Source organism: Leptodactylus fuscus, chromosome 6 (assembly GCF_031893055.1).
Source record: "Leptodactylus fuscus isolate aLepFus1 chromosome 6, aLepFus1.hap2, whole genome shotgun sequence".
NCBI lineage: Eukaryota > Metazoa > Chordata > Amphibia > Anura > Leptodactylidae > Leptodactylus > Leptodactylus fuscus.
This window is the reverse complement of record NC_134270.1, coordinates 14,650,535-14,794,713: the sequence shown is the minus strand read 5'-3', so window position 1 is coordinate 14,794,713 and position 144,179 is coordinate 14,650,535. Positions and strand designations below refer to the sequence as shown.

Below are 144,179 nucleotides of genomic sequence, written 5' to 3'. Positions count from 1 at the left end.
GTGTTAAAGAAACGCCAAAATCGCAGAAATGCGCCATCCCATTTTGTGCATGCAAATTAAATAGGACTTTACATAATAATATTATTTTCCATCCCCCTATAAAAATTTTAGCAACCTATACGTTCATCTCTAGTGATAATCGTTATTACTATTATTTTAGCATGTAACGGACATCACTAGAGACGTATTTTACTGTAGAAAGCTGAGGTATAGACAGGACAGGGATTGGGTGAAATGTAAACTTTATTCATGACTTTGTATGCGTTGTGTAAGTTTGGTGCGACTTTTTTTTTGGCGCTGTGACCTGGACAATGGTAAATGTCTGGGTCACAGCACCAATAACCTTCCTGGTTGTGTTCAGGAGGTATAACATAAGAATACCCCACTAGTAAAGCTCAGGGGGAATTATATTATACCTGCATGTGACAATCAGACAGCAAAAGTTCTCTGATTGACAGGAGGGGGGAAATAGGGACTGAATCCCTTCTTTCCCCTCCTGGGGTCACATACAGGTTGTGCACAGGGACAGAGAAAATGCTTCTCTGTCTCTGTGCACGCTGCAGCTGCTCCTCCTACCCCCTTCCTGTTTCACTAAAGCTTCCCGAGACAGGGGGGGGCACTTTAAAGTCCTGTATCTCAGGACTCCTTTGGCCTATGAAGATAATTTTAGATTCATTGTAAAGATGAGAATCTCATCTTTAAAATGACACCAAGATCTTCATCATAGCCCTTACATATTTTTAGTGAATTGCTGTTAAATACGCTGTCGGGAATTGAGATCTTCAATGAGATCTAAATCCCCAATAGCGTTTTCAACAGTGAATCGCTTTGGCACAGTAAGGGTTAACGTAAAGAACTTGGTATCATTTTAAAAATGAGATTATCATCTTTAAAATGAATCTAAAATTATCTTCATAGGCCAAAGGAGTCCTGAGATATGGGCATTAGAAGTAAAGATGTACCAGCTATGTCCTCGGCTAGGCAAGTGACACCCTGGGAGGACGTAGAGCTACGTGATTGGCAGTGAAAGGGTTAATGGTGGTTAGATCCGCCAATAAAGTGACTGTTGCGTATATGACACCTCAGTCTGCATATCGGCTTTAAGCATATGGGTATGTTTACACATATTTGGAAAAATTTCAATCCATACCATTTTTCACCCCCTAGGGAGGCTGAAAGCGAAATTGTCGCCAGGAAATGACGTATTGTATAAATCATGTTTTTCTATTAAGCATTTTTTTTAAAGAATTTTTGGTGAAACTTTATTTTTCTATGTTACTATCTATATATAAAAAAAATCCTAAAAATCTTGCAAATTCCAACTCTTACCACCAAGCCTAAAATAGTTTGTGACTTCCTTTCTTCTGGAATACGGGCCATAGACACAATGGCGTGGAGCACATCCTGTTGACTTCAATGGGAGAGTTTTTTGGGCATGCTCTGTGACCTGGGCAGAAGTCATTGTATAGAGGTCAGATTGTGACTGGTGGATTCTGTGATGTCAGATGGGTTACGCTGCCACCGTTTTACGTCATGATGCAGACGTGATCCATAGCATAGAGAATGATATAGTATATGGAGAACACCATCAAGAACAATGCCAAGAAGTAACAGTCAAGGGTTCTGCTGGGTTCTTAATGGTTTCCGCAACACATACCTATTTTATTCCAATTTAATTGAGTAATATACAACAATATTTCACATTTTTCCTTTGTATATGTCTCTGAACTCCCTGAATATTCTTATTTTATTGCATTATATTTGGTGGACCCTTCTCCATACTTAATTGGGTTGTCTGGGGGTTCCGAGCTGGTTCCAACCCAAGGTCAAACAAACTCCAAAGGTCAAACTCCAACTCTCAGGATCACTCCAGGTACCAGACCCCTCCCCCTCTCCTAATTTATCAGGTGGGCTGGCTGAGGGGGTGGACCAACCCGAATGTTAGGGGCTGGTTCTGATCACATGACCTGGGAAAGGAACCACTTATGAAAAATCTGCTTCAAATTCCTGAAGTTGGATTTTCAGCTAGGAAAGTTTCCACCACATGACATCCCATCATGTCTGCAAAGACTTGATATTTCCAGTGTTAACCCTTATTTTTCCAGATTTCTGCAGTTCACCCTTGCATACTGGATATCAGCTTCCCAGCCAAATCCTGACTACTGACAACATATTCTGGTTCAACCAGTGCTTGGATTTTATCATAGATTTTGGTTTTTTGCATGTCTACGCGCTGCCGGAGTATTGACCTCAGGTTGAAATCTGGGAAGTTTCTTGGCCATGGACTCAAAATTTTATTGTTTTGTTCACTTTTTCTTTCTGACGTGGTGTCCATCATGCTGGATAAAGTATTGTTCATCACCAAACATCTCCAAGATGGTTGAGAGAAGTTGCTCCTGGTGGAAGTGTATAGGTCCCATTCTTTATTCTTGGTGGTGTTCTGCAAGTGAGACAACCACGCATGAGATTTCACTGTTGGCATGACACAGGACTCATGGTAGTGCTCGTCTATTCTTCTCTGGACAATCATTCTTCAAGATACCCCAAACAAATGGGGCTTCATCTGAGGAAGTAACTTTGGCCTTGGCCGTCCCATCCGTGGACTTCCCACAGAATGTCGCCATCTTTAAGCCTTGGCCTCACTCTACGTGCGGATTGACATGCCTGCTGCCATTCCTGAGAAAGCTCCACATAGATTTCCATCTGATCTCATAGATTGAACCTCCTTACAAGACGGTCTCGACACATGCTGGACCTTCTTGGGTGCCCTGATAAAGTCTTCTTCACAGCAGTTGAACCCCTTTCCTCAGAGTTCTTGGTGATCCATTACATGGTTGACTACGGGCAATCTTACACATAGGAATATCTTTGCCTATAAAACCCTTTTGATGCAAAGAAATCAAGACTGCACATGTTTCCTTGGAGGTAACCATGGTTAACAGAAGAAGACAGTGATGTGAAGCGTCATCTTGAATTCCATCAGCTGCTTTGTCCTTGTTATTACTTATTCAATAGATATTACACCTACCCCTCCTATACCTGTGCACGCTTGGCTCAGTCAATTGTGCATGTGTTTTCAGTGGGGGAAAAGGAGTGACTCACTGCCAGACACAGGCTCAGATTGGCCCACAAGAGTAACGGAGAATCCTCCAGTGGGCTCTGTGCCTTTAAGGGTCCCTAATGGACCCCTACAACTTTTTTAATAGACAATGAAGGTGCGATAACAGTCCCTATTCATTTACCTCTGCTCACAACCTCTCTTCTTCCTTCTTCAGCCTCCAGGGGACCCCATGCTCTGCACATTATGTCATTACGACCCAATGTGTGGCGCATGGCCCATTGAAGGCTAAAGAAGGAACAGGAGAGGCCGTGAGCAGGAGCAGGAAGTAAGTGACTGCAGCCAGGTTCTCCCTTGTTCTGACAATCTGGTTCTGCCGAACCAGGGAGAAGTGGAACCTCTGAACTTGTTTTGGTACTGGTAGAGCAGGAAACCACAGGCTTCCTACTCTACCACTCCCAGACACCATTACTTAATTGTCTGCTCTCTGGTGCCTCCCTCTTCTTTCTCTGCTTCAGGCGCACATGACGTCACAACAGTGCACCCATAGCACGAAGGAGTGGGACTGGGGAGCAGACAGGTAAGTAATGACACAATACTGCTATAAGAGGGACCAGTATGGCCCATAAACTGGCCCTTCACTATGCCCCCCATACAGTGGTCACTTCTCTGCTTCCCTCCCAGTTAGTGGCCCCTTTATTGGTCCCCTATGCTGTATGGGGAACAGTGATGGGGCCATTATTTTGTGGGGGTCAGTAATGGGAACTATTATCCTGTGGGAGAAAACATTAAGGGGGTTGTCCGTGCTAAAAAAAAAAAAAATCTTAATTAAAATACATTTTTAAAAACTTACTTACCTGTCCCTGTGTCACGGTGGCACCTCATTTTTGGAAATCCTGTACCTAATTGGTCTTAGCGGTTACATGAGGTGCAGGACTCCTGTCCACCACATGAGTTGTTCCAATTCCTTGAAACCTCTTTAAAGGGTTTATCCATTCTTTTAATATTGATATCCTGTCCTTAGGATCTGCAGGGGTAGAAATTCCAGGGGCCACTTGCTATACAGGGTGTAATGGTGGGTTTAGGTAGTGCAATGGTGCACTTTGTATGGCAGGTGAGTAGCATGGCTCCCAACATACTATTACCTGTCTCGGTACAGCTGATCTGCAGGGGTCCTGGCAGTAGACCCCCAGAAACAATTCCACTGGTGGGGGGCCCTAGACATCCCAGTCTGACACTGGGCAGACATCTCTGGCGACAGCTTATCTCCTGTGAGAACTAAGGTATGTTTTCTCCCCCTTCCCCAGTTGTTGGACTGTCCGACTGGACTCGGCTGACATTGGTCTAATGGGTAAAGCCATCCTAAGCTCATTGTCTACTCCTGTGTTATGTATTTTTTCTAGTTATGGTATTTGCTGAAAAAATATCAACTGTTATACATAGTAATTCATTGTAGATGAGAGAATTCACTTTTTCCTTGAACTGTACGGAGGTTTGGCTTCTGAATGTGTTACAGACAAGGTATAAGGGGATATTGTCACTCCTTAGGGAGAGACCACCATATAGGTGTGTGGAGACTTATTAAGCCTTTAGCACTCCACTTTGCAAGGGACCATGGGAAGAATATGCAAATCTCTCTTCCATGATGTAATTAGGAAGTCATCTGCTGCCTCAGTGTTGCAAACCAATAGAGGGCGCTCATTGGAATCTGCAAGCCTGTCTTCCCTGATGTAGTTAGAAGCAGCCTTTATTGGGTTATTTCACTGAAATTCTGTCTTCCTAACTACATCAGGGAAGACAGGCTTGCACATTCCAGTGAGCGCCCTCTATTGGTTTGCAACACTGAGGCAGCAGCTGACTTCCTAATTACATCATGGAAGACCGATTTGCATATTCTTCCCATACACAAGGTATAGTATCTTGTGGTGGGTTGGTCTTGTTTGAGAAGGTACAGAGGCAAATATCGCTATTGGGCCCTGGAGTATCAGGGGGCCCAAAGGCATCTCAACAACATAAGAAAACACCAGTATTATAGATAGCACATGATAAGAGGGATCCCCATCACATATGTTGCATTGGAGTCCAGGAGCTTCAAGTTACACCTCTACCCTGGGATTAGATACAGGGGTGATTAGATACACCATAGTGCACAATTTTCATGTCTCCAACACCTAACCCTGGACACTGATTTCAAGCATGAAGTGGCCACCATGTTCTTGTCTCTGTGATTCCCTTCAACTCGTATCTTCCAAATTTACATTTTAGAACCGCGACAAGAAACTTTGACCGAGTCCAGATGGAGACAGGTGATATGGCAATGAACCACCTGTTTGATTTTGAGTATATTAGAGAATCTTATGAAATATAAGGACATGGCTGTAATGGACATTTCTCTAGAGATGGGCTTTATCTGTTTTATGGTCAAAGCAAGTAAGCTCGTCTCCTTTGGAAGCCTATCCATTGTAGGATGGTGGACCTCTTTGGTTATTGGGAGGTTACCATCCTTGGATCCCTAAAAGACTACAACCAAACAAAAGTGCAGTGTAGGTACCTTCAGCCATAAAAAGCGGAAAGTAGAGATATGGACTGCAGCATCCCAGTGACTCAGCCATTGTGACGTCTTCAGAGAAGATGAGGCCTTTACTTCGGAAGGTCATTGTGCTCCCAGCTAATCACTTATTACAATGAAGCGGTTTCACCGTGTTTTATGGCAATAGAAGAGTGATAACTTAGAACAGTATTGTAGGTTGGCCATTGTGGTCTAGTGTGGGTGGGCAACTTAAGTGCTGGTATCCTTCTAAAGGCTTCCACCGACTGGCCCATTGAATCTCTGTTTAAAGGGATCCTATCATTCAGATGACATTTTTTCTAAGTACCACGTCGGAATAGCCTTAAGAAAGGCTTTTCTTCTCCTACCTTTCGTTGTCTTCTCCGTGCTGCCGTTTGCCTACAATCCCGGTTCTTGTCGGTATGTAAATTAGCTCTCTCACAGCACTTGGGGCGTGCCCCAGTGTTCAGATAGCACTGGGGGCGTCACCAATGCTGCGAGAGAACTCTCTCCAGCGCCACCTCCTCTTCTTCAGCAGCGTCATCTTCAGCCTCTTCTTCCAGCGGTGGCTTGTAACTTCTAAGGCCTCCGGCCTTGGGCAGAGCAGACTGCGCATGCCCATACGCCACGAGAAAATGGCCGCTTGCATAGTATTGTAAGCGTCCATTTTCTCGGGGCCTGTGGGCATGCGCAGTCTGCTCTGCCCGAGGCCTAGAAGTAAGAAGACACCGCCGGAAGAAGAGAATGAAGAGGCCGTTCCTGACGAAGATGGAGGCGGCGCTGGAGAGAGTTCTCTCGCAGCATTGGGGCCGCCCCCGGTGCTGTCTGAGCACTGGGGCCTGCCCCCAGTGCTGCGAGAGAGCTAATTTACATACTGACAAGAACCGGGATTGTAGTCGAACGGCGGTGTGGAGAAGACAACGAAAGGTAGGAGAAGAATAGCCTTTCTTAAGGCTATTCCGACTTGGTACTTAGAAAAAATGTCGTCTGAATGATAGGATCCCTTTAAGAGTCTGTACAACAGCATCTTTAATGGTGTATGTGTATCTCGGGATGGTCAAGTGAAACTCCATCTTGGATTAAAATGCCATGAGTGTCTGAAGGGAAGATGGTTAGGATAAGCGAAAGCCATGAACTGGAAACTGGATGAGTTGCGGTTTATAGTGCGGTTAACTTGTCCGTGAGGATCTGACTTCTGTATCAAGTGGTGGACAATCTGGTGCCATGTCTAAATTATCAAAAACTCTACCATGTGCCATTGTCTTTTAGTATTGGCTCCATTAGGCTGCATGAACACAGCAAAGTCTGTCCGTCCTGAGCCTGTACAGAGTCATCCAGTCCATCCAGTCATCCAGAGCCACCATGACATCATCTTGTTTGGCACCGAATGCTCACAAAAATGTGCTCCTTGTGCTAATCCGTGTCCTACAATGGTCATTTTACTTCCATCAGCAACTGCTTTGATCTTAACCTCTGTTCCTGAGCTTATAATCCATCAGGACCTGGGACATTGGGTACCAGCAATTCTTCTTATCGTGCTCGAATGTGCGTCCTCCTCTACATAAAGAAGATGAGTAGATAGAAATGACTCCAATGAATTCCTGCTCCGCTCTCTTTCTTTCAAGCATAAAATCTTGGCACGGACTTCAATCGTCCATAGTATGGTGTTTTCCCAGCTATGTATTAAGTTAATCTCTCCGCTCTAGGAACTGTCTGTGAACGTCACTACATGACCAAATCCAGAACGCTGAGTTATTTCTCCTCGCATAGTTGCATTTATACACCAGAATGTGCAAAGAACTCACTAGATAGGGGTCCAGAAGATGAGACATGAGGAGCTCTTTGATGGGGTCCATACACTATGGAGATGTTTTTGTTGTTTTTATACTTGCCTACGATTGCTGACCATCCGGCGTTTCCTATACAGGGGTGTGAACTCTGCCAAACATCAACAAATGGAGTTTTGATGGAGTTTAATCTGATTTATAACCTTCAAGACCATGAGGGACAGGATATAATTTCTTGTTGGATTCTAGGGGTGTGCAGGACATCTAAAGGTAGTTTGATATTTCTCATGTTAAGTTGTCACTAGCGTTCAGCTCTCCGTCACATTGGACCCAAAAAATGGAGAGCCCAACTTCTAAAAAAGTGGTTACCAGTAGACAACCACAGATCCCATAGACTATAATGGGGTCTACTGGTTGTCCAATGGGTTTCTGCCAGTTTTATATTGAAACCGATGGAGGGAAAAGTCTTCCGCGCAGGACGATTTTTGGTGGAGACTACAATGGAGATGTGAACCTAGCCAGAAACCCCAAAAATTGTGCAAACAGCACAGAATGTAGTGGTCACCTGGTACTGGAATCAGTAGCAGATGCCATGTTCTTGTCATTGTACGTCATGTACAATTGTCCACCATCTGGCTTAGACCGTCTTCATCTGAAGTAGGTGATTTACTGGTGTCCCCTCTCATGAAGTGATGGCACTGGAGTATCTCCACATAGTGTTGGACGGTGTAGCGGTGTAGTCTTTACCAGACCCAACTTTACTGTTTTTTATTGTAGAAATATAGAGCAGGGTAACATATACACAACTAGACCACCAAGCTCCCATAAAGGAGCGAAGACCTCCTTTTATATAGAGTCCTTATCCTACCATAACACCAAATGTCACATGGCAGCTAGTGCAGAGCTCTACTACATGACATGCCAAAAAACTCCACAACCCTCCGAGGCAACTCCAAGGCAGAATTTAAGTTTTGCCTCTCCATCCTGTCTTGGATGGGGACGCAGTATATGGCCATCAATGGTCACCCATCTCAAATAGCTACTTGGAGAGGTTTGTCCACCCGTCTATGGCATTGGCAGATGATAGAATTGGTAATTGGTCTGGGTCCATAAGAGTGAAAAACCCTTCTTGTAGGCATTTGGACACCCAATAAAGTTCGGCGGAGGTAGAGTTATGGTCTGGGGGTGTTTCTCGTGGTATGGACCCTTGGTCCCAGTACATGGTAAACTCAACACTGACGCCTATTGCACTATTTTAGATAACAGTGCGCTTCCTACATTATGGCGGTTTTATGGGTTGGACCAATGTTACTTCCAGGATGACAACGCCAGCTGTCATGTAGTGAGATCTACTATGGCTTGGTACAGTGACAACCAGGTTAACTGACTGGTCTGGACTGGCCCAGAGCCCAGACTTGAACCCTACTGAGCACCTCCGGGATGAGTTAGATCGCCAAACTAAGGGGTGCAGCAGCCGACCAAAATCGGTGAAAGAACTTACCTGTCTTCTCCAAGCCGAATGGAATAAAACACCACTAGCCGTCATACAAGGACTTGTGGAAAGCCCCGGAGGGTTGAAGCTGTAATTGCCACTCATGTCGCTCGGACCACAGGTGTCCAAATACTTATTGGTAGACAGTGTAAGCCCTAAAGGGAATATGGACAGTGATTGTCCTGTTGGCGCTGCCACTTTTAATGGTGGACCAGATTGCCGGTGTCATGCCAGTCTGTACGCAAAATGTTGAGAATGTACCTGCTAATGGAGAACCAGAACACATGACCAACCACAAATCGATTGGTCCGCATCCAGTGCCCTTATAGATTGTATTGCATATCCATAAATGAGGGTTATCTCTGCATTGCCTCATCTTGTGGCCCCATAGTGATAGCTGTGTTCTTAAACCTCACTAATATTGGTTTGGGCGACATTTTGGATTTAATGATACCTTTTGATTTACTATTGCTTTTCTGTGGTAGTGGTATTTAGAGATGAGCGAACAGTAAAATGTTCGAGATTCGATATTTGTTTCGAGTAGCTGCACAATATTCGACTACTCGAATCGAATATTGAATCCTATTATAGTCTATGGGGGGAAAATGCTCGTTTCAGGGGTAGGCAACGTTCGATCAAATTATACTTACCAAGTCCACGAGTGAGGGTCGGGCTGGATCCTCCGAGAAGTCTTCTCCGTGCAGCGTCCCCGCGGCATCTTCCGGCTCTGAATTCACTCTGCCAGGCAACGGGCCTGGGCAGAGCCGACTGCGCATGTCCGCACTACAAGAAAATGGCCGATTACAGTCAAAGCGTCCCCACGGCATCTTCCGGCTCTGAATTCACTCTGCCAGGCAACGGGCCTGGGCAGAGCCGACTGCGCATGTCCGCACTACAAGAAAATGGCCGATTACAGTCAAAGCGGCCATTTTCTTGTAGTGCGGGCATGCGCAGTCGGCTCTGCCCAGGCCCAATGCCTGGCAGAGTGAATTCAGAGCCGGAAGACGCCGCGGGGACGCAGCAAGGAGAAGACTTCTAAAGGTAGGAGAAGAATCAGCGTTGATTGTCTGACTGTATAGCATTCGGCCAATCAATGCTGGTTCTGCATCGAACTTTTCCATTCGAATAGCAAGTGGTACTCGATCGAGTACGAGTATTTCGAATACCATAGTATTCGATCAAATACCTACTCGATCGAATACTACTCGCTCATCTCTAGTGGTATTGTATAGGTATGAGGGCACCATGCAAGGTGCATAAGGGGTAAAGGGCAATGACCGTCCAGTGTTCCTCCCCATACTGCCCAGTAGTGGGAGCCTAATACTTCTAAGGCCCGGTTCACATCTGCACACAGGTTTTTGTTCCGGGAGTCCACTTGGGGACCCCCTGAATGGAAACCTAATCCGCATAAAAAAGCGGTTACCTCGTGAAATCCACGGACCCCATAGATTATAATGAAAAGTGTTGCTTGCAGAACTTTTCTCTCCGAATTTTTCATGCAGATAGGGGAACGGAATGACCCAAATGCAGATGTGAACCAGGCCTTGCTAATAGAATAACCTCCTGGTGTCATGGCGGTGCTTGCTGACGGGTCAATGTCTCATTATGTATATAGTGAATTACCAAACTCCATCTCTATGATCAAAAATTGCCTAGAAATGGAAGTTCTCTTAAAGCGCTGAGATACCTGTTCAACGTCCTGACTCGCTGCTTGGACGGCGATTGCGACACCAGCTTAAGAATAAACTTCTGTAAAATATATCTTTATAGAATCGGGCAGCTCTGAACTCATCACTTCACTATTTCTTAAGTAACTTGAGTATTATAATGAATAACGCAGCTGCCTTCTGAGAATCATCATGAATTGTAAGACGTCACTAAATTCCTTGACTTGGAGAGCGATTGCTCTGTCCCCCACAACTAACAGCCTGGAGTAAGTCTCTGTTCACATCTGCCTTGTTCGTTTCTTCTCTGCCCCGGATAGCAAAAGTGTCCATGAGATATTTTGTCTGGAATTTTGAAATCTCCTATTCCAGGGTACAGGGGTATCGTGTCTGTATAGGGGAGAACCATCCAAATTGGGGGCCAACCACTGGAATTCCCACTCGCTATGAGAATAGGGGTCCCACGTAGCCCAGTTTTAGCCGGTCACATGTGGACAACCTCTCCATACACTTCTATGTCCTGGCAGAAATTATCACACTCGACTATCTCCATCAATCCCAAAGATAATAAATAGAGATGAGCGAGTAGTACTCGATCGAGTAGGTGTTCGATCGAATACTACGGTATTCGAAATACTCGTACTCGATCGAGTACCACTCGCTGTTCGAAGTTAAGATTCGATGCAGAACCAGCATTGATTGGCCGAATGCTATACAGTCGGCCAATCAACGCTGGTTCTTCTCTTACCTTTAGAAGTCTTCTCCCTGTGCAGCGTCCCCGCGTCCTCTTCCGGCTCTGCATTCACTCCGCTTAGGCATCGGGCCTGGGCAGAGCCGACTGCGCATGTCTGCGTGGGATCCGATCTTTTCCGATCCCGATCGCTCAACTCTAGTCATGAGATAAAAAATGACCAGCGTGTGTTATGATCACATCGCTTCCCCATAAATAGCAATAAAAAGGGATCAAAAAGTTGAAGATCCAATAAAAACTACAATTTGCCCCGCAAAAAAAAACAAACCCTTATTTAGTTCCTTTAATGAAAACTTTTAAGGAGCTTTCTGCCAAGGCTACATTCAGATATCCGAGATGCAAAATGGCCGTCTTACACCCGAGGGTCACCCCATATTCACAGATCCCCCATATATTTCAGTGTATGGAGGAATCCTTGAAAAGAGCCAAACATAGGACATGACCTATACTTTGACGGTTCCTGACAATGTCATGTAAATAGTCCCCATTCAATGACATTGAACGTAATGCGGCCCTGTGACATTTGTTTAAAAAAAATGGACGTCATGGGCCATTATTGACTGGCTTAATTCTATTCATAGGCCATAACGATTTTGGTTGCCAGTCAAGTTCTTTTAGACCTGGCTATAAGCCGGGTAACCCATCGCCCAGGGGAGAGCCGGGGTGTGTTTCGTCTACAAACCTGTGACTGACATACAACATGGCACTCAGTCACATATCACCTTGTTAGATGCAGAAGGTGACGCATACCCCCCAACCGTCCCGATTTCTGCGGGACATTCACGATTTCGGTGACATGTCCCACGGTCCCGGTTGGAGGGAGGTATGTCCCGATTTCAACTCAGATCTGCGTCTGGAGGACGGAGATCTGAGTTGAATACATACGTGACTAAAGCAAGGAGCTGTCACTGCTCAGCAAGGAAAAGGTGAGTTTAAGTGGTTTTTCTTTGTAGACATTGAGGTGGAACATGAAACTGGGGGCAGATGAAGGAGGGGACGGCATGACACTGGGGGCAGAGATGGGGGACATGATTCTGGGGGCAGAGATGTGGGGGCAGAGATGAGGGGGCATTAATCTGGGGGAAGAGATGGGGGGACATGAATCTGGGGGCAGAGATGGGGGACATGAATCTGGGGGCAGAGATGGGGGGACATGAATCTGGGGGCAGAGATGGGGGGACATGAATCTGGGGGCAGAGATGGGGGGGCATTAATCTGGGGGCAGAGATGGGGACATGAATCTGGGGCAAAGATGGGGGACATGAATCTGGGGGCAGAGATGGGGGGACATGAAACTGGGGGCAGAGATGGGGGGGCATTAATCTGGGGCAGAGATGGAGGGGACATGAATCTGGGGGCAGAGATTGGGAGACATGAAACTGGGGGCAGAGATGGAGGGGGGACATGAAACTGGGGGCAGATGAAGGGTGTATATGAACCTGGGGGAGAGATAGAGGGGGGACATATAATTTACGGGTGACTGTAGGAGGATTATACTGTGTGGGGGCACGTGAAAAATGAATGAGAATGGGCGGAGTCAACATAAAAGTGGGTGGAGCTAAATTTGCCACATCGTGCTACGCACACCGCACATTTTGTGCTTCTTTCAGTTCTTCAAAAGTTGGGAGGTATGAGTGACGTATTCCCATGGTTTTCGAGATTGGAGGTCAGGAGCACCAATCCATGCCATGGCTCCACAATCCACAATATGGCCGTGCTCTTATGTGACTAGGTACATGTGGATACTTGGCCTGACCAGATAAGTCAAATGTCGCCTCGCCTTCCCCCGACACACTCAAGACATAGCTAGAAACCCCTGTACACATCACATGGCCGGCCAGTCCTGCCCTACACACCCTTATGTAAGAAGCGCCGTCAGTCTGGCACAAAGTCCGGTCAGTGATGACGTTTCCAAGAAGACGGGCAGCCAAAACCTCGACGGAAACCTTTAGCTTTCTTTTGATATTTCTCATTACTGGGCCACGGAAAAGTCAAGTTTACTCCTGGAGTCGGCTTGTTGGCTGCTAGCATACACCGTCCAGTCCGGCGTCTCAGATCAAGGCTGGAATCACACACGCAGTTTTTGTTGCAGTTTTTTTTTTTTTTTTTTTTTTTTTTAGGCAAACACCGGAATGGATCCAAAACTGAAGAAACATTTACTGATTTCTATGGAAAATCAGTTCTATTTCTGTTTTTTTCTCCACTTGAAGTGATGGTTAATGTCTAGTCCTGAAGGTCAGCTCCAGCCAAATGGATAGACCCAAAGGTGCAGTACCAGGAACAGATTACGGACAGGGGTGGCACTGTTTCTCCAGAAGCTGAAGCCTCACGTTGCAAAAACGTAGTGTATTACCGTAGCCGCAAAGTGGATGGGATTCTAGCTAATCCCATCCACACATTGCAGAAAAAAATCTGGGATCTCCAAGACCGTTGCACTTTTGTAAATCGTCAATTATACCTATGGAAATGGTGGCGTTTTCCCTTTAGGTATAATAGGGGCAGAAAATCCAGAACGGCCCCTAGAAAATAGACCATAGTGACCTCCAAAGTTGTTTGTGTTGCTGAGCCATTATTGTGTTAGGTTCGATTCACATCTGCATTCGAGTTTCCATTCGGGGAGTCCGATTGCAGGACTCTTGTCTCCAACATGCGGAAACCGAGCGGAAACCACACAGACCCCATGATAGTCTGTGGGGTTGGCGAGTAAACGCGAACACAGATGAGAATGGGGCCATACATTCTGGGCCTACTGAAGCATCCTATGATGGGCTAGTCTCACGTGAGCACTCTGCAGGGTCATAGACTACATACACGGCTCCTCCAACGAGGGTCAATTGGAGCCAAAGGGACACACCCCTCAGCCAAGAGCTTCTGCCCCCCACTAATCCCCCCAAGTCCTGAATTCTGTCATATTATTCGACAAATATCTTTCACAACCTAATTCTCATTTCCTTTCTCTCTCCGCAGGGTGGCACTTAGTGCCTGGCATGGCCGGAGGCATTTGTGTGACTTTTTTGCTCCTCCTCAGCGTCATTCCCGCAGGGAGCAGGAAGAGCTGGAGAAGACGTGGCCAACAACTTGTACCCAACAGCCGCGAGCGAACCGAAGGGGGTGGGGAGAGCTTCCCATTGGACTTTACCGCTGTAGAGGGAAACATGGACAATTTTATGACTCAGATTAAGAACCTGGCGCAGTCTTTGTACCCGTGCTCAGCACAGCGTTTGGATGATGAGATGAAGCTATACCTTCTGAGCAACCACTCCATCACCTGCAATGATGGGAGTCCGGCTGGGTAAGTGTCTGTAGTGAATGTATGGACAACGTACATGACGTTGGTTTACACTACTGTAATGGTTAAAGATGGCCAAGAGAATGCTTTCTTCCATAAATGCTGCCACACTTGTCCACTGGTTGTGTGTGGTATTGCAGTGTGACCCAATTTACTTCCATGGGGTTGAGCTGCAACTATAGACAGCTGTGGCATTGTTTTTGGAAAGGAGCAGCCATGTCTTTATAATCTTGGACCATCCCTTTAATTTTGGCTCCATAACTGAGGGTATGTGCATAGAAATACCCTGCTGTATTTTGGGATTTTTTATTATTTCAGTTTGCAAAGAGGGTCTCTTTTGAATTACTTCCTTAGATGCTATACCTAGGGGTTCCTTCCAGGTTGAGTCTAAGTCCCATCTTCAGGACCAGAACCCGCCTCTACCTCCTCTTCTATCTTTAGCCAGCCCCTATAGCACAGTTAATAATGGTGAACATGGGAGAGGAAGAAGAAGGCAGAGGGACCCGGGGGTCGGGTGTTGGTTTGGCTCAGATGATCCCAGTTAGGAAAGCAATCAACTCCTAGATATAGCATCAAGAAACCTCAGGAGGACGTAAGTCAAAAAAAGACTCCATGTATTATATTCTTTGTATAGTTGGTGAATAATGGGCACCAGAATGTGGTCACGTGTTGTGTGTTACCCCAAGATCCTATAGTTGAGACTTTGTCAAAGAAAAGGGTGTCTGTATAAGTTCAAACCCAAATTCTGGAGGTGCACCGTGTCTGCACAGTGATAAGATAGTATTGATGGGGTCTGAGACCCAAGTCTAGTGGTTTTAGGTGACATTTGGCTGTGTCTATGAGGACTATATTCCAGAAAACTACAGTTAGTCTGCCATGATGCGGTCTGTAACCATTTGGTCTCTGATGGTTCCAATGTTGTGGACAATGGAAGTCATTGGTAGCACGCTTTAATTGAGCAGGGTCTCTACATCAATGGTTTCTGGAGGTCCTCCATGCCATCATTGGTTTGATTGATTTGATAAAAGGGGTTAATAATGGCCCCCTTACCTTAAAGAAGGAAGAAGGGGGAGCAGGGATACAACTACGTGTGGAGACCAGAAGGAAGAAAACTGTTCCTCAAGAGGAACTCTGAGACATCTACTGTGCAAATCAATGTCCGGCTATGGTTGTCACAATTCCAGAATTTGGTCTTTGATACAGATACCAAGTACCAAAACCATACTTAGATAGAGACAGTAATTTCAGTTTACTGAAGGAGACCTACTTTGCATTCCCTTCCCCAAGGAATATTCCCCATGCCTTATTGGTGGTCTCCATGAGGGGAAACAGAAGCTTGACAACAGGCCAGCCCCTGCCCTCAACATAAGAGGGGTAAGAGCTACAGATAATTGTTTCTTCCTTTCGGAGGAGGCTCTGGTGTTTGGGAGGTGGCTAAAATCCCTAGTCAAGGGTTTATTTATGGGTTAAACATGTCTAGTAGGGTTGAGCCAATCTTGAGATTTCAGGATCAATTTTAAAATCCGATTTACGATCATTTTCCAGCCGATCCCGATCATGAAATTTGCTTGATCGCTGACCGGCATCCGATCTTTTCCAATCCCGATCGCTCAACCCTAGTGTCCACCTATAGGTGACCTTGGACAATGGTACAAATTCAAGATGGTCCTGGAAGCCTTTATTGATAGTAAGAACATCACAGGTGATGGGAACTAGAATTTTTTGGGATAGGATGTTGATCCAGGGATTCAGTTCAATTGCTATATCTGGAATTTTTTTCTCTGATGGGGCAATTGGCGTCAGTCTTGTGGGTTTTTTTGTCTTCCTCTGGATCAACTTGGTGGACTTGTGTCTTCATCCAACCGTATCTATCATGCCACTATGTAGGATAGACGCGTTTTATGGATCTATGTACATGAAGATGTGATGAATAAACCCCAAACTGAGCCACCTCTCTCTTGTTGGTTCTTAAGAAACTGGAGCCCACGTAATGTTCTGTTATTTCTGTGATATTTATGTATTCCTGGAGAAGTCTTTTCATGTGGTCTCTAGACATCTTGAAGGCTCCAGTTGTCCTTACAGTTTACATTAGGACTTTGTTTCATATGTTCGTCTAAATTCCTCCGACTCACTTCACAGTTTAAAACAAAATTGTGCGATATGTGTATATTGTATATCCTGCACACATCCTTTATTTGGCCGGAAAAAAGCGCAAACTATATAAATATAAGCTGTGTGTGGGGCACCTAGGACTTCTCGGGGTCGGCCTACTATCTGTATACAGAAATGCTTCAAAGTAAAGTGTATATTCCACCCGTGCCGCCTCGTTCCTTTGATAAGCGTCCATCACCTCCTTGATGCTCTCACTACCACCGACTAAGACTCCATCTTATGTTTACCTTCTAGTTACTACCTAAAAGAGTCCAAAGGCAGCCGGCGGTGGCTCGTCTTCTTGGAAGGTAAGACTTCACTTTTATCTTTTCCTCTTTGCTGAAGATTTTGGGCCTTCTGCCCAAGCCGAGCAAGAGAAAATAAACAGAGTTTGCGGTGGGGAGTTGTAAGAACATAATTTGCTTCCAAAACACGTTTTTTTTTAACGAATGAGTGACATGCGAGGATGACCTAGAGTCAAAGGTCATGACCCGACTTGGAAAGGACTCATTATGTTGAGTGTAATTGTTGTTTTGACAATTAACCTGTATTTACGTGGGAGTTACTAGCGACAGATCCTTAAAGGAACACTAAACCTAAAGATAAATGCTACAAGTACTGTAGGTAATCTTACATTTTCGGAAACCAATATTCCTGAAGACAAGCATATTGTGAGGTTTTTTTAATTTCTGCAGTCTGAAATGTAGCTTTATCTATATCAAGAAAATCACTTTAAAGGGGTATTCCCACGTCGCATACTCACCAGTCTTCACTGCTGTAAAATCTTCTTTCTTCCTGGTTTCTTGCATCATTTGGTGGACGGGGTTTCACATGCAACCTGCCGTTTAGCTCCGCCCCCAAATTAGTGTGTAGCTCCTCCCACCACATAGCTTGATCCTATGGGGCGGCTGAAGGACCTGTGATGTCATCAAAGGTCCTCAAACAACACTATATGCACAATATTGGACTATGAAGTACAGGCAGGAGCAACTCCATTCTGTGTTACATACAGAGACTGCCTGTCTCTGCCATAATGAACACAATTGAATTAGCTAGCCTGATTATTGGGAGAACAGAAGACGAGTTCAGAAATGAAAGCAGCTCCTCTCCTCTATCTGCTAACAGGAAGCTAGGTCACGTGGTGCAGACACAGGAATAGCTAGATACACAGGCTGGCTCCCGTGCACTTATCCCCTCCTCCCTCCCCCATGAGAGCAGCAGATACATCACTTGACTTTTGAGCAGATACGTCAAGGGCTGTGTTAACAATGAATTGAATAAAGTAAGATAGTGGACAAACAAAGCAGTTTTACTGAAGCAGTGTATTTAGGAAAAGTCTTACATCCACATTAACAAGCAGTATAGATAGGATCCTTGTGATGGGACAACCCCTTTAAATCCCCCATAAATTGTACAATAACAAAAATTTGTTTGCTAAGGCTAGGTTGACACCTGCGCCCAGTCTCCATTTGGAGGTTACGTCCCTGAATCCACTTGAAAAAAAATTTCTGTACACATTTTTTAGGTAGAAACCCGGCGGACCCCACTATAGTCTATGGGATCCTTGGGTTTCCATGAGTAACCGCTTTTTAAGCAGATTGGTTTTCTGTTTTTGGGTACCCGAAGAACTGAACCCCAACACAGATGAGAACCTAGCGTAAGAGGGCTTGTCTAACCACCTAATAATGTTCCCGATCCCCTACCGCTCCCATGCCAATGCTTCCTGGGTGTTTCATCCCAGTATGAGGAAGCCAGTACTATAAACTATACATTATAGTTGGGGGGCTGGTAGAGATGTTGCACTAGGGCCCAGGTCATGGTATCGTGGTCTCCAATAAAGGCTCCAAGTCGAGAGATGGCTTGTCAAGGCCAGGACTGAAAAGCCTTGTTGAGTAAAATAAAAGAATCCCAGTCTTTCTAGGGTTAAAATTTTACCTTTTGGGCCCGTTATCTATCAATAGGAAGCTAAGAACAAATATGGCCTTGGGAGGTCCCTTGGGAGTTGTCCTCCACCAAATGTACAGTAGAGCTCTACATGGTACATCTAGTCTAGTAAAACACAAATGTGCCAAGTCAGTCGTCCAACTTATAGTCTTCTTTTACCTCCTTGCCCGCTGATGTTTTTAGTTTTCTGTTCCTTCTAAGGTGGCTGGTACTGTATTAGCCGTGAGAACTGTGACCTCCGCTATGACACCATGAGGAGGCTCATGAGCTCCAAAGGATGGCCGGCAACCAAAAAAGGTGAGTGACCCCAGACTGGAAACCAGTCATCCCAGGAGGCAAAAACATCTTCTGTCCTATCCATGTAACTCCTCTCATTCTGTAATGTACACCTACTAGTCACCTCTGCACGTCATACTAAAGACATGCATGTACTTTGTGTGCCAGTCATGTGTTTGTGTCAAGCTTCATTTCATGTTTCAGCTTCAGGGATTTTGTCAACTCAGCCCGAGGAGAATCCACATTGGTGGAATGCTAACATGGTGTAAGTATGACCTGCGTCTTTGTCCACCTTATACATTCATTATGGTTTATTATCCACTAGACCTGTCTATTATGGGAAACTTTATACGCTGATCCTTCTCTCTTCCCTCTTCCTGCAGATTCATTCCATACTGTTCCAGTGATGTCTGGAGTGGAGCGTCCCCCAAAACTGAAAAAAGTATGTACTGCGTCATAAGAGTACAGGGAGTGTGAACATGTTTTTGCCCATATTTTAACTCAAAGCCATGCCGGCATTGTCCTTTGATGCCTCTCCTTATATTAATATTCCTACCAATGTCCTGATGCCCCTCCTTATATTAATATTCCAACCAATGTCCCCTGATGCCCCTCCTTGTATTAATATTCCTACCAATGTCCCCTGATGCCCCTCCTTGTATTAATATTCCTACCAATGTCCCCTGATGCCCCTCCTTGTATTAATATTCCTACCAATGTCCCCTGATGCCCCTCCTTATATTAATATTCCTACCAATGTCCCCTGATGCCCCTCCTTATATTAATATTCCTACCAATGTCTCCTGATGCCCCTCCTTATATTAATATTCCTACCAATGTCCTCTGATGCCCCTCCTTAAATAAATATTCCTACCAATGTCCCTGATGCCCCTCCTTATATGAATATTCCCACCAATGTCCCCTGATCCTCCTCCTTATATTAATATTCCTACCAATGTCCTCTGATGCCCCTCCATATATTAATATTCCTACCAATGTCCTCTGATGCCCCTCCTTATATTAAAATTCCTACCAATGTCCTCTGATGCCCCCCTTATATTAATATTCCCACCAATGTCCCTGATGCCCCTCCTTATATTAATATTCCTACCAATGTCCTCTGATGCCCCTCCTTATATTAAAATTCCTACCAATGTCCTCTGATGCCCCCCTTATATTAATATTCCCACCAATGTCTCCTGATGCCCCCCCTTATATTAATATTCCTACCAATGTCTCCTGTTGCCCCTTCTTATATTAATATTCCTACCAATGTCCTCTGATGCCCCTCCTTATATTCATATTCCTACCAATGTCCCCTGATGCCCCTCCTTATATTAATATTCCTACCAATGTCCCCTGATGCCCCTCCTTATATTAATATTCCTACCAATGTCCCCTGATCCCCCTCCTTATATTAATATCCCTACCAATGTCCCCTGATGCCCCTCCTTATATTAATATTCCTACCAATGTCCCCTGATGCCCCTCCTTATATTAATATTCCTACCAATGTCCCCTGATGCCCCTCCTTATATTAATATTCCTACCAATGTCCCCTGATGCCCCTCCTTATATTAATATTCCTACCAATGTCCCCTGATCCCCCTCCTTATATTAATATTCCTACCAATGTCCCCTGATTCTCCCTTATATTAATATTTTACCCTGTTCCCCCATTATATCAATGCTTTCCTACCTCTGATCCCCTTGCACAAAGAGCTTGAACCATTGTTAGGACATTGCGGTCCTGATGAAGGCAATGTGATGCATTTATGTCATCGCGCTGCCTGCTTTGGGTGTCAGGCATCTGCTGCGTTCCTGGCGATAGACCATAGATGGCTTGCGACCTACAAAGTGGAAAGTGGTAACTCTCTACTGGGGTTCAGGACCTGGTATGGACATCTATTCTTCTTAGTTATGCAAACTTGTAGTATATTGAACAACCCAGCTGGAAGATTCCCACCCTTGGAGCACCATTTTAATTTTTCTTACCACTCTTGGGAATGGTACAATCCAACTTTGTGGTCCTCGGACCCTAGAAAGATGTTCAGTCCTGCTCTAAAAGAATACTAGAGGTTTGCTGAAAAGTGAGAAAGCCCTTTTTGAATCTACTAAGAAACAAATATACAATGTTCTTCCATTTTAGGTGACTATGCTTTCATGGGTTCGCTTATTATACAAGAGGTTGTGAAGGAACTTTTGGGAAAGGGACTGGACACGGCTAAAGTCCTTCTCTTAGCTGGAAGCAGGTGAGGGTGTTGGATTTTGATGTGTAGGATTGTGTGTTGGTAAAGACACGACAGATACGTGACCAGATGATTCTAAACTATTGTAATATTTCTTATTCCTTACTGCACTAGTGCTGGAGGAACGGGGGTTCTGCTAAATGTGGACCTGGTGGCTGAGCAGCTAGAGGAACTGGGCTATACTGGGATCCAAGTACGTGGTCTGTCGGATTCTGGGTGGTTTCTCGATAATCAGCAATATAGGCGGACGGACTGCACTGATATTATCACATGTGCCCCTACAGAGGCCATTCAGAGAGGAATCAGGTAAGCAGAAAGCCCTACATGTACGTAGTGGCATCACTAAAGTAATGCGGGCCCTGGTGCAATCTCTAGTCCGGGGCCCCTACCTCATCCCTACAGTGAATTCTTGACAGTAATGGTTCCAGTTGATAAGGAGTTTAATCAGTCTTAGTGTGGTTCGGGTAATCTGTGGGTCTCTTTGGTTTATGGGCCAGATGGAAGCTCCATTCTCGATACTGATGCCAGTGCTTATGGGCCCCCTAAGGATCCTGGGCCCCGGTGCAACTTTAGGACACCATTTTGTCAGGCCATAATATATTTAGGTACAACCCCCTTTTCTGATAACCCACACCCACATGTCTAGCAAGTTTTAGCCCAAACTATGCGCTGAGATGTGTCACAATAACAGGTGTGGGCCACTGCGCATGCGCCAGGTCTGTTTTGATCCTTGCAACACTAGACTTTGTAGTTGGCCCTGGATTGAGTAGAAGGATAATAGTGGGGACCAAGATTGTACAATATAATATTCTCCGGGAATTGGTCTCTGACTAAACCTCTCTCCATCAGGTACTGGAATGGGGTTGTTCCTGAGAGGTGTAAGCAACAGTTCAAAGAAGGGGAAGAATGGAACTGCTTCTTCGGCTACAAGATCTACCCAACACTGAGAAGTAAGTAGTACAAAAGCAAGACCAATATTGTGGGGACATCTACTCAAACCAGGGGTCCCATATGGAGGCTGAATCTGCTTTAAAATCAGCTCCATATTCTACCCTAACATCATTGATGAGTCAGTATGAAAATGAGTTACTGAGTGTAAGGAAACTGGCTTCATGTTGGATGGGTGACTGGTTTGGGTAATATGAGATGGTTTAGTCGCCTTTGGAGCAGAGCTAATTTGCATATGTCTATGTTATAAATGCCTTGCTGTGATGTAGGTGTATACCGTATGTGATATATAGGCTTTATATCGTTAGCCTTCTTTAAAGAGGACCTTTCACCACGTTCAATAGTCATCGTTTAATAGTCGCGGCTTCACTGATTCCGGCACGGCTGGAATTTCTCCTCTAGCCCCCACCATTCCTGAGCAATCAATGTTGTTAGTTTTTTGTCTGACGTGCTATTTCAGCTCTGTATTGTCAGGCAGGGACATGATTCAGAGTTTCAATCAGAGGCAGCTCATAATCACACCCCATGTCTGCTTCTGTCCAGACACCGCCCTCCTGACAGTATAGAGACTAAAGAGCACATCCAGCACCAAAACTGACTGCACCCGTTGCTCAGGAATGGCTTTAACCTCCCAGATGTCTCTTATGCACAATATCAAAATCAGCAGGGATAATTCGCATCTCCTGACTGCAGACCCAGGGGCTCTGGCTCAATTGTTAGAAAACATTTCCCATGACGACTCTCTTTGATGGCTATTCTTTGTCTTACAGGTCCTGTATTTGTGGTACAATGGTTATTCGATGAGGCACAACTGACGGTAGACAATGTCCACCTGAGCGGGCAGCCAGTGCAGGAGAACCAGTGGAACTACATCCAGAACCTGGGTCGGGAGCTGCGCAGCACCCTGAAGGATGTCGGGTACCTATCTAATGATGACTTGGTATCTGCGGTGACCGCTGTGCTGGGCTTCTATGACATTCACCATCTTGTTTCTCCTTGTAGGGCCAGTTTTGCACCTGCTTGTCTGTCTCATGAAGTCATCACAAGGAGGTAAGTCCCATTGCCTCCGCCATGTTGGTCATAAATGGAGGTGCCCATAAGTTACATCTTATATCCTCAGCATCAGTTCCATTGACTATGATTATTGTAGCAGCACATGTGTGTTCACTGTTCTATTCAAAGGGGGTCTGGACTAGTTGCAGGCCTGCTTTACATTTTTGTGCATATAGCCGTATGTGAACAGTGCCCAGGCTTACCATGAGAAGAATATGAGCGCCATCTAGTGGAGGTGTTTGTAAATGCTTCAAAGTATTAGAAAAAAAAAAAAAAGTCTACAAACTCACAAACCCATACCTCCCAACTTTTGAAGAACAGAAAGAGGGACCAAATGTGCCGCGAATTTAGCTCCACCCACTCCTATGTTGACTCCGCCCATTCTCATTCATTTTTCATGTGCCCTCACACAGTATAATCCTCCTACAGTCATCCATAAATTATATGTCCCCCCTCTATCTCTCCCCCAGTTTGATATAACCCCTTCATCTGCCGCCAGTTTCATGTCCCCCATCTCTCCCCCAGTTTGATGTCACCTCATCTCTGCCCCCAGATTTATGTCCCCCATCTGCCCCCAGTTTCATATCCCCATCTCTGCCCCCAGTTTCATGTGCCCATCTCTTCCTCCAGTTTCATGTCCCCCCATCTCTGCCCTCAGTTTCATGTCCCCCCATCTCTGCCCTCAGTTTCATGTCCCCCCATCTCTGCCCCCAGTTTCATGCCGTTCTCCCCCCCCCTTCATCTGCCCTCAGTTTCATGCCCCCCCCCATCTCTGCCCCCAGTTTCATATTCCCCATCTCTGCCCCCAGATACATGTCCCCCCATCTCTGCCCCCAGTTTCATGCCCCCCCATCTCTGCCCCCAGTTTCATGCCGTTCCCCCCCCCCCCTTCTTCTGCCCTCAGTTTCATGGGCCCCCTACATTATGTTTCCTACAATGTTTAACACAAAAAAACCCACTTATACTCACCTTCCAATGCTCCCCCGCCGCTCTCTCCGCAGTCTCACTCACTCACATAGTTGTAGGCGCGATGTGACATCATCACATCGTGCCTACACATGCCGGAGTGCAGCGTTAAAGCAGGAGCTGAGCTGTGACAGCTCCTGCTTTAATCGCCTATTAATTCAACTCGTCCCTCGGATGCTGATGAGTTGAAGCCGGGAGATACCTCCTGCCGAATCTGTGACTGTCCTGTGAAATCCGGGACGGTTGGGAGGTATGCAAACCCATTGTTAAATTGTCGAATTCTGTACAACTTGTCAGGTGTGGTCTGATTGGACACTGGGTCTTTCCACAACAGATATAATGACGTTTGCAGAAGCTACTTTTGGGTAGTGTACCTCTTGGGTAGACATCGGTGACTGAAAGTTGGTCCCGGGGTAACAAAAGCCTGGGCCAGGGGCATGTTTACCACTATGTATTGTAGCGCCCTTCTTTAAAGGGATTCTACCATTAAACTACCTTTTTTTCTAATGAACACGTCGGAATAGCCTTAAGAAAGGCTATTCGTCTCCTACCTTTAGACGTGGTCTCTGCCGCGCCGTTCCCTAGAAATAACGATTTTAAACGGTATGCAAATGAGCAATGAGGGCGGGCCCCAGCGCTGAAACACCGATGAGTGCGTCTCCATTGCTGCCCAGAGCTCTTTCCTGCGCCGCCTCCTTCTTCTGCAGAAACTCCGCCTCTTCTGGCTTCTCTTGCTCTTGTAGTTCGATACAGGAGCATAGAGAGGCCACCCCAAAATGGCCGCCAGCAAGCTCCTGTATTGAACTACAAGAGCAGCTACACCAAAATGGCCTCCGGCCAGCTCCTGTATTGAACTGCAAGAGCGGCTACCCCAAAATGGCCACCGGCCGGCTCCTGTATTGAACTGCAAGAGCGGCTACCCCAAAATGGCCGCCGGCCGGCTCCTGTATTGAACTGCAAGAGCGGCTACCCAAAAATGGCCGCCGGCCAGCTCCTGTATTGAACTGCAAGAGCCGGCCGGCGGCTATTTTGGGGTAGCCGCTCTTGCAGTTCAATACAGGAGCTGGCGGCGGCCATTTTGGGGTGGCCTCTCTATGCTCCTGTATCGAACTACAAAAGCAAGAGAAGCCAGAAGAGGCGGAGTTGCTTCAGAAGAATGAGGCGGCGCAGGAAAGAGCTCTCGGGCAGCAATGGGGATGCGCTCATCGGCCTTTCAGCTCTGGGGCCCGCCCTCATTGCTGCGGAGAGCTCATTTGCATACCGGTTAAAACCGGTATTTCTACGGAACGGCGCGGCGGAGACCACGCCTAAAGGTAGGAGACGAATAGCCTTTCTTAAGGCTATTCTGACGTGGTAATTAGAAAAAAAAGTAGTTTAATGGTAGAATCCCTTTAAGGGCAGGCGATCAGTGTGACCCCTATAGATGCAGGTATTTATATGATTACAGTGCACCCTGGTGGCCAAATAAGATTTGGTTTTTCTCATTAAATTGGAAAATGGATTAAAAAAATAAAATCAAAAATAATTCAAATAATAAGTAATCTGTTGCTAATCATCACCCGCATTAGTAATATTGTACCGATTCATTATATAATATTCTATCATGTTTGTTCTTCCGCAGTCACTGGACAGAAGTGCAAGTCCGTGGGACGTCCCTACCCCGAGCTCTCCATTGTTGGGACCGCAGTCTCCAGGAAACAAACAAGAACAGCAAAACCCCCTTAAAGGGATGTCCCTTCCACCTAATGGACAGCTGCCCATGGCCACAGTGTAACCCCACTTGCCCCTCCATCCGAGACCACTTCACCGGGCAGGAGATGAGCGTGGTCCAGTTTCTCATGCATCTCGGCTTTGATGTTCAAAAAATGGCGAGCCAACAGGGCATGGAGCCAAGTAAACTGCTGGGCGTGCTCAGTAGCTAGTTAGGGGCCCGCTCTGTGTAAAATGGTGGGGGCCTGATATTTATGGGAAGGGTCATTTAGAGGTACGGCACCTGACGATGATGAAGCGAGTAACATATTTATGAGGGCACGAAAGGGTAAGAAGAAGTGAAGGGGTCGGTGATGGTCAGATGGTCACGGCTTCGGAGGCTTTGGTAAGTTTAGAGCAGAGCCACTCGCCAGCTATACGTGGGTGGTCTTAGGAGACCTCCATAGTCTCCACTGCAGTGTGGGAACATCCGCCCAATGTGCCCTCCTCTATAGTGACTTCTTAGTCTGAGATCTATAGAAGATGATTTTTTTAGATAATTTTTGTAAGATATATTTTTTTTATAAAACTAAGCAACAAACCTCATTCCCGGGGGAGCCATGTTATTTATTGGAGTCTGTAAATCCTATTTATGAATGAGGGCAGGAGAGCTGCCCCGTGTACAGATGTAAATAGTACCTGCATGTCCTGTATCATGGAGACTATTCCCTCAATAATAATAATAAAAAAAAAACTAAAGTGCTTGTGTTTATATTTTTATATTTGACAAGGATTGGGATAAGCATTTACTACAAATCGGGAGCCCATGGGTATGGTACAATGGAATTCAATGGGATGCCCTTGGGTATGAATATAATGGAATTCAATGGGATGCCCTTGGGTATGATACAATGGAATTCAATGGGACGCCCTTGGGTATGAATATAATGGGATTCAATGGGATACCGTTGGGTATGAATATAATGGGATTCAAAGGGGGGCCCTTGGGTATGATACAATGGAATTCAATGGGTGGCCCATGGGTATGAATATAATGGAATTCAATGGGATACCCTTGGGTATGATACAATGGAATTCAATGGGACGCCCTTGGGTATGAATACAATGGGATTCAATGGGACGCCCTTGGGTATGATACAATGGAATTCAATGGGATGCCCTTGGGTATGATACAATGGAATTCAATGGGGGGCCCTTGGGTATGAATACAATGGAATTCAATGGGACGCCCTTGGGTATGATACAATGGAATTCAATGGGATGCCCTTGGGTATGATACAATGGAATTCAATGGGGGGCCCTTGGGTATGAATACAATGGAATTCAATGGGACACCCTTGGGTATGATACAATGGAATTCAATGGGATGCCCTTGGGTATGATACAATGGAATTCAATGGGGGGCCCTTGGGTATGAATATAATGGAATTCAATGGGATACCCTTGGGTATGATACAATGGAATTCAATGGGGGGCCCTTGGGTATGAATACAATGGAATTCAATGGGACGCCCTTGGGTATGATACAATGGAATTCAATGGGATGCCCTTGGGTATGATACAATGGAATTCAATGGGGGGCCCTTGGGTATGAATATAATGGAATTCAATGGGATACCCTTGGGTATGAATATAATGGAATTCAATGGGATGCCCTTGGGTATGAATACAATGGAATTCAATGGGGGGCCTTTGGGTATGATACAATGGAATTCAATGGGACGCCCTTGGGTATGATACTATGGAATTCAATGGTGGGCCCTTGGGTATGATACAATGGAATTCAATGGGACGCCCTTGGGTATAATACAATCTAATTCAAAGGGGCACCCATGGGTATGATACAATGGAATTCAATGGGATGCCCATGGGTATGAATACAATGGAATTCAATGGGGGGCCTTTGGGTATGATACAATGGAATTCAATGGGGCGCCCTTGGGTATGATACAATGGAATTCAATGGGGAGCCCTTGGATATGATACAATGGAATTCAATGGGACGCCCTTGGGTATGAATACAATGGAATTCAATGGGATGCCCTTGGGTATTATACAATGGAATTCAATGGGATGCCCATGGGTATGAATATAATGGAATTCAATGGGATGCCCATGGGTATGATACAATGGAATTCAATGGGACGCCCTTGGGTATGATACAATCGAATTCAATGGGACGCCCTTGGGTATGATACAATCGAATTCAATGGGACGCCCTTGGGTATAATACAATCGAATTCAAAGGGGCGCCCATGGGTATGATACAATGGAATTCAATGGGGCGCCCTTGGGTAGGAATACAACCAAATTCATATCTGCTGGTCTTGATGTGTGTGGACTTCCACTTAATGGAGTCATCTCATGTAAAATGGACATTTATCTGGACTCTTCCCTATGAGCCAGAACTGAGAGGCAATCCATAGGAGCATCATCATGGTGGACTAGGCTTATTAAATGGATGTCCGTCATCTAACACTGTATGTAATAATAAAGAGGAGAGTGTATATAATACTACAGAGAATAATGTATACAAGGACACTACAGCGTAATAGAAAGCCTTATATAATAATATATTTACACACGTGGACAAAATTGTTGGTTTCCTCGTTTAATGAAAGAAAAACCCACAACAGTATCAGGACCAGTCGCAGCAGAGAAAACTCTAGTCTGTTTATAGGAGGAAAACTAATTCTATGGGAAAAACCTGCTATAAAAAATGTAAGATCTTTGAGAACTAAGGGTCCGGTGGGTACTGTCAGGATTCTCAATTCAGCTGCTATATCTTTAAGGTTATCATGTTAACCTGGGAACCTTCTGCAGTATCAGTATTTCCCTGGGTTTGTCCAATTATCAGCGGAGGAGGGATATATAAGTCCCCTCCCTCCTGACCCAGCTGCCTGCTAATTCAGTTTTCTAGCTTGGCTCTAAACCTTATTGTGCGTGTATTGGATTGCTTTTCTGACCCTCAGCTTGTTTTCTGGTTATTCATTTGCCTGCTGATTCTGTCATTGATGTTCCCACTTGGATTTGACCCTTGGTTTTCTATTGGAAATCGGTTGTGTCTCCTGATTCTGCCTCTGACACCTTCTCCCGGTATGACCCATTCCTGGACGATTATTCTCCTGTTTCTGATCTGCCCTGTAAGTTACTTGTGGGTTCCAGTTTGGGTTCAGATAAGGGAGCGTTTATTTCCGGTACAGTTTCTGGTGGTGATATTTTCAGATGTCTAAATTCAGCAAAGCCCATCTGGCCTTGCGGCTGGCGCTGGTGAAGGCGTTTGCAGATCTGTCTCTGTAGTGCTGTGCTGGTTTTATATAGCTTCTTCTTTTGCTTACTGTTATGGAGCGAGATGCTGTCATGTACATGGATGAACGTTCCGACTGCGTTGCCTGGTTCTGTGGGCATCGGTCCGCTGATGTTTCCATTTTCTTCCATTAATTGTGTAACTGAAAAGTTCTAGAACTTTTTTGTAACATTTCCTGATGGTGGTTTTCTTTATGGTCATGTGATGGACACTTGCGCAGGCCTCAGTGTAGTCACAGCACAGGTATGAGAGCGCTGCCTTGTAACAAACTGTGCACCTGGGTGTCCATCACATGACCATGGACGGATTCCTAACCACTGGAAGTAAACAATGGCTGACAGCAAGCAGAGATCTAAAAAGCCGTGAGGAATTACTACAGAAAGTATCTAGGACAATTGTACGACTTTTCATTATCGAAACCTTCATTGTTTTATTACTGCACATACTGTGAACCTTTGGACTGTTCATACCGTCTTTATAGTGTCTGTATCAGTCAAAACATTTTAGATACAACTGAAAAACTTGTTATATGTAATGGTTTTCATAATGACAACAACCTTTGTATCCTAGTGTGAACAGAAGCTTGTAGTTGTCACATTGTGTTCTACTGTCTGCCAAAACCATAGTCTTAAGACTAGGCAGACAAAATAAGAAAAGAAAGAGAATCACCTTCTCATGAGTATAGTTACAGATATACCTCCCTGTAATCACGCGTGCAGATGTACCCAGCGCCGCACCTCCCATGAGGCGGCCTGAATCGTCTGCTTCAGGTGGCGCTATGCCAGGGCCCTGGGGAAGGCGGCATTTTTGCTTACTTAAGCCAGTCCAGGACAAACTGTCCTGAACTGGCTTAGTGTCACCGAGCGGTGGATTGGGGAGGCTGCTGGAGCTCAGGCAGAGAGCAGGTCCTCTCCATGCCTGCTCTCTGCCTGCTATCGCCGCTCGGCCACGCCCCCTCCGCTCTGCCCCCCTCCATACAGATATACCTCCCCGTGATCACGTGTACAGATGTACCGGCCCATGATCATCCGTACAGATATACCTCCCCGTCATCACACATACAGATGTACCTCCCCGTGATCATGCGTACATATGTACCTGGCCGTGATCACGCGTACAGATATACCTCCCCGTGATCACCCGTACAGATATACCTCCCCGTGATCACCCGTACAGACGTACCCTCCCCGTGATCACGCGTACAGACGTACCTCCCCACGATCACACGTACAGATGTACCTCCCCGCGTTCACGCGTACAGATGTACCATCCCATGATCACCCGTACAGATGTACCTCCCCATGATCACCCGTACATATGTACCTGGCCGTGATCACGCGTACAGATATACCTCCCCGTGATCACCCGTACAGATATACCTCCCCGTGATCACCCGTACAGACGTACCCTCCCCGTGATCACGCGTACAGACGTACCTCCCCACGATCACCCGTACAGATGTACCATCCCACGATCACCCGTACAGATGTACCTCCCCATGATCACCCGTACAGATGTACCTCCCCATGATCACCCGTACAGATGTACCATCCCATGATCACCCGTACAGATGTACCTCCCCGTGATCACCCGTACAGATATACCTCCCCGTGATCACCCGTACAGACGTACCCTCCCCGTGATCACGCGTACAGATGTACCTCCCCATGATCACCCGTACAGATGTACCTCCCCATGATCACCCGTACAGATGTACCATCCCATGATCACCCGTACAGATGTACCTCCCCATGATCACCCGTACAGATGTACCTCCCCATGATCACCCGTACAGATGTACCATCCCATGATCACCCGTACAGATGTACCTCCCCGTGATCACCCGTACAGATATACCTCCCCGTGATCACCCGTACAGACGTACCCTCCCCGTGATCACGCGTACAGATGTACCATCCCATGATCACCCGTACAGATGTACCATCCCATGATCACGCGTACAGATGTACCATCCCATGATCACCCGTACAGATGTACCTCCCCATGATCACCCGTACAGATGTACCTCCCCATGATCACCCGTACAGATGTACCTCCCCATGATCTCACACACACACACACACACACACACACACACACACACACACACACACTTTCACCTATCCAAGTGATTCTGAGATTCTTTTTTCATGACACATTGTACTTTACATTATGCTAAATTTTACATTTATTTATTTTAAAAAAATTAAACATTTACCAAAAAAAAGCAATTTTCGAAATTATTTTTTTCCCCTGCTATTAAGACCGATCAAACAACACAAAATAAATTCAGAAATATCTTTTGCCATAGGTCAGGTCTGAGAGGCCTGTATTACAGAAACTCCATTTTAGAAACTGCACCCCTCTATACCTGCCATTTTCCCGTGTATTCACCATTATATACACCTAATAGGTTTCCATACATGGCCTGCACAGATGCTGATGTTGCGATCACTATTAGCAGCATTATCTTAGGGGCTGAACAGCCAGGATCGGTGTTATGACTGGGATACTGTTACCCCATGGGCACTCCTCCTGTGCCCACGGAATCTATCAGACATACCCGTACACTTTGCGTTTTGGACACACATGCCCTTCTGTGCTATGGGGAACACTGGATTAAAGCTGATTTCAGTGGAAGTGATGAAGCGCCTGATGTCAGGGGAGAGAAAGGTTGGGCAGACTGGATTTCACCATTGTCTGCCAGAGGCCGAGGCCCCACTTTGAGGAAACGCAGCGTTTTTTTGTTGCAGATTTTGTTGTGGTTTTTGAGCCAAAGCCTTGGGTGGATTGAGTAGAAGGGAGATGTATAAAAACTTCCTATAGATTTCCTTCACAGAACCCTTAATATACTGAAGTGTATGAGGAATCCATGAACACAGGCGTCTATGGGGTGCAAAACGGCCATGACAGTCATGTGAATCTATGGTTACTTGGTATTAGCTAGCTAAGGCCTCGCTCACATCTGCATTTGGATTCCGTCCGGGGGAGGATCACCCAGAACGGAATACCGAATGCAACTGCGTTATGCCAGTGAAAGCACACGCACCCCTTAGACTATAATGGGGTCTGTGTGCTTGCCGCCAGATCTCCGCAGGGAACATGCGGAGAGGAAATAGTTCACAACCTACTTTCCTGCCCGTATGACTCGTGCGGGCAGCATGCGGCCAGCACACGGACCCCATTATAGTCTATGGGGTCCGAGTGCTTTCACTGCACACCGCTTGCAATTGTGTTCGGTATTCGGTCCCCATGCGGACTCCACGAATGGAATACCAAATGCAGATGTGAACGAAGGGTAATGTGGCTGACCAGCGCTTAAAGAATGTTAAAGATGTTGTCCAGGGCCCTGTATTGTGGCAGCGTTACATGGCATCTGATGGAAATGATGAAATCATCAATTATAGATTATCTGAAAGGTGATAAAAATGATACAACTAACAAATAAATCCTAGATAAAATCCAAAACAACACAAAATATATATCTAAAGCATATAAGAAGGCAGCAAAACACTACCGTATTTTCCGGACTATAAGGCGCACATAAAAACCTACAATTTCCTCAGAAATCATAAGTGCGCCTTATAGTCCGGTGCGCCTTATATATGGATGGAAGCGGCGGCAAAGTCTGCGTGCCGCTTCCATACATACATAAAAGGCACCGTAAGGGTGCATTCACACAACGGAACGCCAGCGTGTATCACAGCCGTACACGCCGGCATTACAGCAGGGCTGCCGGACACTTCCCATTCATTTCTATGGGAGCCGGCATGCGAGCGCTCCCCATAGAAATGAATGGAAAAAAGCAGTCCATTCATTTCTATGGGGAGCGCTCACATGCCGGCTCCCATAGAAATGAATGGGAAGTGTCCGGCAGCCCTGCTGTAACACCGGCGTGAAAAGAACCCTGAAACAGAACGTGAAACTTACCGACCGCTGCAGGGTGGGTGGGCGGGCATTCAGGCCTCCTCTTCCTCCGATGTCCTGACCACTTCCTCCGGCGCTCGATAACTGATAATGGCCTGGGCGCATGCGCAATATTATAATGCTTCTACTACGGCTACTGCGCATGCGCCCAGGCCATTATCAGTTCGCGAGCGCCGGAGGAGGAGGACGGAACATCGGAGGAAGAGGAGGCCTGAATGCCCGCCCACCCTGCACCGTTCGGTAAGTTTCACATTCTGTTTCAGGGTTTTATGTTAAAACGGGGGGGTAGTTTAATATAAATTTTACGGTTGGGCTCTATCAGCATGATTTTGCTGATAGAGCCCCTTAACTCCTCGCCTGCCGAGCGCTTCCAATAGAAGCGGCTGGCACGCGGGGGGTTAAGCGGCCGCTGGCAAAGTCTGCCTGCCGCCGCTTTCAATAACATATAATGCGCACCGGACTGCGCCTTATAGTCCGGTGCGCCTTATATATGAACCGAGACGGATGGGCGCATTGCCCATGAGCGCCTTATAGTCCAGTGCGCCTTATAGTCCGTAAAATACGGTACATAGGGTTCTAAGAAACATGCAAAGCAGACTTATACTGTATGAAGTTTAAACTGCACAATGCTAGGTTCACACCTGCGTTCAGGTTTCCAATGATTGGGTCCGTTTGGGGACCCGAAAAATGGAAACCCAATCCACTTAAAAAGCGGGTCCGCTAGGTTTCCACCTGAAAAATTCGGAGAGAAAAGTTCTGCTTGCAGAATGGGGGACGGAATCCCGGAATAGGCAATGAGCACTGGTGTGAACCTCTCCTTCCCGGTATAGTTATAATCTACGTGTAGAAATGTGAGGTTCTTGGCACGCCATTCAATCAAGTAGTGAGAGCCATGAATTACAAGTTAGGGCGGGTTCACACCTGCGCCCGGTCTCCACTTTGCAGGTTTCCATTTCCTGCCCAAGAAACTGGACAAGAGACAGAAACCAGCAGGCAGTTTTCAAACCCATTCATTTGAATGGGTTTGCAAATTGTCCGCCCGTGAGCGTCTTCTGGTCTCTGGCGGAGACCAGAAAACGCTCACGGGTGGACACTGAATGCCGGGTTTCCATTTCCTGTCGGAAGAAGACAGAAACCCACAAAGCGGAGACCGAGCGCAGGTGTGGACCCGCCCTACCGAATCTTTCCCCATAATCTTATTTTTCGGTCTGCTCCGTTCCTGCACTGTAGCGTGCGTCCTGCAGATACCGCACCATTTACAGGATTTCCTGAAGCATGAAATAATGTATACCCAAGAGACACAGAGACACAAAAATAAGCCAAACATCTAGAACTAATATAGCAGAAGGTTTCTATAGCATAGCATGGCTTATAGCACAGCCTTTTCTATCTTGTAAGCCGGTTGCCAATTTAATGGCACGGACGGCACATGGGAGACACATGGATGCCACCCGTGCATCGGCCGAGTTTCCGGGACCGCTTTCATTAAATGAATAGGAGCCGCAGAAGCAAATGCAGGAATAGAAACTGTTCTATATTTTGCGGCCTGGACTGTCGGCCGGCACATGGACCGTGTAACGTGTACAGGCCCATAGAAATGAATGCGTCAGTGTTTTATCTGGGGAAAACTCCGATATCACACCGAGCATTCATACGGTCGTCTGCAAGGGGACTTACTTTGCAATTTTAATCCAGGCGTTCTCATTTAAGTAAAAACCTGCAAAAAGAGGTTCCGTGAAAGTAGCAGAAAATGTATAAATGTGTTGGATTGAGTCGGACACTTCATAAAAGGACACAACCCCGCGGTCGTAATCCAGGTATATCCCGATATCTGGACGGGCTGTAGTGAAGCGTACATATGAGGAATCATCATCATGTACTGCTCTAAGTTCTTCATGAGAACAGTCCAAGCACCAGGATTTCGGGTTTTTTCCAATATAAGAAGCATCGCCCTTCCTCCTCACACTGTTATAGGTGACTCCGGCAGACCATTCTCCATGATCACTGGTCTCAATTTCCCAGTAATGTTTTCCAGACGTGAACCTCTTGGTGGATAAAACTTGCTGCGTGACGAATCTTTCTGGGTGGTGGGGTCGGGATTTTTCCTTATCGGTGTCGGTGGCTTTTTTCAGATCATACGATAGAGCGATATAGTTATTTGCGGTATTGGCATTGAGGATCATGTCGGTAGAGTCTCCTAGATTGAAATCATATCTAGTCTTCACTTGAGGAATAAGGTCAGACAGCTTGTATAAAGCCCGCGCCAAGGTCACACTTATTAATTCTTCATTCAGGAAATTGGTAATAAATGGAGGCACTTGCTCGAGATCCGCGCTTATAGCGCCTTGCCTCAGGAACGTCAGGGGATCTGGGATCTTACAGACGTCTTCCATGTGACTTTTTCTCTTGTATATTTCATGGATGTGTTTCTCGAGTTTCTGAATGTGTTCGGAGTAGGTGGCTGAAATACAAGTTTCCTGCTTCGTGATTTCGTCAAGGACTTTATTTTCTAGATCATTCAGTTCATTTCTAATGGCTCCAAAAAGACTGCTGGCTCTTTCTTTAAGACAGGCAGACTTTTTCTGGAGGTTGCTCTTGTCCTTTTCCAGATGGTGAAATGTTTTTTCGCTGTTGTTTGCTTTTGAGGACAACATTTTAATCATTTCCTTCAGTCGTACTTTCCCCTTCTCACTCGCCTCGTGCAGCAGCTCGGTTTTATGGTCTTTGTGCTTCCAGCTTATAGTACAACTGGTGCAAAGCAAGGAAGAGTCCTGGACACAAATATATTTTATGACTTCATGGTGGACAGGACATCTTCTGTCCTCTGGAGAACTAATGGCGTCAATCATGGTGTGGTTTGTAGACTTACTGTGGTTCTTCAGGTGAAGGTCACAAAAAGAGGCTTCACAACGTAGACATGTTTTAACGGCAGGTTCTTGCGAGGACACACAATATGTACAGAAGATCTTGGGCTCTCCTGGGTTCTCGTAAGTGGAGCGATAATGTTCAACAATATTGCACAGCTTCAGGTTCTTCTGTAACACAGGACGAGGCGCAAACTCTGCTCTGCATTCAGGACACGAGTAAGATCTCCTCGGACCCATCCATGTTTTTGTAATGCAGTCCTCACAGAAGTTATGGCCGCAGGTTAGCATTACAGGGTTGGTGTATATGCTGAGGCAGATGGAGCAGCTCAGCTCTTCACTTAGGTCAGACGAAGCCATTATTACCCGCACCAAGAGGAAACGAAACTTACAATAACCTCACAGCTTGGGGAGGAGCAAAACTCAACGTCAGTAAAAGAGTTAACTCCTAAATACCCATGAACTTGGATTAGCAAGAACACAGTTTGACATTTGAGATTTTTTTTCCTAGAATGAAATCTATAGAAAAACACCTGAAAAAAATGCCATACTTAGAGCATCTGGGCCTTCCCTCTAGCCTGGGTATTCGGGAGTAGCCAAGTGGCCACGATGCAGCGTAAAGCCACAAATAGCACTCCATCTACCACCATGGATGTTCGTTGGGTAAGGCCCTGTTCACATCTGCATTTGAGTTTCCATATGGGAAATTCGCTTGAAAATCCCCCGAACAGAAACCTAGAGGTTGAATTTGGGGTACTGGATAATCCAGTTTGGCATACTTGGATGTGGGGATATCGGATGCATAGATAGCTCAATGTAGGAGGCCAAAATGTGTTGCCCTCTAAGATTCGCAAGGCACTGCCCCCTCACCCCTTGTCCATCCCTCTAGCAATCGGTTGGTGAGGTCCTCACTTGGGAGAACTCCGAGGCAAGGGGTTTTTTTTGTTGTTTTTTTCTTGGTGAACATAAAAAACTTCTTGAATATTACATAGTTTTAGATTTGCGCAGGATGCAACACTGTATATTTGAGCAGAAACAAAATATGATGAGCAAAGAAATAAAAAAAAATTTTCTGGCTTAGCCCAGCTTGCAGGACTGGGGAACGGGTGGGCCGGTCCATAGCTTCAATGCCTTCATCTCCAGCCACACGAGGTCTGGCATTGTCCTTCAGCATGACCGGTTTGGCAGTGGGTCAGTAATGGTGTGGGGTGGCATTTCTTTGGAGGGCCGCACACCCCTCCTTGTGCTCGCCAGAGGTAGCCTGACTGCCATTAGGTACTGAGATGAGATCCTCAGACCCCTTGTGTGACCATATGCTGGTGCGGTTGGCCCTGGGTTCCTCCTAATGCAGGACAATGCCAGACCTCATGTGGTTGGAGTATGGCAGCAGTTCCTGCAAGATGAAGGCATTGAAGCTATGGACCGGTCCACCCGTTCCCCAGACCTGAATCCAATTGAGCACATCTCGGACATCATGTCTCGTTCCATCCACCAACGTCACGTTGCACCACGGACTGTCCAGGAGTTGGCAGATGCTTTAGTCTAGGTCTGAGAGGAGATTCCTCAGGAGACCATCCGCAACCTCATCAGGAGCATGCCCAGGCATTGTAGGGAGGTCATACAGGCACGTGGAGGCCACACACACTACTGAGCCTCATTGTGACAGGTTTTAAGGACATTACCTCAAAGTCGGATCAGCCTGTAGTGTGTTTTTCCACTTTAATTTTGGGGGTGACTCCAAATCCAGGCCTAACCACTGCTAGGAATTCTAAGTTTTTCAGATCTGTGTTCTGTATAATGCAGTGAAATGAAACACATAGACCCTTCCCTATCTCCACCATTACCTCAAGTGACTGAATTTCCTGCTCAGCGCGGCCCATTTTTGTTCATCTGAGACAAATCAGCATTTGTTCAGCTTCATTAAAAAAATCAAACAATTTGGAATATTTGGGTCGAGACTGGTTTATGTCAAATGGGTTCTCCCATCTCTACTTATATACTACTAGCATCTGCCCGCGACTTCGTCTGCGGGTTGCTGTTGGCGCTGAGCCACTTATATTTAGCCAATTGCTGTTGTGGATGATCCGCCTGCTCCCGCGTCTCGGCGCTGCTACATCACTGCATATGCGCAGCATACTCAGTTGTATGTACATCTCTGCATATGGAAAGCGTACTCAGCTGTGCTACAGTGCTGCCTAAGCTCTGCTACATCTGGCCATTTGGATTATAGGGGTGTTCTTAAGTCAGTGTCTGAGCAGCTTCTGTGTTACAAAGGGCTGAACGGATGTTGCTGAAATGTGCCAAAGTTCTCCCCCCTCCCCCATCAGAGGCAGTACAACACATTCCCTGTAGTACTCACTGAAACTCTACACCCGATATAGTCCTCTTGCCCACACAAAGCCGGCATGTTCTGTAGTCTCCTGATCTTCTATGAGACTCCATTTTCTTCAGCTTTCACACTGTCCAGCTTCATCCTATATAGCTCCGCCCACAAAATAGCATGTAGCTCCACCCACTGCCTAGCATGATCCTATTTGAGAATGCCTCTAGGACCTGTGATGACGTCATCACAGGTCCTTTAGTGTTGTGTTAACCTAAATTCCTTCACTGTGGTCGTGTAGTGACATCATTTATCGGGATAAAAAGTAGCCTATGTTTTAATCAGAGTTCCTATCAATGTATGTGGCAAATTTCATGCAAATCCATTCAGCCATTTTTGCGTGATTGAGGAACAAACACATTTATATTATATAGTAAGTATAGTATAAGTATATATTATATTAGTATAGTATAGTATTCGTATTAGTATAGTAGAAGGATTAGTAGGAGGACTAGCCTCTACCCGCAACTTCGTCTGCCTGTTGTTGGCATCGATTATCTGCCTATATTCAGCAAATTGCTGCCAACAATGGTCTGACTGCTCCAGTGTTTCGGCAGCTGTTAAGCTGGCCTGCCAATGAACTCATTCCTCACACCGTGCCTGCGATTGTTCCAGCATCTCAGCAGCTCGCTGGGACGCCAAAAAAATGAGCGTGTTGTTGCCATCAATGATCTCCCTCAGCCCTGCTTGAGGAGAACTCTGACTTCTGGTTTCCTTCACAGCTTTGGTTGTTTTAGAATTTTGCAACAAATTAGATTTTCTTTTTCCCGGCATGTTTAAAATTAGCAAACTGCCCATTTGGATTGAAGGTGTTTTCCCATCCAGTGTGTCAGCACTGTCTGGAGTAGATCAGATAATATGCAAATGCCTGTACACAATCCACTGAGGATTAGCTAAGTGTTTACATAGAGAGATAACAGACCTGGCGTTATCAGGAGCTGAGATAAGAGCAGTGAAATATAGTATGTGAACATAAATTCATAACAGTTATGAAGCCATGTCATTTACCGGGATAAAAAGTAGCCTATGTGTTAATCGAGGTTACAATCTATCTATGTCCCAAATTTCATACAAATCCATTCCACAAAGAACAAACATCCAAACTTTCACATTTATAATATCAGTAGGATAGGAAAATAGGAAGGATTTGCAATGTTTTGATACCTTTTTTTTAAAAAAATGGAAATCTTAGCAAAATTTCTTTGTGTCGCCATATTGTGAGACCTGTAACTTTTTTATATTTAAGTGTACGGAGCTGAGTAAGGCGTCTTTTTAGGCAGGACAAGAAGGTGTTTTTATTGATACCATTTTGGGAATATCTGATGGTTTGATCTTTTAACTAATGAGCCTTCTCCATACACCCCATCACACAGAATCACATTTATTCATGTGATTTTGCGTGAAAGGGTTAAGAGATGTTAGGTGTGTATAACATTTGAGCAATAGGTCACTGCATGTTGTGTTCATGAGCTAGCAGGAAGCTCGCCAGCTGCTAGCTAGGATTATTATATACATATATACACACACAGTGATTGCTGGACAGGCCAGGATTTTTTTTGTTATTGCTGTTTTTTTTTATTTTCTGTAAACCTATCAATAAATTCTGGCCCAATGTCAGCTTACACCTACACCTCATATCTGCTGCTGTTTGGCCTGGTTTTGACGAGTCAGACACATGTCCTTTGACCGCAAAGGCGATCCTGAGTATTTAGTTACTTATTTATATAGCGCCATCATATTCCACAATTCTTTACAGATATTGTCTATCTACTCACAGTTAAAAACACTTGCACACATTTTACAGTCACACCCGTTTATGCACTCATGCACACACTTATAGACGGTTGCACTTATTTATAAACTCTTGCACACATTTTTGCATACACATGTACACACTTATAAACTAAAACATACACTCACCGGCCACTTTATTAGGTACACCTGTCCAACTGCTCGTTAACACTTAATTTCTAATCAGCCAATCACATGGCGGCAACTCAGTGCATTTAGGCATGTAGACATGGTCAAGACAATCTCCTGCAGTTCAAACCGAGCATCAGTATGGGGAAGAAAGGTGATTTGAGTGCCTTTGAACGTGGCATGGTTGTTGGTGCCAGAAGGGCTGGTCTGAGTATTTCAGAAACTGCTGATCTACTGGGATTTTCACGCACAACCATCTCTAGGGTTTACAGAGAATGGTCCGAAAAAGAAAAAACATCCAGTGAGCGGCAGTTCTGTGGGCGGAAATGCGTTGTTGATGCCAGAGGAGAATGGCCAGACTGGTTCGAGCTGATAGAAAGGCAACAGTGACTCAAATAGCCACCCGTTACAACCAAGGTAGCCAGAAGAGCATCTCTGAACGCCGCACAGTACGTCCAACTTTGAGGCAGATGGGCTACAGCAGCAGAAGACCACACCGGGTGCCACTCCTTTCAGCTAAGAACAGGAAACTGAGGCTACAATTTGCACAAGCTCATCGAAATTGGACAATTGAAGATTGGAAAAACGTTGCCTGGTCTGATGAGTCTCGATTTCTGCTGCGACATTCGAATGGTAGGGTCAGAATTTGGCGTCAACAACATGAAAGCATGGATCCATCCTGCCTTGTATCAACGGTTCAGGCTGGTGGGGGTGGTGTCATGGTGTGGGGAATATTTTCTTGGCACTCTTTGGGACCCTTGGTACCAATTGAGCATCGTTGCAACGCCAAAGCCTACCTGAGTATTGTTGCTGACCATGTCCATCCCTTTATGACCACAATGTACCCAACATCTGATGGCTACTTTCAGCAGGATAATGCGCCATGTCATAAAGCTGGAATCATCTCAGACTGGTTTCTTGAACATGACAATGAGTTCACTGTACTCCAATGGCCTCCACAGTCACCAGATCTCAATCCAATAGAGCATCTTTGGGATGTGGTGGAACGGGAGATTCGCATCATGGATGTGCAGCCGACAAATCTGCGGCAACTGTGTGATGCCATCATGTCAATATGGACCAAAATCTCTGAAGAATGCTTCCAGCACCTTGTTGAATCTATGCCACGAAGAATTGAGGCAGTTCTGAAGGCAAAAGGGGGTCCAACCCGTTACTAGCATGGTGTACCTAATAAAGTGGCCGGTGAGTGTATATAGACTCTAACATGTCATGTGCATGTTTGTAAACTCATACATACTAATACGTACACATATGTACAGTTATGTACAGACTCATATGTACATATAGAAAATCAAACGATATACACACATAATGGCAGGATTAGATACAACGGCTCAGCTCTATGTATGGTAGTATACCTCTATAATGGCAGGATTACGTCTATGGTACAGTCACTATATAATGGTCAGATACTAGTTCTATACAATAAGATGTGATTCCAGGACACTTACCATATATACTCGAGTATAAGCCCACCCGAATATAAGTCGAGGCCCCTAATTTTACCACAAAAATCTGGGAAAACTTATTGACTCGAGTATAAGCCTGGGCTGGGCTGGGGGGGGGAAATCCACCATTGCAGATAAAAAGTCTGGTCATGTGCATTGCAGCTTAGTAACTCCATGGGGATCATAGTAATATCAGTTAACCCCACCATGTCCCTCACATTAACCCCCGGTGTGCCTCACATAAGAGTTACTGATATGTGGGACTTATGGAGGTAATAATTAGGTATCTTCATAATTAAGATCCTTTATTAGTACCCCCATGTGTCTCACATATTAGTAACCCTTATATGGGGTACACAGGGGTTAATATGAGGGACATGATGGGGTTAACTGTTATTAATGCCTGACATTACTAGGCAGAGTAACTAAAGTAAGGTCCCTGTGTGTGTCACGTTACTGTAGCGTCCTCTCCTCCATACAACACAATGAATAAGACACAATGAATCCTGGCCACTCATCTGCAGGGTAGATGTTAAATCCTAGTGACATCATGACCATGTGATCGGACTCTGGTGTGGGCGGAGCTACTACGATTTAGACTCAACCTTATCTGCAGATGTTCCATACCAGTGGCTACAGGACCTTTGATGACATCACAGTCACATGACCTCATGACAAGCCAATCACAGAGCAGTAGCACTAAAGGACCTCCCCCTTCCAGTTTTCTGTGCTCCGTGGACCCTGACTCGTGTATAAGCCGAGGAGAGCTGTTTCAGCATGAAAAATGTGCTGAAAAAGTCGGCTTATACTCGAGTATATTCGGTAACGTCTGCTCTGATGCTGGCGATAATGAAGTAAAATCTCCTGTACAGCTCGGCAATCTCTTGGAACTAGATGTATCGGAAAATGCTCTCCCAAAAACACGTATATTTTCCACTACTTTTCCATCAGGTGTCACAGTTTTGCCTTATAAAAGTCTAAGAACAGCATTTCTACAGTAAAATAATATAATAATATAGTGTTTTTTATTAAAAATAAAATGAATGTTTTTTCCAGAGCTTACTCTTAACACAATATGAAGAAGAGATTAAAGGGATCCTATCACTCAGACATGATTTTTTTCTAAGTACCACGCCGGAATAGCCTTAAGAAAGGCTATTCTTCTCCTACTTTTCGTCGTCTTCTCCGCTAATGAGCTCTCTCGCAGCACTGAGGGCGGTCCTCAGTGTTCAGACAGCACTGGGGGGAGTCCCCAATACTGTGAGAGAACTCTCTCCAGCGCCGCCTCCTCTTCTTCAGCAGCGTCATCTTCATCCTCTTCTTTCTGCGGTGGCTTGTAACTTCTAAGGCCTCGGGCCGAGCAGACTACGTATGCCTACAGGCCACGAGAAAATGGTCGCTTGCACTGTATTGGAAGCAACCATATTCTCGTGGCCTGTGGGCATGAGCAGTCTGCTCTGCCCAAGGCCTTAGAAGTTACAAGCCACCGCCAGAAGAAGAGGTCTCTCCTAATGAAGATGGAGGCGGCGCTGGAGAGAGTTCTCTCGAGAGCTGTGTCTTAGCACTGGGGCCCGCCCCCACTGCTGCGAGAGAGCTCATTAGCATACCGACAAGAACCGGGATTGTAGGCGAACGGCAGCGCAGAGAAGACAACAAAAGGTAGGAGACGAATAGCCTTTCCTAAGGCTATTCCGACGTGTACTTAGAAAAAATTATGTCTGAGTGATAGGATACCTTTAAATAAAATCTCACACCCTTTGTTGGGACTGTAAGATGCAGCACTGAATTTCCCCAACAATCAAAAATCCTGCGTTTCCACAATGTGTGGCCCCAGTAACCCAGACCCCGAACAGATCAGCTGGTAAGTAGCAAAGAATCCTCATCCGACTAATCTGATATTAATGGCCTCTCCAAAGGAAAAGTCATCACTATTTTAGTTCTGGAAAACCCTTTCACTACGATCTACTATTGCAATAAGACTTACCCCAAGAACACGATGGCACTTCGGTTCCACAATAATTGCAGTGACTTTATTTGTAAAAAAAAAAAAAAAAAAAAAAAATTAAATAAAATAATATTAATAATGTATCTGTGCCGCGCAGGGTTATCCAATAGGATTATATTCCTATATCCTGTAGACTATAAGAAGATGGGGCCTGGTGGTATCTCAGTGGCCTGGTGGAGGACGTCCTCTAGTCTCATGTGGCTGATGACACCAATATTCAGGCTAGAAGTCCAGCAGCTAGAAGGAGGAGAAGGGACAATAAGGAACTATATACCAAGCCCACCATGTGTGATAAGAGGGGTCCAGGACTTACCAGCTGAGGCAGGATCTTCTCTACATGTTCTATGTCCACCACAGGGAGGTCTTCAGACATGGCCTGACGGGCCGCACGGCTAGCTGCCTCTGTAAGACCAATGTAGACAGAACTCACTGCAGATTGCTTTCCTTATGTATATGTGCAGGACCTATAGGGGATCTTAAAGGGCTTCCATTTACAATACGTCTAAATTATTATGCCTGTATATGCATTAAAGAGGTTGTGTCACGAACAGGTCAGTACAGATTTCTGATACCCAGGACGGTAGCAAGGGGGCCGTGGCCCAGCCATAGGAGGTGCAGAGGTAACATTTGCCTGGGACTTAGAGGGTGAGGGGCCCAAAGACCTGTTTGCGGCAGAGTGCAACACCAGCAATACCCATAGCACATGACAAGTGGGGACTCTGTTACAAATATTCCATTGGAGCTCAGTAACATCTAGTTACACCCCAGCAGGGGGCATCATCTACATCTGGAGGCCGGAAGGTTTCTACACTAACATAGAAGGGGATCTTTACTGTAAGAGCAGAGAGACTATGGAATACTCATCATAGGAAATTCACATAAAGAGGGGCCCTGATGGCTTTCTGGAGTGTAAGAATATTCCAGGTTACAGTTATTAGATTTCTGGAGAAGGGTCACTGACCCAGAGGTGATTGCATGAAGAGCAGGCCATGTCTCAGGACACCCTCCGGACCTATAGTTGTACTTACCATGTACAAATACCCTCAGCAGCTCTGCTAGTAGTAACAAGGCGTCACCTCCGACTGAAATACAGGAAGACAATCTGTTACATATGGCATATTAACCTCAACCTGATAGGTTAGGTATAGGTAGTACAGGAGGTGCAGTATAGGTGTAATACAGGAGGTGCAGTATAGGTGTAGTACAGGAGGTGTAGTATAGGTGTAGTACAGGAGGTGCAGTATAGGTGTAGTACAGGAGGTGCAGTATAGGTGTAATATAGGTGTAATACAGGAGGTGTAGTATAGGTGTAGTACAGGAGGTGTAGTATAGGTGTAGTACAGGTGTAGCATAGGTGTAGTACAGGAGGTGCAGTATAGGTGTAATACAGGAGGTGCAGTATAGGTGTAATACAGGAGGTGCAGTATAGGTGTAATACAGGAGGTGCAGTATAGGTGTAGTACAGGAGGTGCAGTATAGGTGTAATACAGGTGGTGCAGTATAGGTGTAATACAGGTGCAGTATAGGTGTAGTACAGGAGGTGCAGTATAGGTGTAATACAGGAGGTGCAGTATAGGTGTAGTACAGGAGGTGCAGTATAGGTGTAATACAGGAGGTGCAGTATAGGTGTAGTACAGGAGGTGTAGTATAGGTGTAGTACAGGAGGTGTAGTATAGGTGTAGTACAGGAGGTGTAGTATAGGTGTAGTATAGGTGTAGTACAGGTGCAGTATAGGTGTAATACAGGAGGTGCAGTATAGGTGTAGTACAGGAGGTGCAGTATAGGTGTAATACAGGTGCAGTATAGGGTGTAGTACAGGAGGTGCAGTATAGGTGTAGTACAGGAGGTGTAGTATAGGTGTAGTACAGGAGGTGTAGTATAGGTGTAGTACAGGAGGTGTAGTATAGGTGTAGTACAGGAGGTGTAGTACAGGTGTAGTACAGGAGGTGCAGTATAGGTGTAGTACAGGAGGTGTAGTATAGGTGTAGTACAGGAGGTGTAGTATAGGTGTAATACAGGAGGTGTAGTATAGGTGTAGTACAGGAGGTGCAGTATAGGTGTAGTACAGGAGGTGTAGTATAGGTGTAGTACAGGAGGTGCAGTATAGGTGTAGTACAGGAGGTGCAGTATAGATGTAGTACAGGAGGTGCAGTATAGGTGTAGTACAGGAGGTGCAGTATAGGTGTAGTACAGGAGGTGCAGTATAGGTGTAGTACAGGAGGTGCAGTATAGGTGTAGTACAGGAGGTGCAGTATAGGTGTAGTACAGGAGGTGTAGTATAGGTGTAATACAGGAGGTGCAGTATAGGTGTAGTACAGGAGGTGTAGTATAGGTGTAGTACAGGAGGTGCAGTATAGGTGTAGTACAGGAGGTGCAGTATAGGTGTAGTACAGGAGGTGCAGTATAGGTGTAGTACAGGAGGTGCAGTATAGGTGTAATACAGGTGCAGTATAGGTGTAATACAGGTGCAGTATAGGTGTAATACAGGTGCAGTACATGTGTATTACAAGAGGAGCAGCTGGTTCTTACCTTTCGTCTTGTCTTCTTCCAGGTGCAGATGCAGAACTTTAGAGACCAGATCCTGCAAGACAAGGAAATGATTCTGTATTACAGTAATAGTAGATACAAGGGTATATTTTATCTGTAGGTGGTCCCCAGGTGCTGTGATATCCTCCATTACCACTATGGGTAGGTATCACCACCAGTGAAAGAGGAGAGACTGACGGAGCTCAGGACTAGACATTCAGCCATAAGGACGCGTCACCTCTCCGGACATGTCAGTTTCGCAGTACACAGTAACAGTCAGACTATGTAGACACTTCCCTATTGACAAGGCAAAGGCAACACCCTGATTATTTGCAGGAGGAATAACAGAGGAACATACTTCTAAGAACAGATTAGCCCTGAATGTTATTTAATGGGCAATACAAGTACTTTCTGCAGCAGACACGTCAGGAGAGGAGACGGGTGCTTTCTATGGGGGGCTCTGGGTCCCCAGCACTAGTGTCCGGCCTCACTGATGTGCGGTACAGGAGGGCTATTAGTAATGGCAGGTGGACTGATGGGTAATGGAAGCCAAAGGCAGGAACCAGCCAAACTACTACAAGGAGCAGCCCAGGAAATAATAATAAGCCATGACAGGGGGATTCTGGGATATTTAGGGCTCAGACGTCCAATAGATGCAGAACCCTGTCTGTGGTGAGAGCAGTCTGGCCTAAGAGTTTAAGACAGTGCGCCCCTCAACAGGTGGAGAGGGGGTAATAATGTGCCCCTCAATAGTCAGATAGGAAGTAATGACGTGATCCTCAACAGTCAAGAGGGGGTAACGATGTGCCCCTCAACAGACAGAGAATGGGTAATAACACCCCCCTCAACAGTCATGGAAGGGGGGAAATGATACACACCTCAACAGTCAGATAGGAAGTAATGACACGCCCCTCAACAGTCGAGAGGGGGGAACAATATGCCACCGGACAATCGGAGAGGGTGTTGGGGGTCTTGAGCCCCCAACAGGTAACAGCACGCCCCCAAACAGTCGGCGAAGGGAGGAATGACGCTTCCCTCAACAGCTGAAGAGGGGCTAATAACGCGCCCCCCGAACAGTCATAGCTGGGGTACACTGTGTGCTCCTCTTTACTCTATGATACTATTGTAAGTGACATGTACAGAGGGCTCAGACATGGCCTCCCCTCACAGCCTCAATACACCACACCTCAGTCAGGCCCTGCCCCTCTCCATAGACTCCGTCTCCAGGCAGCGGCTCCCTCAGGACCAGAGCACTTACCTTACGGAACTCCACAGACTCCTCTTCCCGCTCCATCCTTCCTATCTGCCGCTCTGCTGGCCCCTCCCCCTGCTCCTCCTTTACTCCTCCCCCTCTCCTCTTCGGCTCCTCCTCTGTTCCCGCCCCTTTATCTGTTCTCGGCCCTGAGAGATACGCGATTGGTGGACGGGGCTGTCAATCATAGAACTCTCCGCCCCTCTGCAGTGATTTGTAAACACAAGAGGGCGAGCTGTAGCCCGCCAGTTTGTCTTTAATTACTATAGTGACATCACTGCGGGCGGCCATGTTTCTGACGATAAAAAACCTTTCCAGTTCTATCAGGCGACGTTGCCAAAATGGCGTCTATAATGAGATCCTAATTTTCCTGGGGCACTCCTTGGGGTAATGACAGGTTAAGTCCAGTGTCTTCCTGGTTACATGTTGTGTGTACATGGAGAAGCCAAAAGCTGGTGCAGGTAAGTGTCTGAGGAGAGTGCTCACTGTATAATACTGTGCACTATATCTGTTATATACTGTTGCTCAGGGCATGGTGACCATTGTTTTTGTACATTGTAGCTATGTGGAAGATGAAACGGCGTCCAATAGAAGTGAATGAGGACCAGGGCTTAGTCATGTGACCGTCGCTTCTTTTGCAGCGTAAGGCTGTATTCACATGGTGCAGATAAAACTGCGTTGGAAAAAACTGTGTGCGATTTTAGTGCAATTTCCTAATTTTACTTGTCAAGAACATTTATTTAACATGTTTCAAGTGCAGCGTGTGAATGCGGCCTTATTACATCATGTGATTAAGCCCCGTGACTACCAATGGCATTGACCAGCCCTATCCTAAGAGAATCGGGACGTCGCTCATGGGCAATCTTAACCATATTCTATATTTTCCAGATCCTGCTGACCCTGAGGACGTTCTGTATTAATACGCAAGGGATGGAGGATGTGAAGCGGTTATACATCAGGTTGTGCCAGGAGAAGGCGGCCGAACCCCAGGATGTGGTGCTGAAGGAGCTGCAGAAGATGAAGGAGTCTTCTGGGAAAGGGAAGCTGGATTTATCCGCCCAGAACCTTTCCAAAGAGTCCTGTCAAGTTCTGGGTCTTCTCCTGCAGAATGACGTCTCCTTCTCCCATGTAATCCTAAGTGACTGCATGCTCAGTGAAGATGGTACGTTTCCCGTGCTGCGCCATACTGACACTTACTGTCTGATACTTCCTCATACTGACACTTACTGTCTGATACTGTCCCATACTGACACTTACTGCCCCATACTGACACTTACTGCCCTATACTTACTGCCCCATACTGACACTTACTGCCCTATACTTACTGCCCCATACTGACACTTACTGCCCTATACTTACTGCCCCATACTGACACTTACTGCCCTATACTTACTGCCCCATACTGACACTTACTGACACTTACTGCCCCATACTGACACTTACTGCCCCATACTGACGCTTACTGCCCCATACTGACGCTTACTGCCCCATACTGACACTTACTGCCCCATACTGACACTTACTGCCCCATACTGACACTTACTGCCCCATACTGACACTTACTGCCCCATACTGACACTTACTGCCCCATACTGACACTTACTGTCTGATACTGCCCCATACTGACACTTACTGCCCTATACTTACACATACTGCCCTATACTGACACTTACTGTCTGATACTGCCCCATACTGACGCTTACTGCCCCATACTGACGCTTACTGCCCGATACTGACGCTTACTGCCCCATACTGACACTACTGCCCCATACTGACGCTTACTGCCCGATACTGACACTTACTGCCCCATACGGACACTTACTGACACTACTGTCCCATACTGACACTTACTGCCCCATACTGACACTTACTGCCCTATACTTACTGCCCCATACTGACACTTACTGACACTACTGCCCCATACTGACACTTACTGCCCCATACTGACACTTACTGACACTACTGCCCCATACTGACACTTACTGCCCCATACTGACACTTACTGCCCCATACTGACACTTACTGCCCTATACTGACACTTACTGCCCTATACTGACACTTACTGCCCTATACTGACACTTACTGCCCCATACTGACACTTACTGCCCCATACTGACACTTACTGCCTCATACTGACACTTACTGCCCCATACTGACACTTACTGCCCTATACTGACACTTACTGCCCTATACTGACACTTACTGCCCCATACTGACACTTACTGCCCCATACTGACACTTACTGCCCCATACTGACACTTACTGCCCTATACTTACACATACTGCCCCATACTGACACTTACTGTCTGATACTGCCCCATACTGGCGCTTACTGCCCGATACTGACACTTACTGCCCTATACTGACACTTACTGCCTTATACTGACACTTACTGCCCTATACTGACACTTACTGCCCTATACTGACACTTACTGCCCTATACTGACACTTACTGCCCTATACTGACACTTACTGCCCTATACTGACACTTACTGCCCTATACTGACACTTACTGCCCTATACTGACACTTACTGCCCTATACTGACACATACTGCCCTATACTTACACTTACTGCTCCATACTGACACTTACTGCCCTATACTGACACATACTGCCCTATACTGACACTTACTGCCCCATACTGACACTTACTGCCCCATACTGACACTTACTGCCCCATACTGACACTTACTGCCCCATACTGACACTTACTGCCCCATACTGACACTTACTGCCCCATACTGACACTTACTGCCCCATACTGACACTTACTGCCCCATACTGACACTTACTGCCCCATACTGACACTTACTGCCCCATCCTGACACTTACTGCCCCATCCTGACACTTACTGCCCCATACTGACACTTACTGCCCTATACTGACACTTACTGTCTGATACTGCCCCATACTGACACTTACTGCCCGATACTGACACTTACTGCCCCATACTGACACTTACTGCCCTATACTGACACTTACTGCCCTATACTGACACTTACTGCCCCATACTGACACTTACTGCCCCATACTGACACATACTGCCCCATACTGACACTTACTGCCCCATACTGACACATACTGCCCCATACTGACACATACTGCCCTATACTGACACATACTGCCCTATACTTACACTTACTGCTCCATACTGACACTTACTTCCCCATACTGACACTTACTGCCCTATACTGACACTTACTGCCCCATACTGACACATACTGCCCCATACTGACACCCACTGCCCTATACTGACACTTACTGCCCTATACTGACACATACTGCCCCATACTGACACTTACTGCCCCATACTGACACCCACTGCCCTATACTGACACTTACTGCCCCATACTGACACATACTGCCCCATACTGACACTTTCTGTCTGATACTTCCCCATACTGACACTTACTGCCCTATACTGACACTTACTGCCCTATACTGACACTTACTGCCCTATACTGACACTTACTGCCCCATACTGACACTTACTGCCCCATACTGACACTTACTGCCCCATACTGACACTTACTGCCCCATACTGACACTTACTGCCCCATACTGACACTTACTGCCCTATACTGACACTTACTGCCCCATACTGACACTTACTGCCCTATACTGACACTTACTGCCCCATACTGACACTTACTGCCCCATACTGACACTTACTGCCCTATACTTACACATACTGCCCTATACTGACACTTACTGTCTGATACTGCCCCATACTGACGCTTACTGCCCCATACTGACGCTTACTGCCCGATACTGACACTTACTGCCCGATACTGACACTTACTGCCCTATACTGACACTTACTGCCCTATACTGACACTTACTGCCCTATACTGACACTTACTGCCCTATACTGACACATACTGCCCTATACTGACACATACTGCCCTATACTTACACTTACTGCTCCATACTGACACTTACTTCCCCATACTGACACTTACTTCCCCATACTGACACTTACTTCCCCATACTGACACTTACTGCCCCATACTGACACATACTGCCCTATACTTACACTTTCTGTCTGATACTTCCCCATACTAACACTTACTGCCCTATACTTACACTTACTGCCCTATACTTACTGCCCCATACTGACACTTACTGACACTACTGTCCCATACTGACACTTACTGCCCCATACTGACACTTACTGACACTACTGCCCCATACTGACACTTACTGCCCCATACTGACACTTACTGCCCTATACTGACACTTACTGCCCTATACTGACACTTACTGTCTGATACTGCCCCATACTGACACTTACTGCCCTATACTTACACATACTGCCCTATACTGACACTTACTGTCTGATACTGCCCCATACTGACACTTACTGCCCCATACTGACACTTACTGCCCCATACTGACACTTACTGCCCCATACTGACACTTACTGCCCTATACTGACACTTACTGCCCTATACTGACACTTACTGCCCTATACTAACACTTACTGCCCCATACTGACACATACTGCCCCATACTGACACCCACTGCCCTATACTGACACATACTGCCCTATACTGACACATACTGCCCTATACTTACACTTACTGCTCCATACTGACACTTACTTCCCCATACTGACACTTACTGCCCTATACTAACACTTACTGCCCCATACTGACACATACTGCCCCATACTGACACCCACTGCCCTATACTGACACTTACGGCCCCATACTGACACATACTGCCCTATACTTACACTTTCTGTCGGATACTTCCCCATACTAACACTTACTGCCCTATACTTACACTTACTGCCCTATACTTACACTTACTGCCCTATACTTACACTTACTGCCCCATACTGACACTTACTGCCCCATACTGACACTTACTGCCCTATACTGACACTTACTGTCCTATACTGACACTTACTGCCCTATACTGACACTTACTGCCCCATACTGACACATACTGCCCTATACTGACACTTACTGCCCCATACTGACACTTACTGTCCTATACTGACACTTACTGCCCTATGCTGACACTTTCTGTCTGATACTTCCCCATACTAACACTTACTGCCCTATACTTACACTTACTGCCCTATACTTACACTTACTGCCCTATACTTACACTTACTGCCCCATACTGACACTTACTGCCCCATACTGACACTTACTGCCCTATACTGACACTTACTGTCCTATACTGACACTTACTGCCCTATACTGACACTTACTGCCCCATACTGACACATACTGCCCTATACTGACACTTACTGCCCCATACTGACACTTACTGCCCCATACTGACACTTACTGCCCCCTACTGACACTTACTGCCCCATACTGACACTTACTGCCCCATACTGACACTTACTGTCTGATACTTCCCCATACTGACACTTACTGCCCTATACTGACACTTACTGCCCCATACTGACACTTACTGCCCCATACTGACACTTTCTGTCTGATACTTCCCCATACTGACACTTACTGCCCTATACTGACACTTACTGTCCTATACTGACACTTACTGCCCTATACTGACACTTACTGCCCCATACTGACACATACTGCCCTATACTGACACTTACTGCCCCATACTGACACTTACTGCCCTATACTGACACTTACTGCCCCATACTGACACTTACTGCCCCATACTGACACTTACTGCCCCATACTGACACTTACTGCCCTATACTGACACTTACTGCCCCATACTGACACTTACTGTCTGATACTTCCCCATACTGACACTTACTGCCCTATACTGACACTTACTGCCCTATACTGACACTTACTGCCCCATACTGACACTTACTGCCCCATACTGACACTTACTGCCCCATACTGACACTTACTGCCCCATACTGACACTTACTGCCCTATACTGACACTTACTGCCCCATACTGACACTTACTGCCCCATACTGACACTTACTGCCCTATACTGACACTTACTGCCCCATACTGACACTTACTGCCCTATACTGACACTTACTGCCCCATACTGACACTTACTGCCCTATACTGACACTTACTGCCCCATACTGACACTTACTGCCCTATACTGACACTTACTGCCCTATACTGACACTTACTAACTTAACCTGACATTTACTGTCCCTATACGGAGGCTGGTCTTACACGACCGTATTGAATGTACGGTCCGCAAGTTGCTGTTCAGTAACATAGAGTCCGCAGATGTCCGTGTCCTGCCGCACTCGCCTATAGAGTTCTATGGGCGAGTCCGTGCAGTGCCGCAATTCACGGCCATTACGGACATGTCCTATAAATTGCAGACCACGGTTGCGGCCCGACCACACCACGGATAAAATATCCGGTGGTGTAAGAGGCCGCATTGAATATAATATGTCCGCAAATGGTCCGCAATTGAAAATCCTCAATTGCAGACCATTTGCGGACTTACATTACGGCCGTGTAAGACCAGCCTTACACGACCGTATTGGTTTATTACCATATTATTACCGTATTGGTCCGCAAGTTGCTGATCAGCAACATAGACACCGCAGACGCCTGTGTCCTGCCGCACTCGCCCATAGAGTTCTTTGCGGACCCGCTCTATTCAGTGTGGACCTCGATTACGGCCCGGCACACCACAGATAAAATATCCAGTGGTGTAAGAGGCCGCACTGAGTATAATCTGTCCGCAATTGAAAACCCTCAACACATGGGCCCCATAGACTATAATGGGCTCCATGTGGTTTCCATTCAGTTTCCACACAAAACATGCAGAGAGAAAAGTTCTGCTTGTAGGACTAACCTCACTTACTGACTGTTATTACCCCATACAGACACTTACTGACTGTTATTACCCCATACAGACACTTACTGACTGTTACTGCCCCATACTGACACTTCGTGCCCCATGCTTACTCTTACTGACACTGCCCCCTACTGACTGTTATTACCCCATACAGACACTTACTGACTGTTACTGCCCCATACTGACACTTAGTGCCCCATGCTTACTCTTACTGACACTGCCCCCTACTGACTGTTATTACACCACACAGACACTTACTGACTGTTATTACCCCATACTGACACTTACTGACTGTTACTGCCCCATACTGACACTTAGTGCCCCATACTTACTCTTACTGACACTGCCCCCTACTGACTGTTATTACCCCATACAGACACTTACTGACTGTTATTACCCCATACAGACACTTACTGACTGTTACTGCCCCATACTGACACTTAGTGCCCCATGCTTACTCTTACTGACACTGCCCCCTACTGACTGTTATTACCCCATACAGACACTTACTGACTGTTACTGCCTCATACTGACACTTAGTGCCCCATGCTTACTCTTACTGACACTGCCCCCTACTGACTGTTATTACCCCATACAGACACTTACTGACTGTTACTGCCCCATACTGACACTTAGTGCCCCATGCTTACTCTTACTGACACTGCCCCCTACTGACTGTTATTACCCCATACAGACACTTACTGACTGTTACTGCCCCATACTGACACTTAGTGCCCCATGCTTACTCTTACTGACACTGCCCCCTACTGACTGTTATTACCCCATACTGACACTTACTGACTGTTACTGCCTCATACTGACACTTAGTGCCCCATGTTTACTGTTACTGACACTGCCCCCTACTGACTGTTATTACCCCATTGCATATATCCCAGTGTCTTTCATAGGGATAATCCTTATGTGTCTTTACAGGTCTGAAGCATATTCTCCAAGGTCTCCGCGATAACGCTGTAATAAAGTCCCTGGACCTGAAGGTCAGTGTGAGATGAATAGACTTTCCTCTGGTCCTTGGTGAACTCCTGAAGTAAGATGGTCTATGTTATTCTAGGGGAATAATCTGCGTGGAGAAGGTGCGGAGGCATTGGGAAAGCTCCTGAGACACAACACTTCTATAACCAGGTATGTTCTGCATCAGTCTCCCATTATATATAGTACATACCTGTATATACAGTACCACCTCCTGGATCCTGAGAATGAAGGGGCCTCAATGTGGTCCTACTCTCTGCACAACACTGCAGGCTACATCATTCTGTATACAGACAGGAGCTACTGCACGTATATATAACCTATGTGATTTATGGCAGTCTGACCTTGGAGTGGAACAACCTCGGCATGTGGGAAGACGGATTCTCTCTTTTGTGCGATGGTCTTAGCTGTAACCAAACTCTTCAAAGACTGGACCTCCGCAACAACCAGATCAGCCACAAAGGGGCGGAGGAATTGTCCGCAGCGCTGAAACAGAACCTCACTTTACGAGAATTAGGTATGGAGTTCAGTAAGCTTTAGAGTAGCCGGTGATCCGCAGATGTGAGCAGAGACACTGACTGAGCGTGCCCGGCCACCAGTCCTCAGCCCATTTGGTGGACGTACACATTGCTATACACTCCAAACACTAGGTGGTGCTGTACTTTGCAATTAAATATAATGTCTTCTCACTGGATTATGTTTAACCCCAATGTTCATGTCCGGCAGGTATCAGGCTTTAAACATGGTTCCCGGTCAGACCCGACTATAGCTGTCGGGTCTCCGCTGTTTTACACAGCAGAGACCCATCAGAAATGTCCACTATTCAAAGAGCGCAGGGTTTGGTTCCACCAAGTGAACAAGGATTGTTGCCTCCCCTAAAACAAGATCCAGGGATTTGGGGTGGCAATCTGTTGCCAAAGCAGCTAGTAATATAAGTCAATGTATTTTACAATATACAGCAATGCATTAGTATGGTAGTGGAGTGTATGGGTGATCATGGGGTAAAAAGAAAAAAAAAATGAAAATTTCAAGTAAATAAAAAACGGTGCGTTCTCGTGTCTGTATACAGTAAAGTGCAGACAATACTACGGACGTCACTGATATTTTGCTATCACTTTGCACAGACCTGCGATGGAATAACATTGGCCTTCTGGGAGGCCGAGCCCTTCATGACTGTGTACAGAGCAACAGAGCCATAAAGAAGATGGAGCTGTCAGGAAACAACATCCCCGGCGACATCTTAAAGGCCATTGGTAAGAAAAGAGCGCCATATGGCTGATACAGCAGTCTGTGCCCCTATATATCATCCTACACCAGTGACCAGAGGCGTAACGCGAAGCTCTTGAGCCCCAAGAGCGTGTCATGGGACCCCATTCCAAGGTGCTGCCCTTGCCTCCACATTGGCATCCTTCAGTGAGCTCGGGCCGCAAATTGGATAGGTATAGGACTCGTCATGAGTTTTGCCCCAGGCTCACGACTCCATACAAAGCCGGTGATACCAAACAGGTGCGTATAGGGCCATTATAATAGAAGGGTTCAGTCTGCTAGCTTATGATTCCCATCTTAAGGAAAACTCCTGGAAAAGCCTTTAGGCTCCATGCACATGAACATTTTCAACATCCAGGTTGATGGGACCGCCTAGTGTCATATTTGTCCCCAGGGTCTCATGGCTTGTCATCTGATACTGTATGTTGAGTATTATCTTATACAGTTCATAGTCTGCGCCTACAGGGCGGGGGGAGATCCCACAGGTGACGCCCATGGCAGAAAAATATTACAAGTAGATTTATAAGATTTACATGAAAACGTATAGATACTTACCAACACTGCCAGGACTGTCCCAAATTTTTTTTTAACAATATTGGCACATTCGGCCTGAAAAAGGATGAGGTTTACTGGGTCACCATCCAAAAGGGGCAAGATTTGCAAAAAAAAAACCCTGCCCAAAATGTTTTTTCCTGACTCTATGGACACTGTGTTATCTCATTATAGGTGAGCTTGATCCCATCATGTAAATGTGAATTAATCTCTACTATCCGCTTATATGCACGCTTTACTATGATTCCAGACGGGAAGGCGTTGTGTATCAGATGTCAGGGTCTCGTAGGACCGCACCGCACATAGACGTGTTAATTGGCGTCAGAGGGTCACGTGTTCAGTATTGACGTACAGCTAAATAGCTATAAAGGGCCGCACAACATCCCAGCGGGTGGCGTTATACAGCGTCCAGGCCCACCACTGCTTAGGTTACTGTCTGCATCCCTGGCAGTCTGTGGCATTGAAAGAGTTCGTGTCGATGTTCCTGGCAGTCTATGGCAGTGAAGAGGTTAATGTCAAAAAGCCACGATGATCTAATGCAGGGAAGGCGTTGGTGTAGGGCAGTAAAGGGGTCACTGTATACCTAGTGGTCTCGGCCAGTAAGGGGGTCAATGCCAGCATCTCTGATGGTCTTGGGCAGTATTCCCGTTCTCTAGGACAGTAAAGGGGTTAAAAGGTTTTCGTCATTAATGGCAACCATCCATAGGATGTGGGATAGATGTCTGATTACAGAGACCCCCCCAGTTATCATGAGAACAAGGGCCTGAAAATGCCCCAGGTATAGGTAGAGGTGGTGCCCATGCTTGACTGTCACGCCTTGCACTAATATAGGACTAATAGTAGTCCCATAGGATCTAATGGATCCCTGGCTGAGCCTATACACCAGCACGCCTCCATTATTCTGATCACTGGGGTCCCAAAAGGCGAAACCTCAGACAGTTACTCCCTATACTATGTAAATTGTGAGAAAATCCGCGTCCCTGGTGGTCCTGGGCAGTAAAGGGGATACTATAAGGATCCCTGGTGATCTAGGGTAGTCAAATGGTTACTGTAATTTTAAGATCCATGGTGGAAGCCTAAAAGGGGTTATCCAGCCACAGCAAGTCCACAGGATTTGGGGTAACTTTCTGATCAGCGGATGACCCACTGGTAGGACCTGCACAGATCTTAAACGGATTCTACCACTAAACCAACATTTTTTCTAATTACCGCTTCGGAATAGCCTTAAGAAAGGCTATTCGTCTCTTACCTTTAGACGTGGTCTCCGCGGCGCCGTTCCTTAGAAATACGGGTTTTAACCGGTATGCAGATGAGTTCTCCGCAGCAATGAGGGCAGGCCCCAGCGCTGAAACGGCCAGAGAGCTCTCTCCAGTGACGCCTCCATCTTCAGCTGCAACTCCGCCTCTTCTGTCTTCCGTCTCGGTCCAACCTCCGACGCCTGCGCAGTACGCTCCTATATTGAACTACAAAAGCAAGAGTGGCCGCTCTTGCTCTTGTAGTTCAATACAGGAGCGTACTGCGGCTGGCGGCCATTTTTGGGAGGCCGCTCTTGCTCTTGTAGTTCAATACAGGAGCGTACTGCGGCTGGCGGCCATTTTTGGGAGGCCGCTCTTGCTCTTGTAGTTCAATACAGAAGCGTACTGCGGCTGGCGGCCATTTTTGGGAGGCCGCTCTTGCTCTTGTAGTTCAATACAGGAGCGTACTGCGGCTGGCGGCCATTTTTGGGAGGCCGCTCTTGCTCTTGTAGTTCAATACAGGAGCGTACTGCGGCTGGCAGCCATTTTTGGGAGGCCGCTCTTGCTCTTGTAGTTCAATACAGAAGCGTACTGCGGCTGGCGGCCATTTTTGGGAGGCCGCTCTTGCTCTTGTAGTTCAATACAGGAGCGTACTGCGGCTGGCGGCCATTTTTGGGAGGCTGCTCTTGCTCTTGTAGTTCAATACTGGAGTATACTGCGCAGGCGTCGGAGGTTGGACCGAGACAGAAGAGGCGGGGTTGCAGCTGAAGATGGAGGCGTCGCTGGAGTGAGGTCTCGAGCAGCAGTGGGCATGCCCCCATTGCCGTTTGAGCGCTGGGGCCCGCCCTCATTGCTGCGGAGAACTCATTTGCATACCGGTTAAAACCGGTATTTCTAAGGAACGGCGCCGCGGAGAAAACGTCTAAAGGTAAGAGACGAGTAGCCTTTCTTAAGGCTATTCCGACGTGGTTATTAGAAGAAATGTTGGTTTAGTGGTAGAATCCCTTTAAAAAATGGGTAATTTTGCACCCAATTTGTGACCAGGGTGCCTGACCCGCGCACAGCTCCACTCATGCTGACCCGGCTATCTCCGGCAGTGCCCATTCACATGAATTGTTCGGCACGCCCTGTACGGACAGGCTCGCTCTAGTGATCATCCAAACTCACAAGATCAGTGAGGGCCTTCCTGCATCAAGTTACTCCCTACTGGAAATCCCCTTTAACAAGGCATTGTACGTGTATTACAGAACAAGCCATAGATTATAACCTGGAGAGACAAACGGTGAAGAAGGAGACCATGAACCAGAGGCAGATCCTGACCAAGGAGGTCCAGAATCTGAAGCAGGAGAAGAACAAGCAGGTGGGTTTGGGGCAGGGGCCTTGTCTTGGGGTCCCTTCCCAATTCTTGCTAACGCTTTGGTTCCTCCTGTAGTTCCTGGACCTGATGGGAACCATTGACAAGCAGAGGGAGGAGATGAGCCGCACCACCAGGTTGGTCTGACCACACAATGGCCTCACCTAGGGAATCAGATTTTCATGCTGTTTTTCTAATTTTTGTGCTTCTCCTCCCATTGATACCAGGTCTACAACTCTGCAAGTCAGCAAACTGCAGGAGGCGCTAGAGGACCGGAAATCAGTTGTCAATTCACTAACCGCCAAGTAAGGACACATCATCAGGTTAAAGTGAAGCTCCGGCCCTTGGCTGACATCACTTCTTCTCCCCAGCACATGCATGCTCGGCTGGACAAACCTGCACATGTTGATCCTGTATGGAGAACGTGTGATCGGAATGACCCACCGGACAAAGTTGCCATGTCATGTATAGTGATTGAACACTAGGGGGTGCCGCCATTCTAATACCGATGGTCCATATCTATATACCCCCCCTGTGTTGTCTATCCAGTCCTGTTAAAGTTCTCCCTGCCCTGCAGGTTACACATGAATGACGCAGCCCTGGCTTTATCGCAGCAGAAAGTGCAAGACCTTGGAATCATCCTGACCCAAACCAAGCGGGAGAGCTCCAGCATGAGAGAGCTACACGCCAAGGATCTGAGGAAGGAGAAGGAGGTAAGGAGAGGGGAGGCGTACGACAGGCAGAATTGGAATCAGAAATAGCCTGTGTATTGCTATAGCCCTGCAGAACGTTTCGGTGAAGGCTACACGGCAACTTAGGTTACACAATATCAAGGTCACGTTGCAACACCACAGGTAATGACTGTGTCATTGTATGTGATGTGACCGCAACGCAGCACTAACAAAAAATCCAGACCTGCTGGAGCTTTGGCTGCAGATTGCAAATTGCAAGTGACTCTTCCAGCGTGGTGTTCGTGTAATCTGCTCGTGACCTCAACTCGCAGCATATCGCAATGGTTCTTACTAAGCATATGATGTAGGTCTGTGATGGCGAACCTATGGCACGGATGCCAGAGGTGGCACTCAGAGCTCTCTCTTTGGGCACCCATCTGTGGAGCAAATTGTACTGTGTGGGAACCACTGTGCAGCAGATTATACTGTGTGGGGACCACTGTGCAGAAGATTATACTGTGTGGGGGCCACTGTGCAGTTGATTGTACTGTGTGGGAACCACTGTGCAGCAGATTATACTGTGTGGGGACCACTGTGCAGCAGATTATACTGTGTGTGGAGCACTGTGCAGCAGATTATACTGTGTGGGGACCACTGTGCAGCAGATTGTACTGTGTGGGGGCCACTGTGCAGCAGATTATACTGTGTGGGGACCACTGTGCAGCAGATTATACTGTGTGGGGACCACTGTGCAGCAGATTATACTGTGTGGGGACCACTGTGCAGCAGATTATACTGTGTGGGGACCACTGTGCAGCAGATTATACTGTGTGGGGACCACTGTGCAGCAGATTATACTGTGTGGGGACACTGTGCAGCAGATTATACTGTGTGGGGACCACTGTGCAGCAGATTATACTGTGTCGGAGTCACTGTGCAGCAGATTATACTGTGTGGGGACCACTGTGCAGCAGATTATACTGTGTGGGGGCCACTGTGCAGCAGATTATACTGTGTGGGGGCCACTGTGCAGCAGATTATACTGTGTGGGAGTCACTGTGCAGCAGATTATACTGTGTGGGGACCACTGTGCAGCAGATTATACTGTGTGGGGGGCCACTGTGCAGCAGATTATACTGTGTGGAGGCCACTGTGCAGCAGATTGTACTGTGTGGGGGCCACTGTGCAGCAGATTATACTGTGTGGGGGCCACTGTGCAGCAGATTATACTGTGTGGGGGGTCACTGTGCAGCAGATTATACTGTGTGGGGGCCACTGTGGAGCAGATTATACTGTGTGGGGGCCACTGTGCAGCAGATTATACTGTGTGGGGGCCACTGTGGAGCAGATTATACTGTGTGGGGGCCACTGTGCAGCAGATTATACTGTGTGGGGTTCACAGTGCATCAGAAAGTTCTATAAAGTCCCAACCATACGATCATATTTTACAAGTCTGTAATTGTGCGCAATGGTGGATCATATATCCTATAAGGATCATATATTAGTAGCAGGACAGGTTGTTCCTTTAATATCATGCCATCCATGTATGCTGTCATTTATTTTTAGGAATCTGCTATGCGGGAAGCAAAACTCAGACAGGAGCTGGCGGCCGCCAATGAGAAGGTCCTGCTGTATCGCAATAAGGTATCACCAGGTCTGCACCTATTAAGTCCTCAGGGGCTCAGAGATAATGCACAGGGACATTTCAGACCCTAAATCCGATAGGGGCAACAGGGTGGCTCAGTGGTTAGCACTGCAGCCTTGCAGCGCTGGAGTCCTGGGTTCGAATCTCGTCAGGAACAACATCTGCAAGGAGTTTGTATGTTCTCCCCGTGTTTGCATGGATTTCCTCCCATTCTACAAAGACATACTGATAGGAAAAAAAAAAGTACATTGTGGGCTGACAGTCTACATAAAAAAGGACCTTATATCCGATCCTCCCTCTACGTAAGACAAGGGATCCTGCTGAGCTCCAATCTCCTAAGCATTAGTCTTTACTGTGATATGTTCTTGACTAAGTTCTCCACCCAAGACTATAAATGCAGTAGTATATGGAGAGTGAAGTCAGTCTCCTTCCCCCTCTGACAGCTCTAAATCTAGTGAAGAGAACATCATAGTACTTGCTTTCTATCATGTCAGTCCTCTAAGCTCTGCTGTATGTTGCAGCGGCTTTGGCTCGTCCCCAACAGGGAAGAAATTTCTTTGTGATGTCCGGTGAATAGAGGATAACTATGTAGAGAAAAGGAGTGAGAGTGATTGTGCATGTCCACCAGCGCTCTGCTCATCAGGTGGACGTGCATATTCCTATACACGTTGACCAGCAGGTGGTGCTATACTATATAAGTAAATATAAAACAATCAATGACAAAACAAACACCGCACCCAGATAGAAAATGATGGATCGCAGCAAAACACTATCCTGCGGTTCTGCCTTGAGAAAATATGAAAATAATTATGGGTGTGGTCTGATTAGAAACTGGCTCTTTTTGGGTAGTGTACTTCTTGATGAGAGACTATTGACTACTAGATATGCCTCAGCAACACACGCAAAGACATTTTGGCCAGTTAACAGACGTTGAGCCGGGATCATTGGATTGGAAGAAGCAGGATGGTCATTTTGATGAATTGCCGCCATCTTGGCCCTTCTGCCCTAGCTGTTGGGAGGTGTTGGGGCAGAGGTTATGTGAGGGCACAAACATGGTGAACATTTTCTAATGGGACAACCCTTGAAGATCTTCTATATTGTTGTGCTTATAACTTGCACTTCCTATTTTTATTAATTTTTTTTCTTTATACCCAATAGGTGGATGAGCTGGAGCGGAGGTGTAAGACGCAGCAGGATCAGATGTTTGATCTGAAGCAGGAGCTGACAAACACCACTGCGGAGCTGAAGCTGCGGGCCGTACAGGCAGAAGGTGAGGACGCGGCGGTCTCCCGGCTCCGACTGGATGAGCTGCGGAGAGTCATCACTTACACGTATCCTCTGTTCACACAGAACGCTTAGAAGCAGAGAAGAGAAGATTTCGGCAGACACAGGATGAAGCCTGCGCCCTGCGTCAGAAAGAGGTAAGAAGATGCCCCGACAATTACTATAGTAATACTATAGTTGGCTCTTACCCCGCACAGATTTTTCAAGATAACAAAAACAAGGCAACTTTCTTTAAAGGGATCCTATCATTGGATTCCCTTTTTTTTTCTTACACCTAGGAATAGGCTTAAGAAAGGCTATTCTTCTTCTACCTTTAGATGTCTTCTCCGCGCCGCCGTTTGGTAGAAATCCCAGTTTTCATCTGTATGCAAATGAGTTCTCCTGCAGCACTGGGGGCGGTCCTCTGCACTCAAACAGCACTGGGGGCGTCCCAAATGCTGCGAGAGAACTCTCCAGTGCCACCTCCATCTTCTTCTGGAACGCTCTCTCCCTGCGTCTTCTTCCGTCCTGGCTTTCAATCTTCCAGGTCTCGGGCAGAGCTGACTGCACATGCCCGCAGCCACAAGCAAATGGCCGCTTACACAGCTTATTGAGTAAGCGGCTATCTTCTTGTGGCCGCGGGCATGCGCAGTTGGCTCTTCCTGAGGCTTAGAAGATTGAAACCCAGGACGGAAGAAGACGCAGGGAGAGGCCGTTCCAGAAGAAGATGGAGGCGGCGCTGGAGAGTTCTCTCGCAGCATTGGGGGTGCCCCCACTGCTGTTTGAGCGCAGAGGACCGCCCCCAGTGCTGCGAGAGTACTCATTTGCATACCGAAGAAAACCCGGATTTCTACCGAACGGCGGCGCAGAGAAGACATCTAAAGGTAGGAGAAGAATAGCCTTTCTTAAGGCTATTCCTACGTGTTAGTCAGAAAAAAGGGTATCCAATGATAGGATCCCTTTAAAAACAGTGCACACCTGTCCACAGGTTGTGTGTGGTATTGCAGCCCAGCCCCATTCCCTTCCAATGAAAAATGAAATGTAATACCAGACACAACCCATGGACAGGTGTGGCGCTATTTCTAGAAGAAAGCAGCAGGCTGTAATGGTACATCCTTACAGAGTTAAGCACCTGCATAACCTGGGAGCAGGGAGCCAGTTGTCAGGCTGGATTCACATCCGCGTTCAAGTCTCCGTAAGAGATTCCATCACGGATTCTGCTTAAAATTGGCAGGTCTATGAGTTCCGTGCCTTTTTGTGGGTAACTGGTTTTAGAGTAAGGGTGCATTCACACTGAGCATACGCTCAGCTCATTCTGAACATAAAACACGTTCAGAATGAGCGCGTACAAAAGCAGCTCCCATTCATTTCTATGGGAGCCAGCTTTCGTGCGCTTCCCATAGAAATGAATGGGAGGCTTTTTCCCCTATTGCTTTCAATGTGATACGTGCGTATCACATTGAAAGCAATAGGGAAAAAAGCATGTAGCGAAAAAACTGAAAAGGGGGAATGGCATTATATGGTTAATGACAGGCCTTAAAGGGAACCTGCCCAAAGTCCTTGGGTCTCTTTGTATCTTATTGTGCCGTCCTAGCAATGCTCAGCCCCATCCCACCGGCTCATTGTCCAGTCCAGGCCGCCGGCAGAGCAGTTCGGTGGGGAGCAAGGGCGGCGAATGTGCACTGAGATATAGAAGCCCTGAGGACTTTTGACAGAGTTGGGCGGAAGTGTACTGCGTGTGATTTCAGAAGCACTTCGGCAGATGGTCAGTGGTGGTGGGACAGGGGTCCTAAAATGACCTGATGGTTTCCCTTTAACCTCTTTTGTAATGGCAGGTGGAGCACATGATGCGGCACATGGAGGACAGCGAGAGGGCGGCGCAGGAAAGGATGCAACGTCTGGAAACTACAAAGCTGGCACTGGAGGAGGTGAGAGCCTGTACACGGGCACACATTGTGTATGGCACTGGCATCCAAGCCCCAGTACTGTCCTGTATGTACACACCCTACAGATCTTGCGTGATGCAATATTCAGTCAGCGCACAGTTCTGGGACTCCGTTCACATGGAACTATCCATGGACTGTGTTTTCTGCTTAAGATGAGGGGGCCCTCTTTGTTAAAATGACATTGAAAATCGGTGGTCTATTACAACTACTACTGGTTTATCCAAATGCAGCTGGAAAGATCCCTGATACAGAAAAGAAGAGAAATCTGAGTGCTTACGGCCTCTGACTAACATCCCGTAAGCAAACACAAGCAGCTAGTCAGAAGTAGATAGACTCTCCTTACACTCATTGTAAGAAGCTGCAGACTCCTCTCTGAACAGTGTACAAGCTGGGAACTTGTGTGTAACTAAGCAGAGGCTGTGAAGAGAGACCTGCCCCTCCCCGATCACTTCCTGTGTTCCCATCTTTAGATTGGTGGATTCAAAAGTTGGATTTGCCATAGTAACAGAGAGTGAACAGCAAATTGGAAAGGAGGGAGACACCTAGTGGCAGGAACTTTAGAGAGTTTTTTTTTCAGGCAGAAAACAGCAACATTTATATATAAAGTTCATTCTGGATCCTGATCTCAGGGGGGTTGTGAACCAAGTTGGGAAATTTCTTCTACACTGTAGTACTGCAAACAGCCTGTAATACTAGACGGTGGTATTTCAAAGTCCTGCAAAAGGACCTTTCATGATGCACAGAGGCAGAGTTTGTACAATAGTTATTATTATTATTATTATTATTTATTTATATAGCACCATTAATTCCATGGTGCTTTACATTTGATTCCAGGGCTGCTTTTAGGATGGAACATGGAGGTAGGACTGCTAAGTGTCAGGGGAGGTGAGGTAACAGAACTGAGTGTGCATGGGGGAAGAGTGAATGCAGCAGAGCTGAGTGTGTAGTGGGAAAAGTGGATGTAGCAAAGCCGAGTGTGCCGGGAAAAGTGCAGGTAGCAGATCTTAGTGTTTGGGGGGGACTTGAAGGCAGCAGAACTTAGTGTATGGAGGGAAGAAACAAGAAAGTAGCAAAATTGGGTGTATGGAGGGAACACATAGATGGCAGAGCTGTGTGTCAAGGAGGGAAAACATGTCGGCAGTAGTGTTGTGTGTTTGTGGTGGAAGAAACCTGGAGATAGCAGAGCAATGGGTGTACAGAACATGGAAACAGCAGAGCTCTGTGTGTAAGGAACGTGAAGGTAGCAGAGCTTTGTGTGTAAGGAACGTGAAGGTAGCAAAGCTCTGTGTGTAAGGAACGTGAAGGTAGCAGAGCTCTGTGTGTAAGGAACGTGAAGGTAGCAGAGCTGTGTGTAAGGAACGTGAAGGTAGCAGAGCTGTGTGTAAGGAACGTGAAGGTAGCAGAGCTGTGTGTAAGGAATGTGAAGGTAGCAGAGCTGTGTGTAAGGAACGTGAAGATAGCAGAGCTGTGTATAAGGAACGTGAAGGTAGCAGAGCTCTGTGTGTAAGGAACGTGAAGGTAGCACAGCTGTGTATAAGGAACGTGAAGGTAGCAGAGCTCTGTGTGTAAGGAATGTGAAGGTAGCAGAGCTGTGTGGGGGGAGAATGTGAAGGTAGCAAAGCTGTGTGGGGGGAGAATGTGAAGGAAGCAAAGCTGTGTGGGGGGAGAACGTGAAGGTAGCAGAGCTGTGTGTAAGGAACGTGAAAGTAGCAGAGCTCTGTGTAAGGAATGTGAAGGTAGCAGAGCTCTGTGTGTAAGGAATGTGAAGATAGCAGAACTCTGTGTGTAAGGAATGAGAAGGTAGCAGAGCTGTGTGGGGGGAGAATGTGAAGGTAGCAGAGCTGTGTGTGGGGTGAACGTGAAAGTAGCAGAGCTGTGTGTAAGGAATGTGAAGGTAGCAGAGCTGTGTGTAAGCAACGTGAAGGTAGCAGAGCTGTGTGGGGGGAGAATGTGAAGGTAGCAAAGCTGTGTGGGGGGAGAATGTGAAGGAAGCAAAGCTGTGTGGGGGGAGAACGTGAAGGTAGAAGAGCTGTGTGTGTAAGGAACGTGAAAGTAGCAGAGCTGTGTGTAAGGAACCTGAAAGTAGCAGAGCTCTGTGTAAGGAACGTGAAGATAGCAGAACTCTGTGTGTAAGGAATGAGAAGGTAGCAGAGCTGTGTGGGGGGAGAATGTGAAGGTAGCAGAGCTGTGTGTGGGGTGAACGTGAAAGTAGCAGAGCTGTGTGTAAGGAATGTGAAGGTAGCAGAGCTGTGTGTAAGCAACGTGAAGGTAGCAGAGCTGTGTGGGGGGAGAATGTGAAGGTAGCAAAGCTGTGTGGGGGGAGAATGTGAAGGAAGCAAAGCTGTGTGGGGGGAGAACGTGAAGGTAGCAGAGCTGTGTGGGGGGAGAATGTGAAGGTAGCAGAGCTGTGTGTGGGGTGAACGTGAAAGTAGCAGAGCTGTGTGTAAGGAATGTGAAGGTAGCAGAGCTGTGTGTAAGCAACGTGAAGGTAGCAGAGCTGTGTGGGGGGAGAATGTGAAGGTAGCAAAGCTGTGTGGGGGGAGAATGTGAAGGAAGCAAAGCTGTGTGGGGGGAGAACGTGAAGGTAGAAGAGCTGTGTGTGTAAGGAACGTGAAAGTAGCAGAGCTGTGTGTAAGGAACCTGAAAGTAGCAGAGCTCTGTGTAAGGAACGTGAAGATAGCAGAACTCTGTGTGTAAGGAATGAGAAGGTAGCAGAGCTGTGTGGGGGGAGAATGTGAAGGTAGCAGAGCTGTGTGTGGGGTGAACGTGAAAGTAGCAGAGCTGTGTGTAAGGAATGTGAAGGTAGCAGAGCTGTGTGTAAGCAATGTGAAGGTAGCAGAGCTGTGTGGGGGGAGAATGTGAAGGTAGCAAAGCTGTGTGGGGGGAGAATGTGAAGGAAGCAAAGCTGTGTGGGGGGAGAACGTGAAGGTAGAAGAGCTGTGTGTGTAAGGAACGTGAAAGTAGCAGAGCTGTGTGTAAGGAACCTGAAAGTAGCAGAGCTCTGTGTAAGGAACGTGAAGATAGCAGAACTCTGTGTGTAAGGAATGAGAAGGTAGCAGAGCTGTGTGGGGGGAGAATGTGAAGGTAGCAGAGCTGTGTGTGTAAGGAACGTGAAAGTAGAAGAGCTGTGTGTAAGGAACGTGAAGATAGCAGAGCTCTGTGTAAGGAACGTGAAAGTAGCAGAGCTCTGTGTAAGGAACGTGAAAGTAGCAGAGCTCTGTGTAAGGAACGTGAAGGTAGCAGAGCTGTGTGGGGGGAGAACATGGAGGTAGGAGAGGGGGTTTCTGAACGAAAGTCTCACGTAAAAGGGGCTCCCAGTTACAGAAAGTTTGGGAACCACTGCTTTATTAAATTAGAGTGTCAAAAGTTAGTGACCATCTAACCTCCCAGTCAATGTCACTTGGTTTTGGCACCGGGCACTGATTTACCTTCCAAAAATGTTTCCAAACAAGAACGTGTTTGCATAAGCCTTTCCCAGAATTCCTAGCAGAGCACGTACGGCCTGTATGACTCTGCAGACCGCTACATAGACTGCTGTCAATGATGTGACAGATTTGCAGCCCATTATATTTGACCGGGTACTCTCTGTAGGAAGCCCCCTACCATTAGACCCACTTAGTGGAGCACCGCTCGGGCCCAGCCACTCATTGCTGTCATCTATGATGTATTGATCCTTCTCTGCAGGAACTGAGCAGGCTGAAGATAACATTAGCCAATGAACGTGGCCAGGCAGAAGAGGAGATTCAGAAAGCCAGGAGTGCGGCCCAGCAGGAGGAGGTGAGGATTATCTGTATCTCTGCCGTCCAGTCCTAACCACGGGATCAGATTTTCGATATCTGCCTGAAGCTTCAGGGGAAAAGAAAGCGAGATAAGAAATCACAGGACAGATGAAGAGTTCACCTTACCATAGGAACAAATGTATTAGTGAAGCCATAGTGTTCCCATATAGAGCCATATACAGATAGAAGAGCCATCCACCAGGCCATCTTAAAGACTCGTATGCCCTGATCATTGATGGGTCCGATCGCTGGAAACCCCAATGATCAGGAGAATGGGGATCGCAAGTGCATATAACTGAAAAAGGACTTAAAGTGATCCTGTCATTGGATTCCCTTTTTTTCTCGATAACACATAGGAATAGCCTTAAGAAAGGCTATTCGTCTCCTACCTTTAGATGTCTTCTCCACACTGCCATTTGGTAGAGATCCCAGTTTTCTTCGGTATGCAAATTAGTTCTCTCACAGCTCTAGGGGCGGTCCCCAGCGCTCAAACAGCACTGGGGGCGTCCCCAATGCTGCAGGAGAACTCTGCAGCGACTCCTCCATCTTCTTCTGGAATGTCCTCTCCACGTGTCTTCTTCCGTCTTCGGTTTCATTCTTCTAGACCTCGGGCAGAGCCGACTGCACATGCCCGGGCCGCAAGAAAATGGCCACTTACACAGCTTACTGTATAAGCAGCCACAAGAAAATAGCCGCTTACACCAGCTTACAGTGTAAGCGCCCATTTTCTTGTGGCCTGGGCATGCGCAGTCGACTCTGCCGAAGATGGAGGCGTCACTGGAGAGTTCTCTCGCAGCATTGGGGACGCCCCCAGTGCTGGTTGAGCGCTCGGGACTGCCCCCAGTGCTGCGAGAGAACTCATTTGCATACCAAAGAAAATCTGGATTTCTACGGAACGGCGGCGCGGAGAAGACATCTAAAGGTAGGAGAAGAATAGCCTTTCTTAAGGCTATTCCTACATGTTATCGAGAAAAAAAAAAGGGTATCCGATGATAGGATCCCTTTAACATAGAAACAACACTGAAAAATGGTCGCACTTACCCAATACCAGACAAAACATGGCTCTGTGCAGGATCATCCTATTAATATTATAAATGTGAAAGTTTGTGAGTTTGGATGTTTGTGTGTTCGGATGTTTGTTAGTCAATCACGCAAAACCCGCTTGACCGATTTGGCTGAAATTTTCCACAAACATAGTTACTACACTGGATTGTGCAATAGGCTACTTTTCGTCACATTAGCGCACATACGTTTTTCCCAGGACCCCCACAAACCCCAAACTCACATCACCATCTCTGCAATCTCACACACTTTGGACCATAGCAAGCCCCAAAATTCATATTGCCCTCTACAGCCTCGCCCCTAACCCCACACAATCACATATACATATACTTTACCACTTTGCCCCTCACCGTACCGATACTCCAGGAGGCGCTCTTTAACGCTCCGGAGCAGCCATGTTTGCCAACCCTCACCGCTCTGACAATCCGCGACACCGCCCACCCATGTCAATACCCCTAGGCGGTCTAATAAATGCAAAAAAAAAAGTTTAAAAAAAGTAAAAAAAAAAAAATATATTAAAAACAAAAAAAAAAAAGGATTAAAAATTCAAATCACCCCCCTTTCCCTAGAACACATATAAAAGTAGTTAAAAACTGTGAAACACATACATGTTAGGTATCCCCGCGTCCAAAATCGCCCGCTCTACAAAGCTATACAAATATTTTTCCTGTTCGGTAAACGCCCTAGCGGGAAAAATGGTCAAAAGTGCCAAACCGCCGTTTTTTCACTGTTTTGATTCTGATAAAAATTTGAATAAAAAGTGATCAAAGCAATAACATTTGCTGAAAATGGTAGAACTACAAAGTACACCCGGTCCCGCAAAAAAAGACGCCATATACATCCCCGTACATGCACCTATAAAAAAAAGTTACGGCTGTCGGAATATGGCAACTTTTCAAAAAAACATTTTTTTAACAGTTTTGGATTTCTTTTTAAGGGGTCAAAATGTAACTAAAACCATATAAATTTGGTATCCCCGGAATCGTAACGAAACACAGAATACAGGGGACATGTCATTTTGGTTGCACAGTGAACACCGTAAAACCAAAGCCCGTAAGAAAGTCGCAGAAATGCATTTTTTCTTGAAATCCACCCCATTTTGAATTTTTTCCCTGCTTCCCAGTACATTATATAGAATAATTAATGGTGGCATCATGAAGAAAAATTTGTCCCGCAAAAATTAAGACCTCATATGGCTCTGGGAGCGGAGAAATAAAAAAATTATGGGGTTTAGAAGGAGGGGAGTCAAAAACGAAAATCAAAAAATGCCATCGGCGGGAAAGGGTTAACTTCAAATACCTCTGTCCCAAAGTCACTATGTAAAGTTTCTCACAACACCGTATATATAGCAGCTCAAATACAAATTAACTTCAACACAAAAGTCTCACGTATTCTCTGAATTACAGCAAAAACAAGATACAAACTTACATTTCATATCCCATACCTTATACACACTACGAAAACCTTACCCGCGCCTGTATATACCCACTTCTACAATCACCGCAGACGAAGTCGCGGGTACCAGCTAGTGTAGTATAAGATAGAAAGAAGGTGCTGATAGAGCAAGCGCCCACACACACCTACAATCCATGAGGGAGGTCAGCATTTGAAATGCACACAGATAAAACTTATACAAGGTGCTGGTCAGATGATAACGTGAGGTGCACAGCGCCAAAGAACAGCCTGTTAGTCACGCCTAGACTATTAGATCAAGCAGGCTGTCCAGCACCTCCATATTTGCACCTCACCAGTATCCGCATCATGCAAACATAACAGGGCCTGGCTGCACCTGCAACAAAGGCCAAATCACATGCATGGCCAATACTCCATTCACACTTATGAGGTTGCTGGTGCTCACCATCTGAGCAGTCCCGTAGATGTGTATGGAGAGGAGGCCACACATGCACACCCCTCTACTTACATGGAGCTTTCATGATGTTTATCCTCTCTCTATAGATGATCCCCATATAAAAGATATTGGATCTTGCACTTCCTTAATATAATCTTATTACTTGGCTTTAAGCTGTAATCTCAGTAGACCGTCTATCGCCATCTTTATCTGGTCAGCTCGGATTTGTTGTGGTAATACAGATGTCTTCCTGTCTCTGAGCAGCAGCAGCACGCCGCCATACTACAGGACAAGATCCGAACCCTAACCCAGTCCCGGGATCAGGCTCAGAGTCAGGTTTTGCAGCAGAAGCAACTAGTCGGGGAACAGCAAGCACAAAATAACCAACTGTGCCTGGAGATAGAGGGGTTAAAAAGGCGGATTGATGGTCTGCAGCAGGTAGGTACAGCTGGAAAGTATATCCAGAATCACAGAGAACTTAGTCTTGTGCGGGTCCTTGGAAATGCTACAGATGGTATCTGTGTGCCCTCTGTAGTGTTCCCGGACCCTCTCATTAGACGAGCCAGACCGACCCCCAATAGAATAGAAATAGGACTTGCTACATGTGTTGGGGCTCGATCCTACAGCACGTACTCACATCTGTAAAAACTACTGTGTCTGTATTGGGCAATAGAAATGAATGGGTCCATAATTGTGGATAGTATACGGCAACAAACTGCAGTCATGTGCATGGGGCCTTATACTATAGGCCAGCTGATGTGGATTTTCATACATGTATATTGGGATTTCAGTGCTGATTTTGAAGTCTCCCTCAGGGGCTGCAGAGAACAGCTGGTTGGTCGGGTGGATTTTCATACATGTACATTGGGATTTCAGTGCTGATTTTAAAGTCTCCCTCAGGGGCTGCAGAGAACAGCTGATCGGTCGGGTTCCCAGATGTCGCACCCCTGTTGATCTGATATTGATGGACAGATCCTAACAACATATCATGAATATCATTTACCCAGAAAACCCCTTTAATGATGAATTAAAGCTCTTGTATAGTAAATAGGAAGCGACGGGTACATGAGAAATGTGGACGGGAAGGATTGAAGCTTTACATGTGATGATGTGTGATATATCTGCAGGACTTATCAAAGAAGGACCAAGACAAGGTGTCTGAAGTGACAAAGGTGCGAGTCGAGCTACAAGAGCAGATGGGACACCTGCAAGCTCAGCTGATCGCACAGGAAGGGCTAAAGGAGAAGATTTCTGCATTGGAAAGACAGCAGAAAGGTAGTTCTCAGCTGTATATGGCGTACTAAACAGTAACCGGGTGTGTGGGCAGCGTGGTGGCTCTGTGGTTAGCAAGGTAGCCTTGCAGCGCTGGAGACCTGGGTTTGAATCCTGCCAAGTATGTATGTTCTCCTCATATTTGCATGGGTTTCAGAGTCACACCTACAGATACACCCACTCACTGTATACTATATCCGTATATACGGTTATCTGTTCACCTTACTCACCGCACACACATGTTTGACCTTCCACTACACAGGAGTGATTCTCCCTTTTACGCTCGGGCATCATCCAGACAAACCTGCCACCACTTATGGTACGACAAGGCACCAGCATGCCCACCCAAGAACGCAACAGTAACACGGCTAGTGATATTCATTCATTGGGAGAGCCAAAGGACGATCTTATTAAATATTAGATTTAATATATGTAAAAGAGGTTCAGTGCTTTACAATAAAAAGGTGCAATAAAGACAAATACATACAATGTAGAATAGCAAGGAACAGATAATGATGTAGATCTCGTAACACTGATACATTTCATAGCTTTGTAATGACTGAGACCGCTGCCGAGAAAATTAAGTTTTATCCATTATGCAAATTAAGCATATAGAGGAAAGAGAGCGTTCCCTTTAGGTGCCTTAAAGGGGCGGTGCCATTAACAGGTTGTTAATATGAGAGGAAGGTGAAAACAATAAAAAAAAAAAAAAAAAAAAAAGCGTACCTGTCCCATCATCTCCCAGTGCGATTCCAGTCCTGCTGCTCCCCTGTTTGCTTTAATGGAAGTCTCTGTCACACTGTAACGTTGCGCGTCCCTTTCCTCAGGCCTCTGATTGGCCTCAGCAGTCACGTGACCACCAAGCAGCAGGACTGGACTGTGCTGGGAGACACCAGAGGATGGGTTGGGTTTTTTTCACCTTCCCTGGGCTCAGCGTTTAGCGCAGACAACCCCTTTAAGGACACTTTTCTTCTATCCACTGAGATAAGTGTCCAATCACCGGGTGGACCGAAAGTCCACCTAAGGCCTCCTTGTGAATGTAGCAGCAGTGTGTTTGTGTAAACCATTGCACCATTCACTTCTATGGGGCTGCCGACGCTTCTGGAGATTACAGAAGTGATGGAGCAGCGGTCATGTGGGTGCACTGTACTCCATTTACAAGGAGCTTTTAGGGGGACCTGATCACTGTGGGATGCCAGTTATCAGATACTTACGGCTGTTCTGTGGATAGGGGGGCAGCACAGTGGCTCAGCGGTTAGCACTGCAGTCTTGCAGTGCTGGAGTCCTGGGTTCAAATCCTGCCAAGGGCAACAACTGCAAGGAGTTTGTATGTTCTCCGTGGGTTTCCTCCGGGTACTCCGGTTTCCTCCCACACACCAAAGACATACTGATAGGGAATGTAGATTGTGAGCCCTATATGGGACAGTGACCGATAATATCTGTAAAGTGCTGCGGAATATGATGGCGCTATATAAGTAAGCAAAATAACTAATAATAGGGGGTGATAAGCGTTCTTAACAGTGCAACCCCTTTATTTTTTTTTCCACTGTGTCATTTACATCAATGTCAAACATGTATGTGACCATTTTTGTCCGTCACCATAGTGCAGGCCAACACCCACCGCGAGATGCTGCTGGATAAAGAAAGTGAGATCTCTTCCCTTTTGGAGAAGCTGAGACTGAAGGATGCCGAGATTCTGCGGATGCGAGAAGAGGAAGCACAGAGGGCCAGCCTGCTGCAGAGCGCCATCCTAAACTATATCAGTACCCCGCTGGGCTCCCCTGGTGGAAGGAAATAAGTCAGCCATTGCTCTGGGTGCTCCATAAGCCAGATTAGTCAGTAAGTGCCTTCCGATATCAGACCGGACCCACCTACCCAATACTGTGTGCACAGCCCCAATCATGAGATTTATTATTAATTTATTTTTTACTTAACACATTTTCTACGTTTTGTAATTGATTTTAAATAAAGATTTTTTTTTTACGTATTTTACATTTCTGTGACCATTTATTCCTTTCATTCACATTTAGCCACGTTCTTGACATGTCCGGTCCCCCCGCGCTAACGCAGTTTCTCCCATCAAGTCACATGACTTTAACAATCCTCTGCATTTCCCATCGTTCATGCGTTTGCAGAGCATATTCCCAAGCTCAGGCTGACTCCCTATGATCTTAGTATGACAAACCTGATTTGGTTGAATTGGACAATGCTCAAGATTTGCCAATCTCCTCTCCTATGCACATGATGCACTTCCGAAGGCCTGCAACAGGGCGGAGACACAGCACAGCATTCATAAGAGGAAAACCTAGGCACCTAAAGAATAGAAGAACACATCATGGTCAGACGCAGGGGTAACAGAGGGGCACAACAGAATTAGTGAGAGGGGCAAGGTACATTAATACCCATAGTATGGTATACCTATCTGCAGGTTTATGCATGTACGGTAATAAACCAATCACGTTTCACATACTATATGATAGACTTCAGAAGACCCCATTATAGTTGGGGGAACCATCAGGCACCGTGCATGAACAATTATTGTACTCTGGGGTCTTTTCCGACCCCAGAGTATAATGAGCGGAGACCCAGGGGAGGTTACAAACATAAACACCACTGTGGCTTCGGCGCACTCCCCACAGATCTCTGCAATGTTGGACCTGACGTCACCTGACTCAGGCCGGCATTGCGACACATAATGATTAGAGATGAGCGAACACTGTTCGGATCAGCCGTTCCGAACAGCACGCTCCCATAGAAATGAATGGAAGCACCTGGCACGTACACTTTGCCGGCGGCCAGTCGCCGTGCCAGGTGCTTCCATTCATTTCTATGGGAGCGTGCTGTTCGGAACGGCTGATCCGAACAGTGTTCGCTCATCTCTAATAATGATGCTGGCTTACCCTGCCTGTGACGTCACCAAACAGGCCCGAAGCCTTCCGGAGCCCAGGAGAGGTAAGTAACAGTGTTTTTTATGTTCCCTCACCTCCCCTGGCCCTTGGAGATCTGAAATGGTATAATGATAGCAGTGTTTGTGGCGTTCGCGGGCCCGCGGCCTTACTTACCGATCCTCCTTCTGCTCACGGCCGCATCCGCAGAAAGGGAAGTGCTGGCGGCCATGAGCAGGAGCGTGGACCGGTACGTAAATAGGAGTGGAGCCTAAAAAAACACACCCGCCGGGCCCCCTAATGTCCCAGGCCCTGTAGCACGGCTACCGCTGCTACCCCGCTAGTTACACCCCTGGTCTCCTTGGGTTATGGGCCAGATGGAAGCTGCAATCTCAATACTGATGCCAGTGCTTTTGGGACCCCAATGCGACTACACCCTCTGCACCCCCTCAAGTTGCACCCCTGATAGTAATATAATATATAGTGTGATGTGAGTCCATAACTCCACCACTAGTTCAGTCTCTTTACGTTACATGCACTCGGCTATTTCCGCCTCTCCATTCATGTCTATGGCTCACCTCTCGGGTATTTCCGCCTCTCCATTCATGTCTATGGCTCACCTCTCGGGTATTTCCGTCAGCCTTCGCTTCGCCATTCGGCCGTCTCCGTCTCTGTAGGTACTTCAATCCTTCACGTCTCGTGTGTTTCCGCCAGCACTCGGCTTTTTCCGTCTCCCTATATCTGCCTGCGGTCTCAGTCTCGTCTATTTCCGCTCCCGTTCGGCCTGACACTCGGCTATTTCCGTTAACATTCGGATGTGTCAGTTCCCATCACTTCGGCTCGTCCAGGCTTCCCCAGCTCCCGGTGTCTCCGGTGTTTCGCCTTCAGCCGGATCGCATTCGCCCGTGAAATGCAAGCCATCAAATGCGTGGTGGTGGGAGATGGGTGAGTGGCCACAGGGCAGCGGGGCTGTGACCCGGCGGGTGTGCGGTGATGCAGAGGCGGAGCCCGGGTGTAATTCTCCTGTATCATCCCGGCTGCACCCATGTAATAGTGCACAGGTCATGTATGTGCATGTGTGTGCTGACATGTATGTGCTGCAGGTGTAGGATCACACCCTATAGGCTCCCATGACATCACCCATTACACCCTATGCAGACATCTACCTGCTGCCAGCATGCTGCCTAATCTGCCTGCACTCCACATGCTGCATGTATGCCTTATACAGGGCCCAGGGTGTGAGTATATATATATATATATATATGATAGGATTGTTGCAGCATAGCCTGTATACATTGTATAGGATTCCTATATATGTCCATAGATGCGATTTATATATGGATTGTGCTCTATGTTCCATGCCGGCACCTGGAAACCCAAGCCCATGTATAGATATATATCATCACATTAGTCAGGGCCAACACCCCCATCATCCTATCCCTTTAAGAATGCCCCTTTGTTGGTAATGTTACAATGTCAATGGGGCGAGGGTGCCCAATGCTGATTTACGCCACCCATGGGCAGTGCTGCGGAGTGGTCGGAGCGAACCGCCAACTCCGACCCCACTATGTGTCTATAGTCTGACTCTATGCGGTCAGTCGGAAGCAGGAAAATCCTTATGGAAAGCCAGTGATTGATCCTTATGACGGAAACTATGTAACAAACTGTACATCTATAATATCGTTAATAATCTAGTGATTGATTCCTAGTCTAGTAACTATGTAGCAATCTATACATCTAATTATACCATATTAATAATCTAGTGATTGATTCCTATGGAGGAAATAGGTAACAAACTGTGCAACTAATTAATTGTACAATAATAATAATTTTACAATCCAATTCTGAATCAATCATTGTGTTATTTTGAAGCAGCTTTGGTAACTTTTTCTGATTTCGACTCCACTCAAAAGTGGCCGTGACCTGAGTCTGACTGCACAGCCGTACAACCCCCCCGCTCCCATTCACTTCCGGCCATCTATTTAGTATTCGGCTTCTAGAGGGCGAAACAGCTGATCAGCGCGGGGTCCAGGTGTCAGACCCCAACCAATCTGATGCTGATGAATTACTCTGTGGAAAGGTCATCAGTATCCAACGTTAGACCCTGGACAACCCCTTTAATTATTCTTTATCTTATTATAGAATTCTAATTAGATTTATTACATATTCACTTTTATCAATTACTGGATTGTAATTTGTTATGAATTATTCAAGAATTAAAGGATGACTGACCGTGGCTGCCATTTATGTAAGACTCCATAGACTATAATGGGGTCCATGTGCTTGCTGCTCGCTGCCCACACGAATCATGCGGACATAAAAGTAGATTGTGAACTACTTTCCTGCCTTCATGTTCCCTTCAGAGATCTCTCGGCAATCACACAGACCCCATTATAGTCTATGGGGTCCGTGTGCTTTCACTGCACAGCACTTGCAGTTGCGTTCGGTATTCCGTTCAGGGAAGGAGGGGTCCTCGGATGGAATACCAACGCAGATGTGAACAAAGCATAACTCTCATTAGATGTCGTGTTGAGCGCAGCTCCGCCATCCTTGTCTGTGTGATGTGTTTTGTAGGGCTGCGGAGTCTCTCCATACTCCGACTCCTATATACTATGGTAACCACGTTATATTTGGGGACTTTATTAAGACTGGCATATCCGACGCTAGTCTTTATCCATTCCGCTGCTGGTGTTACATGCACCTGAATTACTAGGCAACTCCAGCCCCTTAATAATTTCGGTGCACTATGGGAGGCCCTGTGTGTCAAAACTGAAGTCCACGCCCCTCAGGGACTGGTGCAGAATTTAGGTATAACTCGCGCCATGTTTCCCTGCCACGCTCTGCCTACTTTCTTGTAGCGATCAGGGCATTGAAAGAGCAAAGTGGCGCTTCTTTAGCGCAAAAGATGCGCCACACCTACGCCCAGCTATGATGGAATATGTATAGATAATACAACTATACCAACTCCAGCCCCGGATAAAATGAACTTGTGCCCTTAAAAACAGGTTTTTCCAATCAATAACGCTCCTCTATTGTGCTAAAATGTAAACAATTTCTTTGCTGGTAGTTCACACTTGTTTGATTTGATACAGATTTTGGTAAAGATGTCAGATCGAACCGATATGTGCACCCCAAATCCCATATAGACTGTCTGAATGAAAATCATTGACGGTACTGGTGGTCTGCAACCTGGAACTCAGCTCTGATCAGGGTTTGCTGGGAGTTGTAATTTCCCAGCTGCTGGGAAGAGCCGGGTTGCAAACAATTGCTTTACACACGTTACATCCATGTTCAGTCTTCAGGATGGTCAAAAATTGGGCTGGGCGATTATGACCTACCGTAAATTAAAATTGTGATTAATGGACTTCTTATTAAATTTATCATTAATGGTAATTATTTAAGTCTCCCCTTTTACGGTATGACTAAGTATTGGGTAAACCCCATGAGGTTCGTCTGGCGGTTTTGTTTGGACCGAACAAGGACGAACCGAAACTGCTATTATCAGGGCCGGCGTCAGCGCACGGCATAGTCGGGCAAGTGCCGGGGTCCACAGAGCCTCTGGGGGGCCCCCGGCACTTGCCTGTCCCGATTTCAGCTCATCGGCGTCTGACGGACGCCGATGAGCTGAATACATAGGCGATTAAAGCAGGAGCTGTGAGCGCAGCTCCTGCTTTAAAGCCGCGGCCCGGCTTGCGTGTGTAGGCGCGATGACGTCATCACATCGCGCTTACACACGCAAGCCGGGCCGCGGCTTTAAAGCAGGAGCTGCACTCACAGCTCCTGCTTTAATCGCCTATGTGAGTGGAGTGAGAGCGGAGAGAGGAGTGTCGGGGGAACGATGGAAGGTGAGTGTAAGTGTTTGTTTTATATTAAGGTGGAACATAATGAAGGGGGCCCATGAAACTGGGGGACAAATGAAGGGGAGGGGGGGGAACGGCATGACACTGGGGAAGATGAAGGGGGTGGGGAGAGAACGGCATGAAACTGGGGACAGAGATGGAGGGGGCCCAATGAAACTGGGGGGGGGGGGGGGCAAATGAAGGGGAGGGGGGAATGGCATGACACTGGGGACAGAGGAAGGGTGTATATGAAACTGGGGGAGAGATGGAGGGGGGCATATAATTTACGGGTGACTGTAGGAGGATTATACTGTGTGGGAGCACATGATAAATGAATGAGTGGGTGGAGTCAACATAAAAGTGGGTGGCGCCAAATTTGCTGCGGCGCACATTTTTCCCCTCTTTTTATTCTTTAAAAGTTGGGAGGTATGGCGTTGGTGACGCCACACTCATGCGTGACGTCACTTGCTTCATCTGCAACGCACAGTGTCTCGACTCCCCCGCCTCCTTTACAAGGGGGCCCACTGAGGCTCTGTCGCCCAAGGGCCTTAAAAACCTGGAGCTGGCCCTGGCTATTATACTCTGGGGTCTCTTCAGACCCCAGAGTATAATGATTGGGGAGGTCTAGAGGAGGTGATTATACATAAGAAATAGTGTGACTCACCTGTCCTGGGCTCCGACACGACTCCCTGCTGTCTTTGGCACTGCTGAGGCAAGAGACATGTGAATAGCCCCCAATCACATACAGTGACATCAATGCAGCCGTGCAACTACGAGAAGGTTCACCACTGAATCCAGTTGGGTAAGGATCTGTTTACGGGAAGTTTTTTTTTTTTTTGTTTTGTTTTTTTTGTGCTGATTTTGGAATTAAAACATGTCAGAATCCGTGCAGAAAAACGCCACAAATCTGCTTTGGAGATCAGCCATGAAAAACAAAATGGATGCAAAATGCCCATCAAAAACCAACGTTCACATCCATGTTTAAAGGGATCCTATCATTAAAACTTTATTTTTTCTCACTACCACGTAGGAATAGCCTTAAGAAAGGCTATTCTTCTCCTACCTTTTAGATGTTTTCTCCGCGTGACCGTTCGGTATGTAATCCGGTTTATGTTGGTATGTAAATGAGTTCTCTCGCAGCACTGGGGGCGGGCCCCAGCGCTCAAACAGCACTGGGGGTATCCCCAATGCTGCCAGAGAACTCTCTCCAGCGCCGCCTCCATCTTCTTCAGGAACAGGTCTTCATTGCGTCTTCTTCCGGCGCAGGCTTCAAACTTCCCCTCGGGCAGTCGACTGCGCGTGCCTGTCGGCCACAAGAAGATTCACGCTTACGATACTGTGTAAGCGGTCATTTTCTTGTGGCCGGCAGGCATGCGCAGTCGGCTTTGCCCGAGGCCTAGAAGTTTGAAGCCCGGAAGAAAACGCGAAGAAGACCCATTCTTGAAGATGATGGAGGTGGCGCTGGAGAGTTCTGTAGCAGCATTGGGGACGCCCCCAGTGCTGTGAGAGAACTCATTTACATACCCACGAAAACCGGATTATATACTAAAAGGAAGACCTCTAAAGCTAGCAGACGAATAGCCTTTCTTAAGGCTATTCCTACGCGGTAGTACAAAAAAATTAAGTTTTAATGATAGAATCCCTTTATGGGCCATTAAGACCTTACTGATGAATCTAAGGGTATGTTCACACAGCTCTGAGAAGGAGCCTTATTTTTTCAGCATCCTCTTTCGATCTCTGCCTCATCTTGAGTGCAGCGAGAGGTGACTTCGGGACAGTATTTGGCGCTGATTTTGAGGCAGAATCTGCTTCACCACGAGCACTAAATTCCGCAGCCTGAACCTACCCAAAGGGTCCATTCATGGTTTCCAGTTGCACGTATTGCAAACAAAAGAAAAGTATATGCTGTGATGTGGATGTATATACTGTAGTTGTGTGTAATATATATATATATATATATATATATATATATATTTATATTATATATAATTACTTAGGACTGTACTTGAGCATAGTTCACACTTCTGCTGGTTGTTACTGTAACTCTCTTCTATGTCAGTACATGTAGTGCAGAAGGGCCGTGTTTCCTGCATCAGATTATTATCAGTTCCTGTTTCCACTGCATTTCCGCAACGTGGGGCCGTAGCCTATAAAAGGGTTTTCCAGACCCAGAAGGATTTTTCATACTAGTGACCTAACAGGATCCAGCAGCAGCCCTGGACGTTACAGCAGTGGACAGGGGGCGCGTGCAGCTGTTCGTATTCATATAATAGGATCGATGCTGCAGCCCTGGTCACTGTATAGCGGTTGTTCCGAGAAACTGCGGTGCAATTTTTATTACTTGTATAGGAACAGCTCCACTCGCTCCCCGTTCACTGTTCTGGCTGCGGGAAACCCTTTTAACAGAATACAAATCATCAGAACAAGCTTTGTGGAGACATTGAGACAGCAAGGTATTATGGGGGAGATTACAGCTCTGAACCCTGAAGATTTATGAGTGCAGTCCTGGATTTTAGATGGACGTCTGCTGGAGACGTTCGATGCAACCCCGGCCTTACTTCTAGGTGTAAATTGTTAATGGTGAATAAGGCTAAGGCCCCATATACGCAAGATGCGGAAAAAAACCACGGCGGAAATGCGTTGCGTTTTTTTTCCGCAACCTCTTTTTATTGCAATTTTGCCGTTTTCTGCCCTACTATACCTACACAGAAAACACAAGCGTTTCCGCAGCTATATTTGAGATGCTTCAATTTTTGAAAATGCGGGTGTTTTTTAAAATCCAGTTTTTCTTCTGCTGTCCCCCCCCCCCCCCCCCCCTGCAATTTGCAGGTACTGTAAAATGCAGCATGGGGCTTCAGCCTAAGGCCAGGGCCCCACATGGTGCAAGTGGCGCAGAAAAAAATTTCAGTGTTTTACAGTCACTGCAAGGTGGGTGGGATTCTAGCGATTCCCATCCACACATTGCAGGAAAAAATGTGCTGCGGACACACTGCGATTTACAAAACCATCGCAGTTTTGGAAATCGTGGCATGTCAATTATACCTACGGACACGCTGGCAGTTTCCCTATGTATATAATAGAAGCAGAAAGTCTGCAGAGAAAATCTCTGCTGACGTTCTGTAAGAAGTGCTGCAGAGAAATACAGTGATGCTTTGCTGCTGCGGTTTTCCCGCGGTGCTTTTTTGCTGCAGCCTTAGCCTAAACCTACTTCAATAGGACAGTCCACATTAATAAGCAGGCCACAGGTTTCAAGAACTATGGGAAAGAAAAAGTGTCAAATAGTGCAATTCCTTGGACAAGGTATGAAAACTTTAGATCGTTCACGAAAACTTAAGTGTAATCATTGTACTGTGAAGAGATTTGTGGCTGATTCAGAGCACAGATGGGTTCGTGCAGATAAAGGCACAATGAGGAAGGTTTCTGCCAGATTAAGAGAGCAGCTGCTAATATACCATTACAATGCAGCAAACAGGGATTTGAAGCTGCCGCTGCCTCTGGTCTCCCACAAATCTCAAGGTGCAGGATCCTCCAGGGACTTGCAGTTTGTGCATAAACTACAATCAGTGCTCACTAGCAGAAACCGTTGCAGTGGGCCCAGACAGACATGATGACTAAATGTTTACTGGTGAGTGTCATGCGACCATGGATGGAGTAGTGGATGGCCACCATGTTTCAACAAGGCTGCAAAGTCAGCAAGGAGGTGGCGGAGTCATGTTTTGCACGGAATCAAGTGGAGCCCCAGTGGCCCCTTTAGGGTCCCTGAAGGTGTGAATCTGACCTCTGCAAAGTATATAGAGTCTCTGAGCAATAACTGTGCCTTCCGTAACAATATAATCTTCTTGCATGACAATGCCCTATCTCGTGCAACAAAGAAGACCTCTGAGCCATTGGCTGCTATGGGCATGTAAGTAGAGAAACTCCTGTGGCCGGCATCCTCCCTGCACCTCAACCCTATTGAGAACCTTTGGAGTATCCTCAAGCAAAATATATGAGGGTGGGAGACGGTTCACATCAAAAACGCAGTTCTGGGAGGCGATTCTGACATCCTGCAAAGAAGTTTATACGTGTTCAATGGATGCAAGAACTGTGAGGCTGAGGCCCGACGTTGCAGAAACGCAGCTTTTTTTTGTTGCAGATTTTGCGTTTTTTGAGCCAAAACCAGGAGCAGACGATAGAAGTAAAAGAACTTTATAGATATTCTTAGCTTTGGGTCAAAAGACGGCAACAACAAAAAAACGCATTTCCGCACACTTGAGGCCTTAGGGTCCATTCACATGGAGTAACGTGCCACGTGATGTGGCACGTATACAGCGTGTGAGACTTTGCGCACCATATACGCTCCCATTGATTTCAACAAAATCACGGTCGCAAAATAACGCGGCGTATACAATCCTGGCTCCCATTGAAATCAATGGGAGCGCATACGGTGCGCAAAGTCTGACGCCGTATACGTGCCACATCACGCGGCACGTTACTCCGTGTGAATGGACCCTTAGCTTGATATCAAAGAAGGCTCCTATGTTATCGTGTAACTTGGCCTAATGAGATGTTTTCTTATTTGGGAAGTTTCTCCAATAAAATTTGATAAGATTTGGACCATTTAGGAAAATCAGGAAAAAATTATAATTTGCATAATAATTTGGAACGCGATGTAAAGCGCTGTGGAATATGATGGCGCTATATACGGAAGCAAAATAAAATAAATGATGTCATTGATGTTAGCTACGTGGTGGTCCTATGTCCGTGACGAAACACCATCGCCAAAGGCCAGCAGGAAATCTGTGACGTCACAGGAGCGAGCAGTAGGCTTCAGTCACGCATCGGTGGTTTTATTCGTCCAGGCATTGCGCGCACGGACCCATTGTATTTTATGGGGCATAGTCCATTAAAATGGTCTACAAGCAAAATGGTCTTAGCTGCCCATAGTAACCGATCACAGCACCGCTTTCATTTTGTATTGTGATCGATTGTTATGGGCAACTGCGACCGTTCTGATTTTCGACCATTTTAATAAACATGCCCCTAGATGTCTATTCCGACGCCCATTTATTTTGGCAGACCTGGCAGCATGCGCTCTTTTTGTCCGTTTTCCAGGCAGAACATGCTCATTCATGTCAATGGGTCCGTGAAAACCATCAACAACCCACTGACCGCTTTCACGAACCATTTTTGGGGCGACGCTCTGGAATTGGAATCGGTAGAGTCGCATGATCTTTCTATTCAATGGAGTGACCCAAAATGGTCAATTTCCAGATAACACATGGGCAGTAAATGGATGAAAAATAGACATTTCTGCGGATAGTTTGTGGAGGAAAATGGACACGGATGTGTGAATAAGCCCTTAGAATATCTTCTATACGGCTAGGTAACGTGTATGACTCTAATGCCGGTGTTTTCTTCTCTCCTCAGAGCGGTGGGAAAAACCTGTCTTCTTATTAGTTATACAACGAACGCTTTCCCTGGCGAATACATCCCAACTGTGTGAGTAGTCGTGACATCGGCTGGTGGAGGGGTGAGGGGTTTGTGGACTAGAAACCTGACATGGGAGCCCAGGTGGATGGATGGATGGATGGATGGATGGATGGATGGATGGATGGGATTGTGCTCAGATGTTATTTCCATGGGACCATGTAAAGCCAAATTTCACTTAAACCCTCCAAAATTAGATGGCGGTGTCATTGGGGAACTCTTCGCTATACTCCCAGGGTTCGGGGAGATGAGATATAAGCATACTTGCCAAGTTTGGTAGGGCTTTGTCCAGGAGATTAACATGCTTGGTGGGCGTTTGGGTAAGTTCACACTGGGTTTTTTGGTCAGGATTTTGAGGCTATGTCCGCCTCAAAATCCTGACCAAAAAGACAGCTCCCATTGAAATCCATGGGAGCCGGTCAGGTGTTTTTTCTGGGAACCAGTTTGTTCTGGCTCCTGGAAAAAGAAGCGAGATGCTCATTCTTCAGGCTGTTTCGCCTTGCGATTCGGCCTGAAGACACTCCCTCCTCCCGACTAGGACCATTCATTGGGCCTAATCCAGAGCGGAGCCTGCGACTGGATGCTGGTGCAGTGCCGGTGCAGGACCAGATCCTGAGGCAGCCTCCGCCTCAGGTTTCGGTCCAAAAAACTCTGTGTGAAACTTACCCTCACCCTGTTTTTGTGATGTCAGAACACAACATGCCGACCATGCCACTTTTTTGTCACGTAATGGGTACATAACATGGGCAGGTCACGTATGCTACGATAGAGACCCTGGTGGATGTGGAAGTAGGGGAGATACGCCAGCCCTTCTTGGACACTGGGAGGTAACACTGTTTTTTTGGATATAGAATGATGAGGCCCTCACTGTAGAGCTGCACCAGTGGAAGCAAATAACTCGCCCACTAGATTGTAGATTTCATTTGATCCAAAATTGCCAGGACATGAGAGAATCCAAAAAAATATAGTAAAGTATAACCATAAAAGTCGACGTCCTTTGGGAATAAAACCCAACGCAAAGTACAACCATGACGTAGACCTTTACTGTTCTGTCCTTGGACATCTCTCTTCTGGTCCTGATCTTCCAGGGTTCCGGATTATCTAGCGTCTTCTGGAAAACAGAATTTTGGTTTTTTTGGTTTTTTTTTTTAATTTTTTTTAGACTTTTAGAAATGTAATGTTGCTTTCTTGATGACTGTTCCCACACAGGTTCGATAACTACTCAGCCAATGTGATGGTGGATGGAAAACCAGTCAATCTTGGTCTTTGGGACACGGCGGGTCAAGAAGATTATGACCGACTCCGGCCTCTGTCCTACCCTCAAACGGTGAGTGAGAGGGTCAAAGACTTGGCTGCCGTGTAATGACTGACAATATACCCAAATTTTGTAAATGGTGAAGTTTAGCAAATTGTATGCTATGATAAATTGTGCAGATTTGGAGTTCTGTCTAATGTGTATGGGAATCTTAAGATTGTACAAGACTTTAGGGACACGTTATTAAGATCCACTTTTTTTTTTCACACCTGTCATGAGCTAAACCCTTCCGGCATCAGATTCATCGCAATTCTTTCCACCTGTTTGTGTTTCCCTCTCCACCTATCAAACTGCTCTTTACTTCCTCCTTATTTGTATAGAAGTCTATGGAAGAGGTGGCTATTAAATGACTTTATTCTGTGCAATGGTAGAGTATTAGTTTGAAGATACAGCAATGTCAAGAGCCACAGTGTAGCAGAGTTTAACAGCTGCGGTATGTGTGTCCTTTCCAGAAGCCTCCTCCCCCTTCCCTCTCCATAGACTTCTATTTAAAAGTAACTCAGCCTAGTAAGTGGAGAAGGAAACAGATTTCTTTAATAAAATATATTACAAAGTTTCTTATATTCACCTGGACTATTCCTTTATGACAAGTTAGTTTATAATTATACTTTAAGAGGTACAAGTCTCTTAGCTGAAACTGCTAGCAGCTGGCGTAGATTGCAGGTTTAAAGACAAATTTTCATGTCCTCAGAGATGTGCGGTATTACACTCCAATAGAAAGCCGTCGGTGCGCTTCCTCGCTGCATCAGTCTTTGTTCTTCATCAGTCACAAACTTTTGAACCGGCCAAGATGTGCAACTTTCTGACACCAGAAAAATATCATAAGAGGAATGACCTGTTTCCCCTTTATCTTTCTGGGTTTGTCTCATAGAAATAACCGCTTTTTAAGAGTCGCCGCTGCAGCTTTCTGCTGATACCCTTAGGTCTGACGCTATCACCCCTGAACATGGCGTGTTATCACCAAATGTTACTGCGTCTAAAAAAACGTTTATGGCTGCTAGGAATACAGTCACTAGTCATATGAATGTAATATACGGGTGTGCTGGAGATGCACTTAGCAGCATATACACAGGGCTCCTTGTTTTGGGATAAACCCTTTAGTTCAGTTGTCACAGCAAGCAACAGGTAAACCATATATACAGCGGTAGTGCGGATATATTGGGCTCTGGATATTTATTGGTCGTAGTGTTCATTGTCACCTATGTAAGTCTATCTTATCGCTCTTGTCTTCTCCAGGACGTCTTTCTGATCTGCTTCTCTCTTGTCAGTCCGGCTTCTTTTGAGAACGTCCGAGCAAAGGTAAAAATATATATGTATGTATTTGTATATATGTGTGTATGTAACATATACATGTATATAATTACAGTAGCGCACATACAGTGTCTAGCGTCATAGATCTATGAACTATTGTCATTCCTTATATAAACTTCATGATGTATTTCTTATATACACTGTGTATACATATACATACACACATACATATGTATCAGGTTATAATGATCTATATGCTTGTAGTGGTATCCAGAAGTGCGACACCATTGTCCTAACACCCCTATCATCTTGGTGGGTACCAAACTGGATCTGAGGGATGACAAAGACACTATTGAACGGCTGAGGGACAAAAGACTATCTCCGATCACGTATCCCCAGGGTCTAGCCATGGCACGAGAAATAGGTAAGCTATGGAAGATCTTAATGGAAGCGATCTAATTGGATTGTTCAGTATATATTATCATACCACTGCTCCCATATCCTCACATTAAAGGGGTAGTTGGTTTACATATAAAATTTTACTCGTCAATTGTCACCTGCAGGGGGCGACCAGGGCAGTTTATGAAATGAAAGCAGTGCCGTGATTGGCTGCTAAACTTGAAAAATCAGGTCCCAAATTCTTGGAATTTATATGGACAACAGGCCACGTTCTGTAGATTCAGGGAACTGGTGGTAAATTCTCGCAGAACAGGCCTCAGGTCAGCCCAGATTTAGGAAAACTGTTTAATTTAATAGAAGAACAGTCTTTGTTGCCCATAGCAATCAATCACTGGGTGTAGAACACAAAGTGAAAGCTACGTTCTGATTGGTTGCCATTGGGGACTACTCTCGAATGAATGCAACCTTACTGGCCTGTGACGTGGACGTGGCTCACCCGTGGCGCCTCCAGCCTTAAGGATAGGTCATCATTATGTAACTCGCAGAAAACCCCTTTAAGACTAAGGCACCCATGTAGCAAAAAAAATAGCGTGGTTTCTTCTGCAAACTTTCTGCTTCAGTTATACCTATGGGGAAACCACTGGCATTTCCGTAGGTATAATTGACACTCTATTTCCAAAACTGCGACAGTGTTGGAAATTGCCATGTATCAGTGTGTGTATTTTTCTGCGACGTGTGGATGGGATTTTCAAGAACTTAGAATGAAAAAATATTATATGTTTATGGGTAAAATTCTAGTTAAAGGGATCCTATCATTCAGATGGCATTGTTTGTGACGAACACGTAGGAATAGCCTTAAGAAAGGCTATTCGTCTCCTATCTTTAAATGTCTTCTCCGCGCCGCCATTCCGTAGAAATTCCAGTTTTTGCCGGTATGCAAATGAGTTCTTTTGCAGCACTGGGGGCGGGCCCCAGCACTCAAACAGCACCAGGGGCGTCCCCAATGCTGCCCGAGAACTCTCCAGCGCTGCCTCCATCTTCTCCAGGAACGTCCTCTTCCTGTGTCGTCTTCTGGTGCAAACGGTGAAATTTGTAGGCCTCGGGCAGAGCCAACTGTGCAGGCCCGCAGCCACAAGAAAAATGGCCGCTTACACAGTAAGTAAGCAGCCATTTTCTTGTGGCCTGTGGGCATGCACAGTCTGCTCTACCCGAGGCCTTGAAGTTTCACCGCCTGCGCCGGAAGAAGACACAGGAAGAGGACGTTCCTGAAGAAGATGGAGGTGGTGCTGGAGAGTTCTCTGGCAGCATTAGACACACCCCCAGTGCTGTTTTGAGCACTGGGGCCCGCCCCCAATGCTGTGAGAGAACTCCTTTGCAACTGGGATTTTTATGGAATGGCGGCGCGGAGAAGACATCTAAAGGTAGGAAACGAATAGCCTTTCTTAAGGCTATTTCGACGTGTTGGGCACAAAAAATGCCATCTGAATGATAGGATCCCTTTAATGTCGATGTGATTTGGGTTGTATTGCGGGGAACCAGATGGTAACTGACTGTTCTGTGTGTATAAGGTTCTGTCAAGTACTTAGAGTGCTCGGCCCTCACCCAGCGTGGTCTGAAGACCGTATTCGATGAAGCTATCCGCGCCGTCCTCTGTCCTCCCCCCGTGAAAAGACCTGGCAAGAAATGTACCGTTTTCTGAGCACCGATAGACTGGAAGCTGGACCAAACTCATACCATCTCTTTCCAAAGACGTAAAAACCCCACCAGAGCGGAACGTGGGGTGGACGGAGACCTGCAGATGTTTTCCGTGGTTTAGTGTTTTGTGAATGTACGGAGCATGGGGTGGGAGGGGGATGGGTGACACAGCGAACCACTCGGAGGAGGGTGACTTCTACTCGAACTTCCGATGCGATGTGTTGGGTCTTGACTTGTGTGACCCCCCTCTGCGTGGATATGCCATACCTGACACTGTGTTATATGGCACAGCAGAGATGCTATACGGAACGGTTCACCACCTGCAGTTGAACTTTTTACCGGGAAAGGAGGAGGGTGGTCTGCCTGTGTCATGGTGCGTAATAATCACTGGCCATCTAATATTTCTATTGCATGGGGATGTGTCTGGTTTTCTTGTTCTGTGTCCTGGTTACAAGAAATCTGTGAATCATGTAGTTAATGTTATCGATTTGGTATTAACCTGTGAGTATATAAACACCTTGTCGAGTCATTTATGGGCAAGCCGTGGGAATTCTGTCAGGCGGCCAACGTAGCGAAGGCGAAAAACAGTGTTGTGAATGTACAAGCTGTTTCTATAAGGTGGCACACTTTAATATCTATGGGTGTACAACAAATAACATTTTCTTTAAAAAAAAAAAAAAAATTTGTCTTGATTTTATTGACTCTGTTCGTCTATCTGATGGGCTCAGCCTAGTGCGACCGCCATGTAACCAACACGATCGGTGATCACCAGAAATGACGCCAAAATTGGTCACTTGAATTTTTCAAGAATTGTGATGGACAGGCTGTGTGGAAATTGCAGCCGAATATGACGCCCGTGTCCTCCATGTCTGAACACATCCCTCACCATTTCTTAGTGATTAGGCAAAGCCATTGCTGTCTAAGGGAAAGATGCCAATGGGCACTGAGAAGTGGAAAAACGTGGCCTGGTCATACGAATCCAGATATCTTTGGTGTCCTGCTGAGGGAGGGTCAGAATTTGGCACAAACAGGAATTGATGGATCCTACAGGCTAGTGGAGGTGGAGTAATGGTGGAGGGAAGATTACGTTGGTTCTCCCTGGGTCCGATCCGTGAAGTCCAACCCCTACGCCCAAGGTTGGTCATACGTTTTAGATAGTGTTCCACCATTTGCTATTCCCCCTAGGCCAAGCGTGCTTGTATTCTGAATGGGGAAGGGGGAGAAAGCTAGTGCCAGACACCTTTGGTGGTGACTTACCGATCCTGAGATCATAAGGATCAGACATGTTGAAATCCAACCCTTCTTTCCTGCCACCATGAGCCACCAGTGGAGAGTTGTTACCCTCCTACGTTAGATGGGCAGCTGTTCCTGCTAATCTGATGTGTACGGTCAGCCATTTTTAAGTGACCCTTTGATGTCCATGGGAGATGAAGAAACCCCTGATTGCGTTCACTATAGTAATACTTTGTCTCCACATGGTGGCCACCGCTCTGCTGGGACAGGAGACGAGGTACCACATTTTTTGCTATTAATGTTGGTCATAGATGCCAGACCCCCCATAAATAAGACTATCCAGTCACTTTACCATGGAAGTTTTAGGTGGGTGTTAGTCTACCCAAGTCTAGATTAAATCTAGATTAAAAAAGAACATTATTTTTGACCAAATTTCAGCAGGAAGACTATTTCCATACCCGTATACTCTAGTAGCCCCCAGAAAGCCTTTGTCCATTGCTAATCCCGATCCAGTTTCTGGCCACCATCTTTCTCTACTCAACCATTTAGCTATTATTGGCATTTCCATAGACTGAAAGGCGCACACATGGATCCACCATAAATAATGTGCTAGTGAACAAAATCCGACAGATACAGTGTTTTTAATTCGCCGTCCTGCTCGATCTTGCCATGGATTTCGCGCCTAGGGAATCCCTGACAATTAGGCCCATATACCTTGACTTACTCAGTAGAGGAAAGCCGCGCTGGACCGGCCCTGGCCAAAGATGGCGGTGGAAAATGGAAAGGAATTTCTTTTAATTTTTGCTCTGTGAACCAAGCCTGATCATGTTCCTCACATAGAAGGTTGGTGTACGGGGTGAGAATGCGCGGACTTGGGGCAAAGGTCTGGCCAAAGGATAGAAAGCAAAGTGGGCCATGTTGGGATTAGGTCACGTAGGCTGGTCGGGTCCCACAGGGTCAGTACTACATTAAATAGGGTGTAGTATTGGGCACCAGTGCACGAGAACGACATGGGGGATCTGGAGTCGTACAAAAGTGGAAGAGAACAAAGTGATATATGGAATGGAAGTACCAAGATGATCCAATTTAGGGTTGGGTTAATTAAAATTTCACCCCACAATCTATTGATACCCAGGACTGTAACTATAACCCGAGGCTATCCAATACATCTAGAGATCAGAACATGGACCATGGAAGGGGTTCTTTACGGTAAGACTGGAACTCTCTGCCTGAGAACAATGAGTTTAGTTATATTATAGGTTATAGTGACTAGCTTTCCGGGGACGGGTCATTGATCCAGAGATTTACTCTGACTGCTATATTTGGACCCCATGCTCACAGACAAATATAGTCTGGAAAATCCAACCCTTATATTGCCTGCATTTCCCAGACTGATTGTGGTCCGGAGACCTGGACACCTTGTATCATAGTGATGTGTAATGTTAGGAGCCCTCACGGCCCTACTCTCCATGCTGTATATAGTACAGGACAATGGTGCCGTTGGGATCCCTACTATTATAGATCACTTGGATGCAGCAAGTCCCAGTTTTAAGACCTGCCAGGACATCACGTGTAAAAGTGAAAGGACCGTGACATGATCAGGTTTTACATTTCTGGACACGAGGCATGAACTGCCAGGAATATTTAACTATTCGTCATAGCCCGGTACAAAGTCCATGATCCTTTTAAAAGAAAAAACAAACAGCACCGAGCTGTACATAGTGACGTACCGTCAGGTAAAGGTATCACAAGTGTACGGCAGGTATAATACAAGTGTACGGCAGGTAGAACTCTCACCTTTGTTAGTTGTGAGAAATTCACAACTACTATAACAGCATTGTAACCGCTTAGCAGGGGGTCCCGCTCCTCCCTGGGTAATGCTCAGCTGCAGGATCCGGACATATCAATAATGAACCAAGACGAAAATTTCCAAGATCACCGCGCTTCACCCAACAGTGGTAATCGGTCAAATCTTCTTTATTGTTGTCAAGGATCACACAACATGTTTCGGGGTTAATAACGGCATTCACCTGGTGAAGCCTGCTGTTGTATCCTCTAACAAGGAGCATTAAAGGAGTTGTAAACCCTGAAACGCGTTGTGTGATTCTTGACAACAATAAAGAACATTGGACTGATTATCACAGTTGGGTGAAGCGCGGTGATCTTGGGAATTCTCCTCTTGGTGCAGGATCCTATTAGAGAATGTTTTACAGCTGTTCACAAGAGTGGATTGAAAAGGAATGGGAAATATAGAGGATGCAAAATCGGCAATGGGGCCTACACTACTTGGGGTCTTCTTATATTGTAGAGAATCCTTTGGGACCTTATGATCCAGGGCCTGGGAGCGATTGCTACCTCTGCACCCCCAGAGGTCTAACATGACGGTCCTGTGACCAATGCAAAATCTGTATCAGGTCGCCAACTATAATGTTTAGTTTACAGCACTGGTCTCCTCATACAGTCCTATGAAAAAGTTTGGGCACCCCTATTAATCTTAATCATTTTTAGTTCTAAATATTTTGGTATTTGCAACAGCCATTTCAGTTTGATATATCTAATAACTGATGGACACAGTAATATTTCAGGATTGAAATGAGGTTTATTGTACTAACAGAAAATGCGCAATATGCATTAAACCAAAATTTGACTGGTGCAAAAGTATGGGCACCTCAACAGAAAAGTGACATTAATATTTAGTAGATCCTCCTTTTGCAAAGATAACAGCCTCTAGTCGCTTCCTGTAGCTTTTAATCAGTTCCTGGATCCTGGATAAAGGTATTTTGGACAAACAATTCAAGTTCAGTTAAGTTAGATGGTCGCCGAGCATGGACAGCCCGCTTCAAATCATCCCACAGATGTTCAATGATATTCAGGTCTGGGGACTGGGATGGCCATTCCAGAACATTGTAATTGTTCCTCTGCATGAATGCCTGAGGATTTGGAGCGGTGTTTTGGATCATTGTCTTGCTGAAATATCCATCCCCGGCGTAACTTCAACTTCGTCACTGATTCTTGAACATTATTCTCAAGAATCTGCTGATACTGAGTGGAATCCATGCGGCCCTCAACTTTAACAAGATTCCCGATGCCGGCATTGGCCACACAGCCCCAAAGCATGATGGAACCTCCACCAAATTTTACAGTGGGTAGCATGTGTTTTTCTTGGAATGCTGTTTCTTTCTGGACGCCATGCATAACGCCTTTTTTTATAACCAAACAACTCAATTTTTGTTTCCAAAATGAAGCTGCCTTGTCCAAATGTGCTTTTTCATACCTCAGGCAACTCTATTTGTGGCGTACGTGCAGAAACGGCTTCTTTCTCATCACTCTCCCATACAGCTTCTATTTGTGCAAAGTGCGCTGTATAGTTGACCGATGCACAGTGACACCATCTGCAGCAAGATGATGCTGCAGCTCTTTGGAGGTGGTCTGTGGATTGTCCTTGACTGTTCTCACCATTCTTCTTCTCTGCCTTTCTGATATTTTTCTTGGCCTGCCACTTCTGGGCTTAACAAGAACTGTCCCTGTGGTCTTCCATTTCCTTACTATGTTCCTCACAGTGGAAACTGACAGGTTAAATCTCTGAGACAACGTTTTGTATCCTTCCCCTGAACAACTATGTTGAACAATCTTTGTTTTCAGATCATTTGAGAGTTGTTTTGAGTAGCCCATGATGCCACTCTTCAGAGGAGATTCAAATAGGAGAACAACTTGCAATTGGCCACCTTAAATACCTTTTCTTATGATTGGATACATCTGGTTATGAAGGTCAAAGCTCACTGAGGTTACAAAACCAATTTTGTGCTTCAGTAAGTCAGTAAAAAGTAGTTAGGGGAATTCAAATCAATAAAATGATAAGGGTGCCCATACTTTCGCACCGGTCAAATTTTGGTTTAATGCATATTGCACATTTTCTGTTAGTACAATAAACCTCATTTCAATCCTGAAATATTACTGTGTCCATCAGTTATTAGATATATCAAACTGAAATGGCTGTTGCAAACACCAAAATATTTAGAACAAAAAATGATTAAGATTAATAGGGGTGCCCAAACTTTTTCATAGGACTGTATTGCAAAGGAACAATTTATGGGCCCTCTACAGGGCCAACTCCTGGGCCCAGGTACAACTGCAACATCTGCACCCCCTCAAGTATCCCCTGACCTATACTTCTCCCTTCTGCAAATACACTACTGGGTATGATGCAAACACAACACAGCAAAATTTGTACAACCCCAACCCCCAGGTAGCAATAGCCCTTTAAGATAATTACACCCCTTTAAGTTCATCACTTGAATATTTTTAAGCCAAAGCCCATCAGCCTTGCAGATCTTTCTTCTCTATGTCTTGGTCTTGTCTCACAAATACTGATGCAAAAATACTGAACATGGTTGGAATGAGAGACCCCTGACCTTTCTGTATTATCTTTCATCATCTCATCTTTCTGCAGCTGACTAGGTCTAGATGAATGGGCCTAGTCTGCAGCGAACCTTCAGCTCCGAATCAGTCGCAGCATCTGGGGCACGATCAAGCAGGACACTTGTATCTCCAACTATAAAACACCTTTACATAAACGAATACTCCACGTGAATATGAGACACTTTATAATATATCTTATTAAAGAAATCTGTTTCCTTCTCCAGTTATCAGGCTGAGTGTATTTTTATGTAGAAATCTATGGAGAAGGGAGGGGGAGGAGGAAAAGACACATTCTGCTCTTCTATGACTGCAGTATCTTCAAGATAAGACTCTATCATTGCACAGAATGGAGAAATAAATCAATTATCAGCTTCCTCGCCCCCTCCCCTCTCCATAGATTTCTGTGTGAGCCGAGTATAGCGACACATTATGTACAGATAAATTTGTCTGATAAGTGGAGAAGGAAACGGATTGTTTTAAGTCTGTTTCCTTCTCCACTTATCAGACCATTTATCTGTACATAATTTTTCCCCTCCTCCCCCTCCCCTCTCCGTAGATTTCTACATAAAAAATTCACTCAGCCTGATAACTGGAGAAGGAAACAGATTTCTTTAATAAGATATATTACAAAGTTTCTTTTATTCTCCTGGACTATTCATTTATAAGAAGGGATTTTATAATCCAAGCTTCACCCCTTCACAATGGGGGGCTCAGGCCCTCCGTTCTAGTGTTTGGGGTGTCCCAGCAGTCATACATCCTGTGGATAGGTGATAGAAATATTTTGTGGGATAAGAGAAAAGACTGATGTTCCTTGGACAGCCATATTGGTCACGTACATTTGATTCATGTTCCTCCTCCAGTCTCTACACAATGTATCGTATTATGAGATGTTGTACGCCTTCAGTACCGATATAATGTATATAATAAATCTCGCCAGGTTGGTTTGGAGCGTCTCCACCTCCACTTTGATCTGGACTGTTCCTCCCGAAGCCTGTAGAGATCTACTCAATTACCCAGGCCCCAGAGTGTTTCCAGTAATGGTTTATTGATCGGCATGTAGGCAGGCGGCGCAGTGATCGGCTCGCTGGCGCTACAGATATATGTTTTCATTACAATGCTTGTCCCAGCTATAATCACATTGCCTCTCACCAGGAAAGCTTAAAGGACCAACAACTCTATCCAGTAATCGCAGCCGCACCAGCGCAGAAGATCTCCTAGGTGCAAGGCCTGGCACATCGGGGTCACCCATTAAGTCACCAGGTATCCTCCATCCACAGGGAGGCAGGAGCCGGTGATCATGGCACTTTTATCACTGAGCAGGAAGAGAATGCTGTGAACCACCTCGTCCACCTCTGCAAGACAAGGAGAGAAGATGCCGAACAGGTCAATACCATTCCAGTGCCCGAATTTAGCTATAACAGTAATGGAAAACTGTTGGATTTCTAGCACATTCTATTGGTCCTAAAATAAATAAGGCCCCTCCATTTTTTGACAAACCCTGAACTTGAAAGGTGGACTTAAAGGAAGTAGCCATCATATCATGGATTCAGGGGATCCTGACCCATCTATCAAAGTTAATGGAATCACAATTACCCCTGTCCCACAGGCCCGATGTCTTGGGGTAACCCTGGACCCCGACCTATCCTTCAAGTCACAAGTTCAAACCCTCAACACTTCCTGCCGCCTCTAACTCAAGAACATCCATCAAATCCGCTCCTTCCTCGCCCCGGAAACCACTAAGACGCTCGTCCAGGCCCTCATAATCTCCCGCTTAGACTACTGCAACACCCTTCTCCATAGACTCCCAGCTAACACCCTCGCCCCCCTCCAGTCCACCTTAAACTGCGCTGCTCGCTTAATCCACCTCACCCCCCGATCTTCATCGGCTGCTCCCCTCTGCCAGTCCCTCCACTGGCTTCCTATTGCCCAGCGAATTGAGTTCAAGCTACTAATGTTAACATATAAAGCCATCCACAACCTGTCCCCTCCATATATCTCTGACCTCATCCACAACCTGTCCCCTCCATATATCTCTGACCTCATCCACAACCTGTCCCCTCCATATATCTCTGACCTCATCCACAACCTGTCCCCTCCATATATCTCTGACCTCATCTCCTGCTACCTGCCCACACGTAACCTCAGATCCTCCAATGACCTCCTACTCCGCTCTGCTCTCATCCGCTCCTCACACAACCGTCTCCAAGACTTCTCCCGTGCATCTCCCATACTCTGGAACTCCTTACCACGACACATAAGACTGACCCCCACAATCACAGGATTCAAGAAGGCCCTGAAGACTCACGTATTCGAGAAGGCCTACAACCTCCAATAACACTATCACCGCACCGTCATCTGTACAGTCTCCCCCCTCTCCTTCTGTCTCTACCCCCTTCCCTCATAGACTGTAAGCCCTCGCGGGCAGGGCCCTCTACCCCACTGTGCCAGTCAGTCATTGTTAGTATTATATCTACCTGTATATTCTGTGTATTGTATGTAACCCCAAATGTAAAGCACCATAGAATTAATGGTGCTATATAAATAAATAATAATAATAATCATAATATCTATCTGCAGTGCTGGGGGTGATATGCTGGGTCTGGTGACAGTAACCTATCTATCTGCAGGGCTGGGGTGATATGCTGCGTCTGGTGACTATAACCTATCTATCTGCAGGGCTGGGGTGATATGCTGGTTCTGGTGACACTAACCTATCTATCTGCAGACCTGGGGTGATATGCTGGTTCTAGTGACACTAACCTATCTATCTGCAGGGCTGGGGTGATATGCTGGCTCTGGTGACAGTAACCTATCTATCTGCAGGGCTAGGGTGATATGCTGGTTCTGGAGACACTAACCTATCTATCTGCAGGGCTGGGGTGATATGCTGGGTCTGGTGACAGTAACCTATCTATCTGCAGGGCTAGGGTGATATGCTGGTTCTGGAGACACTAACCTATCTATCTGCAGGGCTGGGGTGATATGCTGGTTCTGGAGACACTAACCTATCTATCTGCAGGACTGGGGTGATATGCTGGTTCTGGTGACACTAGCCTATCTATCTGCAGGGCTAGGGTGATATGCTGGTTCTGGTGACACTAACCTATCTATCTGCAGGGCTGGGTGATATGCTGGTGACAGTAACCTATCTATCTGCAGGGCTGGGGTGATATGCTGGTTCTGGTGACAGTAACCTATCTATCTGCAGGGCTGGGTGATATGCTGGTTCTGGTGACAGTAACCTATCTATCTGCAGGGCTGGGGTGATATGCTGGGTCTGGTGACAGTAACCTATCTATCTGCAGGGCTGGGTGATATGCTGGTGACAGTAACCTATCTATCTGCAGGGCTGGGGTGATATGCTGGTTCTGGTGACAGTAACCTATCTATCTGCAGGGCTGGGTGATATGCTGGTGACAGTAACCTATCTATCTGCAGGGCTGGGGTGATATGCTGGTTCTGGTGACACTAACCTATCTATCTGCAGGGCTGGGGTGATATGCTGGTTCTGGAGACACTAACTAGAACCAGCATAATTGATAATTGAAATGAATAGGCCACAGTTCCCCTTTGCTCTGCTGACTGGTGGGGGTCCTGGGGTCAGGTCCTCACTGATCATACATCCTACATATAACCTATCAATAGAGACCAGGTGACCAAATGTTTGTATAGATAACATAGTAGCTGTAAGCTAGGAGGTGCCCACACTGAATGCCCTCCTCTAGGGGGCGCAGGCGAGTGTAGGCACTGTAGAAAATGCAAAAAGAAAAAAAAAAGAATCTGCAGAATTTGTGATTCTTTGAGCAGAGACTACTCACCAGCAAAGCGACCTAATGGGATGCGATTCAGCATCGGAGCAGCTTTTTGGGTGTCACTCCAGTTAGCGCGCCCCATGTCAGTCATTACTACAGTGGGGTTCACACAGTTGACACGGATCTGCAAATATTGTATAAGAGAGGGTGACATCACTCATCAGGCAAGAAAAGGGTGACATCACTCATCCAGCTAAAAACCAGTGACATCACTAGAAACTGCCGATAACACTCCTCACTAGAAACCAGTGACATCACTCATCAGGCAAGAAATGTGTGACATCACTCATCAGGGTAGAAACCAGTGATGTCACACATTTTAGAGAGCGTCTAACAACAACTGCAGGATCTCATGTGGAAACCTGGAGCTGCGACTTGTTACAATGAGATTTGGCGTCCCTAGGCCCAGGACATGTGCGCACATGAATTCAGTCCTACAAACACATATTTACCTTTTTGGGTCCCAGCTCCAGCGCCATCACCTTGGTTAACATGTCCAGAGCTCCTTTAGTGGCGCCTGTGGAATTACAAGATGGCAGGTTACTCCTGAGCACTTCATTTTAGTAAAATGTCCGAGACTGCGCCATATTCCACCCTGGCGTGATAGAAACAATGAGGATCAGAGGTGGCCGATAAGAAGGACCCTCACCGAGTAGTAAGTGAAGGCTATGGACCCTCAGGTTCTATATACTCCATTGATATTAGGAGGTCTCATCAGTGACATCACACCACTGATGTCATTTGTCTGCCTACAAATCAGTGACATCACTTGTCTGCCTACAAATCACTAGTGACATCACCCATCTGCCTCGAACCCACCAGTAATATCTCCGATCTGCCTAGAAGCCACCAGTGACATCACTCGTCTGCCTAGAGTCTACCAATGACATCACTCGTCTGCCTAGAGTCTACCAATGACATCACTCGTCTGCCTAGAGTCTACCAATGACATCACTCGTCTGCCTAGAGTCTACCAATGACATCACTCGTCTGCCTAGAGTCTACCAATGACATCACTCGTATGCCTAGAGTCTACCAATGACATCACTCGTCTGCGTAGAAATCAGTGACATCACTCATCTGCCTAGAGACGTCATGTCCGCCTAGTGCTTGGCTATACTTACAGTAGACGGCGTGGTCCTTTAATGCTACTTGTGAGGCCTGGCTGGACACGTTGACAATGGCTCCTCCCACTCCGCGCTGAATCATCTGGCGGGCAACAACCTGATGGGAGATATCGGGGGCATTTAGACTGATGACATCAGAGCCTCTATATACTATGTCATACCCTACTAGTGACTGACCTGTGACACCAAGATGGCGGCTCTCACATTCACATCAAAGCTCCTAGGAAATAATAGCAGAGATGACATCATAAGAGATGACATCATACGAGATGACATCATACTAAACGCCATAGGTATAAGAGTCACTGGCGCCATAGTGACAGGACCACGAGGAAATAATAGAGGGCAACGCTTTATATCCAGATGGAAATATACCTGTCAAACGCCTCCCGCGTCACCTCGAGGAAGGGCTGCAGCAAAGCCACGCCCGCATTATTCACCAGGAGGTCCACCGCGCCAATATTACTCAGGGCGGCCTCGGTTGCTGACCAGTCCCCCAGGTCCACACACACCGTCTGCACTCCTGGGCACTGCGGATAAGAACATCTTAGGGTTAGGGGTAGTCTGAGCAGAAATGACTCCCTGGGCCACTGAACATTTTCCGGGTCCTCCATAGGGCACCATGACACTAATATTACTTCTGGGATCCTCCTAATAAACCTTTTGAAGCAAAGTCTCCCCAAGTGAGAAAACGTCCCAACCGAGGATCTCCCTGAGGGCCCCATTATATGAAGAAGCAGTGCAGCGGCCATTATACTGTATTGTAGAGGCAGTGCGGGGGCCATTATATGTAGCGGCAGTGCGGGGGCCATTATATGTAGGGGCAGTGCGGGGGCCATTATATGTAGAGGCAGTGCGGGGGCCATTATACTGTAGGGGCAATGCGGGGGCCATTATATGTAGGGGCAGTGCGGGGGCCATTATATGTAGGGGCAGTGCGGGGGCCATTATACTGTATTGTAGAGGCAGTGCGGGGGCCATTATATGTAGCGGCAGTGCGGGGGCCATTATATGTAGGGGCAGTGCGGGGGCCATTATATGTAGAGGCAGTGCGGGGGCCATTATACTGTAGGGGCAATGCAGGGGCCATTATATGTAGGGGCAGTGCGGGGGCCATTATACTGTATTGTAGAGGCAGTGCGGGGGCCATTATATGTAGGGGCAGTGCGGGGGCCATTATATGTAGGGGCAGTGCGGGGGCCATTATACTGTATTGTAGAGGCAGTGCGGGGGCCATTATATGTAGAGGCGGTGCGGGGGCCATTATATGTAGGGGCAGTGCGGGGGGGAATTATATGTAGGGGCAGTGCGGGGAGGAATTATATGTAGGGGCAGTGCGGGGGAGAATTATATGTAGGGGCAGTGCGGGGAGGAATTATATGTAGGGGCAGTGCGGGGGAGAATTATATATAGGGGCAGTGCGGGGGGGAATTATATGTAGGGGCAGTGCGGGGGCCATTATATGTAGGGGCAGTGCGGGGGCCATTATATGTAGGGGCAGTGCGGGGGCCATTATAGGTAGGGGCAGTGCGGGGGCCATTATAGGTAGGGGCAGTGCGGGTGCCATTATATGTAGAGGCAGTGCGGGGGCCATTATACTGTAGGGGCAATGCGGGGGCCATTATACTGTATTGTAGAGGCAGTGCGGGGGCCATTATATGTAGGGGCAGTGCGGGGGCCATTATATGTAGGGGCAGTGCGGGGGCCATTATACTGTATTGTAGAGGCAGTGCGGGGGCCATTATATGTAGGGGCAGTGCGGGGGCCATTATATGTAGGGGCAGTGCGGGGGCCATTATATGTAGAGGCGGTGCGGGGGCCATTATATGTAGAGGCGGTGCGGGGGCCATTATATGTAGGGGCAGTGCGGGGGAGAATTATATGTAGGGGCAGTGCGGGGAGGAATTATATGTAGGGGCAGTGCGGGGGAGAATTATATGTAGGGGCAGTGCGGGGGGGAATTATATGTAGGGGCAGTGCGGGGGCCATTATATGTAGGGGCAGTGCGGGGGGGAATTATATGTAGGGGCAGTGCGGGGGCCATTATAGATAGGGGCAGTGCGGGGGCCATTATAGGTAGGGGCAGTGCTGGGGCCATTATATGTAGGGGCAGTGCGGGGGCCATTATAGGTAGGGGCAGTGCGGGGGCCATTATAGGTAGGGGCAGTGCAGGGGCCATTATAGGTAGGGGCAGTGCGGGGGCCGTTATAGGTAGGGGCAGTGCGGGGGCCATTATATGTAGGGGCAGTGCGGGGGCCATTATATATAGAAGCAGTGCGGGGGCCATTATATATAGAAGCAGTGCGGGGGCCATTATATATAGAAGCAGTGCGGGGGCCATTATAGGTAGGGGCAGTGCGGGGGCCGTTATATGTAGGGGCAGTGCGGGGGCCATTATAGGTAGGAGCAGTGCGGGGGCCATTATATGTAGGGGCAGTGCGGGGGCCATTATATGTAGGGGCAGTGCGGGGGCCATTATACTGTATTGTAGAGGCAGTGCGGGGGCCATTATATGTAGGGGCAGTGCGGGGGCCGTTATATGTAGGGGCAGTGCGGGGGCCATTATAGGTAGGGGCAGTGCGGGGGCCATTATAGGTAGGGGCAGTGCTGGGGCCATTATAGGTAGGGGCAGTGCGGGGGCCATTATATGTAGGGGCAGTGCGGGGGCCATTATATGTAGGGGCAGTGCGGGGGCCATTATATGTAGAGGCAATGCGGGGGGCCATTATATGTAGGGGCAGTGCGGGGGCCATTATATGTAGGGGCAGTGCGGGGGCCATTATAGGTAGGGGCAGTGCGGGGGCCATTATAGGTAGGAGCAGTGCGGGGGCCATTATACTGTATTGTAGAGGCAGTGCGGGGGCCATTATAGGTAGGAGCAGTGCGGGGGCCATTATATGTAGGGGCAGTGCGGGGGCCATTATATGTAGGGGCAGTGCGGGGGCCGTTATATGTAGGGGCAGTGCGGGGGCCATTATATGTAGGGGCAGTGCGGGGGCCATTATAGGTAGGGGCAGTGCGGGGGCCATTATAGGTAGGGGCAGTGCTGGGGCCATTATAGGTAGGGGCAGTGCGGGGGCCATTATATGTAGGGGCAGTGCGGGGGCCATTATATGTAGGGGCAGTGCGGGGGCCATTATAGGTAGGAGCAGTGCGGGGGCCATTATATGTAGGGGCAGTGCGGGGGCCATTATATGTAGGGGCAGTGCGGGGGCCATTATATGTAGGGGCAGTGCGGGGGCCATTATATATAGAAGCAGTGCGGGGGCCATTATATATAGAAGCAGTGCGGGGGCCATTATAGGTAGGGGCAGTGCGGGGGCCGTTATATGTAGGGGCAGTGCGGGGGCCATTATATGTAGGGGCAGTGCGGGGGCCATTATATGTAGGGGCAGTGCGGGGGCCATTATATGTAGGGGCAGTGCGGGGGCCATTATAGGTAGGGGCAGTGCGGGGGCCATTATAGGTAGGGGCAGTGCGGGGGCCATTATATGTAGGGGCAGTGCGGGGGCCATTATATGTAGGGGCAGTGCGGGGGCCATTATACTGTATTGTAGAGGCAGTGCGGGGGCCATTATATGTAGGGGCAGTGCGGGGGCCGTTATATGTAGGGGCAGTGCGGGGGCCATTATATGTAGGGGCAGTGCGGGGGCCATTATAGGTAGGGGCAGTGCGGGGGCCATTATAGGTAGTGGCAGTGCTGGGGCCATTATAGGTAGGGGCAGTGCGGGGGCCATTATATGTAGGGGCAGTGCGGGGGCCATTATATGTAGGGGCAGTGCGGGGGCCATTATATGTAGAGGCAATGCGGGGGCCATTATATGTAGGGGCAGTGCGGGGGCCATTATACTGTAGGGGCAATGTGGGGGCCATTATATGTAGGGGCAGTGCGGGGGCCATTATAGGTAGGGGCAGTGCGGGGGCCATTATAGGTAGGGGCAGTGCGGGGGCCATTATAGGTAGGGGCAGTGCGGGGGCCATTATACTGTATTGTAGAGGCAGTGCGGGGGCCATTATATGTAGGGGCAGTGCGGGGGCCATTATATATAGAAGCAGTGCGGGGGCCATTATAGGTAGGGGCAGTGCGGGGGCCATTATAGGTAGGGGCAGTGCGGGGGCCGTTATATGTAGGGACAGTGCGGGGGCCATTATATGTAGGGGCAGTGCGGGGGCCATTATATGTAGGGGCAGTGCGGGGGCAATTATAGGTAGGGGCAGTGCGGGGGCCATTATAGGTAGGGGCAGTGCGGGGGCCATTATAGGTAGGGGCAGTGCGGGGGCCATTATACTGTATTGTAGAGGCAGTGCGGGGGCCATTATATGTAGGGGCAGTGCGGGGGCCATTATATATAGAAGCAGTGCGGGGGCCATTATAGGTAGGGGCAGTGCGGGGGCCATTATAGGTAGGGGCAGTGCGGGGGCCGTTATATGTAGGGACAGTGCGGGGGCCATTATATGTAGGGGCAGTGCGGGGGCCATTATATGTAGGGGCAGTGCGGGGGCAATTATAGGTAGGGGCAGTGCGGGGGCCATTATAGGTAGGGGCAGTGCGGGGGCCATTATAGGTAGGAGCAGTGCGGGGGCCATTATACTGTATTGTAGAGGCAGTGCGGGGGCCATTATATGTAGGGGCAGTGCGGGGGCCATTATATATAGAAGCAGTGCGGGGGCCATTATAGGTAGGGGCAGTGCGGGGGCCATTATAGGTAGGGGCAGTGCGGGGGCCGTTATATGTAGGGACAGTGCGGGGGCCATTATATGTAGGGGCAGTGCGGGGGCAATTATAGGTAGGGGCAGTGCGGGGGCCATTATAGGTAGGGGCAGTGCGGGGGCCATTATAGGTAGGAGCAGTGCGGGGGCCATTATATGTAGGGGCAGTGCGGGGGGGAATTATATGTAGGGGCAGTGCGGGGGCCATTATATGTAGGGGCAGTGCGGGGGCCATTATATGTAGGGGCAGTGCGGGGGCCATTATACTGTATTGTAGAGGCAGTGCGGGGGCCATTATATGTAGGGGCAGTGCGGGGGCCGTTATATGTAGGGGCAGTGCGGGGGCCATTATAGGTAGGGGCAGTGCTGGGGCCATTATAGGTAGGGGCAGTGCGGGGGCCATTATAGGTAGGGGCAGTGCGGGGGCCATTATATGTAGGGGCAGTGCGGGGGCCATTATATGTAGAGGCAGTGCGGGGGCCATTATATGTAGGGGCAATGCGGGGGCCATTATATGTAGGGGCAGTGCGGGGGCCATTATAGGTAGGGGCAGTGCGGGGGCCATTATAGGTAGGGGCAGTGCGGGGGCCATTATAGGTAGGGGCAGTGCGGGGGCCATTATAGGTAGGGGCAGTGCGGGGGCCATTATAGGTAGGGGCAGTGCGGGGGCCATTATAGGTAGGGGCAGTGCGGGGGCCATTATAGGTAGGGGCAGTGCGGGGGCCATTATAGGTAGGGGCAGTGCGGGGGCCATTATAGGTAGGGGCAGTGCGGGGGCCATTATACGTAGGGGCAGTGCGGGGGCCATTATAGGTAGGGGCAGTGCGGGGGCCATTATATGTAGGGGCAGTGCGGGGGCCATTATAGGTAGGGGCAGTGCGGGGGCCATTATATGTAGGGGCAGTGCGGGGGCCATTATAGGTAGGGGCAGTGCGGGGGCCATTATATGTAGGGGCAGTGCGGGGGGGAATTATATGTAGAGGCAGTGCAGGGGCCATTATATGTAGGGGCAGTGAGGGGGCCATTATATGTAGAGGCAGTGCGGGGGCCATTATAGGTAGGGGCAGTGCGGGGGCCATTATAGGTAGAGGCAGTGCAGGGGCCATTATATGTAGGGGCAGTGAGGGGGCCATTATATGTAGAGGCAGTGCGGGGGCCATTATATGTAGGGGCAGTGCGGGGGCCATTATATGTAGGGGCAGTGCGGGGGCCATTATATGTAGGGGCAGTGCGGGGGGGAATTATATGTAGAGGCAGTGCGGGGGCCGTTATAGGTAGGGGCAGTGCGGGGGCCATTATATTACATTTGGGGCACTAGAAGAACCATACTATTCTGATAACAAAGGCTCCAAACACAGGCTTATCTTATTAACATTTATACGTAATTGTTACTTTGGGGGTCCTCAGGACGTTTTCAGTATCACCCTGACATAATATCCCGGGCCCACTAGAGGGCAGTATCACCCTGACATTACCTCCCGGGCCCACTAGAGGGCAGTATCTCACTGTTATTACCTCCCGGGCCCACTAGGGGGCAGTATCACCCTGACATTACCTCCCGGGCCCACTAGAGGGCAGTATCTCACTGTTATTACCTCCCGGGCCCACTAGGGGGCAGTATCGCACATTACCTCCCGGGCCAGGCTCTCCAGGTCTTCAGGGCTCCGGCTCAGGGCTATGACCTCGGCTCCCGCCGCCCGCAGCGCCCTCACTGTGCTCCGTCCTATCCCTGCAGGGAGAAGCCTCGGTCGGTCAGTCAGTCTGAGCCGGCAATGTCTTCCCTCCGGGCCCCGCACTTACCCTTTCCAGCTCCGGTGACCAGGGCCCGGCGTCCCGTGAAGGTGATGTCCATCCTGGCGGGGGCAGATCTCAGGCACTGCAGGAAGATGTTTATTAACTAAATGTGCAGCGCAGCAGAAAGTGTCCGAGCCCTGACAGTGCAGGAAGTAGTCGGGGCAGCTAGGACACAGCTCACACACTGCCTGTATACCGGCTGTGCGCCTCAGTAACCAGTGATGTGCTGGAATGAAGCTGCAGGCTATTACCTAATACCAGTGGCGTAACTAGGAATGGCGGGGCCCCGTGGCGAACTTTTGACATTATATATTTTTAAAGCTTTTTTTTTACTATTTTATTCCCCCCCGGGGGCTTGAACCTGCGGTCACTTGATCGCAAGTCCCATAGACGGCAATACAACTGTATTGTCGTCTATGGGACATTCTGTCTATTAGTATTACGGCTGGTCATAGACCCAGCCGCAATACTAATATATAGCAGTGACAGGCCCGGGAGCCTCATTAGGCTCCCGGCTGTCACCCGAACAGGTCGGCTCCTGCGATATCGCCGCGCAGGAGCCGGCCTGCAACCTCACAGGGGGAGAAGGGGCCACCGATACTGACCCGGCATCCGCTGTACTAGAGAGGCGGATGCCGGGGAGGGATAGACTCTATCACAGGTGCCGGGGCCTGAGACATCGCTGCGCTCCTCTGCCCTGCATGACGCCAGTGGCGGGGGGACGGAGGAGCGGAATAGCATCGCCCCTGCCGCTGCTGGCTTCATGCAGGCCAGAGGAGCGCAGCGATGTCTCAGGCCCCGGCGTCTATCCCTTGCTGGCATTCGCCTCTCTATTACGGCGGGTGCCAGGCGCCACATTCAGACTATAAGACGCACCCTTCTTTTCCCCCCAAATTTTGGGGAAAAAAAGTGCTTCTTATAGTCCGAAAAATATGGTATATCCCATAGTGGCCCCTGCACACAGTATTATGTCCCATAGTGGCTCCTGCACACAGTATTATCCCCCATAGTGGCCCCTGCACACAGTATTATCCCCCATAGTGGCCCCTGCACACAGTATTATCCCCCATAGTGGCCCCTGCACACAGTATTATGCCCCATAGTGGCCCCTGCACACAGTATTATCCCCCATAGTGGCCCCTGCACACAGTATTATACCCCATAGTGGCCCCTGCACACAGTATTATGTCCCATAGTGGCCCCTGCACACAGTATTATCCCCCATAGTGCTCCCTGCACACAGTATTATGTCCCATAGTGGCCCCTGCACACAGTATTATGTCCCATAGTGGCCCCTGCACACAGTATTATCCCCCATAGTGCTCCCTGCACACAGTATTATCCCCCATAGTGGCCCCTGCACACAGTATTATGTCCCATAGTGGCCCCTGCACACAGTATTATCCCCCATAGTGGCCCCTGCACACAGTATTATCCCCCATAGTGGCCCCTGCACACAGTATTATGTCCCATAGTGGCCCCTGCACACAGTATTATCCCCCATAGTGCTCCCTGCACACAGTATTATCCCCCATAGTGGCCCATGCACACAGTATTATCCCCCATAGTGGCCCCTGCACACAGTATTATATCCCATAGTGGCCCCTGCACACAGTATTATATCCCATAGTGGCCCCTGCACACAGTATTATATCCCATAGTGGCCCCTGCACACAGTATTATGTCCCATAGTGGCCCCTGCACACAGTATTATGTCCCATAGTGGCTCCTGCACACAGTATTATCCCCCATAGTGGCCCCTGCACACAGTATTATCCCCCATAGTGGCCCCTGCACACAGTATTATGCCCCATAGTGGCCCCTGCACACAGTATTATCCCCCATAGTGGCCCCTGCACACAGTATTATGCCCCATAGTGGCCCCTGCACACAGTATTATGTCCCATAGTGGCCCCTGCACACAGTATTATCCCCCATAGTGGCCCCTGCACACAGTATTATGTCCCATAGTGGCCCCTGCACACAGTATTATCCCCCATAGTGCTCCCTGCACACAGTATTATCCCCCATAGTGGCCCATGCACACAGTATTATCCCCCATAGTGGCCCCTGCACACAGTATTATATCCCATAGTGGCCCCTGCACACAGTATTATATCCCATAGTGGCCCCTGCACACAGTATTATATCCCATAGTGGCCCCTGCACACAGTATTATATCCCATAGTGGCCCCTGCACACAGTATTATATCCCATAGTGGCCCCTGCACACAGTATTATATCCCATAGTGGCCCCTGCACACAGTATTATGTCCCATAGTGGCTCCTGCACACAGTATTATCCCCCATAGTGGCACCTGCACACAGTATTATCCCCCATAGTGTCCCCTGCACACAGTATTATATCCCATAGTGTCCCCTGCACACAGTATTATATCCCATAGTGGCCCCTGCACACAGTATTATCCCCCATAGTGGCCCCTGCACACAGTATTATGCCCCATAGTGGCCCCTGCACACAGTATTATATCCCATAGTGGCCCCTGCACACAGTATTATCCCCCATAGTGTCCCCTGCACACAGTATAATGTCCCACTGTGGACACCCATAAACAATTATTATACTCTATATATCTTTTCAGACCCCAGAGTATAATAATCGGAGACCCAGGGGGAGAAAAACATTAAAAAAAAAACCTCTGTTACTCACCTATCTCCCGTCTCCTACGCTGTCGTCCTCTGAAGTAGTCCATCTTCAATGAAGTCAGACGTCACATAACCCGGGACACAGCCCGGGGTCATGAGGCATCAGACGACTAAGCCGAAGCCTGCCCGGACCGTGGAGAGGTAAGTAACATGTTTTTTTTGTTTCTTACCTTTCCCAGTCCACCAATCATTATACTCGGGGGTCCAAAAAGACCCCCGAGTATAATGATAGCAGTGGTAGCGGCTGTCATCGGGCCCCTAATGTCCCGGGCCCTGTGGCAGCTGCCTCTGCTGCTATGGCGGTAGTTAAGCCACTGCATATACAATACACTGCAATACTAATATATTGCAGTTTATAATAAAATCCATTCCCTTCTATTATATGCCGCCTATGGCAACATGGATAGAACTATGGTAGAACTATATAGAATGGTATGGTATGGTATAGAACTATAGAACTATGGTAATGACAAGCATGAGAGCGTTCAATAGGCTCCCGGCTATCATGGCATCCATTGTCATATAACCAAAACGTTATATACCCAATTCTCCTATGGATTCCTTCTATTCTGGCCACTCATTGCGGGGAATATAAAGCATGGTATCTTAGTGGAGCGTCAGTTTTTAGGGGTGGGATCCCACATCAGAGGTCTGAGCCAATGGTGCAGTGCCTAGATATCCATATACCAAACCTGTCCATGCCTGGGCTGATCTAAAAACAGTCTTAAAATCACATCGCTACTCCCAGTCCTGACTGTCCCTCATAAAACTGCAGTCTTGGTGCCCTATGAAAGCGTAGAATCTCATCTTTCATATGACACCTCAAGCACTGCTCTACGTTTTATAATGGTTGACATAACTTCATTTAAGCCGTATTAGGGCTTCATTTTTGCAGGACAAAGTGCACTTTGTAATGGTACCGTTTATTATTGTATACAATGTGCTGAAAAAAAACAATTCAGGAGGTGGAGGTGGAATTAGGGAAAAACTGCATGTGCAACACTTTACTATAGGTTTTATTTTTACAGGGTTCATTGTGCGCCCATAATGACTTGTTACCTGTTACAATTACAGCAAAACCAAATTTATATCATTTTAGCTTTAACACCTTAAAGGGATTCTATCATTAGAATCCCGTTTTTAGCTAAACCCATGTCGGAATAGCCTTAAGAAAGGCTATTCTTCCTCTACCTGTAGAAGTCTTCTCTACACCGCCGTTCGGTATGTATTCCTGTTTCTTCGTTATGGTAATGAGTTTTCTCGCCTCACTGGTGGCGTCCCCTGTGCTGCAAGAAAACCCTCCAGCGCCGCCGCCTTCTTGTTCTCCGCCTCTTTTCTCCAGTTCAGCCACAGGAAAATGGCCGACTGTGCATGTCCGTCGGCCATTTTACTGTGGCCGAATGGAAAATTATAAAGGTGAAAACTTGTTGGTTCGGCCATTGTGATTTTTTTTTTCTACTCTTGAGTGGCCATCCTGTTTAAAGACCCGACATCTGTTATAATAGTATGGCAGATATCAGGAAGGGGTTAAAGTGACCTCCCCAGACTTAAAGGAGCTAAAATCCGTTATTGAAGTATATTACAATATTTGTCACAAACACCGCAGAAAATCACAAGTTGTCCGAAAGTTTACACTGTAATTAGGGTTGAGACGATCTGATTGTTTTTAAAATCTGATTTCCGATCATTTTCCATCCGATCCTAATGCAAGTCAATGGGATTTTTTAATGATCGAAAATCGGATTTTAACAACGATCCTATTCACTACACAGCGTGGAGTCCAAAAATTGAAGGCTTCAATTTTCGGACTCCACGCTGTGTAGTGATTGAAAAGTCTGCCGGCTACTTAGCCCCCCTGCTGTCCGGTTACCTGCACAGAACCGCTGCCACTCCCCGAAGCTCCGGGCTGCTGTTCTCTGTCCTCTCCTCTCTCATTCAGGCGGTGGAAGAGCGCTGTACGCGCCCCCGCCTCCCTAGGCTAGTGTTACTGATCCTGGGAGTAGGTGGGGCTTGTTGTGGCTTAGGAGAGTGTGGGCGGGTACAGGGCGGGGAGACGTGAGTGCATCACTCATCTCTCCCATCCCAGTACCCACCCACACTCTCCTAACACTAGTCTACGGAGGTGGGGGCGCATACGGCGCTCTGCCAGTGTCTGAATGAGAGAGGAGAGGACAGAGAACAACGGCCGGGGAGCGGCAGCGGTTCTGTGCAGGTAAGTTGAGGGATCGGAATTCCGTTCTTGATCTTTTTTAGGCGGGATCTGAACCCGATTGCGATCGTGAAATTTACTCGATCAGGATCCGATCTTTTCCGATCTCTCAACCCTAACTGTAATATATCACAACATCTTGAAATGAAGATCCTACAAAACAGAATTTAGGCCACTTATTTATTCATGTGGGTACATCACCCCTTCCTATAAGCTCTACAGCGCCCTGGAACATGTATAATCAAAGCCATAGTAATCTTCATGAATTCATTCTCAACATATAAGAGTTTTCTCTTTTACCTCTAACATCACCCTATTGTAAATGGGCAGTGTCTGGTTCTGCAGCTCAATCCTAATTCTTGAAGAAAGATGAGATGTAATACCAGAAACAACCTACAGACAAGGGTGGCGCTGTTAGTGGGGGAAAAAAAACCTGTCCATTCTCTAATCAGAAACTATCCCTTTAACACATCATTCAGGGCTTTGGTCTAACCCCACGCGGTCCAGCTCAGGAAGTCAAAAACCCTCCATCCACGACGAGGCAGGTTCCGGTGACCATGGCGCTCTTGTCGCTGAGCAGGAAGAAAATGCTGTTGATGACGTCATCGACCTCTGGAGAGGGGAGAAGAGAATATTCAGAATAAGAGGTAAGTATAGGGGGGCTTATGAAAGCACATGGACCCCATAATGGGGTCCGTGTGTTTTCTGCATGATGTCCGCACGATACATGTGGAGAGAAAGTAGTTCATGACTCCGTGGATGTGGGCTGTGCTTTATAGGTGTGGCGCCTACCAGTTTCTGTGCGCGGATTCTGACGCAAAATGCGCATCAGAATCTGCACGGGGAAAAAAGCCTCCCATTGACTTCGAGGAACCAATTGAAGTCAATGGGAGGCTTTTTTTTCCTGCGCGGATTCTGACGCGCATTCCACGTCTATAGGGGCTACTTCTATGTCAACGATTTTTATTTAGAGATAAATCAAGTGAATTTTAATCCTACGCCCTTCATTAGCGGCCTACAGACTGTCCACCATATTGTGTGTCATCTATAGCCTAAAATTAAAGTCATTGGCACAAGTGGGCATACATACCAGCAAAGCACCCCAAAGGAATATGACTGAGAAATCCGGCCGCCTTCTCCGGGTCCGACCAATGCTCCTTCCCCATTCTTGTCATTACCACTGTGGGATTGACACTGTTAACCCGGATCTGGAAGATAAGATTAGATAAAGTGTTATCTGGAGCAGAGACTGCTCTGACCGTGACCTATCATGTCTAAGGGAAATCGGGGGGCGGAAAATTCAGATTTCCCAGTCCGAAACCCAGTGACGTAATATTGTGCCCACGGCTTCCCTATCCAGTACTGTATATCAGGGGCGGATCCGCGGCCCGGACCTAACAAAATGGTCCCGGTCGGCATGTCCCAATTTCAACTCATCGGCGTCCTACGGACGCCGATGAGCTGAATACATAGCCGTTTAAAGCAGGAGCTGTCACAGCTCAGCTCCTGCTTTAACGCTGAGCTCCGGCATTTGTAGCCGCGATGTGATGACGTCACATCGCGCCTACAATATGTGTATGAGGGAGAGCGCGAGGGAAGGTGAGTGTGAGAACGAGTGTGAGAATAGCATGACACTGGGGAAGATGGAGGGGGGAGAGAACGGCATGACACTGGGGCAGATGAAGGGGGGGAGAACGGCATGACACTGGGGCAGATGAAGGGGGGAGAATGGCATGATACTGGGGAAGAGACGGGGGGGGGGACATGAAACTGTGGGCAGATAAAGGGGGAGAATGGCATGAAACTGGGGACAGATAGAGGGGGGGGACATGAAACTAGGGGTAGATGAAGGGTGTATATGAAAATGGGGGAGAGATGGAGGAGGGACATATAATTTACGGGTGACTGTAGGAGGATTATACTGTGTGGAATCACATGAAAATTGAATGAGAATGGGCGGAGTCTACATAAAAATGGGCGGGGCCTAATTTGCTGCGCGCGCCGCACGTTATCTTCCCTCTTTCTAGTCTTCAACAGTTGGGAAGTACAGGTTAGAAGTGCGAGACCCCCCCAGTAAGTAGGGCCCCGCCAAAGTCAATTGCCCAGGGCCCCGCAAACCCTGGATCCGCCACTGCTGTATATAGTGTGGACAGCAGAGGGTCGGCAGAGACTCCGGGATCACTCTGATACAAGGAGTCCCAATCTCTAGACTGGCCCAGGCTGGGGAATCTGGCCAAGGTATGGACTGGAATTTCCAGGGTGGATGGAGCCTAAGTGGCAAAAGCTCCTCAGAGAGTTCCCAAATTGTGGACGCCCAGCAACGCAAGTGCGACAGGCCAATACGGTCTGGGGTGAGAACTTGCTACTCCTAGATGTCCAGGTGACCATATGTCCATAGGTGCAATGTTTTAATAAATAACAGAGTCGGGGTCCGACAGTAACGCATACGATGTCACAGCGCAGGTGGCATGAAGACATCACTGCATCGTGCCACCTGTGCCATTCCACTTCGGCTGCCACAGTCATCATGGGAGCACGGTAAGGTGAGTGGAAGATTTACTGTTTTCAATCTATTGAATGATTATTTATGGCCTAAGTACAGACCGTGAATAAAAAAAAGTACTGGACAACCCCATTAAATGACATAATCTATTCAATGACTCAGATCATGGACTACAATCTACAACGTCACCTTGTTGGGTCCCAGCTCCAGCGCCATAACTTTAGTGAACATGTCCATGGTGGCTTTAGTGGCACCTGCAAACCAGAAAGTAATGGGGTCAGTCTTTATTAAAGGGATTTTCACACCAGACACATTTATGGCACATTGACAGGGGGTCATGGGAGGAACTACCAGGTATAGCAGCGGCTATGGAACCGAGCAAGCAAGAGGGTCCAAGTCTCAATCAAAGAGCAGCGATGACAGAGGAAGAAAGTTTGTTCTATGACATTAACATTGTATTATCCCTGTACTGAGACATTATATGTGTATTTACACCAACATGTGACATCATAGTATTTTTCCCGTATATCAGGCACTTTTATTATTCTGTATGTGGACATGCTGAGGGGGGTCTCAGACCTAATAGATTTGGCCGCACATAGGAGTAACAGGACAACCCTCCATGATCATTTCTGATGTGTCCTGTGGATGTTCCCAAATTCGGTGTAACAGATATAGCCGGTAGTACCGCCCCTCACCACAAGGAGATGCCGGAACCTTCTAGTGAATATTATTGCTATGCTGCGGCACTACTGGAGATGTACAGAGAGGGTTGTACGACGCTCCTGTCATGTAGGTGACATTATGTAACTACTGGAACTTGTCATTCTTGTTCTACAGCCCATTAGACTAATAGCTTATCGTTTATCTAGATTGACGTCTTCTTGGCAGCAGACACTGGCGTGGGTGCAGTGGTTGGCGCCGTGGGGCAGGATTTATATATTAAAGACGACGCCACCCAAATATACACCTAGATTTACCTTCAAAGGGTTTCCCAGGTGATTTTTATGCTGATCTGCAAGTTTTACTATTGATATCTGATCTGATTCTGCAGCTTCCAGCCCTGTCCACAGTAGGAGCGTCTGGAGACAGCTGGATGGGCTGATCGGTGGGGGTTCAGGTGTTGGGCCCTCAGTGATCAGACACTGTAGCTCCTCCCATCTCAGATCCAGCGGGATAGTGAAGGTTTTATACCGCAGTCTTTACGCTGCAGATTTGGTCCCTCTTTCAGTTAACCCTTTGAATGACAGCCATGTACAGTGAGGCTGGGTGTACTTGCCCCGTCGTCATTGCCTGAAGCCGCCAGTCTGAGCTGGATTTCTGATGGACGTGACATGACGTGTTGGTTTGGTTTAGCAACTACCTTGACTTTTCTTAGAAGCTCCATCATACAAGGACACCCATAGGAAGCAGAAGAGCGCTACTTACTGTACAGGCCCAGATTCTTCATTGGCGTTATAGAGATTTGGCTGGAGACATTGACGATAGATCCGGGCACCCCGCGCTCAATCATCTGACGGGCCACAATCTGATGGGGCAAACAACACGACTACTCAGTCTGACTTGTCTGTTGTCATCCATGCAGAGTATTATTGGATCTCATGGTCCATGTTATATGTCTCTTACCTGAGATACCAGGACTAATCCTCTCGTGTTAATGGCGAATAACCTGACAAGACAAGACGATATAATATAGTGATATAACACAACCCATGGACGGGCCAGGCTCTGTGTATGGAGGAAAGCAGACATGGTTTTCTAGTAATAGACAATCCTTAAGGAACCTCAAAGTCTACATAGCGATATAATACTTCTTAAAGTGAACCTCTACTGCCACTTTGTATCCCCCCCCCCACACACACACACTGCCAAGGATCATCACTATTATATGTGGAGTCATTATATGACATAGGGGCAATGTGGGGGTCATTATATTCCATATGGTGGAACTATCGGGGTCATTATATTATATGAGGACAGTGTGTGGGACATTATATTATATGTGGAGCACTGTAGGGGGTCACTATCCTATATTTGGGGCCCCGTTTTATGTGGCGGTAGTGTGGGGGCACTGAAAGGACCATTATATTACATGTGGGAACACTGAGGGGGCCATTATATAACTGCTGACGGAGGCTCGGAAAGAAGCCTGATTTTGTTAACATTTAGTGACCACCACTTTAGGGGACTCAACTTCTCAACTCCTTCTCGACTTCAAGTAGTCTTTGGTTTCCGCAGGTAAACGGTTTATAAGCAAGCTAGCTTTCCGGTTTTTTGGGTCCCAAAGAATGGAAAGCTGAACGCTAGTGTGAACCTAGAAATCTATACTCCATACTGAACAACCCCAGGTTTGGTAAGCTGTCTATTACTCCCCCCATCCCCTTAATTGCCTCGGTGGTCTCCTGTGCAGCCGCTACAGTCCAGTTATGTCTTCTCTATATACAAGTGTACTCTATATTATCCTCTGTGATATTACACTATATCCTCCTCTATGATATTACACTATATCCTCCTCTGTGATCCTACTTCCTACTGATATTATAAATGTGAAAGTTTGGATGTTTGTTCCTCGATCACGCAAAAACGGCTGAACGCATTTGGATGAAATTTGGCACATAGATAGATTGTAACCTCGATTAACACATAGGTAAATGACATGGCTTCACGACTGTTATGAATTTATAATAAAAGAAATTTCCGGCACTCAATGAGTATGCTTCCATGACTATGATGTTAAAAGTTTCTGTTGAACCTTTTAGTTTACACTAACACATGATTCTTTTTCTTTTTCAGAACCGTTAATTCGCTAGGAGGAATACTGGGGTGCCCGGGCAGTCTTCCGGTTCTTTCATAATCCTACTCTAATCTCCTTTTTTTCTGTGTCCCTTGGGTCCAAATTTCACTCATCTTATCTTATCTTGCCTTATCTTATCTTATCCTATTTTCTCTTTATTTTATTCCACTTTATTTCTTCATTCTTTCATTGTCCCTACCTTTCTGGTTCCCTCTGATCTTATCTCTTTTATTTTATCCACTCTCAGTCTTTTTTTATTTTTTAATTTTTCCTCATCTCCTCATATTTCTCTATCACTTCTATTCCTTTTATCTTCTCTTCTTGCATTCCCGGCCTGCATTCCACGGTGGAACGCATATCCATCAGATGGAACTCAGACCTTATTCCCCCTTTTCCCCTTTTTTTCCCCCTTCTTTTTCTTCCTCTGGTCTCACCATATCGTCCTCTGGTTTGTATAAGCATTATTCTATGTGTCTTCCTTTTATCTCTATCTCGCATGTGCCGGCTGTCAGCTCTACACCACCGGCACACTACGAGCGTGATGCGTTCCACCGTGGAACGCACGCACTTCCGGTTATGCGATCGCAAACCGGAAGTCACTCTCTATTCACTCGGTTGGACTCCGGGATGGCTACTGACAGGCCGTATGGCCTTATTCTCCATGCTACACCACCAATGTTCTCTATTTATCACCACTGTACACCACCAATGTCTTCCCACCTTATTATCATTGTAGGGGGGCGCCGGGGGTCTTTGGACTTGGGGCCACGCCCCTAATAGGGGGGAGCTCCCGGCCCAACGGCTCCTGGCGCCAGTACCCCATATAAAGCCACCTTCTGCCTACACGCTGCACACCTTCATTCCTGGATTTCCCACATATCTACATTTGGCTTCCAGTTACTCATATCTCCTACCGGTAAGATTGTTTAGGATACTGCATTGAGTTAGGCTACATGTTACTGTTTAGTAAGCTGGGCACCCATCCTCAAATTACCGTATTTTACGGACTATAAGGCGCATTGCCCATGAGCGCCTTATAGTCCGTCTCGGTTCATATATAAGGCGCACCGGACTATAAGGCGCAGTCCGGTGCGCCTTATATGTTATTGAAAGCGGCGGCACGCAGACTTTGCCAGCGGTCGCTTAACCCCCCGCGTGCCAGCCGCTTCTATTGGAAGCGCTCGGCAGGCCAGGAGTTAAATCATGCTGATAGAGCCCAACCGTAAAAGTTATATTAAACTACCCCCCCGTTTTAAAATAAAACCCTGAAACAGAATGTGAAACTTACCGAACGGTGCAGGGTGGGTGGGCATTCAGGCCTCCTCTTCCTCCGATGTTCCGTCCTCCGGCGCTCGCGAACTGATAATGGCCTGGGCGCATGCGCAGTAGCCGTAGTAGAAGCATTATGATATTGCGCATGCGCCCAGGCCATTATCAGTTCGCGAGCGCCGGAGGAGGAGGACGGAACATCGGAGGAAGAGGAGGCCTGAATGCCCGCCCACCCTGCACCGTTCGGTAAGTTTCACATTCTGTTTCAGGGTTTTATTTTAAAACGGGGGGGTAGTTTAATATAACTTTTAAGGGAGCATTCACACTACGGAACGCCAGCGTGTGTCACAGCCGTACACGCCGGCGTTACAGCAGGGCTGCCGGACACTTCCCATTCATTTCTATGGGAGCCGACATGCGAGCGCTCCCCATAGAAATGAATGGACTGCTTTTTTCCATTCATTTCTATGGGGAGCGCTCGCATGCCGGCTCCCATAGAAATGAATGGGAAGTGTCCGGCAGCCCTGCTGTAACGCCGGCGTGTACGGCTGTGATACACGCTGGCGTTCCGTAGTGTGAATGCACCCTTACGGTGCCTTTTATGTATGTATGGAAGCGGCATGCAGACTTTGCCGCCGCTTCCATCCATATATAAGGCGCACCGGACTATAAGGCGCACTTACGATTTCTGAGGAAATCGTAGGTTTTTATGTGCGCCTTATAGTCCGGAAAATACGGTACTGACATGTTGATGTACTGTTTACCTTGGCATATTGACAGTCTGGATATATTGTTTATCCTGTAAATTGTCCTCTAGTCACCAGGTATTTACATCATTCCACTGTTACGGATACCGCGCTATATTATGATTCATTTTGCCTCCACCTGTAGCTCCCTTAGGCTATGTGTTCACTATTGTATACCTGTATCCATTACTATTCATAAACACCCCATCTTCTATACCTTGGTATACTTGTATTCTATGTATATATCATATTATATGTAGTGTATGTCTGTATCTATGTTTTATCTTTATTTTTGTCTGGTTATTTGACTTATGTACATATACATCACAACCTGTATATTTGTATATTTTGCAGACAAACTGACGAAGGTCTTCTAGACCGAAACGTTTTTGTCATAATAAATATTCACTGTTGGAAGCATACTCATTGAGTGCCGGAAATTTCTTTTATTATACTGATATGGCGGTGAGAGGCCATTTCCAGGCACCAGCATAACCTCCGAGTGACGGTTCATTATCTGTTACGAATTTATGTTCACATACTATATTGCACTGCTCTTGGCAGCAGGACAACCTCAGCTAATTGGAGTTTGTTGATAAAGCCAGGTCTGTTATCTCTCACATGATTGAAATGAATAATACCTATGTACATAACCATCTCGGCCCTTACGGAGATGACGAGACGTACCTGTCAAATGAATCTTGTGTAATCTCTAGAAATGGCCGCTCCTCTGCAACCGCTGCGTTATTCACCAAAAGGTCCACAGGTCCAATTGAGCCCAGGGCCGCTTCTGTTGCAGGCCAGTCCGCCAGGTCCACACATATGGTCTCCACACCCGGGCACTGAAGAATAAGTCATCGGGCCAACTTTACTAATAGAGATCCGTCTGGACATGCAGCAGATTTATCAAGGTGGCTGATGTTGGACGATCAATCACCAAAGATGCTGAATATTTATGCCAGGGCATATTTGTCATTTCAGGGTCCCCCATAGCACAGGTAACTAGGAGTGAAACCAGGAGGCAGATCGACCCAGGGGATGAGGGTCTTGTTCTGATCACATGACCTGAGGTCGGAAACAGCCCAGGTCCAGTATCAAGAAAACCTCATCACATGTAAGCACAATTACACTTCCCAGCCAACCCTTTCCTCTCACCCATAAGGTTAACCACAGTGCCCCCTCTATACATCTCTTCCTCCCTATTTTAGGCTAACCTGCTCTATTATCCTAATATCTTATTCTCCTCTTGTGCTGCACCAGGTCTCTAGAATGCTCTACCCTGGAATAAGCTATATCTAAAAACAACTTCATGACACCTCCATTCAGCTATACGTAGAGGCCATTACAGGTGAAGGTTATGGTCATTGTCAGAATTACATACTATCTTTACCTCCTTGGCCAGGCTCTCCAGGTCTTCTGCCGCCCGGCTCAGTGCGACCACTTCAGCCCCTGATGTCCACAAAGCCTTCACCAGATCCCGTCCTATCCCTGCAAGACGAAGCTGCAGCTGCACAAACTGTCCATATATGACACGGCCACAAATAGTTACCTATGACCATTTATTCATCAGTTGTCAAATCAGATTATTAGATTTTTCTCCCTGATCTTCGTTAGTAAAACTCTGTGTAAGATCAAGGGTTACATCACCAGCTAAGCCTGAATGAACCATACTTGGTGCATGTACTTACCCTTCCCTGCCCCGGTCACTAGAGCGCGCTGTCCTTTAAAGGTGATCTCCATTGTACCTGCAAGGACAAGCTTATGTAGAGGATTCAGCGACTGTGAGCTCTGATGGAAGAAGGTCTGATAATATCACCGTACACGGTGTTGTGTAATACTTCACATACAGAAGTTGCACCTCTTTTCCCTCGGGGGAAACAGAACCGGTTCATGCATAAATAATCCAATAGTCATGAGATTATACAGTGCGCTGTCCTTTAAAGTGCAACTCCAAGTATACACCAAGGAGCAAAAGGGTAACAATGTTTAGACCTTGTGACTTTCAGGCTCCATATCTCACCATCCACTACAACTTAGAACATGAGGCTACCATCATTTTATAGACATCATCTTGGCTATCTCATACATAAATGTGACTTGTAAGTATTTAGCATATGCTTAGTTGTGCCATGAAGAACGAGATTTCACAGAAAGGAGCCAAAATCCGCTAATGAAGTAAATTACAATATTTATTAATGTCACGAACAGGGAAGAAAATCACAAGTTGTCCGAAAGTTTAGATACACTGTAATATATCGCAACATCTTGACATGATGATCCTACAAAACAGAATTTAGGCCACTTATTTATTCATGCGGGGACATCACCCCTTCCTATAAGCTCTACAACGCCCTGGAACATGTATGATCAAAGCCATAGTAATCTTCATGAATATATTCCCATTATGTAAGAGTTTTCTCTTTTTCCTGAAACATCACCCTATTTTAAATGGGCCGTGTCAGGTTCTGCAGCTCAGTCCTAATTCTTGAAGAAAGATGAGATGTAATACCAGAAACAACCTACAGACAAGGGTGGCGCTGTTAGTGGGGGGAAGAAACCTGTCCATTCTCTAATCAGAAACTATCCCTTTAACACATCATTCAGGGCTTTGGTCTAACCCCACGTGGTCCAGCTCAGGAAGTCAAAAACCCTCCATCCACGACGAGGCAGGTTCCGGTGACCATGTCGCTCTTGTCGCTGAGCAGGAAGAAAATGCTGTTGATGACGTCATCGACCTCTGGAGAGGGGAGAAGAGAATATTCATAATAAGAGGTAAGTACAGGGGGGTCCTAGAGAAGCCGCTCCACACACGTTAGGGTGTATTCACATTGTGGTTGGACCTAGTTAAAACTTCTTGTAGTTTGGGTGTAGTTTCCACTGCACCATGTGAATGCGGCTTACGTTTTCTGTGCAGACTTTCAGAAGGGATTTTAAAATCTGCAGCGTGTCCCTGTCTGTGGAAGTGATCACCAGTGAATTTTAAGGAAGTTTCAAGGAAAAGGAAGCTTTAATTCCCTCTTATACGTCTCCATATACTTCCCCTTATACTTCTCTCATACATCATCTTATACTTCTCCTTATACGTCTCCATATACTTCCCCTTATACTTCTCTCATACATCATCTTATACTTCTCCTTATACGTCTCCATATACTTCCCCTTATACTCCTCTCATACATATTTATATTTCTCTTATATTTTCTCTTACACATCCTCTTAGGCCCGGATCACATCTGCGTTTGGTATTCTGTTTGGGGAGCCGCTTGGAGACCCCCTGAACAGAATACTGAACGCATTGACAAGTGGTGAGCTTATGAAAGCATAGACCAGGGGTCCTCAAACTACGGCCCGCAGGCCACATGCGGCCCCCCGAGGACTTTTGTCCAGCCTGCTGCATGTGGCCAGCGCGTCGTCGTCTGGATCGCTCACTAATGGGGAATCCAGGATTCCCTGTTAGTGAGCGGATTGCTGCTTTCAGTTGTATGTGCAAATGCACATACAACTGAAAGCTGTCAGTGTAGGCCATGGTTGCTCGGCCTACACTGACGGCACAGAGTGACCTCTGCCCCGACGCAGGCGCGATAACGTTAGTCATCACGCTTGCAGTCTGAAGGAGGAGGACGCGCAGCAGCTCTTCATGGGTAAGTATGATAGAGTGAATGTGTTTGTAAGGCATGGGGGTACCTATGTACTGGGGAGCATATAATAAAGTGTGTTTGGTGGTACGTAGGTACTGGGGAGCATATAATAAAGTGTGTTTGGTGGTACGTATGTACTGGGGAGCATATAATACAGTGGGGGGCGTACTGTGGAGCATATAAAACTGTGTGGGGGGGCGTACTGAGGAGCATATAATACTGTGGGGGGGGGGGTACTGAGGAGCATATAATACTGTGTGGGGGGGGGTACTGAGGAGCATATAATACTGTGTGGGGGGGGTGTACTGAGGAGCATATAATGCTGTGTGGAGGGGTGTACTGAGGAGCATATTATAGTGTGGGGGGGGCATACTGAGGAGCATATAATACTGTGGGGGGGTGTAATGAGGAGCATATAATATTCTGTGTGGGGGGCATACTGAGGAGCATATAATGCTGTGGGGGTGTACTGGGGAGCATATAATAGTGTGGGGGGTGTACTGAGGAGCATATAATACTGTGGGGGGTGTAATGAGGAGCATATAATATTCTGTTTGTGTGGGGTGTACTGAGGAGCATATAATACTGTGTGGGGGGTGTACTGAGGAGAAAATAATACTGTGTGGGGGGACGTACTGAGGAGCATATAATACTGTGGGGGAGTGTAATGAGGAGCATATAATATTCTGTGTGTGGGGGTGTACTGAGGAGCATATAATAGTGTGTGTGGGGGGAGGCATAGTGAGGAGCATATAATACTGTGTGTATGGGGGGTGTACTGAGGGGCATATAGTACAGTGTGGGTGGGTGTACTGAAGAGCAGATAATACTGTGTGTGTGGGGACGTATTGAGGAGCATATAATACTGGGGGGGGGTGTACTAAGCAGCATATAATACTGGGGGGTGGAGCATATAATCTTACATTTTTTTAAACTATATTTCAGCCCTCAAGTGGTTTGAGGGACAGTGAACTGTCCCCCTGTTTGAAAAGTTTGAGGACCCCTGGCATAGACTATAACGGGGTCCATGTGTTTTTCGCACGGTGTCCACACAAGTCATACGGAGAGGAAAGTAGTTCATGAAGTACTTTTCTCTCCGCATGTATTGTAAACCAGGCCTTAGTTGTATTTTTATTCTTCCTCTTAGACTTCTCCCTTCTGCCAGATCCACTCTTGGCTTTAGCTCAAAAACTTCAGCAGAGTCTACAATAAAAACTACAATTGTTTTGCAATGTGTGGCCTCAGCCCAACCTAGGATGTACAATAAACCTCAAAGAGATGGGACATGGAGGAGTCTCTGTCTGTGGAACGTTCCTTATGTTTATGGACTTGTAGAAAGTCTTATAGGTGATAAATCACTGGGGGTCTCACTGCTGGGACCCCACAATCATTAGAATAGAGGTCATGAACCACTTTCTCCTCTATGTGATCCCATCTGAATGGAGGTTTGGTCGCTGCCACGTAATGTCTATGCTAAGGGATGGTGTTACCCACCGTGCAACCCAAGCCATAGCATAGAGCAGTGATGGGGAACCTTTTAGAGACCGAGTGCCCAAACTGCAACCCAAAACCCACTAAATTATCACGAAGTGCCAACACGGGAATTTAAACTTAATAAAGTGCGGATCCACAATGGCGGACAGTAACTGACCCACAAATTACAGTCATGTGAATGGGGCTTTACAGAGCTTTCAATAATACAAACAACTTTCTAGGAAATGTAAAGGTCTCTGCATTTAGTACTTTCAACAATTATTGTTCACTATTTACATCACACAGGATCTGTTTTATAGTGACCGTACAATGTTCTTACATCTGTACTAATATTATGTCTGCTATAATGCAGATACTGTGTGATATAAATAGTGAGGGGACCCCAGACAGTATTATATGCTCCACAGTAGGCCCCACACACTGTATTATATGCTCCATAGTAGCCCCCTCACAGGAGTATATGCTCCACAGTGGCAACCACACACAGTATTATATGCTTATCAATATGCCCCCAGTATTATATGCTCCTCAGTACCCCCACACACAGTATTATATGCTCCTCAGTACACATCCCCCCATTATTATATGCTCCTCAGCACCCCTCACACACAGTATTATATGCTCCTTAGTACCCCCTACACATTATTATATGCTCCTCAGTACCCCCACACACAGTATTATATGCTCCTCAGTACACATCCCCCCATTATTATATGCTCCTCAGCACCCCTCACACACAGTATTATATGCTCCTTAGTACCCCCTACACATTATTATATGCTCCTCAGTTCCCACTCACACAAAGTATTATATGCTCCTCAGTATGCATCCAGCCATTATTATATGCTCCTCAGTACCCCCACACACACAGTATTATATGTTCCTCAGTACACATCCACCCATTATATGCTCCTCAGTACGCCCCCCACACACTCACACAGTATTATATGCTCCTCAGCACCCCTCCCACACAGTATTATATGCTCCTCAGTATGTCCCTCACACACAGTATTATATGCTCCCCAATATGCATCCCCCCATTATTATATGCTCCTCAGTACCCCCACACGCACAGTATTATATGCTCCTCAGCACCCCTCAGACACAGTATTATATGCTCCTCAGTATGTCCCTCACACACAGTATTATATGCTCCTCAGTACCCCCACACACACAGTATTATATATTCCTCAGTTCCCACTCACACAAAGTATTATATGCTCCTCAGTACGCATCCCCCCATTATTATATGCTCCTCAGTACCCCCACACACACAGTATTATATGTACCTCAGTACGTATCCACCCATTATTATATGCGCCTCAGTACGCCCCCCAAAACACACAGTTTTATATGCTCCTCAACACCCCTCACACACAGTATTATATGCTCCTCAGTACGCATCCACCCATTATTATATGCTCCTCAGTACTCCCCCCACACAGTATTATATGCTCGTCAGTACGCCCCCCCTCCCCCCCCCCCACACACACACAGTATTATATGCTCCTCAGGGGCATTACTGGGAGAGTATAATGAGTGTAGGGTACAATATAATGTATGTCAGGGCAGTCTAGAGACACTAAGGGGGAGTATTAAGGATCCCAAAAAAATTCTAAACCTGCCCCTGTCCATGAGGCTTATGGAAACTGATGGGTATTTTGGACCAACACTACATTGAAATAGGAGGACACAAGATCCCCATTCTCATGAATAGTGGGGTCCTGTGGTTGAACCCTCACTGATCAGACACTTAGTATCTATCCTGTGCACCACAGGTGATACATGGTGATTGTAGGACAACCCTTTGGGTGGGAGCTTGACCCATTGCTAAGCATGAAATGAAGATGAATGTCATACTGGTTGAGTGGTAGGTAACACCTAAAATTAAAGTCATTGCAACAAGTGGGCATACATACCAGCAAAGCACCCCAAAGGAACATGACTGAGAAACGTTGCCGCCTTCTTCGGGTCCGAAAAATGTTCCTTTCCCATTCTTGTCATTATCACTGTGGGATTGACACTGTTAACCCGGATCTGGAAGATAAGATTAGATAAAGTATTATCTGGAGCTGAGACGTCTGACCGTGACCTATCATGTCTCAGTAAGTCTAAGGTCTCATTCACACAAGGAAATTGGGACCGGAAAAAATTTTTTAGGCCAGGAATACAAAAATGTACCGGACACCCCTTTAAATGACATAATCAACTCAATAACTCAGACCGCGGACTACAATCTACAACGTCACCTTGTTGGGTCCCAGCTCCAGCGCCATAGCTTTAGTGAACATGTCCATGGCGGCTTTAGTGGCACCTGCAAACCAGAAAGTAATGGGGTCAGTCTTTATTAAAGGGATTTTCCCATCAGACATTTTTATGGCACATTGACAGGGGGTCATGGGAGGAACTACCAGGTATAGCAGCGGTGATAGGACCCGACAACGAAGGGGGCCCCAATCTACTCAATCAAAGAGCAGACATGACAGTGGAAGGGAGTGTGCGCTGTATTATGGCTTCTCTATGACATTAACATTGACATCACTGTGTGAATTATCTCTGTACTGAGACATTATGTGTGTATGTATGCCAACATGTGACGTCATAGTATGTATTATACCCTATACTGCGATGTGCACAAGGTCAGTTTATTTATTATCTCTGTACTGTGACATCACTGTGTGTATTATCTTGTACTGTGACATCACTGTGTGTATTATCCCTGTACTGTGACATCACTGTGTGTATTATCCTGTACTGTGACATCACTGTGTGTATTATCTCTGTACTGTGACATCACTGTGTGTATTATCTCTGTACTGTGACATCACTGTGTGTATTATCCCTGTACTGTGACATCACTGTGTGTATTATCTCTGTACTGTGACATCACTGTGTGTATTATCTCTGTACTGTGACATCACTGTGTGTATTATCTCTGTACTGTGACATCACTGTGTGTATTATCCCTGTACTGTGACATCACTGTGTGTATTATCCCTGTACTGTGACATCACTGTGTGTATTATCCCTGTACTGTGACATCACTGTGTGTATTATCCTGTACTGTGACATCACTGTGTGTATTATCCCTGTACTGTGACATCACTGTGTGTATTATCTCTGTACTGTGACATCACTGTGTGTATTATCCCTGTACTGTGACATCACTGTGTGTATTATCTCTGTACTGTGACATCACTGTGTGTATTATCTCTGTACTGTGACATCACTGTGTGTATTATCTCTGTACTGTGACATCACTGTGTGTATTATCCCTGTACTGTGACATCACTGTGTGTATTATCCTGTACTGTGAAAACACTGTGTGTATTATCTCTGTACTGTGACATCACTGTGTGTATTATTCTGTACTGTGACATCACTGTGTGTATTATCCCTGTACTGTGACAACACTGTGTGTATTATCCTGTACTGTGACATCACTGTGTGTATTATCCCTGTACTGTGACATCACTGTGTGTATTATCTCTGTACTGTGACATCACTGTGTATTATCTCTGTACTGTGACATCACTGTGTGTATTATCTCTGTACTGTGACATCACTGTGTGTATTATCTCTGTACTGTGACATCACTGTGTGTATTATCTCTGTACTGTGACATCACTGTGTGTATTATCTCTGTACTGTGACATCACTGTGTGTATTATCCCTGTACTGTGACATCACTGTGTGTATTATCCTGTACTGTGACATCACTGTGTGTATTATCCCTGTACTGTGACATCACTGTGTGTATTATCTCTGTACTGTGACATCACTGTGTGTATTATCCTGTACTGTGACATCACTGTGTGTATTATCCCTGTACTGTGACATCACTGTGTGTATTATCCTGTACTGTGACATCACTGTGTGTATTATCCCTGTACTGTGACATCACTGTGTGTATTATCCCTGTACTGTGACATCACTGTGTGTATTATCCCTGTACTGTGACATCACTGTGTGTATTATCCCTGTACTGTGACATCACTGTGTGTATTATCCCTGTACTGTGACATCACTGTGTGTATTATCCTGTACTGTGACATCACTGTGTGTATTATCCTGTACTGTGACATCACTGTGTGTATTATCCCTGTACTGTGACATCACTGTGTGTATTATCCTGTACTGTGACATCACTGTGTGTATTATCCTGTACTGTGACATCACTGTGTGTATTATCCCTGTACTGTGACATCACTGTGTGTATTATCCCTGTACTGTGACATCACTGTGTGTATTATCCTGTACTGTGACATCACTGTGTGTATTATCCTGTACTGTGACATCACTGTGTGTATTATCCCTGTACTGTGACATCACTGTGTGTATTATCCTGTACTGTGACATCACTGTGTGTATTATCCCTGTACTGTGACATCACTGTGTGTATTATCCCTGTACTGTGACATCACTGTGTGTATTATCCCTGTACTGTGACATCACTGTGTGTATTATCCTGTACTGTGACATCACTGTGTGTATTATCCCTGTACTGTGACATCACTGTGTGTATTATCCTGTACTGTGACATCACTGTGTGTATTATCCCTGTACTGTGACATCACTGTGTGTATTATCCTGTACTGTGACATCACTGTGTGTATTATCCTGTACTGTGACATCACTGTGTGTATTATCTCTGTACTGTGACATCACTGTGTGTATTATCCTGTACTGTGACATCACTGTGTGTATTATCTCTGTACTGTGACATCACTGTGTGTATTATCCCTGTACTGTGACATCACTGTGTGTATTATCTCTGTACTGTGACATCACTGTGTGTATTATCCCTGTACTGTGACATCACTGTGTGTATTACCCCTGTACTGTGACATCACTGTGTGTATTATCTCTGTACTGTGACATCACTGTGTGTATTATCTCTGTACTGTGACATCACTGTGTGTATTATCTCTGTACTGTGACATCACTGTGCGTATTATCCTGTACTGTGACATCACTGTGTGTATTATCCTGTACTGTGACATCACTGTGTGTATTATCTCTGTACTGTCACATCACTGTGTGTATTATCCCTGTACTGTGACATCACTGTGTGTATTATCTCTGTACTGTCACATCACTGTGTGTATTATCTCTGTACTGTGACATCACTGTGTGTATTATCTCTGTACTGTGACATCACTGTGTGTATTATCCTGTACTGTGACATCACTGTGTGTATTATCTCTGTACTGTGACATCACTATGTGTATTATCTCTGTACTGTGACATCACTGTGTGTATTATCTCTGTACTGTGACATCACTGTGTGTATTATCTCTGTACTGTGACATCACTATGTGTATTATCCCTGTACTGTGACATCACTGTGTGTATTATCTCTGTACTGTGACATCACTGTGTGTATTATCTCTGTACTGTCACATCACTGTGTGTATTATCCTGTACTGTGACGTCACTGTGTGTATTATCTCTGTACTGTGACATCACTGTGTGTATTATCACTGTACTGTGACATCACTGTGTGTATTATCCTGTACTGTGACATCACTGTGTGTATTATCTCTGTACTGTGACATCACTGTGTGTATTATCCTGTACTGTGACGTCACTGTGTGTATTATCTCTGTACTGTGACATCACTGTGTGTATTATCACTGTACTGTGACATCACTGTGTGTATTATCCTGTACTGTGACATCGCTGTGTGTATTATCTCTGTACTGTGACATCACTGTGTGTATTATCCCTGTACTGTGACATCACTGTGTGTATTATCTCTGTACTGTGACATCACTGTGTGTATTATCCTGTACTGTGACATCACTGTGTGTATTATCCCTGTATTGAGACATTATATGTGTATTTATACCAACATGTGACATCATAGGATTTTTCCCGTATATCAGGCACTTTTATTATTCTGTATGTGGACATGCTGAGTGGGGTCTCAGACCTAATAGATTTGGCCGCACATAGGAGTAACAGGACAACCCTCCATGATCATTTCTGGTGTGTCCTGTGGATGTTCCCAAATTCGGTGTGAAAAATGTGTCACAAATTCAGTTTCTGTCTAGTAACAGATATAGCCGGTAGTACCGCCCCTCACCACTAGGAGATGCCGGAACCTTCTAGTGAATATTATTGCTATGCTGCGGCACTACTGGAGATGTACAGAGAGGGTTGTACGACGCTCCTGTCATGTAGGTGACATTATGTAACTACTGGAACTTGTCGTTCTTGTTCTAGAGCCCATTAGACTAATAGCTTACAGCTTATCTAGGTAGGGTACACATCTTCTTGGCAGCAGACGCTGGCGTGGGTGCAGTGGTTGGTGCCGTGGGGTAGGAATTATATATTAAAGACGGAGCCACCCAAATATTCACCTAGATTTACCTTCAAAGGGTTTCCCAGGTGATTTTCATATTGATCTACATTTTACAATTGATATCTGATCTGATTCTGCAGCTTCCAGCCCTGTCCACAGTAGGAGCGTCTGGAGACAGCTGGATGGGCTGATCAGTGTGGGGGTTCAGGTATTGGACCCCCAGTGATCAGACACTGTAGCTCCCAACAATCTAAGATTCAGCGGGATAATGATGGTTTCACACCACAGTCTTGTCTTCCTAGATGGTTGGGTACTTGTCCGCTGTCTTCTGACTCACTGGGGCAGTATATTTGAGTCAGTAAAATGAAATCAGAACCCTGTATGGGGGCCACAAGGTGGATATTATACTATTTGGAACCACAAGGGGGCATTATACTATGTGAACCACAAGGGGGCATTATACTATGTGGAACCACAAGGGGGCATTATACTATGTGGAACCAAAAGGGGGCATTATACTATGTGGAACCACAAGGGGGCATTATACTATGTGGAACCACAAGGGGGCATTATACTATGTGGAACCACAAGGGGGCATTATACTGTGCTCCACCGTACAAGGACACCCATAGGAAGCAGAAGAGCGTTACTTACAGTACAGGCTCAGATTCTTCATTGGCGTTATAGAGATTTGGCTGGAGACATTGACGATAGATCCGGGCACCCTGCGCTCAATCATCTGACGGGCCACAATCTGATGGGGCAAACAACACGACTACTCAGTCTGACTTGTCTGTTGTCATCCATGCAGAGTATTATTGGATCTCATGGTCCATGTTATATGTCTCTTACCTGAGATACCAGGACTAATGGTCTTGTATTAATGGCGAATAACCTGACAAGACAAGATGATATAATATAGTGATATAACACAACCCATGGACGGGCCAGGCTCTGTGTATGGAGGAAAGCAGTCATGGTTTTCTAATCTTAGACAATCCTTAAGGAAACTCAAAGTCTACATAGTAACATAGTACATCTTAAAGTGAACCTAAGGAGAAAGGTAAGTCTAATATGTACACTGTCTGCACAGATGGAGGGGACATGAATCTGGGGACAGCCATGGAGAGGACATGAATCTGGGGACAGCCATGGAGAGGACATGAATCTGGGGGCAGAGATGGAGGGGACATGAATCTGGGGACAGAGATGGAGGGGACATGAATCTGGGGACAAAGATGGAGGGGACATGAATCTGGGGACAGAGATGGGGGACATGAATCTGGGGACAGACATGGAGAGGACATGATTCTGGGGACAGACATGGAGAGGACATGAATCTGGGGCAGAGATGGAGGGGACATGAATCTGGGGACAGAGATGGAGGGGACATGAATCTGGGGGCAGACATGGAGAGGACATGATTCTGGGGACAGACATGGAGAGGACATGAATCTGGGGGCAGAGATGAAGGGGACATGAATCTGGGGGCAGAGATGGACGAGAGATGAATCTGGGGGTAGAGATGGAGGGGACATGAATCTGGGGGCAGAGATGAAGGGGACATGAATCTGGGGCCAGAGATGGACGAGAGATGAATCTGGGGGCAGAGATGGAGGGGACATGAATCTGGGGGCAGAGATGTGGAGACATAAATCTGGGGGAAGAGATGGAGGGGACATGAATCCTCAGGCAGAGATGGAGGGGACATGAATCTGGGGGCAGACATGGAGAGGACATGATTCTGGGGGCAGAGATGGAGAGGACATGAATCTGGGGACAGAGATGGAGGGGACATGAATCTGGGGGCAGAGATGGGGGACATGAATCTGGGGGCAGAGATGTGGAGACATGAATCTGGGGGCAGAGATGTGGAGACATGAATCTGGGGGCAGAGATGGAGGGGACATGAATCTGGGGGCAGAGATGGAGGGGACATGAATCTGGGGGCAGAGATGGAGGGGACATGAATCTGGGGGCAGAGATGGAGGGGACATGAATCTGGGGGCAGACATGGAGAGGACATGAATCTGGGGACAGATAATGAATGATAGTGAAATTTTGTGTTCATCGAAACAGGCCCAGGTTTCACACTGAGTATAAATACATTTAGAATCTATATTATTAACTATATGTATAATATGTACTGTTTTAGTGTCATTTTGTGCCATTTTGGTTGGTGGTGTGCCCCAGGATTTTTTAAGTGTAAAATGTGTGCCGCGACTCAAAAAAGGTTGAAAATCACTGCCCTAGACCACACAATCTGCCACTGTCCCATAGAGATAGGCCTACCCAACGCCTCCTCCCATCTGGTCATGTAGCGGTGACTAACGGGAAACAGTCGCCGAAGAGACGAGAATCTGGTAAATAGAGGAAATGAGACCCCTGGTGGACGTACCTGCACGACAGAACCTCTCAAGCGTTGTAGGGAGGGACACCCGAGAGGACCGATGGAGGAAACGGACAAAATGAACCACCTGAGAGTAGTGAAGCCACTCAGTGGATGGGAGATTGAAATTGTCCGTAAGGTCAGCAAAGAGCCCGAGCTCCAACGACACAGGGTCAACCATCTCCGCTATTCGATAAAGACCTGCTGCAGACCAAACCCTGACCATAGCGGAAGACAAGCTATCCGGATTGAGAGGGTTATATAAAATGGACACCATCAAGGAGCACCGAGACACCAGGGAAAACCGAACACTGCAGGCAGACCAAAGCAACCGCGTGAAGCAAATGGGGCCAAGTAAGTAAGGGAGAGGGGGCAGAGGGGAGAACCAACCCACAAGAGTGCATTGGGGTGCATAGGCGCCAACCAGAGTTTTTCAATCTCAACCCACCTGGTGTATGCTGGTATAACAGCCCAAAATGGGATACAACGCAAATGAGTCGCCCAATAATAATGCAAGAGACAATAGCCTGTCTTAAGGCTATTCCAACGTGGTTTGGGCTAAAAATAGGATTATAATGATAGAATCCCTTAAAACTAAATTAATAACGCCCAAATACCTGACATTAATAGGAATAGTAACTCCAGCATGTACCTGGTGCGTTTTACTTTCACTTTGCTGTACCGAGCTCTCCTCCTCCTCCTCTCCTACTTTGTAGGATACAGATGGCGGGGTCCAGGCCGGGTCCTTGTGCTGTACAATGTGAGCTCCGCTTCCTGGGGAGGAGGGAGCGTCCTATATCATTGCTGTAGCAGAGCATTAAAGGACGCTCCCTCTTATCTAAATATACACAAGTCCTGTGCTGGCTGCCATGCCAGCAAGATATGCCATGTGTTGCCAAACCTTGCTATACACTATATCCTTCTCTGTGATATTCTATTATACAGGTAGTCCTCGACTTACGACATTGATCCGTTCTAACGCGGCAGCGTAAACCATTGGAAACCTACCATACGACGCCACGTAGGAACGGATCAACGTGAGTTAGTGTGCAGTGAGGAAGACTGTACTATATACCGTACAGTACAGTACAGTCTTCGCTGCACACTAAATCACGTACTGTACAGGGAGAGCTGGCAGCTTGCTGTTACGAGGGAGCTTACTTTTTCTCATAGGAATGCATTGGCCAGTGTTGATTGGCCAGTGTACAGCATTCGGCTAATCAACGCTGGCCAGGAGGTGGAGTCTAATATCAGACCACAATGGAGACTGCTGTGGTCCAATCTTAGACTCCGCCTCCTCACAGACGAGCCTCCGGCAGAACCAGCGTTGATTGTCCGAATGCTGTACACTGGCCAATCAACGTTGGTCTATTCATTCCTATGAGAAAAAGTAAGCTCCCTCGTAACAGCAAGATGCCAGCTCTCCCGACTAGCAAGGACGAGCCTGCTGCAGAACCAGCGTTGATTTGCCGCAGGCTCGTCCTTGCTAGTCGGGAGTGCTGACAGCTTTCTGTTACGAGGGAGCTTTACTTTTTAGCTCATCTCTAGTCGTAACCACGAAACGTCGTAACCCGAGGACTACCTGTATTCTCATTTACATCCTTTTTGCATATTGGCACCACATTTTCTAAGCAACAATCCTATGTAATAAACCACTGAATTCAAAAAATATTGTGCCCACCTATCAAAACTATACTCACTGAGAAATCCTAGGAGGACTCTGATGCAATAGTATAAAACTTAACTTTTAATAAGATAAATAATTAAAAATGTAGTTCAGAACAAAGAGTGGTCAATCTTTCTTTGTCACACTCAAGACCAACATGATTGCCGTAGCAGATCAAATGCCTATGGACTTTGGCATACCACTCCCACTCACTGCACTTGCAGCAACTACATGTAGCAGAGCTTTCGTTCACGCATGCGCGAGTGTCCCGCACGGAGTTAGTGTAAGGACGCACGAGATGGGTCTAGCGCGCATGCGTGATGTTGCGTCTGTGCCAGCCCTCGGATTGGAGGAGGGTGTGAGGAGGGGAGGAGCCGGGTGCCTTATATAGTGGTTCATTTGCAGCGGTGGTTACCGCCGACATCAGAGCGGTCACGCTGCGGTCACGCTACACAATTTATTTCCCAGCAATGGCATCAACTGTTGCAGAAAATACCCTGAGACAGCCCCTGATGATACTTTGAATAGTGGAAACGCGTTGGGCATTTGAATGGTGGCAGGGCTATTTAGCTACTTGTCATATATAGCTTCTCTGTGGGGAGTTTAGTGGATCCAAATTCAGCTTTTCATCTGGCATGAGTCCTGTTGGTGTGGCATTAGGCCAGTATCCTCAGGTGCAAGTGCTGTGTTGAAGGCTGTATCATTTATTTGGAATCCCATGCTATTTGATCACACTCCCACTGGATTAGCTATGACATGGTATTTACAGGGAGGAAAGGGCTAGAGGTCTGTACCTACTTTAGAGTATATATCTAAATCTAGACATTAATGACTATTGGTCAAAGCCCTTATCCCGATCCCTGTGATTGAATTTTCATTCCCCCTAGTTGCTGCGAGTGCAGTGAGTGGTATGCCAAAGTCCATAGGCATTTGATCTGCTACGGCAATCATGTTGGTCTTGAGTGTGACAAAGAAAGATTGACCACTCTTTGTTCTGAACTACATTTTTAATTATTTATCTTATTAAAAGTTATTTTTTATACTATTGCATCAGAGTCCTCCTAGGATTTCTCAGTGAGTATACTATGTAATAAACCCCGTCATTGCTGACTCCTTAAATATTAGATTTATTAGATGCCATAGAAATATTTATAGAAATTCCAAGACCCAAAAGTACATCCTGGGGCGGTCTCATGTACACACTCTTGCAGAAAGCTCTGATGCCTTGTGTGTCCTGACATCAATCCATCATATTTTATTACCTGACATGTCTAGTCATGACAATTTGGCGCTTTCGACATATCCCATTCAATAAATAGCTCACATTTTTTTCTTACCTTCTGTCTGTGATATCTAAAATTGGGATGATTTGTGAATGTTGCATCGTGGAGTCATTCATTATTTGGGAGAGGTTGTAGCCAACATACTGCAGAGCAAATTCACTCCGAATATCAGAGACTAGTTATAATGGATCGGGGAAGAGGTTGGACCGCGCCTTATTGTACGCGCGACAGCCTCAGGGACAAATATAAAATGTGCTGCAGCCATCATGTGAATATTAGCACCAGAAGGCTTATACCGGTGAACAAGAACCTACATATAGTACAACTTTTCATGAAAATTCAGGTAACCCTTTAAAGGGGTATTCCTAAAGGCTGGAGTGTAGATACCCCAGTATTCACCCCGCTGAGTTGCCCAGGATTTCAGGACGCTTCTGTTTCCCCTTCTCACGTGGGTGGCATATAACTATCCTGGCCCCTACGGAGATGACGAGACGTACCTGTCAAAGGACTCCTGTGTAATCTCTAGAAATGGCCGCTCCTCTGCAACCGCTGCGTTATTCACCAAAAGGTCCACAGGTCCAATTGAGCCCAGGGCCGCTTCTGTTGCAGGCCAGTCCGCCAGGTCCACACATATGGTCTCCACACCCGGGCACTGAAGAATAAGTCATCGGGCCAACTTTACTAATAGAGATCCGTCTGGACATGCAGCAGATTTATCAAGGTGGCTGATGTTGGACGATCAATCACCAAAGATGCTGAATATTTATGCCAGGGCATATTTGTCATTTCAGGGTCCCCCATAGCACAGGTAACTAGGAGTGAAACCAGGAGGCAGATCGACCCAGGGGATGAGGGTCTTGTTCTGATCACATGACCTGAGGTCGGAAACAGCCCAGGTCCAGTATCAAGAAAACCTCATCACATGTAAGCACAATTGCCCCTTTAATCATAGCCCTCTCACCCATAAGGTTACCCACAATTCCCCTCTCTACATCTCTTCCTCCCTATTTTAGGCTAACCTGCTCTATTATCCTAATATCTTTTTCTCCTCTTGTGCTGCACCAGGTCTCTAGAATGCTCTACCCTGGAATAAGCTATATCTAAAAACAACTTCATGACACCTCCATTCCTGCTATAGGTAGAGGCCATTACAGGTGAACCCACTGATGTCAGGAGATAGGATAAGACATGTTGACCTGTACTTGCCCGACCCCTTTGTTCTCCTCTTTAAATCAGAACACATGCATGCCCAGCTTAAGGTTATGGCCACTGTCATTGTCAGAATTACATACTATCTTTACCTCCTTGGCCAGGCTCTCCAGATCTTCTGCCGTCCGACTCAGTGCAACCACTTCAGCACCTGATGCCCACAAAGCCTTCACCAGTCCACGTCCTATCCCTGCAAGAAGAAGCTGCAGCTGCACAAACTGTCCATATGTGACACAGCCAAAAATAAATCAAAGGTTAAATCACCAGCTAAACCTGAATGAACCATACTTGGTGCATGTACTTACCCTTCCCTGCCCCGGTCACTAGAGCGCGATGGCCTTTAAAGGTGATCTCCATTGTACCTGCAAGGACAAGCTTATGTAGAGGATTCGGCGACTGTGAGCTCTGATGGAAGAAGGTCTGATATATCAACGTACACGGTGTGGTGCAGACCTTCACATACATAAGTTGCACCTCTTTTCCCTCGGGGGAAACCGAACCAGTCCATACATGTGTAATCCAACATTCATCCTACAGTGCGCTGTCCCCTAAAGTGCAGCTCCAAGTATACACCGAGGAGCAAAAGGGTAACTAAGTTTAGACCTTGTGACTTTCATGGCAATCATCTTGGCTATCTCGTACAGAAATGTGACTATTTAGCATATGATTAGTTATGTAGATTCTTGTCGTGTAACTGCATTGTTACTGTTTCGAACCTGGTGGTGAAAAAAATCTTTTTCCCCTGTTCTCACGCTCCCTATAGCTCAGGGTGTTATTAGGTGATTCCCATATAAAAGGTCACTGGTTCATATCAAGGATCAGCCATGAAGAAAAACCGCATCATCTTCACATCGATAGTGACCTCTTGGCCAAGAAAATTGCCAAACGGCATCAAGTGAGCGCCACGACAGGTGGAAGAATCCAAAATGAAGTACGTCCACCTATTCAAAACCCGAGACGCAAAATATCAGAGTCAACAAGTGGGCTCATCACGAGGTCTATCCGTTCTGATGCAACAAATGTGGAAGTGACTTGTATGCTTCGTAATAGTGAGATCACAAATATTCGTGCGACGTGCATTACACCAGTCTGGAATGGTGGCCTGAAAAAAGATAAAAAGTGTCAACTCGAGTTTGGAAGAAAAGTGGACGGAAGAAGATTGGAAACGGGTGATTTGGACCGATGGGATGAAAGTCAATAGACTGGGCTCTGTTGGGTGCAAATGGATCTGGAAGAAACAAGGAAAAAGGGAGGTAAAGGGTTGAGAAATTGAATGAAATGTCAAGTTTGGTGGAGGAAGCCTGAGGATATGGGGTGGTATCACAGCCAAAGGCATTGGATAATTGACCAGGATTGATGTGGTCTCAACGCTGAGCTATATGTGACTATAAGACTTGTTACTTTGTACACTCAAGTACTATGGGTATGAAAAGGACGACATAGTGGTCCAGCAGGACAATAACCCGAAGGATATTAGTTCAATGACAATGAAGTAGAGGTGCTGGATTGGTCCTCACAGTCCCCAGACTTCAACCCAATCCAACACTTGTGGATAGAGGTGAAGAAAAAGCTGTATTTGTATCCAAGTGAGTCGACCAGTCTGCACCAACATGGGGAACGTGTAGAAGAGACCTGGGATCAGATTTCAGTCGAGACATGCTTGAATCTGATGGAGAACATGTCTGGAAGGATTCAGGCAGTGCTGAAAACCAAAGGTGGATTCACAAAATAATAAAAAAATCATTTAGATTTTTAGGAGCAAAACAGTAACAATGGCAATGCGGTTACATGACAAGAATCTGCAGAACTAATCATACGCTAAATAATTACAAGTCACATTTATGTATGAGATAGCCAAGATGATGTCTATAAAATGATGGGAGTCTCACGTTCCAAGCTGTAGTGGATGGTGAGATATGGAGCCAGAAAATCACAAGGTCTAAACACTGTTACCCTTTTGCTCATCAGTGTAAAATAACTTATCATAAATGAATAGTCCAAGTAAATATAAGAAACTTTGTAATATATCTTATGAAAGAAATCTGTTTCCTTCTCCACTTATCAAGTCCAGTTACTTTGTACATAGAAGTCTATGGAGAGGGGAAGAGGAGGAGGCTGCTGGAAAAGAGACACAAATAGCAGCAGCTGCTACACTGTATATCAGGGAGCTCTTTTAACACTGTTGTGCTTCAAGATAACTTTATTATTATTCGTTATAATATATATTTTATTACCAACTTTAAAAATTGCATTTTTATAGATGTATTTATTTTATATTCAATTAATAATATTATTTCGTGTCGTTTGACTGGTTGTTTTTATTTATTCTCTCACTCTTGTATATTTCGGTACAATGCAATGGATATTCACTGATATTTACAGCTTTACATAGTTTTTGTTATGTTTTAACACCTTAAAGGGATCCTACCACTAAATCACTTTTTTTTTTTTTTTTTTACTTTAGACGTTGGAATAGCCTTTAGAAAGGCTATTCGTCTCTTACCTTTAGACATGGTCTCCGCGGCGCCGTTCCTTATAAATACTGGTTTTATCCGGTATGCAAATGGATCTCCACAGCAATGAGGGCGGGCCCCAGCGCTCAAACAGCGATGGGGGCGTCCCCACTGCTGCCAGAGAGCTCTTCACCAGTGACGCCTCCATCTTCAGCTGCAACCCCCGCCTCTTCTGTCTTCCATGCCGGTCCAACCTCTGACCCCTGCGCAGTACGCTCCTGTATTGAACTACAACAGCAAGAGCGACCTCCCAAAAATGGCCGCCGGCGTACTGCGCAGGCATTGGAGGTTGGACTGAGACAGAAGACAGAAGAGGCGGGTTTGCAGCTGAAGATGGAGGCGTCGCTGGAGAGAGCTCTCTGGCCGTTTGAGCGATGGGGCCCGCCCTCATTGCTGCGGAGAACTCATTTGCATACCGGTTAAAACTGGTATTTCTAAGGAACAGCGCCGCGGAGAAAACGTCTAAAGGTAAGAGACGAATAGCCTAAATTCTAAAAGCTATTCCGACGTCTAAAGCAAAAGAAAAAGCGATTTAGTGGTAGAATCCCTTGAAAAGAAATCCAAAACGTTAAAAAAATTGAAGAGTTGCTGTATTCTGACACCTGAAACATTTTTTTCTATTTACACATACATGGCTGAGTAAGATTTATTTATTTATTTTTTTTTTTGGGGGGGGGGGGGTCTGATGTTTTGTTCGGACTTTGGGAGAAGAAACGGTGAAAAAAGTTTTGGTTCAGCCATTTTGATATTTCTTTCTCCTCTCCCGTGCGGCCACCATGTTCTATTAGAGCCCGTATATCCCTGTACTCCAGTGAGAGAAACAAGGCAAGAAGTGAATTTCAGAACGAGGTTTCACAGAAAGGAGCCGCAATCCGTTAATAAAGTAAATTACAATATTTATTAATGTCACAAACCCTGCAGAAAATCACAAGTTGTCCGAAAGTTTAGATACACTGTAATATATCACAACATCTTGAAATGAGAATCCCACAAAATAGAATTTATGTCACTTATTTATTCATGCGGGTACGTCACCCCTTCCTCTAAGCTCTGCAGCGCCCTGGAACATGTATGATCAAAGCCATAGTAATCTTCATCCAAGGAGGGATTTCCTGCTCTTTTTACCTGAAACTTCACTGTTTTTGTAAATGGTCCGTGTCTGGTTTTGCAGCTCAATCTTAATTCTTGAAGAAAGATGAGCTGTAATACCAGAAACAACCTACAGGCAGAGGTGGCGCTGTTACTGGGGAGAAAAAAGGGAGGATTCTAAGTTCAATTACACTATTGGTACATTTTGGAAGTTGGTTCTATACTAAGGGCTGGTTCACACCTGTACCTGGACTCTGCTCTGCAGGTTTCCATCTTCTGCCCAATAATCTGGACAGGAGACGGAAACCCGGCGGTCAATTTTCAAACCCATTCCTTTGAATGGGTTTGCAAAGTGCCCGCCCATGAGCATCCTGTGCCTCTCCACGGCAAAACCGTTTTTTTAACCGGACAAAAAGTCGGACATGCGGGACTATGTGTCCGTTAAAACAAAAAAAAGGTACCGCACCAGCTGGTGGCAGCAGCGGTACATGGATTGAAAGAGAAATTGTGCAATGGAGTGAACATGCTTTTGCGCTCGGGAGCAGTGGGGTCGCTCGGGATCGGGGGGGTTTGGGGGAGGCAGGGGCATGTGTTAGAGGGGGGTACGTGGGAGGTGGGTACGCTGGAGGGGGGGGGTCGGCGGGCACATGCGGTCGGCGCAAATACCAACACGCGTACGAAGTCGCTGGCAAATGCTAATATACTGTATATATATATATATATATATATATATATATATATATATATTATACACACACACCATCTGTATATACAATCTTTTTGCAAATAATTTTCCAAAAATCCCTTGTCAGGGCTCCAATTCCGTACCGCCATTTCCCCCAATCTACCTTTCCCATCTCCAGTTCTTGTTTTAAGCTCAGTATATACTTGTAACATACAGAGGTATACAGAGGCACACACACATCCACAATGACAGGTCAGGGTGGGGGCTTTTGGATTTCCCATTACCTATTCCATCTGTGATTCTCATGGGCAACGTGATGTAAAGGAGTGCTTGTTAATGTTTCTGTAGCTTAAAATTTGTCTTTCTGTCCATACTAATGTGGAGTAAGGAAGGTTTCCAGGTAATTTCCCACTTTCATAGAGGTGGTATTGAGTGTGGAAAGTGTGTAGTTGTTAGGCTGTGATGTTGGGGTAATAGAGGGTCTTTGGTGTGTTAGATGCCCCCAGACATGCTCCCCCTGCTGTCCCAGTTGCATTTTAGAGGTGTTGGCATCATTTGTTGAGGTGTCATAGTGGACTTGGTGACTCCAATTGGTCAAATTTTGGTTTCCCTGAAACAAGCTTTTTTTTCCCCCCCATAGACTATAATGGGATATTTGATTGAATAGTCGAATAGTGAGGTTCTGCTCGAATCAAATATTTCACTACTCGCTCATCTCTAATAGAGCCATATATAAAACATCTATAGAGGCAACGCTATCCGTGTCATGAGCTTCTATTCCTCTCTTAATACATCCCATGATTGCATTTGCCTTTGGGGCAGCTACCTGGTATTTGTTGCTAAAATTAAGTTTACTCTCCACCAATATCCCCGGGTCTTTTTCATCCGTATTCTTACCCAGTGCGTTATTATATACACTTTACACTGATGACCCCCAGCTATAGACTTCATCCCGTGACATCACCCCTGCGCTAATACAGAACACAGTGACTGTCTCTCCGCTCTCTCTAATATCAGGTCTTCTCCTTATCTGAGACTGAATCTCTCAGACTGAACTACTGCCGTTTCTGCTATCTGTTGTTCAGAGGATGGCGACAGACGAAGATGTCCATGCTTAGAAGAGGACCACAGCAGGTATATACACCATAGAAGACATTTCTATAGGAGGCGTCCATGCTGGGGAGGATTTAGGATTCAGCATAGATGGATCTAACCTTCCCCTATGATCTCATAACAGCACACCCCACGCCCAGGTGTCAGACCCCATAGACAGGGGCGTAACTACCGGGGTAGCAGCTGCCACATCGGCCGTTACAGGCTGGAGTTACTACGCCACAGTCCCCACAAGCACTATTATACTCGGGGGTCTTTTTGGACCCCCGAATATAACGATTGGAGGCCCAGGAGAGGTAAGGAAACACAAAAAAACAGTGTTACATACCTCTCTGGACTCCAGGCAGGCTTCAGGCCTACTTGCGTGACTTCCCCAACATCACATGCCCGGGACCTGCGTCCATATGCATCGCGACGCAGGGCCCTTGGCCACATGATGTCCCGGATGTCATTGAAGATGGCCGGCAGCAGAGCTAGGGAGAGGCAAGTTGGGGAGCCTTCGCACGGCGTAAACGCGCGTGTATTTTTGCAAAATACACATGTGAAAATAAGACTCCCATTGACTTCAATGACATTATACAGGCGTATTTTTACACGTATAAAAATATCATTGAGGTCAATGGAAGTCTTATTTTTACGCATGTATTTTGCAAAAATAGGGAGCCTTAACATGGAGTAAACGCGCGTGTATTTTTGCAAAATACATGCGTAAAAATAAGACTTCCATTGACCTCAATGATATTTTTATACGTGTAAAAATATGCCTGTATAATGTCATTGAAGTCAATGGGAGTCTTATTTTCACACATGTATTTTGCAAAAATACACGCGCGTTTACTCCATGTTAAGGCTCCCTAACAGTGTTTTTGTTTTGTTTTTTATCCCCCCCTGGATCTCCAATTATTATACTTCAGACCCCTGAGTATAATTGTTCATGGGTGTCCACTATGGGGCATAATACTGTGTGCAGGGGCCACTATGGGACATAATACTGTGTACTGGGGCCATTACACTGTGCAGGGGTCACTATGGGGGATAATACTGTGTGCAGGGGCCACTATGAGGGATAATACTGTGTGCAGGGGCCACTATGAGGGATAATACTGTGTGCAGGAGCCACTATGGGGGATAATACTGTGTGCAGGGACATAATACTGTGTACTGGGGCCACTATGGGACATAATACTGTGTACTGGGGCCATTACACTGTGCAGGGGTCACTATGGGGCATAATACTGTGTGCAGGGGCCACTATGAGGGATAATACTGTGTGCAGGGGCCACTATGGGGGGATAATACTGTGTGCAGGGACATAATACTGTGTACTGGGGCCATTATGGGGCATAACACTGTGCAGGGGCCACTATGGGGCATAACACTGTGTGCAGGGACATAATACTGTACTGGGGCCACTATGGGACATAATACTGTGTACTGGGGCCATTACACTGTGCAGGGG

At 46.6% G+C, this 144,179-nt stretch overlaps 8 protein-coding genes and 1 long non-coding RNA gene across 9 annotated transcripts; 4 read left to right on the top strand and 5 right to left on the bottom strand.

Annotated features, from left to right (window-relative positions):
* Positions 1–14,281: 14,281 nt before the first annotated feature.
* Positions 14,282–26,249, top strand: NOTUM (notum, palmitoleoyl-protein carboxylesterase). Its single transcript, XM_075278213.1, has 11 exons — positions 14,282–14,592; positions 16,996–17,048; positions 18,886–18,981; positions 19,165–19,225; positions 19,344–19,402; positions 21,110–21,212; positions 21,324–21,515; positions 22,059–22,159; positions 22,928–23,075; positions 23,160–23,207; positions 25,798–26,249. The coding sequence occupies exons 1-11, from the start codon at positions 14,288–14,290 to the stop codon at positions 26,096–26,098; spliced, it is 1,467 nt and encodes a 488-aa protein (XP_075134314.1). The 5' UTR covers positions 14,282–14,287; the 3' UTR covers positions 26,099–26,249.
* An 8,544-nt stretch (positions 26,250–34,793) lies between these two features.
* On the bottom strand, positions 34,794–36,344 carry LOC142209277 (E3 ubiquitin/ISG15 ligase TRIM25-like). The gene has a single exon (XM_075278212.1). The coding sequence runs from the start codon at positions 36,342–36,344 to the stop codon at positions 34,794–34,796; it is 1,551 nt and encodes a 516-aa protein (XP_075134313.1).
* Positions 36,345–43,782: 7,438 nt separating this feature from the next.
* On the bottom strand, positions 43,783–47,606 carry CENPX (centromere protein X). Its single transcript, XM_075278211.1, has 5 exons — positions 47,543–47,606; positions 46,288–46,339; positions 44,787–44,840; positions 44,072–44,160; positions 43,783–43,995 (listed from the first exon to the last, which is right to left on the bottom strand). Exons 1-5 carry the CDS (start codon positions 47,576–47,578, stop codon positions 43,981–43,983), a joined length of 246 nt encoding a protein of 81 aa, XP_075134312.1. The 5' UTR covers positions 47,579–47,606; the 3' UTR covers positions 43,783–43,980.
* A 328-nt stretch (positions 47,607–47,934) lies between these two features.
* On the top strand, positions 47,935–75,025 carry LRRC45 (leucine rich repeat containing 45). Its single transcript, XM_075279394.1, has 18 exons — positions 47,935–47,997; positions 48,425–48,698; positions 55,251–55,312; positions 55,387–55,457; positions 55,643–55,821; positions 56,429–56,557; positions 59,605–59,717; positions 59,790–59,848; positions 59,939–60,016; positions 60,289–60,424; positions 61,949–62,026; positions 63,186–63,297; positions 63,378–63,448; positions 65,126–65,218; positions 68,921–69,013; positions 72,191–72,364; positions 73,054–73,201; positions 74,803–75,025. The coding sequence occupies exons 2-18, from the start codon at positions 48,467–48,469 to the stop codon at positions 74,994–74,996; spliced, it is 2,022 nt and encodes a 673-aa protein (XP_075135495.1). The 5' UTR covers positions 47,935–47,997; positions 48,425–48,466; the 3' UTR covers positions 74,997–75,025.
* LOC142209275 (uncharacterized) lies at positions 67,404–67,994 on the top strand. The gene is made up of 3 exons (XR_012716938.1): positions 67,404–67,438; positions 67,624–67,658; positions 67,968–67,994. It is a non-coding gene; the product is annotated as an uncharacterized LOC142209275 (long non-coding RNA).
* Positions 75,026–76,892: 1,867 nt separating the features above from the next.
* On the top strand, positions 76,893–90,697 carry RAC3 (Rac family small GTPase 3). Its single transcript, XM_075279393.1, has 6 exons — positions 76,893–77,028; positions 85,332–85,403; positions 86,601–86,718; positions 87,943–88,005; positions 88,222–88,381; positions 89,925–90,697. The coding sequence occupies exons 1-6, from the start codon at positions 76,994–76,996 to the stop codon at positions 90,053–90,055; spliced, it is 579 nt and encodes a 192-aa protein (XP_075135494.1). The 5' UTR covers positions 76,893–76,993; the 3' UTR covers positions 90,056–90,697.
* A 6,030-nt stretch (positions 90,698–96,727) lies between these two features.
* LOC142210317 (L-xylulose reductase-like) lies at positions 96,728–107,348 on the bottom strand. Its single transcript, XM_075279392.1, has 8 exons — positions 107,153–107,348; positions 106,984–107,081; positions 101,018–101,172; positions 100,820–100,862; positions 100,640–100,739; positions 99,968–100,032; positions 99,522–99,639; positions 96,728–97,055 (listed from the first exon to the last, which is right to left on the bottom strand). The coding sequence occupies exons 1-8, from the start codon at positions 107,202–107,204 to the stop codon at positions 96,952–96,954; spliced, it is 735 nt and encodes a 244-aa protein (XP_075135493.1). The 5' UTR covers positions 107,205–107,348; the 3' UTR covers positions 96,728–96,951.
* Positions 107,349–112,493: 5,145 nt separating this feature from the next.
* On the bottom strand, positions 112,494–121,126 carry LOC142210316 (D-erythrulose reductase-like). The gene is made up of 8 exons (XM_075279391.1): positions 121,023–121,126; positions 120,725–120,822; positions 120,022–120,176; positions 116,152–116,194; positions 115,954–116,053; positions 114,715–114,779; positions 113,113–113,230; positions 112,494–112,634 (listed from the first exon to the last, which is right to left on the bottom strand). The coding sequence occupies exons 1-8, from the start codon at positions 121,072–121,074 to the stop codon at positions 112,531–112,533; spliced, it is 735 nt and encodes a 244-aa protein (XP_075135492.1). The 5' UTR covers positions 121,075–121,126; the 3' UTR covers positions 112,494–112,530.
* An 804-nt stretch (positions 121,127–121,930) lies between these two features.
* Positions 121,931–137,925, bottom strand: LOC142210315 (L-xylulose reductase-like). The gene is made up of 8 exons (XM_075279390.1): positions 137,626–137,925; positions 137,413–137,510; positions 136,609–136,763; positions 131,626–131,668; positions 131,428–131,527; positions 126,716–126,780; positions 126,386–126,503; positions 121,931–122,071 (listed from the first exon to the last, which is right to left on the bottom strand). Exons 1-8 carry the CDS (start codon positions 137,783–137,785, stop codon positions 121,968–121,970), a joined length of 843 nt encoding a protein of 280 aa, XP_075135491.1. The 5' UTR covers positions 137,786–137,925; the 3' UTR covers positions 121,931–121,967.
* Positions 137,926–144,179: the final 6,254 nt, after the last annotated feature.

Coding starts and splice junctions, on each gene's coding strand:
- NOTUM (XM_075278213.1), top strand. CDS start 14,288: ATGGCCGGAGGCATTTGTGTGACTTTTTTGCTCCTCCTCAGCGTCATT. Junction 17,049..18,885: donor GTGGCTCGTCTTCTTGGAAG/GTAAGACTTCAC, acceptor GTTCCTTCTAAG/GTGGCTGGTACTGTATTAGC. Junction 21,213..21,323: donor CTTCTCTTAGCTGGAAGCAG/GTGAGGGTGTTG, acceptor TTACTGCACTAG/TGCTGGAGGAACGGGGGTTC.
- LOC142209277 (XM_075278212.1), bottom strand. CDS start 36,344: ATGGCTTCGTCTGACCTAAGTGAAGAGCTGAGCTGCTCCATCTGCCTC.
- CENPX (XM_075278211.1), bottom strand. CDS start 47,578: ATGGAGCGGGAAGAGGAGTCTGTGGAGTTCCGTAAG. Junction 44,841..46,287: donor GGAAGAAGACAAGACGAAAG/GTAAGAACCAGC, acceptor CCTGTATTTCAG/TCGGAGGTGACGCCTTGTTA. Junction 44,161..44,786: donor GCTGAGGGTATTTGTACATG/GTAAGTACAACT, acceptor TTGGTCTTACAG/AGGCAGCTAGCCGTGCGGCC.
- LRRC45 (XM_075279394.1), top strand. CDS start 48,467: ATGGAGGATGTGAAGCGGTTATACATCAGGTTGTGCCAGGAGAAGGCG. Junction 55,313..55,386: donor TAAAGTCCCTGGACCTGAAG/GTCAGTGTGAGA, acceptor ATGTTATTCTAG/GGGAATAATCTGCGTGGAGA. Junction 63,449..65,125: donor GCGCCCTGCGTCAGAAAGAG/GTAAGAAGATGC, acceptor TTGTAATGGCAG/GTGGAGCACATGATGCGGCA.
- RAC3 (XM_075279393.1), top strand. CDS start 76,994: ATGCAAGCCATCAAATGCGTGGTGGTGGGAGATGG. Junction 77,029..85,331: donor TGCGTGGTGGTGGGAGATGG/GTGAGTGGCCAC, acceptor TTCTCTCCTCAG/AGCGGTGGGAAAAACCTGTC. Junction 88,382..89,924: donor AGCCATGGCACGAGAAATAG/GTAAGCTATGGA, acceptor TGTGTGTATAAG/GTTCTGTCAAGTACTTAGAG.
- LOC142210317 (XM_075279392.1), bottom strand. CDS start 107,204: ATGGACATCACCTTCACGGGACGCCGGGCCCTGGTCACCGGAGCTGGA. Junction 107,082..107,152: donor GGTCACCGGAGCTGGAAAGG/GTAAGTGCGGGG, acceptor TTCTCCCTGCAG/GGATAGGACGGAGCACAGTG. Junction 100,740..100,819: donor CCGCCATCTTGGTGTCACAG/GTCAGTCACTAG, acceptor ATCTCCCATCAG/GTTGTTGCCCGCCAGATGAT.
- LOC142210316 (XM_075279391.1), bottom strand. CDS start 121,074: ATGGAGATCACCTTTAAAGGACAGCGCGCTCTAGTGACCGGGGCAGGG. Junction 116,054..116,151: donor GATTAGTCCTGGTATCTCAG/GTAAGAGACATA, acceptor TTGCCCCATCAG/ATTGTGGCCCGTCAGATGAT. Junction 113,231..114,714: donor TGGAGCTGGGACCCAACAAG/GTGACGTTGTAG, acceptor CTTATCTTCCAG/ATCCGGGTTAACAGTGTCAA.
- LOC142210315 (XM_075279390.1), bottom strand. CDS start 137,785: ATGTATGTGAAGGTCTGCACCACACCGTGTACGTTGATATATCAGACC. Junction 137,511..137,625: donor AGTGACCGGGGCAGGGAAGG/GTAAGTACATGC, acceptor TTCTTCTTGCAG/GGATAGGACGTGGACTGGTG. Junction 131,528..131,625: donor CATTAGTCCTGGTATCTCAG/GTAAGAGACATA, acceptor TTGCCCCATCAG/ATTGTGGCCCGTCAGATGAT.